The sequence below is a fragment of the Myotis nattereri genome, assembly GCF_964212035.1.
Source record: "Myotis nattereri genome assembly, chromosome: 6".
NCBI classification, from domain to species: Eukaryota; Metazoa; Chordata; class Mammalia; order Chiroptera; family Vespertilionidae; genus Myotis; species Myotis nattereri.
The window spans coordinates 92,557,289-92,701,467 of NC_138081.1; the positions used below are offsets into that span (position 1 = coordinate 92,557,289).

Sequence of the window (144,179 nt, forward strand, 5' to 3'; positions counted from 1 at the left end):
TACGTAACAGAAATTTCAGAACCCAGAGAAAAAGATCCCAATCTAACAAAAATAATTTGCATTAGTGTATTATACGAATACTCAGAGCAACAATACTTACTTGATTAAGTCCATATCGCTGAGCTGTGTTAAAATATTTGCTAAGAGATGTCTGAGTCCCCTTCGAAAGAGTTCACTGAGAATATCTACATATTCTAGGCCCATTTTTCTGCCAATTATATTCTGTAGTCGAAAACCTACATCATACTCCTTTAGCTTCTCCCAATCTATTTTATGATTCCGTCTGGCACTCTTTTTTAATGTTGAACAAACAACTTTTGCAAAATGAAGAGCTGGCACCAAGTTTTTGTTGGGATATTGGCCTGGGCTTTGAGTCTGAGGTAGACAAGACTGTGGACTGTCATTGCAATTTTCTTCTAGGGAAAGGCTAGCCTCTTCCTGTTCATCCAGGACACTCTTTTGGGAAAATGAAAAATAGCCACTGTCTTCATAAGGTCCACTGGTTTCTAGTTCTTCTATTCCATTTGATCTATTAAGTGTTGGTTGCACATGTTGATTTTCCTTGTTATGCAAGGGTTTGTTCTCAGTTTCAAGTTCTACAATCCTGGGGCTCACAATGGGTGACCCGATATCTGATAGCCTTTCATAGTCTTTAATGCAGTCTTTATTAGAACTTTCCAAACATGCAGAAGTGTAGGAACCTAGCCTTCCACTGTCATCCGGTTTTACCAGCTTAATTCCAGAATGAACATGGTTATAGTTAAAATCATACTTCATTTTGATAGAAAGAACAGAAGTTTCTTTGCAACCTATAAAAAGAACATCACATATTTACTTCTTAATAACAAAATTTCAACATATCCTTACTATTTAAAATGGGATATAATATTTAATTATTTTGCATCTTTTAGCTCTGTGTATTGCCTAAGTGGCTGTGAAGTTATCAAACTTTAATTATGGAAATGTGACAATATGAGGAAATATTATTTTATATATACATATCTTATTCTTAAAAGGGTACTTCAAAACAGACTGCTCTTAGACCTGTATAGCTAACTACATTTGACTTTTAGAATCTATATTGACTGAGTAAAAAATAGTGAAAGAGGGACTATTTAACAGATATCTGTGCTTATGGAAAAAATAAGGAGATGCGAGACATCAAGAGTGGGGTCTCAGGTCAGAGATACCCTAAGTAATCAAACACTTCTAGAATCAGTGTTTATACCATGGATTTGAAATGACACTAGTCAGCTTTACTTAAGCATAACTCAAAAAAGCCAACACTTGTACCATCAGCCAAAGGCCTTAGAAATCAGTTAAAAGTATCTTTAAATCAGGCCTTCTCAGACTTGTACACTACTGACATTTGGACAAGATAATCCATCATTGTTGAGAGCTGTCCCATGCATTGTAGGATACTTAGCAGCTTTTACCCATCTGATGCCATTCACAGCCCCTACCTCTTAGGTAGGATAATGAAAACTGTCTCGTCACCAGTTATTGCCAAATGTTGGGAATGGTGGGAAGGCGGTGGCAGCAAAGTCTCCTCCATTATCCGGTTGAGAACCACTGCTTTCAATGATTAGGATTTTGTCAGGCAATAGAGGCTGGAAAGGGCACTCAGACAGTGTGAGCAAGGGCGCTATGTTGGGAAGGAATGTAGTAATGGGTTCAGAAAAACTGCTTAGCATTATTGAGGGCACAGTGAACAAAGAGCATATGCTTCACGTTTACTTCCCATCTACTCTCCCCAATCATAAGTAGCTAACAACTTATCCTATAAGTAAATGAATATACCAGTCAGTATGTTTAATCTACACCAAATATTGGTAAGATCGTTATAACAATTTTACCATTTTTATTTAGAGCAAAACCTTTAAGTTAAAGCACCAAAGGACATGCTGATAGAGAGTAACATTGTAGGTAGGGACTCTTTAAATTCCAAATGATTAACACACTGGAAGACATAGTATGTGCTCTAGGACCCCATAAACCTTGTACTAAATATATGTATTTATATAATTGATTTGCGTATTCAGAAAGGAGAAAAATATCACAAGGTTTCATGACCTCTTGAAATCAGATGGATGAGGTTCAAAGTCTAGTTCTGACACTTCGTTCATTCATCCAATCCTACTTAGTGACTTGGTGTGGAGAGGAATCTTTTGGAGGTGACATTCTGAGATCTGAAAGCCTTGTGAAGATCTGAGTTACAGACAGAGGTAAGTACTAGAAGCAAGGACAGGTGTTGAGTATTCAAGTAATAGAAAGTTCTGTTTAAGACTGCAATAGAACTTTCACCTAGTGAGCTAGGTGGTTGAAAAGTAAGGTTGGAGAGGCAGAATGATCTATAGGATTTTTAGGGTAGGATGAATTATATTCATTATGTAATAAAGAGCCTTTGAAAGGTTCTAAGTAGAAACATTTTGGTTTACATTTTTTAAAAATAATGGCAGCTGCCTTGGCTGGGTGGCTTAGTTGATTGGAGTGTCACCCCATACACCTAAAGGCTGTGGGTTCAATTCCCAATCAGGGTACATACCTAGGTTATGGGTTCAATCCCTGGTCAGGTGGGAACAGGAGGCACCGATGGATGTTTCTCTCTCTCTCTAAAATCAAATTCTCAGATGAGGATAAAAAAAAAAAAAAAAAAAAAAAAAAGATAAAGAATCATGGCAGCTGTGGAAAATGGATTGTAGGAAGGTACAAGTGGCAGCAGGGAGGCTAGTTAGAAATGTGTAATCAGAAAATTTCAGAGTTGGGTACTTGAGGCTGGATGGCCATAGTGGAAATGAAGATAAATGAACAGATATGAGACCTATTGAGGAGGGTAAGTCAAGTCAAGTCAACAGAGCTTGCTGATGTGTTAGATGTGGACAATGAAGGAAACTGGAGTAAAAAATACACTAGGGTTTAAAGTTTTAAGATCTAAGCTATAAAGTGTCATTTGTCAAGTTGGAGAAAACTAAGGAAGTTAACTCTTTCCTCATCTATAAAACAGGGGCGAGAAAATAAAACTGAACTGAACTTATGACACAGTCCCTGTCACATGCGGTCTAATCAACAGAATCTACAGAAGTCTAATTACCACATTATTCTAAGTCAAATCCCTTCATATCCTTCCTACTGTATATCATGAACATTTTATAAGTAGCAAAATTTACCCCAGTCAGATAGATGTATGCATTTCAGATTATATATTTGTCCTAGGAATGAGCTCCAGTTTCAAATCCTTGCTCAGCTTTTTGTCTAGCTTTTGCAACCTACAACATTCAATTAGTCTTTCATTTTCTCTAAAACGGAGCTATTAATATCTACCTCCTGGAGTTGGTAGATTCAACATACTTCATTTTTTACACCTTTCATTTAGAGTACAATCATGAAAAAGACATTATTAGTTAACTTTCAAAAGGTAACCTATTTAACTTTTCACTATAGATCTGACACTCCTTATTAGTTAAAAATCTTTGCAGCTATTCCAATGTTAAATAACTAAGTTCTACAATCTCCAGTACCCGTAAGACAGCCACCATGTGCCCAACACTAGGCCTGGCTGTTCCAAAATTTAAGAGAGGCCCAAACCTTGCTACCATTACCTGCCTATCAGCCATAATCCCTAAGAGAAAATTTAAAAAATGTTGGAACTCAATAAATTTTAAAATTTCATTTCCCCGAATTTATAAACAGGAAAAGAATCCAAGAGGATTGCAAACATTCTCTTTAGGAGTAAGATGGTAAAGAGACAATTGCAATTTAACAACCAAAAAACTTAAAGCCATCAAGCTTCAGCATTTCACAAGGGAGCCATCTGATCTGTAAAAATTAAGTATTTTTCCCTCTCTCTCTCTCTCTCTCCTATTCCAGATTCCTTTTCTAGAGAAATGGGCATCTTCCAGAGATCACCAAATATCACACTATCAAATTGCTACTTAAAAAACGTTGGTAATTTCTAAGTTAAAATAAGTGCATTTCCATCTCTTTTAGAGACAGCAACAAAGAGAATAAAAGCAAGCGTTTATCTGGGCGCCTTCCATTCTATCCAAGTTTGGAATAAAAACCTAGTGTTTCAGGAGTACAGATTTAAAAAAACACCCACAACTCTTCAGTTCTCACAAAATCAGCTCAAAAATGGCCAAATCCATGGTTTTGTGCTAAAAACTAGTGTAATTTTTTTTCCCTCCTTCTCCCCCTTTGATTCTGGGCCTTGAGACTGAGTTACTGGGTAAAGAAAAAAAAGAGAGAAATTGAACGTTTTTGCTTGGACACCCCTGGAGAACTTCGTTCCGTGAGGGGGGTCCCTGTATTTGGCGGGAGTGGGTGGGGGAGACCCCGGAGATGCTGGGGGGCGGCGAGGGGCCCCCGAGGGCGCGGGCCAGTGGTGGTGGAGGCGGGAGATAACCGCGGGCAGGATCTCCCGCGCCCGCCAGCAAGGCTGAGGTGGCCCAACCCGGGGAGCCTGACCCGGGATCCGGGGGTGCGGGCCCTACGTGGAAAGGGGGCTCGAGGAGTGGGGGTCAGGCACCCGGGCAGACACCTGGCCAGGCCCCGGGGGCCGCCCCGCGGAGCCCGAGCCCCAGGGGCGGTGGGGGAGGGGAGGGGCATTTGGCGCCCATTCCGGCCGGGTGGGGAGGCACCGCATCCAGGGGCAGAAGGGCGCCCCTGGAGGCCGCCACCCGCCCCGCCGTCGGAGCTGGCGTCCAGGCTCGGCGCGGCGGGCAGGGCCCGGGCCCACCATCCCACCTCGGCACATCTGGCTTCCCTTCCCGGAACGCCGCATTCTTCCTCCTGGTCCCAGGGACCCCCGCCGGCGCCCGCCCGGGGTCCAAGCGTGGGGCCGCACAATCGGATTCCGGGGTGGGATCCCCTCACCCCTAGGCATGCACCTCTCCTGGAGCCCGCACCCCTTCTGGAACCCGCACCCCTTCTGGAACCCGCACCCCCCGCTCCCTTCACTCACTATTCAAGGAGCCAGGGCGCCTGGGAGCTGTCACGACGCTGCAGCTGCAGGAGCTGGAGCGGGAGCGGGAGCTGGAGCTGGAGGGGGAACAGCTGCAGGCGTGCCGGCTCATGGCAGTGGCTGCCGGGTCCTCCTCAGGTGCGCGACCTGCCACCACGCGAAGAGCGGGATGCAGCCGCACCGAGGTCTTATCTCCTAAAAGGCGCCAGCTGGTACTTTTAAAATCTTTGAATTTGGTGCCCAAATTCGCACAGCCCAATGGGACGCGCCGCTTGCATGCGCGTCCCAATGGGAAGGCGGTGGGCGGGGCCGCCCTCACCCAAGTCCAATGGAAGGCCGCCGAGGCGGGGCCAGCCGCGAGGCGGACCCGCCCTCCTCCCGGCCGGCTCCCCGCGCCCGGAAGGATGCTGAGACCGGGGGCGGGGCCGGGGAGGGGCCTCGGAGCGCGGGGAGGCCGCGGCCCAGCCACACGTGGAGGGAGCCTACCACGCATGCGCCCACGCGCTCAGCCACCCTCAGCGGTGGGAGCCGGCCTCCGGCGAGTCCTGGTCTCATCCCGATGGCAACGCCGGCTCCTCTCTGAAGATCTCCGATGGGGACACAGGGTAGCCGGCTCTCTCTGGCCATTCTCCTGTGCGGGAGGTCGGTGAGCGGCGCCTCTGGTCGTCCGGGAACGCAGACTTTCCGGAAGACGAGCCCTCCCCCCAGCCCTCCTCAGCCCGCCTCTCTAGGATTTGGGCGCGCTCCACTCTCCCTCCTGCCTTCGCCCCGCCTCCGGCCCAGCGCTGGTGCGCAGGCGCTTTGGCGGGCGGTGGCTGCGGAGTTGGCGGGTTGACGCATGCGCGCTGGGGGCTCTCGCGCTTCTCAGAGGGAAGGGGAGGGACGTGCGCCAGGGGGCGGGTCCTCGGGGCGCGCGCACCTGGTCCCGCCGGCGCGGCGGCGCGAGGCTGGAGCCGGGACCTCCTTCCTGGGTCCTTCCGGCCGCTGTGAGGTGGAGGCAGGAAGGCACTTCGTTTTTGTAAGAGTGTGTGTGTGTTTGTTTTCTCCTGCCACCATTGTTTTGTGCGGGCCCTGAGCTTTTTAAACTTGTATCTAGTTTTTTTTTGTCTCTTTCTTTCCTGCAAGGGCCAAGCGCGAGAGACAGTAATCCTGCTCCCAAGTCAGAGCCCCCGGGAGTTGTGATGGCCACGGGCGGGGCGGCGGCTCTGGCCGGCGTGGTTTCCGGGGATGGCGGGGTGGAGCCGGGGCCGAGGCTGGGTGACAGGTGCGCTGCTGCTGATTGTCGCTGTTGAGTGTGTCCTGACGCAGGGACAGTGCCCTCCCCGGCCTCCGCCCCGCGGCCGCGCGAGGAAGCCACATCATATAACCTCAACGTCCGAATCCTGTGTTTTGCAGTTTTAGTGGGTTTTTTGGTTGTTTTTTTTTTTCTTTTCTGCAGCCTCAGGGAGAGTTAGTACTTGGCTTCTAGTAAGCGCTCCGTTAAGTCCGTGGCAAGTCCCGAGGGAGGCAGGGTGGGGAGGCATCGGGCGGAGAGTCAGGCCATTGCAGGGTGGAGCCGTGTTTATGGAAGATGTTGATAATTAGTTCATCCTGGTTCAGCGGTTCTCAACCTGTGGGTCGCGACCCCTTTGGGGGTCGAACGTCCCTTTCACAGGGGTCGCCTAAATACATCCTGCATATCAGCTATTTACATTACGATTCATAACAGTAGCAACATTACAGTTATGAAGTAGCAACGAAAATAATGTAATGGTTGGGGGTCACCACAACATGAGCAACTGTATTTAAGGGTCGCGGCATTAGGAAGGTTGAGAACCACTGTCCTAGTTCTTTGCATGCATTTTTTTTTTTTTTTTTTTAGAATGTCGTGTTGAGTTAGTATTTTTCTTGGTTACTGAAAATTTGGCATCTCCTTGGTTTGTTTTTTAATTTAAAGTGGGAGAGTTTATTAGTGAAGCGTTTATTAAGGGGACAGAGTGAAGGCGGAGCAATTGGGCATCCCCTTAAATTCTGCACCTTTAGTCATGGGGCTCCCATTACACGCCTGGCCCTGGTGCGAGGGCGGGAGGTGCAGGTGGAAAAGAAGTTCAAGTTCTGGCCTTCTCAGTAGATAGCCTTTGAGTAAGAGCATCCTGGGATACGAGGGGGCGGAGATAACATATATAAGATACAGCTATAAGAAACGTCCGGGAGTCAACACATCTAGTTGTGGAACTCCTTATAGAACGGTGGGTGGGGTTACTTGTAGACAGGGTTTCTCAGCCTCAGCACAGCTGGCAGTTTGGGCCACATGCTTCTGTCGCGGGCCGCCCTGCGCATTGTAGGTATTAGGGTGTTCCGCAGCATTCCTGAGCCTGTACTCCCCTGTGTAGCCAGCTGTCTCCAAACATCGCCAGATGTTCCTTACGGGGTGAGATCGCCTGTTGGCAAGAACCACTAGTGTAGGAGGTGTCTTGAGAGAATGGAAAGGAAGGGAGCCTTCCATGGCGTAAGAAACAAAATCAGGGCAAGCTTAAGTCAGGTGCGTTTATTGTAAACAAAAATACGCCATTTGCTATGACGTAAGGGGGTGGTGTGTAAAATGGGCTACTTTGAAATGATGCTGGATACAGATATGGACGTCCGCACGCTTAAGAATCAGTTCTGTTTGGGAGGCAGCGGGAACCTGCCAGCTCTGACCCAGAGAAAGTTTGTCATCAAATGAGCTGGAGCCACACCCTCTCCCACTGGCCTGCCTTGACCCCTTGGGGAAGGGAAGCCCTTCCAAGGGTGTTCTATCCTTGGACAACCTCAGTCCTAGTGTATGAGCTCTCCCCAATAGCTGATCCCATTATCAGCTAAAACATTTTATCAAAATCACCCCCATTAAAAGTAATGGTGTGGCCTGGCCAGTGTGGTTCAGTTGGTTGAGCATCATCCCACCACCAGGAGGTTGCAGATTCGATTCCCAGTCAGGGCACATGGCCTGGTTGCCTGCTCAACCCCCAGTAAGGGGTGTGCAGAGGCAGCCAATGGATATTTCTCTCTCATTGATGTTTCTATCTCTCCCTCTCCTTTCCTCTCTAAAATCAGTAAAAACACTCAAAAAAAATTTAATGGTAAGGTCTGTCTTCTGACTAGACCTTAACTAATACAGTATTTACTGTCATATTTCTACTATATGTTTGAAGTGTTTTATAATAAACCAATTTTGGATCAGTCATTAAATATCTTACATAAAACAATGACTTTCCTTTGTCTATTTCTTTTAAGGGGTCCAAAATACATAACCAGAGCCATGATTATATTGTATGTATATTTTTACTAATACATTTTGAGAGATTTATTTACATAAACTCTTAAAAATATGCATATTGCTCCTGTTAACTCATGTTTCAAGACAATATTGATGATTACACACAATCTGATTTGCTGTAGTAAAATTTTTCATTAGTTGTAAAAGTCTTTAATAACAAATCAATTTAAAGTTTTTTGGAAATAATTTCTACTAACGATTCATAATCCGCATAGTCTTTCAATGACTGTACAAGTTCATCCAGTAGGTACTCTCCTTGCATAAACGTTTCAAGATCATGAAGTGACGTGTTTATTCTGTGATCTGTCACACGATTCTGTGGAAAATTGTATGTCCTTATTTTCTCTGACCTTCCTTTACTTCCAATCTATACATATATAAAAAAAAAGATATGAGATACAGTTAAATTCAGGGCAACTAAAACTACAAATTTCACGTAACTGGAAATTAAGCTCTTGCTTTATAATCTGAAACATAATGTAAGAACCAAGTTTTAACCTGACTCCTCAAATAACATGGCAACATAGAGAAAAAATGACAGGGGCTTTACAGGCAGACAAATTAGTATTTGAATCCTGTGCCACTTCAGTGTTCTAGGACTTCAGGCAATTTATTTCAACTTTAGTTTCCCCATCTGTAAAATACAAATAATACCTACTACACAGTGATGTGTACATAAAGGGTGGCACAGTGATATTCAAATGGTAACTATATATAATCTCTGTGAATTAACTTAGTTGTCTTCAATGATGACAAAGTGATGTATTTCCCATTAATACAGTATGAGTAAAATGTCTCTGTAGTTAAGTAATAGGAAGAAAGTTCAGTTCGCTTTCCATCTTCATAATTTTCAGAATGGAGACGCCATATATCTATCTGTTTTTAAGTGATTCAAAGTCTGAGAAAAACGCCCTTGAATATAGAAAGCAGAGCATAGGTATAAGATTACTATAAAAACAGAATTAAATGTTTATCCTTTAAAAGTATTTTCATTTCAGTTTTACCTGAATCTTTCTAGCATTGTATCTTTTCTTTGTTTCTTCTTCAAGCTTCATGCTGTATAGTTTTGCACGTAACTTTTTCATAGCCGTCTCTTTATTTTTCAGTTGAGATCTCTCTTGTTGGCATTCAGAAACAACACCTGAATAGTGTTATGAGAATCGAAGAGGTTTAATTAAAAAAAATTATCTTCACTTTATTATTAAGGAATACTTTTCCTTCTCATCCTTTTTCATCTTCCTTTATGAGGAGAAAAATAGAATTCTAATATAAAAGGAAGACTTAAACAACTTATAGTTATCAGAAAACTCAAAATTTAAGTGTGAACTAGAGTACAAAGTATTTCCATTTTGAAGGCATACATACTACACAATAAAAATTAAGACCCTGAGACATGCATCTCACCACTCCAACTGCTCTGAAGCTGGCAATGGAGGGACCTATGAAGATCAGACCTTTACATTTTGCCTAGCAGGAGCTGGGATACCTACTGCTGATACATAGAACTATTCTATTCTTTGGGGAAGAAAGTCACAGATGGGGACCTTTATACGTTGGGACCCATTGTCTGGGAAAAGGATGCAGGGATGATTTTTCTAAAGGTTGCTGCAGTAACGTCCTGTGGTGAATGTCTGATTTTTACCAGGTGTTCTAGTTATTGTCTTTAAGTATCTAATAATTACAATATGAATTGTTCTGATAATTTCGCCCTCCCTGAAAGTAATGGACATACTACCAGCTGCTGGCTGGTTAGTTTCTGATTTGTGAAGTAACTATTTATTCATATATTCCTGCAAACAGTGTGTGTGTGTGTGTGTGTGGGGGGGGGGGGGGGGGGGCTTGTTTCTTGGGATGAACGACCATCTTTATGCTCCAGAAACATCACATGATCCAAACCAAGAGAGACCGCACAGCCATGGCACGGGATTGCAACAAAGATCTCCACCGGTGTAGAGCCATGCTGGACATACTGCTTTAACCACTTCTGTTCCGCTGCTAGTGGGGCTCCCTTAATGTAGAAGTGAGCTGGCTGGCTTGTAGCACGGTAAAAGCCCTGAATGCCACTACTAGACCTACATATGGGATAAATCAAGAGCTGAGCCGGATCAGGGAGGCAGTTCCAGAGAATCAGGCAGCAATGGATTATTTGCTCTTGTGGCATAAATGTTAGGGGCAAAAATAGAACATTGGGGACTAGCTATGTTTATGGGAAATATTAATCATGTTCTGTTAACCATGATTGCCTTACTCTGATTAAAGAAAGGATATTCTAGCCTGGCTGGGAGTTAGAAACCCAGGGAGTCACCCTTGGGTTGGGATGAGATCCATTCTCATTGAAGAACTGCCTATTATCATGGAAAGATCAACAACCTAGTTGCCAAAACAATGGCGTCCCACCCCAGCCTGCAGAGCCTACTTCCCCATATAATCTTGGTCCCACCCTATCTAAGCAGCTGGTTTGGAGAGGTTGCAGAGCAGATTTTTGTGGATGACCTGCTGCTCCCCCATGCTGCCAGCAGTACTGGAATAAATGCTCAAATTGATTAAAAAATTTATAATTTAATATGGATTGCTTTTTCATACCCTCAACGAGGTATCAATTTTTAAAAATCTCATAATAGAAACAAATATATTAAAAAGTTAATCCCATTTCCAGAGATCATCACTATTCATGTTTTTAGTATTTCCATCCATTTTTCTCTATTCTAGTTTATATACTATGTATTACGTAAGACATCGTCTTAAGGTTTAACATGATAAGTTCTGCATGTTTAAGAAAAGAAAAATACATCAAACTATCCTTCCCATCAACCACTACTAGTCACTGGTATTTATACCTGTTTGAGATAGGTCACTGTTAGAGTGTCTTGTATTCTTTTTCTAGATAACTCAGGTTTGCTCTTCATCTGCTCTTTATCACAAGTGAATCACTACAGTTCTACCTAACAGGATACTGCAGGCCCAAGAAGTACTTATATAGCTCCATTGCTTAACTATCTAGACCAGGGGTCCTCAAAATTTTTAAACAGGGGCCAGTTCACTGTCCCTCAGACCGGTGGAGGGCCGGACTATAGTTTAAAAAAAACTACGAACAAATTCCTATGCACACTGCACATATCTTATCTTGAAGTAAAAAAACAAAACGGGAACAAATACAATATTTGTATTTGCATGTGGCCCGCGGGCCTTAGTTTGAGGACCCCTGATCTAGACTCAGAACCCCCGGTGGTCTGTGGATGAACTTAATTGAAAGAAGACCCTGAAATTATATGGAAAATTTTGTATACATGTATGTTTCCAGGTAGGGGATCCAAGCTTTCATTTCCTCAAAAGAATCCATGGCCTTCTCTCTTCAAAAACTAAAAACTAGTGATTTAGAGCATCCTATATAATAAAAGTGTAATATGCAAATCGACCAAATGGTGGAACAACTAGTTGCTATGACATGCACTGACCACCTGGGGCAGATGATCAATGCAGGAGCTGCCCCCTGGTGGTCAGTGCGCTCCCACAGGGAAAGCGTCGGGCTCAGAGCCCAGCGGAGGTGGTGGGAGCGTCTTTGCCTCTGAGGCAGTGCTAAGGAGCAGCAAGCCGGGCTCATGGCTGGCGAGCGCAGCGGTGGTGTCGGGAGCTTCTGCCACCTGTGCTGCAGGCAGGCGGTAAGGAACCAGGGGTCCCGGACTGCGAGAGCCCCAGACTGCGAGAAGGCACAGGCTAGGCTAAAGGACACCCCACCCGCCCAGTGCACTAGTCCCGTGCACTGAGCCTCTAGTCTACACTAATAAAAGAGAAAAATGGTAATTGGCGTACGGCACTACCCTTTTCATTGGCTAATCAGGGCTATATGCAAATTAACTGCCAACAAGATGGCAGTTAATTTGCATATGTAGGCACAATGCAGGGAGGTGAAAGGGAAAGCAGGAAGAAGCCCCCTGCCACTGACAGTGATCGGAAACCCAGGGGGGAGCTAAGAGCTGGGGGGCAGGGCAAAGGCGGCCTGGGGCCACCTTTGCCCTGCCCCCCAGCCATGATCGGAGAATCAGGTGCCTTTTCCGCCCTGGCCAGTGATAGCAGGAAGTAGGGGTGGAGCCAGCGATGGGAGCTGGGCAAGGTCGAAGCTGGCAGTCCCAGGAGCTAGTCCCTTGCCTGTGCCTAAAGCGAAGCCCACGATCGCGGGGCCGCTGCAGCTGTGGGTCCCCGCTGCCCGGGCCGGACGCCTCAGCCAGAGGCGTTAGGCCTGGGCAGGGGTGGAGCCTGCAACCGCGGGGAGCTGGGGGTCCCCTGCCCAGCCCTGACACCTCTACCGGAGGCCTCAGGCCTGGTCAAGGGCCAATCTGGTGATTGGTGATCAGAGGGTGATGAGGGTCAACTCCTCTGGCCGAGGCATCAGGCCTGGGCAGGGGGCTGGGGGTCCCCTGCCCAGGCCTGATGCCTTGGCCAGAGGCATCAGGCCTGGGTGGGGGGCGGAGCCGGGGATTGGGGGGATATGATGGTCCCCTTGCCCAGGCCTGCAGCCTGGGTCAGAGGTGTCAGGCTTGGGTGGGGGGTGGAGCAAGCGATCAGAGGGAGATGGGGGTCCCCTGCCCAGGCATGATTCCTGGGCCAGAGGCCTCAGGCCTGGGCAGGGGCCAGAGCCAGTGATCGGGGGGAGATGGGGGTCCCCTGTCCAAGCCTGACACCTCTGGCAGAGGCGTCAGGCCTGGGCAAGGGGCCGATCAGGCGATCGGAGGGTAATGGGGGTCTACGCCTCTGGCCGAGGCATCAGGCCTGGGCAAGGGGCAGAGCCAGCAATCGGAGGGGTCTGGGGGTCCCCTGCCTATGCCTGCTGCCTGGGCCAGAGGCATCAGGCCTGGGCTGGGGGCAGAACCAGTGATGGGGGGAATGAGGGGCCGATCCTGCGATTGGAGGGTGATGGGGGTCAACGCCTGAGGGCTCCCAGTATGTGAGAGGGGGCAGGCTGGGCTGAGGGACACTCCCCCTGCCCCTCACACCCAGTGCAGGAACTTCGTGCACCAGGCCCCTAGTTTTCTTATAAAGAAGAATCCATGATAATGACTCTATTGTGGGGATTTTTAAAATAGTGATATCTATTCAATATAAATTTGAGAAGGCTACCTGGAAGGGCTATCCACACCTTCTCGTCATTGTCACTAATATGGAAACTCCTTGGGTTTAGAGATCCATCCCTTCATCTTCCTGGCTTTGCAACTCCCCTGCAGAGTTTCAGCCAAGGAGTCTAAATAAATCAAGTATTTAATAACAATCCTTAGTACAGATTCCTCTGGTAATTGAGGGTCTATTTCAGTGAAAAATTAAGTCATTCAGAATTTGATTTCTTTCTTCAATGTTTTGTGTTGAAGAAGTAAGTACATACCCGTTGGAAGATGAACTATCCGGACAGCACTGTCGGTGGTATTTACATGCTGCCCCCCAGCTCCACTGGCTCGCTTAGTATCAATTCTCAAGTCTTTAGGATTAATCACTAGATTAATCTGTACATAAGAGAGAAATTTGGGATTAAAAGTATTACGTATATGAACTCTTCAAAAGAATAAAATAGCCATAAATATAAATATGTATAGAACTTATGAAATTTAGAAGGTTTAATTTTAATAGAAGGTAGTTAGAAGGATACCTTTTTTTCAACTTTTCATTTTGGAAGAGTAGCAGATCAAAATACTATAAAAACAAACCCTAATCCTCAGAAACTGGACTTCTCTATAAATTATCCTCTTTTTATCACATGAACAGCAGAACTTATGTTATTATTAGAAATGTAAGTATTTGAGCTGAAATGAGATTTTGCATTTCTGAGTTCAAGAAGACTTTGGCAGAGGGAAAAAACAATGCTAGCTTAGGAACTATGGGAAAGGCTTATTTTGTTTAATTAAAGGAGGACTTAAGTATTTTTGGAGGCAGAGGAGAGGCAAAGGGAAATTGCCAAGCCAAGACTGAATTCATAAAGACACTGGGATCTGATGTCAGGCTAATGCTCTGTTCTGGGAATCACCACCAGAAGCACTAGATTAAAGAAACTGTTTCATGAATAACCGTGGACCACTCTGTGACATGTCTACAACCCTACCAGTAAGAATCCTACCATACATAGGCCTTCCCTTTCTCCCTACAAGTTGCTAGAATTAGATGATACATGGACCTCAGTTTCCACCTTTTCCGGAAAACTCTCTTCTTCCATCCCCAAGATGCTCGAACCAAAGTGATTAGTATCTACATATGGCTCCTGTTACACAGTCAAATAGCACTCCTGCACCCACCCCCCAAATTAATTAAACTTCCTTCTCAAATCATACCTACTTCATTTTGAAGGACAAGTCAAATATTTATTTTCAGCAAAAGGAATGTAAGTGAAACAACATCCTCACTAAGTTATTTTATAAATACTATGTAAACAAATTTCTTTGTGAGAAGAAAATATACTCATTGTGAACACTAAGAATATGTTCCATTTTAATATGACTGGGTTATGAAGTAGTAATTGTCAAATTGTCACCTTATTAAAACAGGATTCTTGCTATTGATACTCTGAGAACCAATCAACACAAAGCAAAGATCATTAGTCTTAAACCCTAATTAAATTAGGTTAATACTATTTCTCCTGCAGAGATGGTCTCAATATAACTACTTTAAACTTCACAATAGAGAAAAATTAATAGACAGTGCACAAATTGATTGATACATCTTTAATTCTTCCCATCTATAATAATAAAAGCGTAATATGCTAATTGGACCGGAAGACCTTCCGGACGAAGCCAGGGCTGCGAGGGAAGCCCAGGCGCTTGCCAGCGGCTGGAGGGAAGCCGGTGCTGGCAGCTGGGGAAAGGAAGGCCTACTCTTGCATGAATTTCATGCATTGGGCCTCTAGTCCTATTCTATATAATAAAAGGCTAATATGCACATTGACAGAAAGGCACACTGACCACCAGGAGGCAGATGTTCAATGCAGGAGCTGCCCCCTGATCGTCAGTGCACTCCCACAGGGGGAGCACTGCTCAGCCAGAAGCCCTGAGCCGGGTTCACAGCTGGCGAGCGCAGCGGTGGTGACGGGAGCGCTACAGATGTCCGACTGACGGCTTAGGCCCACTCCCCATGCGTGCACTGGGCCTCTAGTTTGTTATAAAATCATACTTATTGGACTGAGATACCACATTCTCAAAAATAACTCAAAATATGTGATAAAGGCCAAATACAACAAGGAGATGCACAATTCAGTCAAGTGAGTGTTCCTCTGGGACAAAGCACTGTGCTAGGCCCACGATTCCAAGAAGGGGCACTGTGATGCCTTACCTCAGTGGGCAGGGGTAATATTGCCACAGTCATGGTGCTGGTGTGAATGCGGCCTTGCTTCTCCGTCTTTGGCACTCTCTGTACTCTGTGCACACCTCCTTCAAACTTCATGTGCTTATAGGCCTCTGAACCCCCAATGCTGGCAGATGCATGTCGAAGCCCACCTTCAAAATATTGGGAAAACAGAATTCTTTTTTAATTCTTATCATTTATTAACATTTGACCATCACTTCTACCATCTTGAGACATATTTTAAAAAGCTACAAAACAACCTATAGATGGTAAAATATACCGAAAAACTTGAACAAGTCTATGATGGTGTTTTTAATATGTAATATATTTATTGTTAATTATTAAACCTAAAGCATTTATGGTGTTAACTGACTCAACACATCTAAAATACCACTTTTAAAAGACAGTCATTCAGTGGTTAGTATTGACTAACATTTTTTAGGCCCTTGGTATATTTGCATTCAAACTTATTTAGGTAAATGATGAGCATAAAACTACTTAAGCATCCTTACAAATAAATTCAAAAGCCTAGTCTTTCCAACCCTTTTCTTAGGACACACGTAGATAAATCTACACTTTTCCCCAAACAAATTAAACAGTTCACTGACCTATTTCACTTGGAAAATATTCCAGGGTTTCAAAATGCCATCTTTTAAAAGCAGCATATTGCTGATACATATCAAACATCTCTGAAGTAAACAACATTGCCTCCTGACCCCCAACTCCTGCAGTTACCTCCAGGATCAAATCATTTTCATCTGTTTCTTCTGAGGGAACCAAAAGTAAGATAATCTGTAAATAAAAAAATATCACCCCTTCTATAATAAATCATTACTTAAAACTCTAAGAGGCAAATGGTTAGAAGCAGGATTTTTTAAATATTTAATTTACTTAAAGTTTCTCTAAGCAAACTTAATACTGCTGATTACTTCTAACCATCTTGCCAATTAGAACCGTAAAAGCATAATTTCTAAAAAATATTAATATTACCACCTATGTTATAAATGTTATAAGGTTCAGCTAGCACTTACAGGTTTGTATTTTTGGTGTTCATGTATACTTTAAACCACTTCTCTATTCAGTGAATGATTAAGTACCTGCTGTGAGTAGGACATTATTGTGTGAAGAAAGCAAAGGAATTTATCCTTTTGAAATGTGCAACCTAGCATGATAGGAAAAAAAATTGCATTTTTAAAAATCTTTAAGTGGAAAAGAAACTTGCAATTTCGGAAGTGAAAAGGCCCTTCGAAGACCTGGTCCAATTCCCTCATTTTACATGTAAAGGAAAATGAGGCTAACAAAGGTGAAATGATTTGTTAGATCTTCTACTCATAGTCTACCCCACCCTCATCTTTTAAATAAACAAAAGAGAGGATACAGAATAACAATATTACCTTGCCTTTCTGGCAAATCCTATTCATGTAACATTCATCCTTGTGCCAGAGCTTTATAAATCCTTTTAGTATGCTAAAAATAGGACCACAGGGAGTACCTTTTTCCGGCTTTAAAAAACAGTTTATATTTCTAAATACTAACAAACTAATTAAGTCCTAAGTTGTTTTTATTAACATCTAATAAAAGTCTTTAGAAATAATAGTACTAATGCTACTTTATTCTTTGTATAAATACTATACCTGATGCTTCAATTGAGCTATTTCTTTTTGACAGGAAGCTATTTCATTTTCTGCAAGTTTCCTTAGGTCTTCATTTTCATCTAAGAGATAAAGGCAATAAATAGTAGGTTAAGTTTTCCTTAATTAGTGCTAAATTGCCAACGGAATTTAAGGAAATAATTTTGTTACTGTAGCTGAAGGGAAAAATAAAATGTCTTTCTTGTCCTTTTAATAACTGCCATTAATTAAAAATAGCATTTTATGCATTAGGTTTCACAAACATGTAGCTTTAAAAAATATTTTGCTAATGATAAAAGAAAGCATAAATAAAAGGTAATCTATATAAATATAAAGAAGCTTTTGAACTTCGTTATAATTCTACCTCCATGAAATATTCATATTAACAAAAGTTCTTTTAGTTTCTCTTAAATCACTTAATTTGGACTCTGCTTAACTCTGACCCTGACTGTTGCATGAGCCTTCACACTGCTGTCCATGTCACCTTCACCCTCATTCCAGGCTGGCTTCTAAGCCACCACAAATCCAGCTTCCTAAACCACAAATCTATTTTGAACTTTCACTCCCCAATCTAAAAACTTCTGCTGGCTCGCCGAAACCGGTTTGGCTCAGTGGATAGAGCGTCGGCCTGCGGACTGAAAGGTCCCAGGTTCGATTCCGGTCAAGGGCATGTACCTGGGTTGCGGGCACATCCCCAGTAGGAGATGTGCAGGAGGCAGCTGATCGATGTTTCTCTCTCATCGATGTTTCTAACTCTCTATCCCTCTCCCTTCCTCTCTGTAAAAAATCAATAAAATATATTAAAAAAAAAAAAAAAAAAACTTCTGCTGGCTCTCCTTTAAGGAAGAGTTCGGGGATTAAAAGCATGAGATCTGGAGTCATTCCAATCCCAACTCCACTCCTGAAAAGCTGCTCATTTTACCTCTATGCTTCAGGTTCCCCTTCTCTCACAGGAGGCTAACAGGACCTACTGTATAGTTTGTTATATGAACTGGATGAGTTAATACCTCAAGAAAGCTAAGCAAAGCCTGGAGTATGTATGGTAAAGGATCCATAAAGGTTGAACTACATTATATCCTCTAAGGGTGGGCCTTTATTCTTTTTATTTTAAATTGATCTTCATTGTGAAAGTATTACAGATGTCCCCGTTTCCCCCCATGAACCCCCTCCACCTCACACTCCCACGCCTCCCCGCTAGGCCCCCCAGGCCTTTACCATTGTCTGTGTCCATGGATTATGCATACAGGCCTTCCCAAGAAGTTCTCCTTGCTCTACTAGGTCTATGCAGATATCTGCTGTGTTCACTTTTTAGCTGTATTATAATTAATTCTCTTTCCCCAAATAACACCGTGACACACACCCCGCCCCCCAGAGCCCTGCTACCCAATGGATTGCCCATGAACCAGTCAGTAGCCTGGCATCCCTGAGAGCTTCTGGAAAGGCAGAAACTTCAGCTCCACCCAGGTCTGAATGCATGCTAGTTAGTCACTGGAGAAACTCGTTAAAAGCACACATTTCTCAGATTCGGAGTCCTACGTCTCGTTTTACCAGGCACCGCCCCTGACACCACTGCAGGTGGTCCTTCTACCGCACTTTGAGAAACGCTGCGGGGGTGGGGGGCTGCGCCAATGGCACACAAGGGCTCAGAGAGGAGGGGTTTGGCTCCGAAGACACTTCACGACGCCTTGGCCTCTGATCCAAACCAAAAAGGGCTGCGACTAAGTGAAGAGCTTCAACCTCGGGGACAGGGCAGGCCCCCGGCCAGCGGCTCAGTGGGAAACGCCGGCGGAGCGTCAGGAGCATGTGCTGCACCCCGATTCCTCGGGCGCGGCCCTTACCGTGCAGCAAGGGCTCGGTCTCCCGCAGCTCCCGCTCCTTCTCGCTCAGCAGTTTGGCCAGGGCCAGCAGCTCAGGCCCCCTGGGGGCCTGCACCTGGGACTGAGACTCCGCCTGGCGCTCCAGGAAGGTGCGCAAGGGCCCGCCGCGGGCGAACAGCTCCTCCACCGGCAGGCTCCCGCAGCTCCGGTGCCGGCGGGCCGGGGCCACGGCCGGCCGCGCCCGGAGACACCGCACAGCACCCCACAGGAGGCGCGCCCGCATCGCTGAGCCCACACTGCCCCGGCGGACCAAGGCCGGAAGTTCCCTCCCTCCCGAGTCTCGCGACAGCACACGGGGTTTGGCAGTAGGGGCGCGAGCTGACCGAGCCGGCCCAGGACACCCGCCGGGTTTAAAGGGCCTCCCGGAACTTCCGGCCAAATCTTTAAATGCCGCAATATTCGCAGAGGCCGGAAGTTGAGGGCGCGGAGCGGAAGTTGGTGGGGGTGGGTCCCGGAGACCTTGGGCCCCTCCTCTGTACGCTGGGTTGTAAACGCCTCCTTGAACTTGGCAGGCGGGGCGGGTGAGCCGGTCAGCGAGGGGAAAGTCGCAGGTCGCCACTCGGTCTTCTGACGTCGAGGGTTTGCTCCGCATGCCCCGCGCGAGGGTTTTCTGGCTGCGCATGGGGCGCAGTCTCATGTTCGCGCCGAGGCTGAGGTCACCGCGAAGGAAGCGCCCGGGCCAGCCTGGCCTTTCGTTTCAAAGATGGAATTGTTTGGAAAGAGGGCGAGAGCTGACCTCTTTTTGTTTTGTTTTTTGTCCGTCGGTGGCTGAGACTCATACTAATTAGGACATGGCAGCAGTGCCGGAAGGCAACCAAGGAGCGAGCGATTTCGCCAAGTCTCCTTTCCGGTCCCTTACCTGCCTTGGAACTTGCTCCCGGAGGCCTTCCTTCCTCGCCTGCCTCCCGCGGCCCGTTCGCACTTACTCCTCGGCTGCTTTGTAAGGAGGTTGTGACGCCTGGTGCCCGTCAACACAGGGAACAGCCTCCGGAGCCCGACCCGTGGCCTGTTCCCCAACCTCCCCCGCCCCCCACCCCCCCAAAAAAACCCAACAAAACTCTAATAGCGGTGGGAAGGCAGAAGGTGAATTGATGTAATGCTTTTCATTATTCAAAGACCATTGCACAGCGCACCGGAGGAGTGGCGAGGAGGGGGCAATACCTGGCTTTCGAGGACCTAACTCTCCGCCCGGGGACTCCGCGGTCTCAGACAAAAGGAGCTCGCATTGCCGCTGCGCATTCCTTAGCTCCGCATACAGACGCAAAGTGAGTGGACGAATGAGATGCATCTCCAAGTACAAGGCAGAGATAGGTTTTGCTACTTCAAAGCTCCAACTAATCACATTATTTATCTCAGTTTGAATGTGCATTCCAGCCACACTATAAAATCGTTTTCCTTTACAGCAGTGGTTAAAATCCGTATTAATTCTGGTCCGATGCACAACAGGACTGATCAAATTGTGTATATCTCTATGAGGAACAGTTATTTCCCAAGTCAAAACTTTGAGTTATTTTTTTTTTTTAACCACAGAAATGGTGGGAGTCATTTGAACTCAACATGATAAATCTCTCAGCTAAATTCTCAAAACAAGTCATTTCGAGAATATACTTTTATTTGTAAAAGGTGCAAAAATAACCTTATGGAACAATGTAAAGAATCTAGTCAGAAATTATTTTCCCACGGATGTGTAAGCAATTTAAGTAACATAAATGAGTGTATGTTTTACTCCTATGTTACACCAATGAGGAAACAGTAACTTGTTAAGGATATATTGGTGGATTCTTTATTGATTCAAAACATTTTTAAAGTCAGTGTAATGCATGTGCATTTTACAGTAATATCCATAGGTTCACACAATATGGTCAAATGAAAACAGCTGTAATTTGATTTACTTTGAAAACTCAAATATACATAGTTTGAGACTTCTAAGTTTTCTTACATTATTGTCATGCTCAAATTCTATTACATTTGAAAATGCTAGCGTTTTCAGTGTCTATTGTACATAGGTAAAATGATAAAATAGACTCAAGAAAGAGGAAACAAAACCCAAAACTTAAATGGGAGGAAATATAATCTGCATTATCTATTCAGTTTGTAGGTACCTACAGTTATTCTGGCTTTACAAAATAACCAAGCATGGTATCTCTTAAATTGTATTCATGCATTCACAATTTCTTTATGGCCAACTAATATTGGTGGGCTCCAAAATAAGGACATAGATTACTAAGTACAATGAACATGGTAGTAAAAAAAATGACATATGTTCAATATGATAAATTTTACAGAACCAATCACATTTAAATTATTTTTTATATTTAGCAAATATACTGAAATCATATACAAGAAACTGCGTTTATGACAAATAGGTTAAAGCAAGGGAAAAAATCAAGTCTTCTACATTATTTCAATTTTCAGTGTTTATTGTTCATTGGAGGGCAGTATAGAAAAACTCAAGCAAAATAATTATGAGTTTAAAGTACCTACTATGACAATTAGTAAGACTAACATCTTTACTACCAAAGAGATGTAGAGGATTAAGGTAATTATACTATTTTTAATGAAAAAAATTCACTTTCCCCTCCATTAAGTATTCAAGCTAACACTGTTTAGGAATTTTTCCATTTCACGTTTCAGTTCATTGCATTTTCTTCATAGTACTTGTTAGCAGTCATTTAATGGAACCTAACAGCACTGCTGAGGAATCTACTCATAACTTTTTTTTAGCTCAATATAAATGTCCAATAAACTTACATGCAATAATACCTCTTAAAAATCTATTACTTTACAGTAGAGAAACCTGACAAACACTACCTCAGCCAGATGACCAAAGTCAACATCACCAGTGATAAGTCATGATGGTGGTATGCACCTTTGACACCATGTGGTAGAAATGCCACTTTACTTCGGGGGTCTTCCTTCCCCAAATGGTAACACCTGTCTAATCATGGGGGAGACATCAGACAAATTCCAACTGGGGAACATTCTGCAAAATGCTAGACCAGTGCTCCTTAAACCTGTCAAAGTCATCAAAAGCAAGAAAAGTTTGAGAAACTGTCCCAGCTAAGAGGAACCTAAGGACACACGATGGCTAAATGTAATGTGGCATCTTGAATGGGATCCTGGAACAGAAGAAGGTAAAAACTAAGGGAATCTGAAGTGTAGACCTAATGCACGGATGTTGGTTCTTTACGTGACAGATATCTCATGGGTGTGCTGTACATGGAACCTCTCTGTACTATCTTTGCAATTTTTCTGTAAACTTGAAATTATTCAAAAATAAAATGTTAATGCTAAATTTTATGAGCATACAAATACATTTATTCTTTTATTTTCCTAGTAAAATTAATTTTAAAATCATACTGCTCTAATATTAAAAAATGCTTTCTATTCCATGTTGATATCAATGTTTTCTAATGGCCAATCTCATAACAATTTTACTTCTATCCCCCCACCCACATATATATTTGGCAAATTATTGGGTATTTGTATTCTCCCCATTCTTGTAAATGATTTCTTTTTTTTTTAATGATTTCTTTTTTAAACTATGATTTAAACCTATATTATACACACACATCTAACCATATATATCTCCATGTGTGTGATTTTTTTTCTTAATTGTAGATTCAGAATGATGTTAGTGAACTGAAGACAGTGATTTTGAATCACATTATTGAACAAAGCATGACATTCATATATTCCTCCATCTGAAAATAATCTTGGTTGTATTTTTTGGATGAATAACTAAATAATACTTTTAAAGTATGGTTTGAAAAAAATATGGGAGAAGTGCATTAAAATGGCATTTAGTGTATACATTATTGAAAAATGGGAATTTTTATTGAGCTGGAGAACTTTGTTAAAATAACACTTTATCCATGTTTATTTCATTTCTTTCTTATGATCATCTTATAGAGACTATTCTGCATTTGAAATGAGGACACATCCTCAGGATACATGGTTTGCCCAGTCACAGGACAGAAATGTAGCTTGAAATCAAATTTGTAATTAAAGCTTCATATTTGTAAATAAAACTCGACAACCTCTTGTGTGTTGCAAGGATAATATTAAGAATGTTTCAGGGAACATCTGAAACAAATTTTTGGTATCAGTTTTATTGATAAATATTTTCAGTTGTAGCAAGTGAGGAATAGCTAAAATTTTTACAGATTTAATATTATTTTCTCAGGAGAACTAACATTGTATATTGGACAGAAATTTATAAAGAACTGAAAAGAGCACATAAATAGAAGCCTTTGCAAAAGTACACTTTGAAAATTAACCATTATAACTATCAGCATAAATACACAGGCCGGAAGATTTTCTGGAAATAGCTTGACCACCTTTCACAATAATTTGCCAATGTATGCAGTGCAAAGTTTTCAAAATTCATGTTTCATAGGGTACTAGTTAAAGGCATTTTAGATCTAGGAAATTTAGGTGGCATTCACAAGGTTCTTATTTTCTGATTGTACATTTTTCCTCGATGCACTGATATACTGTATTTTTTGCAAATGTAATTTGTCACAATTACAATGACTTATTTTTTTCAGCATAAGTTAAAAGTGTATGGGGAAAATAGGTAAATTAAAAATTAAGAATCAGATATTATTTTAAATCAGATTAAAATGGTGAAAATGTATTTTTGCCCCTAATAAATAAACATTATCTACCTATTTCTATAGTCCTTTTGCAAAACTGAATTATCAGGTAAAAATTGGATATACATTTCATTCTGTAAATAAGAATCTAGGCAACGTTAAAGATACTTACTATTAAACACCCCATGCACCATGACCAAATATCAGAACTGGTCATCCTATGTACAGATTTTAAGATTAAAAAAAAAAAAAGACCACATTATAGTCTTGATTTTTGCACTGAATAACATTGACATCAAAATTGTGTTTTGCTATAGTTGTTCATATGCCAGTGCACCTACTGCGCGTACAGCTGCCTTGTAACACTGTTGGGGTATCTATACTACCTTTGGGTAACAATAATTATCTATAGTAAGGAAGAAGTGTCACCCATCCATTACTAGTGTGATCTATATGCAAGATCCACCTCTGGCTCTCCAGTTTATTTCTATATATTTATATATAATCTATATCCTCTACTTTTCTTTCCATCATAGGCACTATAGAAAAAGCATTAACCTCTTTCTGTGCGCATTAGCAGATTCTAACAGTATACAAAGAGATCTTGGCAATCTGAAACACATGTGTACCTTCTAAAGTGCAATTTTTCCTCAGGGAGGAATTCACTCACTGGGAAAGTCTAATTCTACCAAAACAAATATTGTGCTCTTGGAATGGTAGCATAGACACCATTTGAGGACATTTGTTTGTTTGTTTATTATAGCTCTGTAATTAAAGCAAATTTGTAGAGTTTCAAATATACAGACATACTCTTAGATAGAAACTTTAAACATTTTGAAATTAAATGAGTAACCCTCCCCTCCCTCCAAAGTAGGAATTTAGCACAGAAATGCTACATAGCATGGTTAGGGACATCTGATGTGTAAAATCTACTCTAGAATCATTCTCAAAACAACTTCCTAATCAGGTTTCAAAAGGATATACTAACTTCAAAATCTGTATTCTACAAATGCCCAAGTTACAGATCAGGACTCTTTATAAGGGCCCTTATCTTTTACATTTGGTAAAATATTAAAAGTATTGTCAAACAGACAATTCATCTAAGAACCCAAAGTATCTTATAAAGATAACTTATGACTAGCAGGTCACCATCATATATAGTAACAACAAGAATATAAAGTGTACATTTAAAAGATTGATGCATGCAGTCTATCATAATATAGTACATATTTTCTAGTCATGTGCACCAATTTATTGTGCTTCAAACACAGCAACAAGTATGATATTACAACATATATGTGTATACATCATAGTAGCATAATAAACTCAATTCTAACCAAAAAATTTAACTCAGGAACAACAGAACTTCACAATAGAAGTGATGATTCTTTTAGGTTTTTCTTCACTCTTTAGGAAAAAAAAATATGACTTTTTGTAAACATCTTTATCATTTTTCAACATATTACTGAAAACTATTATTCAAATAGTAAATATCTAATTGACATGGATAAAGTATGTCTAAACACACTAACACTTTCAGACAAAAACAGGCATTTGTTAAAAGAAATTATCATTATAAATATTTTCTATCTCGTATTTTAAGTACATTTTCATAAATAATGTGTTTAAAAGTGCTGAATATGATAGGATAGTCAGCAACGCCAGTGTAAACAGAACATTTTTGTTCTCTACTCTTCAAACATTTTTTAAAATCCCATTTTGTTAAACACTGCAACAGTTAAAATATTTGCATAGGGAATAGATAATAGCCCTTTTAAACGTATCTCCTGAATCCTATATAAATTAGAAAATTAAATTCACTTAAAAAAAAACAATTCTTAACATGTTTTAAGTTTATGGAAAAAGAAACTTACAATGCCAACCTTTCAAGTAAAATAAAATTTAAAAAGAAAACCCAAACTTATTTTTTTAATGTTTAATAAATTAAAAAATGAGAGGTAGTTAAAAATGACAATGAAAAAACCTATAATTTTAATATCATCCTTAATATAAGGCCAGTATTTTCATTGGATATAAATATTTTTAAAACTTTCATTTTAGGTTACTCAATATTATATTTAATAAGTGTAAGATTAAAAAAATAGCCTCCAGGGTATATTAATATTCAAATGTAACGTCTTGATATAAATATGACTCTGACTTTTTTGTGTTGGTGCACAATAGGATACTGTTTTCTTGAATGTCAAAAAGTGCATGCCAATGTCAGGCAAGTATTTGTCTTAAAGATTTAGTGAGACTTTAAAAAATAATATGGCAGCTAGGAGATTTGAGCACTGTACTGCCTTTCAGTTATGGATGAGAATTAATAGTTTGGTTTCAACATTTTTAAAATAAGTAATCCTTAAGATACGATGTGAAAACAGTTAAGGTCTGAAATAGAGAATTATCTTCTTTATAACCCTTATAAAACTTCTGTTAGTTAAAAACTTAGCTTTTCACTGGATTTCACTTTCAAGGAAAATATGCCACAGGGACAGATGTTTTTCATCAACATTTTTTTATGATGCTACATGTAGGCATTCCTTTATTAGATCCTTTCCTTATATTTCAAAACTAAGTTATCAAGCTTGTCATTTTTTCTTGCTAAAGTACATACATTATACAACTGTTTGAGAACTGGAGAGCCAGCCTTTAATAAATTAATTACAGTATTGGACATGTGATATATACATAGATTCATTTTCTTCTGTTACAATTAAAAACAATATCATTCTTTGATTTGTCATTGAGATAGAAGATCTTCAAATTATTTTGTGCTTTTTTTCTCTTTTCATCTTATTATTTTTTACACAACAAATGCTTCTGTAATAAAAATGCCACAGTTTTGGCAGTGAACAACCAGAGGAATCCCCCACTGGGATTTCCCAACAAACAGAGATAAATAGCTCTTTTTTCATGTACAGATATATTGGCTTCAAAATGAGTGTACTGAACACAGTATATAGCATGTTGAATACTATTGTTTACAATTTAAAAATTGGCTTTGTCTGTCTTAGATTATATTTAAAAACGCAAACTACAGCCAACTTTTTGGCAATTATTTCTGTAAGACCATATTGCACAAAAGTCCTTAAATACAGATATAAGTTATGTCACTGGATTAAATATTACAACAACTACATGGCAAAAGAAGCAGTTTGACTTTGCACATGCAGTCTCTGGAAATACACTAGGAGACTGGTCATAGGACTACAAATACAGTTTGCTTGCAAGTAGAATGAGTGTTGAGTAAAACAAACTTAATTTGGCAATTCATTGTTTTATGTGGTATTTTCTCCAAAGTTAACCATGGATAACCTTGATAAAAATGGAGACAAAGACCATATGGTTTTATTTTCACAGTAGCCTGAGGAATGCTAAACTGTAGTTCTCCGGGAACTCCGTGTCTGATGTTATATGACAACTTTTATTTCCCATCCCAGCCCTCCAAAATGATTTCTTTAAGTGAAAATTAAGATTCAGAAGTAGAACTGGCAGTACTTTCAACAAATGACTTATATATTTGAGAGTTCAAAAACCTTGGAAAAGAATCTCTGTGCATTAAGGTATATATCTGAAGTTGGGCATCTTCATACATGTGAGGATTGGGATCCAACAGATTTCTATTGATCACCTCTCTAACTCGAGAGTCAAGACTGACCTAAAAAGAAATAAGAGCAATACATTAAATCATATTTTTTTTCAAATTTTCTCAATGAAATAACTAGAGGTTCATGACACTTCAGAGAAATTCCAAAGGATGAATCCAGCTACCTAAATCTGAAGGTTACCTTTTTCAAGGCTATATATAACCTTGCATACTGTTCTCCATCAAAAATTGAACTAAAAAACAAAAAGCAAACAAACAAAAAAACAAAACATTGTTTTTGACAATTTCTATTTATTCTTGGGGTAGCAGAGAATTCCCTCCTACCAGTATGTGACAGCTGGGGCGACCCTCTTTATGGAACAAGGTAGATATCTTGCAGAGCATAGTCCTCTGGAAAATATTGACATGTGTACCCAATGCTGATAGTTTCATATCCCAACAAGTTCTACTTTGTCAAGAGAAGGAAGTTCCTAACAGAGCAGAACCACAGTAGAGATTCTTTGTGTCTTAGGTCTACTTGGCAAGGCCTAGGAAACTATAATACAGTCCTTCCATAGGAATGCAAGCAAAGATCTCTGTGCTAAAGATTAAGCAGAGGCAGCTGCCGGTTTCACAGCCACTCATGGTCTCCTTGACAAACCAAAAACCAGAAGTAACCTCAGGGTCTTTAAAATTTCAACTATAAAAATGGGCAGAATTTTCCTTGGTCATATTGGTGGTACCCATCTGTTTATTTTTGTGGGTTTGTTTTGTTTGTTTGTTTGTTTGTTTTGTCCAAACTGTGATATGATTCTGACCAACCACTCAGAACTCATCTCCACCCTGTCCCCAGAGGCCACTGGCAGAGCATTTCTTATTAACAAGTTAGTTAGGTAATTAGCCTATAGTACAGGAAAGTTCAAGACCAGGTCATGCTCCCTGGCCACACATGGTTGGAGATGTGAGCTGTAAAAGCTGCAGGCTGGATCTGTGAGTTTGCCACTGAAGAAAGCCAGCTTACAAGGAAGGCCTTGTGATCCTACAGCGTGCTCTAGTCTGAGACAGTGAGGGGCTTGAGGAGCGTGTACCATCTGATAACTCTTGAAGAAAAAGAGGTAACTTCCTCTCTGTCCTGGCCTCCTTCACTGATAACAAAAATTTCATGTCTACACTGTCACCTTAGCATCAGAGTCGGATTCAGAAACTACGGAATAAGAAGTTAAGAGAATCTAAGATGGAACATTTCTTCCTTTCTTTTAAAAATTTTCTATTTCCCACCCAACAACAGTGTGTAGAGAGAATATTATGCAGATGCTATTAATTTCCCGCCCCCCCCCCCTACTTTTCCATCTTGAGGCAGAATAGTCTATCTGCAGTTACATGGTGGGCTGCGTGAGGGGGAAAAAATCTGGGCTCTTAGAGTGGGAAAGTATGTTTTATGTAAATTTTGAAAGGAAAATGTATCAAGAGCATGGTTTTTAAACTTAGCTGGGCTTCATTCTAAAATGTTTTTTAACCCAATTATTTCACTTGATTTGCTAGCTTCAGAGAAGAGATCCGAATTTGAGACCAGTGTTAACGGTTCAGTGTCAGTATGGCTTGGGCTGGCCATTGTGCTATACTCTTCTTGGAGATGAATCATAGCACCAGAGCCCATTCTTCCTTGTCCTGGACCCAAAGATGTCACCATTCCTTGTTATTTGTCACCATGTACTTGGTGTTGATTGATAACTTTTCCTGAAACGGGGCAGAACTGCTTGGCTGTCCTTTCCATGTAACTTAAACATAGTAATATGAGTAAAGTCATAGTCGAATGTTAAAAAACAAATTAAGCAGAATAATTGCTTGAAGTGGAATCTTTGAAAGGAGAAACATAAGTAGTAATTCAGAACACTCATTAATCAATATAATGTTATTTGAAAAACATACAGAAATTCTGTAAGTGTTTCCGTCATCGGTTTTCCTCACTAAATGCTAATCCTGTTGGAACTGGTAGGGCGTGTTGGTAAGGTAAGTGGAGAAAGATTAATCTCAATAAGTACATGTTCGGGGAACAGAGCTAAGCTCTGCCCTGAAATGGCACATTAGCAAAACCCTGCAAGAGGCAGACCATCACTGAGTCCTGATAGGTTTCCTCAGTGCTCACTGTTTTACAAGTAGTAGGGCACCCTGATCCACAGTTATGTCTCATGATGTACTCAAGTCTATACAAACCTTTCATATTTATACCTAAGTGTTTCATCACAATTATTTTTCAAAATCTTTTTTTGTTCTGGCTTCTTGTCCCATCCACTGTTTCAATTACACCCAGAGTTGGAAACAGTCCAAATGATGCACCACTCACATTTTGGTGTCCCCAGATTTCTGAGCTCTATAGTCCATGTGGAACTGGGCTGATTGATATACCCTTGGGATGGATACACCCTTGGGAGGATTTGTTAGGAAACACTGATCCATACTAAGTTTCTGTGGTCTAGCTAGACCAACTTATAGAGAGAACAAAAATGAAACATCTCTTGGCTGATACATATATATATATTCTTTGTCAGGGATTGTAAAAAGAAAAGTATTCTGTAATTATATCATCTGGGTTTTATTCTCTGTGTTGTTGCCATATGAAGTGATCATCAAGTACAAAGTAATAAAAAGTACAGAAATGTTTCTCAGCTTTGTATTTAAAAAATACCATTTGTGTTTCTACTTAACAGGAAAATGTTGGCATGGGAGTTTAAACTGGTTGATCTTACTCTGTAATGTGGTATTATAATAAGGTGAAGTATTACCGAGTGTGTGCCACTGTTTTTATAAAAGGTGCTTTTACTTTCAAACTGGAGAACTTTTTGTTACAACGGAGAAACGTTAGATTAGTGATAAAGAAGGAAGGTCATTTATTTCTGAAACAATAACATAGTTGAATATAGTATAACAGTTTTTCAGTAGCTGGAATGATATTATCTTTTTTTAAATCTTAAGATAGAGAAATAAAATAACTTGCTAAATAGAGAAAGTAGTACCATTCAATGTTTAGTAATCTACAACAAAAGCACATTTGCTATTTCCATATGAAAAGCAAAATAGTTAGGAAGATCCAAGATGGCTGTGATGTGGGTGAAGCTACGCTTACCTTCTCTCAGCCAAACTGGAGTCACAACTAAAATACAGAGAATCAACCTGAATAACCAACTGAAGACTAGCTGAAGAGAAGTCTTGTGACCAAGGATTTACAGAAGAAACCACATCAAGACTGGTAGGAAGGGCCGAGACATGAAAAGGGCTGGCTCTGCTCCCATGATGGTGGCTGAGCTCCCAGAGGGATATCTCAGCTGCAAAGGTTCCCTCTGAGAAGCATGGGGTCCCCAAACCAAACGGGGCTCCCCCCGCCCACAGCACCTGAGCAAGGAAGAGGTATATATAATGTCTAGTTGTGAAAATGGTGGAGATTTTTTCTGCCAAGGGAGATGGGAGTCTGCTAGAGACACAGGTTCTTTTAAAGAACCAACACACAAAATCTCATCTGGGGTCACTCACACTGGGATTCTAGCGAGGGATGGCAGAATGGACTGGAGTCACAAGAGAATAGACTGGGTTTTGTGGCTCTGGGGAGACATCTGAAAGGACAGCCACCAGGATACCTGTGCTGAGTCCCTCTCCTACACCACAGATGCCATCTTTCTTGGGTGGGGAATTCCCCTTCATATGGCATCAGCCTGGGGGAATATAATAGCCCCACTCTCTCTGAAATTCATGTTGTCCCACACTATGGAGCATGTGCCCTGCTGAGAAGTCTATTACCAAAGATTTACAGAAGAAGCCACATCAAGACTGGTAGGAAGAGCAGAGACATGAAAAGGGCTTGGTCTGCTCCCATCCATGTGTCAGCTGCCTGGGCCAGGGTATACAGGTCTGGGCAGACTCAGGGGGTATCAGTGATTGAATGGTATAGCTTTGGGGTGGGGTGGGGTTATTCTTCTCACTTACCCATGAACTACACTGGTGCCTCCCCTCTTGTGAGATCCACTAGACCAGTGGTTCTCAACCTGTGGGTCGCGACCCCTTTGGCGGTTGAACGACCCTTTCACAGGGGTCGCCTAAGACCATCCTGCATATCAGATATTTACATTACGATTCATAACAGTAGCAACATGACAGTTATGAAGTAGCAACGAAAATAATTTTATGGTTGGGTCACAACATGAGGAACTGTATTTAAAGGGCCAGAAGGTTGAGAACCACTGCATTAGTCCCACTCCCTGGGCTCCCATTGGACCATCCTACCAACTCATGATGACTCCACCCTGGAGACGTCTGGGCAGAATCTGGGAAAGGCTGAGTTCTGTGGTTCTGGGAAGGGGCCACAATCCCCATCTCCCTCCAGGTCTGACCAGCACCTCTTCCTCATGAGAGAAACACTAACCCCATCCTCCTGATTCCCAGGGGTCCTGCCCTGCTGAGATAAGGCTCCTGGCAGACTCTGGGACAGACTGAGTTGTGTGTCTAGGACAGAGTCATTCTTCCCTTGGAAAGGAAGAAGTAAAAATGTCATTATTTGCAGATGACATGATACTGTATGTAGAGAACCCTAAAGATGCCACCCAAAAACTACTAGAACTGATAAATTAATTCAGTAAAATATTTGGATACAAGATAAATATCCAGAAATCAGTTGCATTTTTTATACATCAATAATAATATATGTCCTTGGGCCAGAGAGACAAAAGAAAAAATACACAAATGGGACTACATCAACCTAAAACGTTTTGGCACGGCAAAGGAAACTATCAAACAAAATGAAAAGACAACCTACTAAATGGGAGAACATATTTGCCAGTGATACATCTGATAAGGGGTTTATATACATACTTTGTAAAGATTTATATAACTCAACACCAAAATAACAAACAATCCTATTAAAAAATAGGCAAAGGACCTGAATAGACAGACACCTTTCCAAAGTGGACATACAGATAGCCAATAGACATATGAAAACACACTCAATGCCACTATTCATCAGAGAAATGCAAATTAGAACCACAATGAGATATCACCTCACAACTGTCAGAATGGCTATCATTAATAAATCAACAAACAACATGCATTGGCAAAGATGTGGGGAAAAGGGAACCCTTGTGTAGTGGTGGTGGGAGTGCATATTGGTGCAGCCTCAAAAAATAAAAAATGGAACCACCTGACTCAGCAATTCCAATTCTGGGAATATACCCAAAGGAACCTGAAATACTAATCTGAAAGAATATATGTACCCCTATGTTCATTGCAGCATTATGTACAGCAGCCAAGATCTGGAAGCATCCCAAGTGCCTATCTTTAAAGAAGTAGATTAAAAAACTGGAGTACATTTACACAATGGAATACTACTCAGTCATAAAAAATAAAGAAATCTTACTTTTTGAGACAGCATGTATGGACCTGAATACCATATGCTAAGTGAAATAAGCCAGTCAGAGAAAGACAAGCATTATATGACCTCACTTATATGTGGAATGTAATGTACAAAATGGACTAACAAACAAAATAGACACAGACTCATAGATATAAAACAGACTGTCAGTCGTCAGAAGGGAGGCGGGGTTTGTGGGGCTGGGTGAAAAAAGGTGAAGGGATTAAGCAAAAAAAAAAAAAAAGAAAAGAGAATAACACAAACTAGTTGACGCAGACAATAGTCCGGTGATTACCAAAGGGAAAGGGGAGTGAGGGGAGGTAGAAGATGTACAGGGGGATGGGTGGTAATGGAAGGAGACTTGGCTTTGGGGTGGTGAACACACAATACAATATACAGATGATGTATGATAGAATTGTACATCTACATCATTTTATTAACCAATGTCCAATTTAACTCCAATAAATTCAATTAAGAAAGCTAAAAATACAAACTCACTGAGATCTGCACAAAGTCTTACACTAAATCTGTACGCCCCATCTCCCAGCTGCAGTATGTGTAAAAGGTGTTCCATAAATACATACAGGATGATGAAAAAAATAAAATAAAATATTTACCTTCATATCTGGTTGTTTGTTTGAAAAGGTTGTTGGTCAGTCAAAAGGAGTGTAGAGAGGTCAAATAACAAGGATAAACCCCATGGGTCTAACAATCTATAGTTTCATCTTGTGGCATCTCTGTGCTTCAGACTGTGGGACATCTCTAACACAACTTAGTGGGAGTGGCTCCCAGCATGGGTGCTGAGCCATCGTCCCCCTAGGACTCAGGAACGACTGGATGGCCTACGAGGCCATCGTGTGTGGGGTCCAGTGCAGGAGGGACTGAGGAGTTTCCTGTAAAAAACTCATTCTACAGGAACAGAAAGTTAAGTAGCACAGACAGAGCTGCCCTTGGGCCATGGAAATTCTTTTCTTAGTCCTCAGGGACTGGCATCTAAGTGGCAGAAGGAGGGGTACAGTGCAGCAATGAAGCAATGCCAGAGTTTAAGTGGGATGGGGCACAAGACAGCACCGGTAGGTTTGGCAGGATTTAACTGGCAGTGTTATTAGCAGTGCTGGAGACGCGGGCAGTGTTGAGAGGTGGCAATGGAAGCTCTGAAAAGGCATCAGTGACTTTGTGACAGGCCTCTGTGAACTTGGAAGCTTTCATTCCCATGGGGAGTAGGAGAGAGGCAAGAAGAAAAGCAAGTGACTTGTACATACAAACATATCCATTGGCAACTCCACCAACTAGTTGGGAGGAAAATGTAATGAGAGCTACAGGTTCAACATGAATGTGGAGGTAAAGGGAGGGAGGATGAAGACTAATCTTGCCAGTGTGAGTTGGGAGAACCTGGCTCACACTATGTTCTATACCAGCTGTGGGCAAACTACAGCCCGCGGGTATTTATTGAAATGAATAAAACTAAAAAAAAAAAAAAAAAAAGACCGTACCCTTTTATGTAATGATGTTTACTTTGAATTTATATTAGTTCACACAAACACTCCATCCATGCTTTTGTTCCGGCCCTCCGGTCCAGTTTAAGAACCCATTGTGGCCCTCGAGTCATAAAGTTTGCCCACCCCTGTTCTATACCATACCTATTCCTACCAGCTTTCCTACCCTATGGAGGAGAACATTAAGAAAGATGAATACTGCCTGGCTGGTGTGGCTCATGGTTGAGCGCTGACCTATGAACGAGGAGGTCATGGTTTGATTCCTGGTCAGGGCACCTGCCCGGGTTGCAGGCTCAGTCCCCAGTGTAGGGTGTGCAGGAGGCAGCCGATAAACGATTCTTTCTTATCACTGATGTTTCTATCTCTCTCTCTCCCTCTTTCTTCCTCTCTGAATTCAATAAAAAAAAATATATTTTTTAAAAAGGTAAATGATTACTGCCAAAAGGGTGCTGCCTTTCTGTGCTAGCCATTAAGATGCAATAGACATTTTGACTGATTTTTGGCAGAATTACACTAAAATGAATTTTCACTGAAAGTGCTTTTTCCTCATAGACACCCCTCATTAAGCAAGTTACGTTAATCCTTAGACAATTTTTTGCATATCATGATTAAGATCCTCCCATTTTTTCTGCAGTTTAATTTTACTGAAGTTGTTTAATTTAGAATTCTTTTCTAGGTAAAATACTGAAAGATTTTTTCTTTTTTGGTTATAAATCCATATTAAATTTTACTGATTATAGCTTTTGTCCCTGGATATATTCGTTTATAAATTTTATACATCTAAAGCAGCGGTTCTCAACCTGTGGCTTGCGAGCCCTTTGGGGGTCGAACGACCCTTTCACAGGGGTCGCCCAAGATCATTGGAAAACACATATATAATTACATATTGTTTTTGTGATTAATCACTATGCTTTAATTATGTTCAATTTGTAACAATGAAATTGGGGGTCACCACAACATGAGGAACTGTATGAAAGGGTCGCAGTATTAGGAAGGTTGAGAACCACTGATTTAAATAGCTGATTCTCCCATCTGTTTTGAGAAATTTTTACCATGAGCACTTTTAGCCGTATTTTGTGTCCATTATTTCTACTGAAAACAATCACAGCCTGCAAACACTTGTTGGCATTTAGTTCTTGGAGCACAGATCATTGGTAGGATAAAGGGCAGTAGCCATATTCTTGCTAGGGTTTAGATGATGGGGCAGTTCACCTTGCTTGTCCAAGTTCAGGCATGCAGTGAAGGTTGCTATTTCTCATTTGCCTCAAGTTCTAAGGTGGGGTCCATAGGAATCTATAGTCACGAAGAAAGTACTAGACAATGGAATAACCAACCAGCATGTTGTAGTCGGGAGAACACCGCATTTGGAATCAGAAGACCTTGGGCTTATGTTCTCTCTCCACAAGAATACAATTCTAATGGCCTCGAAGAGTCCGTTTTACTTTCTTAGGAATAAGTTTTCTTTGCTATAAAATTATGCCATCTGTCCTACTGGCTAACATATTACTTTGAGACTCATATTGGAATAAAATAGTAAGACCATTGACCATTTCACCAACTACAAAGTTTAAGCCAATGTTAGGTGACAATAATTGGCCATAAGTATGATGACACTTTTTTGATCAAACCCAATGTATTTAGACTTTGTAACAAGTTTAATTTTATCTAATCAGAGTGACCTTACCCGACTACCCCTATTCTAAACTACATCATTCGACCTCTACCTCCACCATATGTTTATCACAACCTTTAGTCACTTGTTTTGGACATGATTCGTCCGTCTTCCAAAAATGTGTGCTCCATAGGGATAGGCCAATGGTTTTGTGTTGTTGTTCGCTATCATATTCCAGACAACCTGCCTGCGACCTGGCTCATAAGAAATACTTGTTAAAAAAAAAAAAAAGAAATACTTGATAATATGCATGCACTTGATAAAGTATTTTTGAATGATGATATGCATGCGCAAAGAAATGAATTTAAGAAAATATAGTCAAATGAATCCTGTTTATAAAAACTGATGCAAATTATTGAAAATGCTAAATTCACATAGTTGTTTTTTTTTGAAAAGGAATATACATGTCCACATAGAATCCACATGCCTATCACACATGCATTTTTTTTTTAGATAATTCTAGTGTTTAGGTTTATTGCTTTTCCCCTCCCGGATAGCAATTGGAAATTTAGGATGAAATCAGAAAAAGCAAACAATTCTTATTGCTATAAAAATTATCATGCAGATAGATTTTGTAGATTTTAGAGCTTTTTCCATGCCATCACTTTATGAAACAAGCTGAGGCTGCAGAGCACTGAAGTGAGCTGCTCAGTGTCATTGGATGGTAAGTGGCAGATGGCAGCCCTGGTTGAAGACAATGCCATCACTAAGAGAATCTGTAGATATCTCCACACACATAGTTTTCATCAATGCAGATAAAAGCCTTACATTTGTTGCAGGGATTTATAATGATTTCTTTGTTCTATAACTCCTGCTGTTTATGGCTGGTAATACCTTTAAGCAGACTTTTTATTAAAGTTCTGTACTTTGTTGGGTTTGTCTTTTCAATACGTAATAAATATAAGCTGCCAGCAGCATCTGCCATGTGCTGCAGGGATGCCATTAGCCCGAAATTCCTCTTTACTGCCCCCATTTGTTTTTTTCTTTGAGGACATTGCATAAAAAAGAAAATTGAATTTTGAAGGAAATGCTATTTTTTATTTGTTTTTTTAAAGTATATTTTTTAATTTAAAATTTGGCCCTTCTCCTCTTAAAATGTATGCTATTGCAAGAAATGGTAGTTACATTGACTCCTGACTGCAAGCATCTATTTTATAACATAATGTTTGAATTATTAAAAGTCCATAAACACGTGCTCTTAAAACAAACAATGCAATGCAATTTTCAGCATACTGTCTCCATGCAATAAATAAATCATATACATATGAATAATTGTAAAAATGTAGACTTTCTCTACATTTAACAAAGTGAAACATTATTAACTCAACCCAGTTAATATAAAATGAAAGTCTCGTGGAGAAAAATGAAGTTCTGGTTAAGAAGGAAATCCTGATAATTTTTAGTATTTACTCACGACCACTTTATAAAGGATTCAGATGTTCATATTCTTTAAAGTATTTGGACTAAAGGGAAGCAGTTACCAAATTTCAGAGGCAGAAAGGCCAGATTATCTAGCCCCTCAATGGGAAGAGATTCCGACCCCACTTGGTGTGTGGTGGCTGCTCGGAGAACAGTGTTGTGAGATGTTCTGAGGTTGAATCTGGGGACACAGTTAGGAGGCCCGGGATTTATTAACCGTGTCATTTGGGGGAAGAGTGGAGTAGCAGTCCAAGGGCCTTGCAGCTGCGGTTCCCGATTTGGTTTACTCCTCTCCGTGCCCCTTTTGAATTTAGAGAACTAATCTATCCACGTCCCTCAGGCAGGTGAAGCAGAGCCAGGACTAGAATCCTGTGCACCTGCATACCAGTCCAGTGCCCCACCGCTGGCCAGTCAGGGCTGTCTCAATGCTACGTGCTCTCTCCAGCGCAGGCTAACAAATTGTAAAGGGTGATAACTCAGTATTGTCAGATAATGGGTAATGTGTTGAGGCTGACTAGAAATGGATAGAAAGGTCAGAGAGATGTAAGAGTTTGGAAAGGGCTCTGGGATAGCTACAACGGGCATGCTATACTGTATCAGTGAGTTAAGCCATTTGACATGGTTCAAGCGTAAATATATACTATATCTACACTGTGGCTCAACACATAACTTTTTAACCATTGTCTTTTATAATGGCAAATACCTAATGGTTTTGGTTTATTTGTTTTTGCTGAAAAACAATAACCAAATACAAGAGTGGGCAGAAGTAGGTTTATAATAATTAATAAATTATTAATATAAGAATAAACCCTGTGTTTCCTGTATTCACAACTGTAAACCCCCATTTGACTATCCCTTTTTGATTACTATGTTGACAGGAAGGCAATCAACTGGCTAAACAAAGGCACTTCATACAGTCCAAAACTTAGATTCTATGTTATGTTCTTTACAAGTCAGCATATTTACAAGTAACAATGATAAAAATTTAAATTTTACCTCTCTCTCTCTCTCTCTCTCTCTCTCTCTCTCTCTCTTTCTCTCTCTCTCTTTGTAGTATTTTCAGAATATTAGAGAGTGAGTATGACCTAATTACAGGTTTAAAAAAGTAAAGGAGAACATAGATATGACTATTACACTAAATATTAGTCTATTTAATTTAGCAAAGATTGTGTTTGTGATCAGGAAATATTATTTTAATGACTTGTGGGAAACTCAAGTTCAAATCTAAATTATGCTAGAACAAAACTCCATTACTCTCACAAAGAGAATGAAAATCCTATAGTTTATCTTTCAATAATCAATAACTATGATTTTGCTAAACTATGGCTCAAAGAAGAAGTAATTTTGTGAAAAATTAAGTATTTTGCAAAGCTCAGTGACATATGGAAATCAGGATCTGTGAGGACAATGGGAAAGTGTTTCCCATAAAAAACTAAAAATTAGAAAATGTTGACTAAAGTAAAGAAACTATATATACTTTTAACAGAAACTAAGTTTTCTTTTTACTAACATTATTTTAAAATGGAATAGTCATCATTTTAAGATGATATCTAGATTGTACAAAGGAATGGACTGATAATCTAGGCAATTATCATTTTAGGATGACACATATTAAGTATTACATATTTTGGGAAGAGAAATGGATTGGGTAAGACTCTGTAATTATGTATAACTAGAGACCCAATGTACAAAATTCCTTCAGCCCAGCCTGTACCCTCTCACAATCCGGGACCCCTTGCTCCTAACAGCCTGCCTGCTCACTCCTTACTGCTTGTCTCCCGCTCCTCAGCACTGCCATAGAGAGGGGAGAGGCTCCTGCCACCACCACTGTGCTCACCAGCCCTGAGCCTGGCTTCTGGCTGAGCAGAGCTCCAGCTGTGGGAGCGCACTGATCACCAGGGGGCAGCTCCTGCAATGTTTGTCTGCCCCTGGTGGTCAGTACATGTCATAGCGACCAGTCGTTCTGGTTTTTCCAACATCACGGTTGGTGGGCTTTTATTATATAGACTAGAGGCCCGGTGCACAAAAATTTGTGCACTCGGGGGGGAGGGGAGGGTCCCTCAGCCTGGCCTATGCCCTCTCGCAGTCTGGGACCCCTCAGGGGTTGACCACCTGCTGGTTTAGGCCTGCTCCCTGGGGGATTGGGCCTACGATGGCAGTCAGACATCCCTCTGGCAGCCTGGCAGCCCTCAGGGGATGTCCACTTGCCAGCAGGGAGCAGGCCTAAACTGCAGTCAGACATCCTTAGCACTGCTGAGAAGGCAGGAGGGGCTCCCACCACCACCGCTGTACTGGCAGCCATCAGCCTGGCTTGTGGCTGAGCAGAGCTCCTCCCATGTGAGAGCGCCCTGACCACCAGAGGGCAGCTCCTGCATTGAGCATCTGCCCCCTGGTGGTCAGTGTATGTCATAGTGACCAGTCATTCCCAGTCCTTTTGCTATTAGGGTCAGTTTGCATATTACCCTTTTACTATAAAGGATAGAGGCCTGGTGCACAGGTGGGGACCGGCTGGTTTGCTCTGAAGGGTGTCCCAGATCAGGGTGGGGGTCCCGCTTGGGTGCCTGGCCAGCCTGGATGAGGAGATGATGGCTGTTTGCAGCTGGTCACCCCCTTCAGGGTGGGGGTCCCCACTGGGGTGCCTGGCCAGTCTGGGTGAGGGGCTGAGGGCTGTTTTCAGGCTGGTAGGTGACTGAAGCTCCCAACCTCTCCTTTTTTTATTTATTTATTTTTTTTTATTCTGGGATTTATTTACCTTCTATGGCTGTCACTGGAGCTGAGAGCCAGCTTTAGCTCTGAGTCTCGGCTCCAGCTCTGAGACCTCGGCTGCTGAAAGCAGGTATCTGGGTTTGTTTGGCTTCTATAATTGAAACACTGTTGCAGCTCCAGCTCTGAGGCCCGGCTGGCTGAAAGCAGGTTTCTGGGGTTTGTTTAGCTTCTATAATTGCAACATTGTTTCTTAGAGTGCAGCTCAGAGACTGGCAGCGGCAGGCAGGGAACCTTGGCTTCCTCCATCACTGGAGCAAGCAAGACTCCTGTTCACTTCAGCTGTCTGGCTGCCGTCCGCCATCTTGGTTGGCAGTTAATTTGCATATCACCCTGATTAGCCAATGGGAAGCGTGTCAGAGGTATGGTTAATTACCATGTTTGTCTATTATTAGATAGGATTATGGGCAAGAGAAGCATGTTTCTGGGCACACTTTAATTATTTGATATAATTGCCATGCAATAAAATATTAAATTAAAAATGAGAAAAAAAGTTAATGTGCTAATAAAATCCAAGCAGTATTAGTTAAATGCTAAGGTTTTTGATAGACCAGAAGCCTGAAGAATGTATTTTTAGGATGCAGAATTATAATGGTGTTAGAAATACAAAGGCACCTGGAATAAATGTATCGAGGCTACACAAAAAATTCTCCCTACCTTGTTGCTATGAATACCTTTCTAATGTTAATACAGAAAATAAAAAAACAAAACAGTCTTTTTGTATGCAGTTCAAGGTTTCTCATCTTTAAGAGATAATACGATTGGCGTACTCTGGAATATCAATGACACTTATAATCTAATAAAAAAGTGAATTACTTAGGTATACCTCATTAGAGGTGAAGTAGTTTATATAGACTTTCAACCGTAGAGATTGCTAAAGTAGACATTAATCCATTTTATAGATTTCAAGGTAAGAGTGTAAGGCAGCTGGGGCCCCATCAAGTGTTAGAGGCTAAACTCTGGGAGCAGAAAAGTACGAGGTCAGGACATTTAAATGCTCAGGCAAAAACCACAGTGGCTTACGAGGGTGGTGTGCAGAAGACAAGGCATTCTAGGAACCTCTGAGTTCAGATGCTGGAAAGTACCTCTGGAGCTCAGCACCAGAGACAGACCACTCAGCCCTCCCTCCCCAACAGCTCTGAACTCAAACAGCAGGGACATTTCTCAGGAGCAAACTAATTTTTATAAAGTTAATGGAAAGGTGTTAATTTGTTTGCTTGAAATGCTCCTAATTTATTAGGTACATTGTGGCAATGGGAAAAATAGCGTGTACTTTCAATAACAGCAAAACTAGAATAAGTAAACTAATCCCATCTCTGCTCAAGATTTTAATGGATCATAGGGCTCATTCTTCAGTTCCGTAAAAAATGTATCATAAGCATCAACAAACGTGGCTGTTTGTGTGTGTGTTTGAGGCCCTCTCCCAGAGGTTCCCAAACTCATCTTTAGGTGGAAAACTTGTTAAAAGTGCAGGCTCCTGGCTATTTCAAACGTGTCAGATTCAGAAGTCCTGGGTAGACCTTAAGAATTTGCTTTTCAAACAAATGCTCCCGGTGATTGTCACACAGGTGATGCGGGGATCACACTTTGAGAAACACTGCCCAAAGCGAACTCTTTTCCACTTTAGTTCAAGTCACAGCAAATCGTATTTTCAACAGGCTTCCTAGTGTTAGTTCTGAGAAGCAATGAGACTACCACAGAGTCAGCCAGAGACAAATGATCAAAGCGTAGTGGGGAAGTCTAGCCTTCAAGCACACACGCAGGGGGATCCTCACAATGGACTCCCTATTTTCTCCCCAGGGAAGCCTCCTCATCCACCCACACCCCATGCGTTACCTGTTACCCGACTTGGACAGAAGTGCCTGTAGGTTCACCCTTGGTCTTAGGAAACTCAGATCAATATTTTCCAGTTGTTTACCTCTTTTGGTGATAGTATCGAAATGTAATCGTCATATATCATTCTGGCCTTTTCTTCAATGACTTTTTTGTTTTGCTCTTTCTTTAAGTCTTCACAGGCAAGCCAGAAAAGTAGGTTCTCTTCACTGTATTCTGTTCGGAGGAACTCTCGGAAAAGATTTCTTCCTGCCGGGGCCTTCATCATCTTGTCAAAATTTTGAGACCAGGACAAGACTTCATCTGTAGTGGGGTTTTGGCTGCAGAGAGAGAGAGAATGGGCCCATAATCAAAGGTGACTTTGACCAAGGTTTGGGGGGGGGGGGGGGGGGGCGGCGCTGAGGAGGAGCAAATAGAAATGCTATTCAATTGCTGCCATCTAGTGGTCATTGTCACTCAGTTCAGTTCGGTATTCTCTGGCAAATCAGCCATCAGGCCTAATGGGTCTTGACAAAAATGAGTGTGAGGCAAGCCGCATGTCAGGGAACCTAGTGTTCAAATAGCAAGTGGCTATACATACTATGCACGTGGTCACAGCGGATTCCTAATGGAGACTGGAACTGTTCAAACCTTATTATAGGGTGTCACACTTTGAATGATCATAAAGTCTGTATTTATTAACACAGTTCATTTTCAAAATTTAAAAGAATCTACCGGAATGAATGACTTTTTTTGTCAATGCCTGTTTTCAAATGGATGACTGCTCTGGTGCAGGCACTGCTGATAACTCGAAGCAATGGAATTGCAAACATCAAGAATCATTTCTTTCAGTATTTGTCAACGGTTGCTGGTTTTGTACAGTAAACTATCTTTTATGTATCCCCATAAAAAGTCTAGTGGATACATTTTCTTTGTTTAAAGTTTGGCTTAATGCATTATTTCAAATCAGTTAAACCTGAAAAGGAGTGAAAATTAAGTGAGCTATCAGCTATTAAAATGTATACACACTTTGAATAATTATCAAGGTAGTGTCTGTACTTCAACTGTGTTTTCGAACTTCCAATAGCATTTTAGGATAAATTTATTTTGTTTAAAGCTTAGTCTGGCTGAAAAGAAAGAAGTATCAATTGAGTTAACAGCTGTTAAAGTGTGTATACACATTTTTGGGACATCCTGTATATTGCACGTTGGTAGAAACAGTCTCTACATTCATTGTTTGAAGGGTAAACTGAATTTTTCATTTGCATCTGATGTAGATTTTCATTTTGAAGCCACAAGACACAGTTTCTCTTTTCATTTCTAGCAGTTTTTTTTTCATTTATCACTTGATCTAAAATACATTGTGTGCACTTGTCACATATTTTCCGAAACTTTAATAATGATTCTATTAAATACAGGTTGGGTCAAAAGTAGGTTTACAGTTGTTCCTGTGGAAAGTAATGCAATCTATAATAATAAAAGCATAATATGCTAATTAGGCCAGACAGCCGAACGACCTTCCAGACGTCCTTCCAGATGAAGCTATGGTGGTGGGGACCGAGGCAGAGGTGGTTAGGGGTGATCAGGCAGGCAGGAAAGTGGTTAGGGGTGATCAGGCAGGCAAATAGAGTGGTTAAGGGCAATCAGGCAGGCAGGCGAATGGTTAGGAGCAATCAGGCAGGCATGGAAAGTGGTTAGGGGTGATCAGGAGGCAGGCAGGTGAGCAGTTAGGAGCCAGTGGTCCCGGATTGTGAGAGGAATGTCTGATTGTCGGTTTCAGCCCGACCCCCCCCCCCCCCGAGGGGTCCCAGATTGCGAGAGGGTACAGGCTGGGCTGAGGGACCTCCCTCCCCCATGCATGAATTTCATGCACCAGGCCTCTAGTAATTACATACTCACAACTGTAAACCTACTTTTGCCCACCTTGTATTATAAATGCATTGTTACCCATGAATGGAGATATCACAGTGACAGAGCCCAGGGCCCTTACAATGACAATGAGGACTTTTTAGAAATCTACATTCAGGTTTTCAGTGACTACTTCCCTGGAGAAACCACCAGTTATTTCTCCCTTTGCTTATAATACATCTAAGAAGTAAAAGAATGAACTAGAGATTCTTATGGTTAAAGTAGAGGCCTGGTGCATGAAATTCATGCACTCAGGGGGTCCCTTAGCCCAGCCTGTGTCCTCTCGCAGGCCGGGAGCCCTCGGGGGATGTCTGAAAGCCCATGGGGAGCGGGTCTAAGCCAGCAGTCTGACATCCTTAGCGCTGCTGTGGAGGCAGGAGAGGCTCCCGCCACCACCACTGTGCTCGCCAGCCGTAAGCCCGGCTTCTGGCTGAGCAGCACTCCCCCTATGGGAGCGCACTGATCACCAGGGGACAGCTCCTTCATTGAGCATCTGCCCCCTGGTGGTCAGTGCACGTCATAGTGACCAGTCATTCCTCCATTCAGTCGATTTGCATATTAGCCTTTTATTATATAGGATTGATCTTGCTTTCTCATTCATTGGTCTATTTAATAAGTTTCCAACTTAGTCAAAGAAGGTATACATACCTTTTTGAGCAAGTATTTTAAACAGATTTTTGATATTCAAAACTGTCTGAACTTCCTCATTCATTTAAGAAGTTCAAAAGAAGAAAAATTACTATGAAGCAGCAACATTAAAACCTTCTCATAAGTAGAAAAAGAAAGCACTATAATTCCACAAATATTCTACTCGTGTTTTGATTTAATTCTATAGATTCAGTTCTGCATTCAACTTCTCATTTTGGATAAAATACTTGGATAGAGTCTGTTCTGAAGGACATGGGGCTGGATGCCAGCTGGGTGCCCTTCCTGACAGACTTAGATAATTCCATGCCTTTTGTGTGTGTGTGTTTTACATTGTTCCCACATAAAGAGAACAACTTCAGGAAATATTATCAGAAAAGAGAAGTCAGGAAATAGGGCAATTTGGGGAGCTAACTCATGGAACAATCATTATTTTCGAAAGAGAAAAGTCGGGCAATATTTTAGCTGATAGCTTAACATAGCTAATAGAAAAGTAAATGAAAAGCAATTGCAATCACCAAGATCTCCCAGCTTGTAAATTTATTTCACCAAACCATTTTGAGGAGTAACAGGAAGCAAGAGCTGATACTTAAGTACTGAGTCAAGGTAATCAGTATCTGAATACAAGAAACAATTATAATGTGAGTCACTCACCCTTCCTCTAGGACCTGGATACTCTCCATTTTGGTGGTAAGCGTGGGTCTTTCTGCAGTTTCTGCTCTCTCTTCATTCCTAACAGTGAGGCTGTAATGTAGCATAACACTTTATTTTGTCTAGGGAAAACCAATTATTGAAAGAAAAGAAAAAATTTGCAAGAAAACATTCCACAGAAGAATTTTACTTTCAACGATGTGAGAATATTTAGTGTACAAAAAGAGCAATGCCATTTTTAAATGATGGGTAAGCCCCTTTCAACTAAGGGAAAGAGAATAATTATTTAATCAAATTATAAAATAAACCAGAACTCAAAAACGGATACCATTATACATTCTGACTTCATCCTTACATAATTTAAATTACTTAAAATCCCTGAGATACCTACATGATTATATGCTTTGATAGATTTTCCCCCATGGATACCATCCTTCCTCCATCCACTCAAGTTGGAACTACTGGATTTATATTTGACTCTGTTTTTGCCCTTTCACCCTAGTTAATCAATTTCTGATGCCTCCAGAGGTTCTGAATAGGAGAGCATTGGATGAGAGGAATCTCTGTGTCTCTGGACATAAATTTAGGAATTCTATAGGATTACAGGAGCCAGGGCAATCCCATGCACAGTAGTTCACAACAAGACTGAGAATGGTCTGATTCAGGCTCACTGTAACTGAGTAGCCCCTTAAGGTGGAAGATCCAAGGTTCTAGATGCAGACTAGACATAATGAGGGAGATTTTGGGCAGATGCTAAGAAGCAGGTGGGGAGGATGACTTGGAAAAGTTAAGCTACTGGCTTAGCAAACGGATCCCTTTATGTAGAAGCTGAGGAGCTTCACAGGAGCCTGTCAGGTGGGAAAAGAAGTTCCGACAGCATCTTTCTTTTATCCATTCGTTCATTATTCCAACAAGAAGATACGGGAACTGTGATTTTCCGGTGCCTGTTATATGCCAGGCACTGTCCTTTTATCTCTTATCATCCCCATTTTATAGATGAGCAGTGAATCACAGAGCTGTGTGTTACATGGGCCCAAAGTCAGACACTAACTATGGGTATGGTTGGAATTTGAACCTGATTCTGGCAAATGACCTTGCTGATTTTATTGAGTAACTATTATGAACCATGCTCCCTGACAGGCACTGACACAACACACTACTCACTATGTGAATGAAGAAAAGGGTCACTCCATATGGTTGTGGTGGAAAGAAGGAGTGTAGTGGGAGAAAGCTTCCAGCAAGTAGTTACTCTTAATCTGTAAAGTTTGGCATTTGGCAAGGGAAGCAGAGAAAATGTCTCATGAATTCCTCCTTTCATTATCAGGTGCAGGGGTGAGGGTGGAGAGAATGGAGCAACGGGCAGAATTTAAGCAAGAGAGAAATTAATGATGCCAAATGTATAAAATATGAAAATTTTTGATACATTCTAGAACAGTGGTTCTCAACCTTCCTAATGCCGCGACCCTTTAATACAGTTCCTCATGTTGTGGTGACCCCCAACCATAAAATTATTTTCGTTGCTACTTCATAACTGTAATTTTGCTACTGTTATGAATTGTAATATAAATGTCTGATATACAGGATGTATTTTCATTGTTACAAATTGAACATGATTAAAGCATAGTGATTAATCACAAAAACGATTTGTAGTTTTATGTGTTTTCTGATGGTCTTAGGCGACCCCTGTGAAAGGGTCTTTTGACCCCCAGAGGGGTCACAACCCACAGGTTGAGAACCGCTATTCTAGAACGATCATATTTAAATAGGAAATGAATGCTCATTCTGCCAAGCTTTACTGAGCTTATATATGTGTGTGTATACACACACATCGTGAGGTCCTATAAAAAGTATAGGAAAAAAAAGTTTGCTTCTGTTGATTAAATAATACATTTAAAATTATTTTTGTTACATTTTCACACAAGTGCAGTGTGACACACAAATGCAAGAATTCTCCATTTTATACAACATCTTAAAATAATTTTTTTCTCTATGGTGTCTGCTGTGGAATATTAAATCTGGAATCCACACGCATGATTGACAAGTTTCTGAACATGAATTCTGGCTCTCCTATCTGTTTCTGTGATATTTACAAACATCCCAAATGCCACCATATTAGAGTGATCATTATGAAATATTGGGTTGTGTTTATATCTTTCATTTCTTACAGATGGTAAAATATGGACTCACATATGTATTAAAGTGACTTAATATAGACATTTAATAAGTGCTTAACTGTCCACTGTTTGCTCCATTTCTTGACATAATATTGGACACAAAATAGTCCTGTAGAGAGAAACTGACAAGTGTCCTGTTAATCAACCAATTCTTAAAAAATCAGTTTCAAAGTTTTATTTGTCAAGAACCACTGATAATGCCATTTTAAGATAAAAAGAAATGGAGAAAATGATAGGAAAGTTGCTACTAGACTGCCATTTATGTCTTGGGAATGACTAATGTCTGTCCCCAATTTCATTTAGTCTTGCTCTAAGTAATACAGTGGGTTTTGTTAAGATAAAGTTGCTTTAGATCAACATATACATGTTGTATGTGCTTGAGAAAAGCTCTAAAAGAAAAACATCAAGTTTAACAATAATGAGGAGTCATGTGGAAACTTTTTACTTTTACAGTGTTTGTAACATTTTAAACGAACGAACCTTTCTACGTTTTAAACAACTAAAGCTATAAATAGAACAGAATGCATATACAATGCTCACAGTGGGAGTCTTGATCAAGCTTAAATATTTAAGGAAGAGGATGCCAATAACCTAGGCTAAATTTGCACCAATAAGCACTTATAATCCCATTAGACATTTTGGAGGATGGTGACTCTGAGATGGGAGAAATACAGTTGGTATGTTACTGAAAATCAGGATTTAATGCCTTCTTTGTGCACGGATGGACTTTTTGGTTTGTTTTCAGGGAGCTCGGAGAGTGGGGTGAGGAAAACATCGCTGGCTGCCCATTATAGCATTTACCTACTGATTTGTCATCATGGATACGTGCGGGGCCTATTTTGGAAGACAGTTCACTTTTGTAAGAGAAAACACCTGGTTCTTAGAGAGAACCGTTGAAATGGGCAAATAAGTGAAGACAGTGCAGTAGCCATGGTAACTCTGGGATAGTGGCTGAGCGCAAAGCTACATGTTTGTACAAAAACTCAACTGAGAGATCAATAAGATGGCTAAATTTAATGCACTATGACATGAAGGTTCAAGAAGGAACCCCTGTCATTGTTAAGGCATATATTCTAGTATGCTCACATCATTATTTCAGTGTTTCCTTTTTTATTTAACAGCTTCTGCCTCAAATTTCCCAGTGCAAAAGCGGGGTCAACACCCTTCAGCTTCTGAAAGAGAATCGGTAGGTTATCCTTGAAATGTTGCATTTTCCTCAATCAAAATATCACGGTGAAATAATACCACAGCTTTGTTTAGTGGTTGACAACAATTTATAAACACGCCTGAGACACCTGGTTTATGCAACATTGCCTGGGTTGGAAATTCAAGATCCCTGAGGCCATGGCCGAGTAGATCAGTTAATTAGAGCATCATCCTGATACACCAAGGTTGAGGGTTCCATCTCTAGTTCGGGCACATAAAAGAAGCAAGCAATGAATACACAAATAAGTGGGACAACATACGGATGCTTCTTTCCCTCTCTCAACTCAATAAAGAAAGATCAGTAAGACAGGCTGTGAAATCGAGGAGCTCTAGCAGGTGAGTAAGCATCACGGGGCATTGCACGGAGAGCTAAGAGGGAGGTTTGCACAGGGTGTTTTGCAGACACAGGCGCAGTATCTACAATTCTGCATGAGAGAACTGAGAAAGGCTTTCTAGAGGAGGTAATGATTAAACTGGATTGAACAACGAATGGGCATTTGCTGGATGGAGACTTGGACAAAGGGAGTTCCACATAGAGGGGGGAAAATGTGTGAAGGCTGGAAGTTACAAAAAAAAGAGAGAAATGTTATAAATGTAGGACAAAACGGAGAGATCAGATGTTTCATGGTGGAAGCAATACATTAGAATAGGCAGTGAGGTGTAGTTATGTCATGGGCCAAGGCCACAAGGAGGAAACTCCAAATATAGACCAAACCTCCTTTAAGATGATTTTGGCTTTTCATGCTTTATTTTCCTCATTTCTAACGCGGACAATGGTAGTGCCCTACTGCACGAGGCTACAAAGTAAAGATTAAAAACTGTGACAAAAAGGCAAATTATTACACATGCTCAATTGAATGGGAGGGCCAACTGGTTGCATATTAAAATGATAATTCCAATTTTACCAAAGAACTTTTTTTCCTCCAAAGACCTTTTTACCTCAACCTGAGGAAATAAAGACTGACACCTTGCCATTATTATACAACACTTCCTCATACATTGCCTTGCTACTTCTTTCTCATAACAGTCCTGTAAGGTAGGCAGGGATTTGTTATTAATCATTCCCATTTTATTTAATAGGAAACAGTCCCCAAGGTTGACGTTCATACCAGCAATGCCCACACCAACACATGTCAGTGTTACCATTGGCATGCGTGCCTTCTGACTTCTTTGTCTCATGCTTATTTTCGCTATGCAATGCTGCTTCTCTTTATAGAAAACATTAACTATGGAATGTCACCTTTTTGGTTATATACAAAAATTGATTGCTCTGAAATGTTTGGGAAGGTTAAACCTGTCACAAACCAGTGTATTAAGGGCAAATGCCCCCTCTATCAGCGTCTCCCCACAGCCATCAGTCTATAGGAGTTATTGCCAGAGGACCTACTGTACAACAGATATTGGAGAGAAGTTTTGTTTGTGTGTTTTTTAAAAATATGTTTTTATTGATTTCAGAGAGGAAGGGAGAGAGAGAGAGAGCTAGACACATCAATGATGAGAGAGAATTATTAATTGGCTGCCTCCTGCACATCCAACACTGGGGATCAAGCCCACAACCAGGGCATATGCCCTTGATGGGAATCAAACCCAGAACCCTTTAGTCCACAAGCCAATGCTCTATCCACTGAGCCAAACCAGCTAGGGCTGTTAGAGAAGGTTTAGACGGCAAAGCCTGGAAGACAAAGAGAAGAGGTGATGCTTCTTATGACTGAAGACTAGGCATTGCTACTGCAAAGAGTCTCCCAGGAAGTACAACTTGCTCCCATCAGCAGAGATCCTTTGGGGAGAAGGGAGAAGGCAAGAGAACAGCATTGATGCATGGCTTAGAAGATGCCACACAAGGCAGAAAAAAGGCACCAGCAGGGCAAGAAACATACACCACCCATAATTTCAGACATCTCAAAACACAGGTAGAGTCAGGCCTCTGACTTGAACCTCTTCTCTTTCATTCATACATTTTGGTAAGACTTGTTTTTTGAATGGAGTACTGTATGTGGGGATGAGAATGGTGGTTAGAAACTTGTATGGAAATATAATACAACACATGTCTAAAAAAAATATCGCCCCTGTAAATACTCCACCTACTTTTTATAACATGTATCATGTGTCATAAAACAAGTATTTCAATTGGCTTAAGCTTTTGTGTCATAAACTTGAACCTCTCTCAAAATTAAATAATCTGCTATTGAAAAATCTGTCCACTAGATGGCTGTGTTGCCCTTATAAATATGTTTTACTTAAATCAGAATAAAATTGAAAAAATTTCTGGGAGTAATTACCCTTATTTGGGGGGGGGGGAAATCTATTCTTTTGTGTGTGGAGTTTTGATAATTATATGTTTTAAAGCATTTGAAAAAAGTCATTCAATTTTTCTGAGAGTGAAATTATCAAACTCGAAGGAGACAAATTTAATCTTCAGAGGTGTGCATAATAACATCCATTTTCCTTTTTGGTGTTTAGAGAATGTTCTGGATACTCCCTGGCCCCAAATCATTTGATTTAGAAGTAATACTTCAGGTTTTTTTTAAAGGCAGGCATAATCCTATTAACATTGTACTTATTTGTTCCAATAATAAATTATCTTGAATTCTAATGTCTCTTGCTGGGTAACATGTATCTTAGGTCATACATTCTTGGAGCAAATTAATTCGAAAAGGTTAACTACCCACAGGCAGAAAGTATTTGTTTTATTTAAAATGTTTTTGAAAAGCAATTTCAGTTCCAGTTTGGGTTGTATGTAAATGTTTTTGTTTGTTTGTTTGCTTTACTTTTTTATTGAATGCATTGGGGTGACATTGGTTAATAAAATTATATAGGTTTCACGTGCATATATCATCTGTATATTGTATTGTGTGTTCATAACCCCAAGTCAAGTCTCCTTCCATCACCATTGATCCCCCTTTACCCGCTTCTACCTCCCCCACCCCCCGTTCCCTCTGGTAATCGCCATACTGTTGTCCCTTCACCCTTTTCACCCACCACCACCCAGTCCCCTCTCTCAGCTGTCAGTCTGTTCTCTGTATCTATAAATCTGTTTCTGTTTTGCTTGTCTTGTTCATTAGATTCCACATATGAGTGAACTCATATGGTATTTCTTTCTCTGGCTGGCTCTCCAGGCTGTATATAAATGTTGTTTTTTAAAAAATATATATTTTTTTATTGATTTCAGAGAGGAAGGGAGAAGAGAGAAACATCAATGATGAGAGAGAATCTTTGATTGGTTGTCTCCTGCCCCCACCCCCGCCCTCCGTCACTTCCCCTACCCCGCACTGAGGATCAAGCCTGAAACCAAGCATGTGCCCTAAGCAGGAATCAAACCTGACTTTTTGGTTCATAAGTTGATAGTCAACCACTAAACCACAGGGGCAGGGATGTATGTAAATGTTAATCTTTGGTTTTTTATGCATAGAAACGAAGAAGAATTCTCTTCATTTTCTCATACTCTCTCTTTGCTACGAATTTCCTTTTATACATGCTTCTGTTTGAAAAGATGGGTTTCAAAAATTCCCTTTTTCTATTGATAACAATTTTTTTTTACTTTAAACCCCAAGCTGTGTATTTCAGGTTCATCGACACATTGATTTGATGCCAACTGCAGTTAAGGTGTTTTTTCCCCTTAAAATTAAGAGAATTACAGGACTGATATTTAGATACACTTTATATAACATACACCAATCATCAGAATCTATTTCAGTTCTCAGGTTGATTGAAATTCTATTTTGAGCTCTTCCTTTAACGCACTGTAATTTTCCCTGTAAGTCATAATTAAGTTAGAGGATGCTTTTGTGGGAAAGCAAATATCTTGGATGTGAAAAGGCCAGAGGGACTTCTATTTAGTTAGTAGACACTTTTACTAAAATGGCATGTGCTCATCCAAGTCTTTAAAGGCATCCGTGAAGTTGGAGCTCAAGCTTCTGGTTTTAGTTAACATGTGTCCCTAGCATAAGAACCAGAATGAAAACGTTAGGACTGTAGTGGCTGATACTCAGGAAAAAAATCTGACAGGTGCAAGGGTCACTTCTCCATCCAGCCATTCGTTCCTCTCCTGGTATTTTCTAGTTACTGTGAGTGTGAATATGTGTGGGCTTGAGGGCAATGGTCCTGGGAAAGGCCCCAGTATCTAATGACCTTACAATGCTCTGGGGATCCTGGGGCTATGTGGTGCCTGCTTGGAGGATGCTGAGTGATACCTGTGCTTGTTGACCTGAGAGTTGGGGACAAAGGACCAGGAGTACAGAATGCAGAAACAGGTTCTGTTACATTCACTGGCATCATCCTATATAATAAAAGGCTAATATGCAAATCAACCAAATGGTGGAACGACCAGTTGCTATGATGTGCACTGACCACCAGGGGTCAGACACTCAACGCAGGAGCTGCCCCCTGGTGGTCAGTCAGAAGCCGGGCTCATGGCTGGCAAGTGCAGCGGAGGTGGCAGGAGCCTCTCCTGCCTCCACTGCAGCGCTAAGGATGTCCAACTGACGGCTTAGGCCCTACATCCCCCAAGGCTCCTGGACTGTGAGAGGGTGCAGACTGGGTTGAAAGACCCTCCACCCTGAGTGCACGAATTTCATTCACCGGGCCTCTAGCATAAATAGAATATGCTAAGCATACAGTGGTCAAATCCTACAAAGTCTGCTAATTTCCTTTCAGCCTAAGACTTTTGAGGAGGTTAGAAACAATACATTATGGCTTTTTTGGAGCCCTGACAATGTACTGAACCCCAAACTAACTGATGTATATATGTTATTAATCCCATTTTACAGGTAAAGAAACTGAGGCTGAGAGAGGTTGAGGTTTCACAGTGTATTTCATGAAACAAGGATGCATCTGTGTAATGCCAGTGTCATCCTTCTTCCCTACCCCATGCTGCCTCTGGAAATAGGCTTTATATGAGGAAGATGTGTTATTAAAATTTGTGTGTCATCTTCATAAAATGGCAAGACTACATCTATTTAGGATGGATCACATGGAATTATTATTCCACTATTAGAAAATGGGTTGATTAAAATGGTTCTGTACTTTTATATAATCTACTAGAGGCCTGGTGCACAAAATTCGTGCATGGGTAGGGTCCTTAGGCATGGCCAGTGATCAGGGCTGATCTGTAGGGCGACCAGCAGCGTGATTGGGGGGCCCCCCTGGCACCCACCTTGGCTGGCCTGGGACCTGTGAGCTGGGGGCAGCTCCTGCATTGAGTGCTCCCCGGTGGTCAGTGAGTGTCATAGTGACTGGTCGTTCCACTGGTTGTTCTGCCGTTCGGTTGATTTGCATATTAGGCTTTTCTTAAAAAGGCTATTGCTTCATACAAAAATCAGCAATGGCAGAAACTTGCTCTCTACTTAGGAACCCATGTTCCTGGAAATGAGATATACTTTAATATATAGTAATATATGGATCGCTTAAACATAAATATGGATTTTACAGCACCAGATCTTATAATATTTATCAAACCCAATGAAGCGTAATTATTAAAAAATCAACTCCATATTCAAGAGAAGTAGATTTTATTGTCGTTTTGACAAGAAAATAAATAACTCTTAAGGGACGTCCTAAAATAGCAGGCATTTTAATGGGTCTACCAGGCTTATACCGTGAAAGAGTATAAGCTAGGCCTAAAACAAATAATGAAGAGTTTTAGGAGAGGGACACAAGTAAAATGCTAGTACTCATTTCAATCAGATAGTACAACCATGACATCTTATAGATAGGGTAGGGGTAGTAGCACCATGTCATAACCTCCTCTTTTGTATCATTATTGATTCAGAGAGGCTGTGGGGACACTCTTAAATGCCGTCCAGATAGCTAGTAAATTTGGCCTGGATTTGGAAGGGCTGAACTTCTTACTGTTTTAAAAATGGAATAATTTGCTTTGATTAAGTCAAGAAGGGAACCCCAGCTTCCCCCCAAGTTGAACTTTTACCCTGAAAGGTCAGCATGTCCCCAGACCTTTGAGGGGGGGACACTCATTTTCTCTGTCGGCAGCTTTTCTCTCTAGACTCTTCCTCCCTATACATATTAAGGAGCAGCTTCATTCTCCCCGAGTTCACTGCTAACTTCCCGTTTGGCCAGATGTTGTCAGTCCTCATCCCGTTGGGCCTTCCCGTCTTTGTGAGACTGGACTCCGATGCTGTGCTTGTACCTCTCTGACTGCCTCTCCTCTGAGTTCTGTGTTGGCAGCTCTTCCACCGTTCTCTCTTTAAATGCTGCCCATTCCTGAGGGTTCAGTCCAGCTCTCCATGCTGGGCCATCACTCTCCTCCCTTGTATACTGCATAGCGATGGCTCCAGATGGTTACATCTAATCGAAACTTGCCTGGTGAGCTTCAAATTCATTTCCACAACTAACTCTTGGGTACCTCCAACAGAGCAAGTCCAACTCATCCCCTTAGGCTAAACAACCTCCTATTCCATCCAGCATTTTCCCATTTGATAGAATCACTGTCAACTGGCCACTTGAGCAAGCAATGTGGAGTTATGCTTTCCTCCTCTTTCTCACCTATTGCAAATTCTTGATGGCACACCCTAAGATTTTCTTGAATCTGTTATCTCTCCACTCCCATTTATATGAAAATATTATGCCATATGTATACTGTGATATTTATAAAACCTATAACACCCAAGTATAATATTTTAATCTATTATTTTGTTTTCTTCACATCTATTTTTTCTATTGATCTAAACACTGCAATATGACACTCAGGAAAAAACAAGCATTTCCAGCAAACACAGTCAAGAGTACCAGTTGCCTTAATGGCAACGGTCAAGGAGTTCTTCTAGTTCTGGCAGTTTCCTAATAGGTAGCACTCAGGTCATATGTAACACAGACTTGGCAGAGGCAGCTTGAATACTATGCTTTTCTAGAGAATGACCTGGGGAGTACTCCCCAACATTCATGTCAACATTCCATTACTTATTGAGAACCTGTTACCTATCTCTGTAGAGCAGGGAGAATCTGATGAAATCTAAGGAAATACAACAGTACCAGGCAATAATAAATTGTAATGAGTGAATTGACAAATTCATGACATATAGAAGGTCTATAGTCCTAATGTCCACTTTTTGGTTCTGTGTACATGGCCTGGGAAACCTGGGTTCATTCTGGTAGATGTCATTGTGTGAGTTATAGAAACTATTAAGGAAACTTATCTATGCAATGGCGAAATGGCGTTTAGAAATAACGTTGATTGTGTAAGTTACAGAAGCTATTGAGGAGATCTGGCTGGGTTAGCGCATTTGGTTAGAGTGTCATCCTGATATGCCAAGGTTGCAGATTCAATCCCCAGTAGGGCACACACAAGAATCAACCAATGAATACATAAATGGAGAGAGGGAAAACCAAAAGCATGTTTATGAAGAGTTTAACATTTACTGACTCGGGCCTATCCATGGTCTGGGAACTCTGGGAACCAATGTGGAACAACAAATCTGTGTGTGTGTGTGTGTGTGCACGCGCGTGTGTGTCTCCCTTGCTCTCTCTCTAATAATCAATAAATAAAAATTTAAAAAGAAGCTATTAAAAAAATTTATCTAGCATGGCTGGCCTGGGTCAGTGGTTGAGTGTCGACCTCTGAACCAGTAAGTCACTGTTCAAGTCCTGATCAAGGCATATGCCCAGGTTGTGGCCTTGATCCCCAGTGTGGGGTGTGCAGGAGGCAGCCAATCAATGTGTCTCTCACATCACTGACATTTCTATCTCTCCCTCCCTCTCCCTTCCTCTCTAAAATCAATAAAAAAATATACTTAATATACTTAAGAAAATTTATCTATGCCATGCAAGATAGAGTTTCAAAACTGTAGAATTTTTTGTAAATGGCATTTACGATGATCTGATTACAAGTGCTGTGAAGTCCTATGCAGCTAACTTATGTTCTTACTAGAGGCCCAATGCACAAAATTCGTGCAAGAGTAGGCCTTCCTTCCCCTGGCTGCCGGCACTGGCTTCCCTCCGGCACCTGGGACCCGGGCTTCCCTCGCAGCCCTGGCTTTGTCCAGAAGGTCATCCAGAAGGACATCCGGTCTAATTAGCATATTATGCTTTTATTATTACAGATCTGCAATGGATCGGGTCTCTGAGGAGTACAGGTATGGGAAGATACTCTGTTCACTAGTGCTTTGGATGAAATGACTCATCTTGCCTGTGTGAGCAGATTTATTTCCAGAGGGCGGTTTCTTTACCATGGAGCAGACGTGGATTTGTTTTTCCTTTCAAAAAATATCCTTTGGCTTTTAAAGCATGCATCGTAGTGTTTCCATTGGCAGAGAGCTGAAATGTGACAGCGTCAGAGGATAAAATAGGACGTTATTTTTGCAGATTTGAATTATAGAGGCTGCGGTGATTGTTATAAATGGAGAGAGGGACAACCAAAAGCATGTTTATGAAGAGTTTAACATTTACTGAGTCAGGCCTACCCATGGTCTGGGAACTCTGGGAACCAATGTGTTCAAAGGGGGATGACTTGAGCTTTCACAGGGATAATTTACTAAACTCAGCCTGTGACCAATTTCTCCTGAGAAGAATGAAGGAGCTCTGATTTGGGCCAAATAGCATAGGAAAGGCACATTAGTACATGCGATGGTGAATTTGATTGGAAAAGTTGTGTTTGATGCCAGCCTTGAAGAGTTTGTAAAGGAAGAAGCTTTGGGCATGGGTCAGATCAAATCTGGAAATGAAAAGTTTGGAAGTGTCATCTTCAAGTGGACAAAACAAGGGATGGATATTCAGGAGCTTGCATTTCAGTCCCACTTCTCTCACAGCTGGGAGTCGGGACAGGAGGCAAGCTTTCCGTTTCCTTCTCTGTGAAGGCAGACACAGCATTTTCCAGCTTTTTTAACGAGGGTATTTTTTCTTCCAAACAAAAGCTCATAGCAAAGTCTAATATGTAAAATAGCTACAGACAGAACAATTCCCTCGGAAACTGCGAGGGGGGAGCCCGGGACTGTGGCCAGCCAAGTGGTGGGTCTCCCCACCCCCACTCCCCCAGAACTTTCTCCTCACCAGGAAGCAGCATGAGAGTCAGTGGGGACATTTGGGGGAGAGAATAGCTGAAATCTCTTGAATTTGAATTTTTTATGACTAAACATGGACACTGTCTTGCTTGATAGGACATCACCAGGAGCCACAAGGAATTAAAACAGGGATGGATTAGCATCTAAAGAGTTTATTTGAAAAAAAAAAAAAAAAGAATAGTCTGGATTATTTTAATGTAACCTCTGATGTTAGGAGAGGACCGGGGACAATTTGGAAAAGAGCTTTAAGCTCAAAATGCATTTTGAAAGCTCCACCTTTCATCTCCTTGAGGCACCTTTTTTTGTGAGCGCACAGCAGTTTCTGATTTGCGAGGTGCGTTCACACGTGTCCATGTGCAACTGTCTGAATGACCTCACAGCTCACACTGTCCCAGAGACGGCAGTTTCATGAGGACCCCCACATCCTGCAAAGGTTCCTTTCTCATGAAGAAGGGGAAAAACATTAACCACCTGAAGAGGCGGGGGTCACTTTGTTTGAATCCTGATGTAAGAGGAACATTGAGTTTTGACAATGGTGACCTTGACCCTGTAGACAAGTCCTGACTAAACTATCTCTTCTCCTGGTCAGGAAAACCTTGGTCTCTCGTATAGAATTTGCAAATGTAGAGACTTCATTTTATGGCCAAGACTCAGGCTCCCATGACCCATGTATGTAACACGGGTGAAATGGTCTACACCTCACTCCCTTGTTTTTCTCATCCCGAACAAGGGCTGTGAGGAGAAGAGGGAGACAGAGAGGCCGACCTGGCGAAGGAAGTGGCCCTGGACAGGGCCAGAGAGCAGATCAGCTTCATCAGTCACTGTGACCAAAACCCCAATTTTTTATAGTTTTGAAGGAAACTGGAAATATTCAGCAGTTATGCACTTGCTCTGTGTATATCCCCCGCCCAAATAAAGTGTGGTGATAATTTTATAAAGAAAGGGATAACCTTAAACATAGGAGAAGAGTTGACAATGAACTATGAATGAGAAATGCAATTTGAGGGAAATGCTGTATTGCTTCAAACGTAACATCTGAGCCTAGGTTGAGGTATTTATATTTATTACTAGATATAGACATTTATTTTTCTAGCACTCTCTTTCCTTAAAAGGAGGAAAAGTCAGCTACATGACAACTGCTTCTATTTACAAATGACAGTTACTCATATTTTGATTTCTAACTTTTTTTTGGTCCCTAAATTACATTTTTTAGTGTTTCTGTGTGTTCTGCTCCTTTGACCTAGCCTGGAAAATTTGAAGAGCATTTCTTTCTTTCTTGTTCCTTCTCACTCTAATAAGCCTTTACAAGTTTTTTTCCCCCCTAAACTCAAAGTATAAAAAATAATAATTTTTGAAAATGCATGTGTAAAGGACATTTTCATTTGCAATGAGATAACAGCCATAGGTCAAGACAGTTTAACTTTCATTTTCTTCATCAAGTTGTTTACTGTAGAAATTACCTTTGCTTATCACATACTAGAGGCCCGGTGCATGAATTTGTGCACAGGTGGGGTCCCTTGGCCTGGCCAGCAATTGGGCTGATCGGGCCTCTTGCCGATTCCCGATTGGGGCCAGCCAGCAGGGGTGGGAGGGAAGGAGCTGTGGGAGATTCTGATCAGGATGATTGAGGCTGGCCAGCGGGGCGGGGGGAGGGGCCAAGGGAGGTTGGCTGTGGGAGCACACTGCCCACCGGGGGGAGCTCCTGCATTGAGCATCTGCCCCCTGGAGGTCAGTGCGCATCATAGCGACAGGTTGAACAGTCGTTCTGGTCATTTGGTCATTCCGGTTGCTTAGGCTTTTATATATATAGATAGAAGACTTATAAATGTATAGATTGTGCATCCTATAGCCTACACCAGTGATGGCGAACCTATGATACATGAGTCAGAGGTGACACGTGAACTCATTTTTTTGGTTGATTTTTCTTTATTAAATGGCATTTAAATATATAAAATAAATATCAAAAATATAAGTCTTTGTTTTACTATGGTTGCAAATATCAAAAAATTTCTATATGTGACACGTCACCAGAGTTAAGTTAGGGTTTTTCAAAATGCTGACACGCTGAGCTCAGAAGGTTTGCCATCACTGGCCTACACTCAGGTGCCTATGGCTCATGGCTAACAAACACAGTTCTTGACAATGATACTCTAGAACTAATAGAACTCACCCAATGCAGCATGTATCCACATATGTGTCACCATAGAGGTATACAGAGTTAATGCAGTTTCCAAAAGCTGCTCTACATCCACAGTCTATGTTCTGTGGCAATGTTATGCTCACAAATTCATGTTGAATATTTTGTTATTTAATGTTCACATTAAGAATTAGTAAAAGCAAGTCTTGCTAAATATCTGTTTGACAGCAAATGAATATAGTGCAATGAATCTTCAGTACTTGATCTGTTTTGGTGTTTTTGTTTGTTGTGTGTGTGTGCGTGTGCGTTTTTATTAATTTCAGAGAGGAAGGGAGAGAGAGAGATAGAAACATCAATGATAAGAGAGAATTATTGATCACGGCCCCTATTGGGGATCCAGCCCGCAACCCGGGCATGTGCTCCTGACTGGAATAGAACCCAGGACCTTGCAGTTCGAAGGCTGACACTCTATCCACTGAGCCAAACCAGCTAGGGCTGTTTTGGTGTTTTAATCCTGAAGCAATTCAGAATTAAATTTTGCAGGTAAATAAAAAATCATATACTAATTATTGGAACATGGTCTGGTGCAAATGAGAATAGAAGTAGTATAATTCTCAGCACTGTGTAACAGTGTATTTGAGATATTTACATGGAATTTAAATAAAATATCTGCTTTCTTTTCCAATGTATTTTTTGTATTATAACCACAAGCTGATGTTTTTAACATACATTATTTCAAACCAACTCCTCTTTAAAGCGATTTTATGTTTCCAATATGAAGTGTTCAATAGCCCAGTGAGCTAGCTCTTATTAAATGCATACTTAAATGTGTCAGGCACTGTTCTCAGCTCGTATGTGCTTTATTTCATTTAATGTTTACAGAAACCTTATGAGGTAGGGATTCTTACTACTGTCATTTGACAGATGAGGAATCTGAGGACATTAAGGAATGTGCTGAAGGTCAAGCAGATAGTGATGGATGAGGATGAGTTTTGAACCCAGGCAGTTCAAGTTCAGAGCCACCATATTAAGCCTCATTTGCACCATGCCATAATCCACTGCATTTCATGGGTTAAGACCAGAGGTTGGTGATCTCTTTAGGAGTGATACAGAAAAAAAAATAAGTTTTTATTGAAATATTTCTCTCTTCTGGAACTCTATTTCATCCATTTGAAACAGTCAAGGCTTAAGAATGAAATAAAAGGAATAATTTTTTACTTTCCCTAACAAAGAATCATCATCTGGGCGACAATTTTGATATTTATAAAACCTACTTTAAATCCTCCGAATCACAATATCTGATGGTTTTCTGCAAATGAAGTGTTCTCGATGGTCAGAGCTTGTTCTACACCACGTTTACCACTGCACCGGGCACATCTCACCTTCTACTTTGGCCACAATGCTAGAACATCATGCCACCACATCGTAACAATAACCCGAATGGATGCTGGGAACTAGTGGAGATCATACAGGCATTTGGTCCTTTCTCTAGGGCTTGAAATAGTTCTGGGGGTGGCGGGGTAGAGGGGGGTGTTCTAGAAAGCCACTGCTAACCCAGCAGATCTCCTTGTGAGTTGGATCTTAGAGGACCTTGAAACCTATGGCTCTTGGGAAAGTTCCACTAGTCTAACATCTCCTTGAGAAAACGCATCTGCACATATCTTGGGTCTCTGGGTCTTACTGCTTTTCTTATCTGAAGGTCCTTTGAGAATTTGGAACTGGAGCAGGTTTTCTGAGGTGCCTGAGTCATGGACATTTAGCACTAGATGGGACCTTGGGATTCAACTTGTGTCACTCTTCATCGTTTTGCCAACAAGGAAGCCAAAAGACAGAGATTACAACTTTCATGTCACAGAGCCAGTGAGTGATAAAATCGCAATGGAAAGCAGATTCTCTGGCTCTGAGTGCAGAGTTTCTAATTAACCGACTTGGCCTTCATACCCATCATAGCCCCTGGCCTTCAGAGCTGTCAGCACGAGTCTGCGACGCCTCTTGTACTGCCTTTGTCAGGGCTCTGAGGCTGAGATTGCCACACTGACTCAATTTTCTGACTCTAGGACTGAATGAGCAACGCCCTATGAAATAGCGTAAAACTAAAGCACATACGTCCAGTACTACTAGATGGTATCTCAATGTTCTCGCACCTTCTGTAACATTGGAGAACATGGCTTATTGTTAAATAAATATACAACCATAATCTTATTTTCACCCATATCTTTAAAGAAACATGGGTGAGGCAAAACATGATATAAGATAATTTTTCATTCTTTACTATCAATTTAAGTGTAGATTCTGAGGAAATGCATTTTTGCATATGGAAAGGCTAGCATTAAAGCAATGACGTTCTCCAGCAATTTTTACTTTTAAAGGAAGAAGGCAGATTGAGATGTTCGTATGACCCTAAGAACTGACATGATGTTCACTCTCGTTATGACCGCACTCCGCTAGGGTATCTTACAGATAACAGGACATACCAGGAGCAGCTGCAACAACAGCACCAACAAAAGCAACACGTGTTGTTGGGCCTCTGGTTTCCAGGTGCTTGAGACACGGCAGGTGTTCCTTCATTTTGTGACTGCTGCCTCTTTCGCATTTCAGCTACGGTGGTCCCGGATTGGCTGAAAAGGGAGAGGAAACATAAGGTAGGGGGAAAAATCACAATAAAGATAAGGAAGTAAGGAAGCATCATTTGATTAAAAGATGGGGGAGGGAAGAGCGTTTAGAGAAGGTGATAACGAATAGGCCTGGGCTGTCAAATTAAAATTTCTCCTGAAAAGTTTTTAGGAGAATATCCTAAAAGCTTTGGGGGACAAACTTCTAGCATTACCTGCTGCATAAAATCATAGCAGCAATATCGCCACAGAATCAGAATCAGTTGGGAAGGTAAATATAAGGTTTGGAAATGTATTTTTAACTTCCTTCTTTATTCAATGATTACATCTGCTTTCCTGTATGAACTCCTTTCAATGATTATAGGGGGTGTGTAGTTCCCATTTCTCCACTGATGTTTACAGTAAGGTTAACTGAGCTCCATAAATCACCATTGCGAGGTTTTTAACGACCGAACGTTGTGTGGAAGATCAAGTTTGTTTTTGGTGTTCTCTCACATTTCTTTTTTAAACATTCAATCTCCTCTTTGGCACTTCCGGTGCACCCTCCTGGGCTGGTCTCGATAATACTGGCAAGGCGCCTCATGCTCTGTTACATAACCTTGTTGCAAAGGCATCACCTCCTTTCCCCCCACCACCCAGATCTATTTTCATTTCATAGAGAATTGTGAAAAGATAAAAAGGGATGCAATCAAGGAGAATGACTCTGGCGGAACTTATATTACATATCATGGTAAACAAGAAAACTATTGGGGTATAGAGTACCATACCTGTGACCTTACACATTAGACCAAGTGAATTGATTTCTATATATAAGCCCAATCCTGATCTGGGACTTAGTTGCGGATAAAAAACGAAATTTTGTTTTAGTACAATAATATCAAATTTACTATGACCTCTTTGAAAACAGAATGAATTCTGCTGAATGATGTTTTTCAGATCTATGCAATGTATGTAAATCACATACATATGTGGTCATATGTGTAACTGAGAGCAACACAGATGAAAAATGTAAAGCATTTCCGGTTATTTTGGCATTGTGACCAAATACACATCACATCTTTAGTTCTAAATACAACGACAGATACTTTTTAAAAATACTGTATTCTTGAAAACAAAATAAAATCTCTTTAGACCAGAAAACTACAAAATGGTCAGTTAATGGGGGCTAAAGCCAGAGACATTTTGCAATTCAGGTGTGGGAACAGAAAGATGCAGAGGCCCCATACTCCAGGAGGTATAAAGTGCTCCACTCTGAGCTCTCCACAGGGAGACCAGATTCTAGGGCACCTGCACAGAGTCAGGGGCTGTGGGTCTGCTACTCATAAAAAGATGCTGAAAACACTATCCCACTCAATTATGTCAGGCTGCAGGAGGGAGAGGATGCAGAGAAAGGCATCCAGACCTGCCCTGGGCCAAGCAGCCCACAGGCTCAGTGACATGGGTCAGAGACCTGTCCAGAACCACTAATGGATGTGGGGCAGGGATCCTGAGACGCTGATGAAAGAAGGTACCGAGGGACCAGTGGAGACGAGAGAAAAGCATCACATTATGAAGAGTGAGTGAGAGTGAGAAATATACCTCTCACTTGATGTGTTTCTTGAAAACAAAAAATCTAAACACTGAAAAATAGAGAGCCAACTCAACAACCAGGAGATGGCTACATTCCTGATCAAATACAAAAACGGAATCATCTAAAACTAGTTTAATATGTGTATGTTTAACGTAAACAATGTGATAAAGGAAAGACTATGAGAACATTTGTCCTATTCATGCAAGAGAACAATGAATTATAAAAACAAATATAGGCAAGCAGGAAAACAAGAAGAGAGAATGAAAAACAAATGTAAAAACAAAAACACATAGTCATCAAAAATACTTGAAGAGAATAATATCTGCCCAGAATTTAGCAAAAGGTAAAAAGATGAAACACAAAGGAGATAAGTACAGTGTAGCATGGAAAGACTCCAACATATGCCCAATAAGATTTTTATCATAAGGAGAAAGCTCATGGATTATCAGAGAAGTATTATTTTCAGGGAATTTGGCTGAGAACTTTCCAGAATTGAAGGAAAACACAACGAAACAAAGCCTCACATTAGAAGAGTACATGACATGCTGCCCAGAACTAATAAAAGTAGAGACACACTTACATGCATTCTAATAGAACCACAGAAATGTGAGATAAAGAAGTAAGCTAAATTATTGCCCACAGGGCGTAGCCTGTACTGACAATAGCCTCCGTGGGCAATACTAGATGCCAGAAGACAAAGAGCAAGGGAGTAGTGTTTTCCATGTGCTGAGGGAGGAAAACCATCACCTACAATTTTATAGTGAGCTAAATGCAAATTCAAGAGTGAAGATGATTTATGATATATAAATTGAGTTTATTTCTCAAATCCTTGCTGAAATCTACTTTGGCAACTATCAGTTTTTTCTTGGATCACTTCAAAAATTATATGTGTCTATATATCACTTTGCTGTACGCCTGAAACTAATATAAAATAATATTGAGCCCTGACCAGTTTGGCTCAGTGGATAGAGCGTCGGCCTGCGGACTGAAGGGTCCCGGGTTCGATTCCTGTCAAGGGCATGTACCTTGGTTGCGGGCACATCCCCAGTAAGGAGTGTGCAGGAGGCAGCTGATCCATGTTTCTCCCTCATTGATGTTTCTAACTCTCTCTATCTCTCTCCCTTCCTCTCTGTAAAAAATCAATAAAATATATTTTAAAAAATAATATTGAATGCACATTGTGATTGACAAAATAAAAAAGGAAGATATGAGAACATTCTTTTCCTTTCAAAGTTAGGAAATATAAAACGATTACTCTTATATTTATGCATTACAATGGGATGGAATATTATACAGCTATGACAAAGAAGGAAACCTGTCATTTATGACAACCTGGATGCACTTGATGGCATTATGCTAAGTGAAATAAAGCACATAAGCAGATTGTGTGATCTCACTTATATGTGGATTCTAAAAAGTTGAATTAGCTCTAGCTGGTATGGCTAAGTAGATAGAATGTCAGCCTGTGGACTGAAGGGTCCTGGGTTTGATTCCAGTCAAGGGCACATGCCCAGGTTGTGGGCTCCATCCCCAGTAGGGAGCATGCAGGAGGCAGCTGATCAATGAGTCTTTCTCATCATTGATTGGAATATAGTGGTGGTTACTAAGGGCTGCGGTTGGGGGGAAGGGGGATGATCCTGGTCAAAAGATACCAACTTGCAGTTAGAAGATGAATAAGTTCTGGAGATCTAATGCCCAGCATTGTGGTTATAGTCAATAATACTGTATTATATACTTTGAAGTTGCTAAGGGACTAGATCTGAAATATTTTCATCACAAAAAAATAAATCATAAATATGTGATGTGATGGAGGTGTTGGTAAACTACAGTGGTAGTCATATTGCAATATGCAGTATAAGGGTATTAAACCAACACATTGTACACCTTAAACTTATAGAGTGTTATATGTTAATTATATCTCAGTTAAAAGAATCTTTACAGTTTGAGCAATGAGCAAAATAAAACAAGCTGAAATGTAAGAGATTAATTATAAGGATATGAACTTGGATAAAAAACAACAACTGCATAAGACTAGGATGAGAGAAACATGGTTTACGGGAGCATATAAAAAATTCTAGGTCATTTTCTGGACAACAAATTCAGTAGTAATCAACTGTACCATGTAAACACAAAAGTTAATGGGAATTTAGAATATATTACTAGAAGCATTTCTTTATTCTATAAAGTGCTGGTGACAGCTTGTCTCTGGACTTGTCAATGATTATGTTCAAGTCTGGTCACAACTATTTAAGAAAGAAATTGAAATGTTTTCAGAAGACCAGAAGGAGGTGTGTTAAAAAAACAAAAACATCTCATAAGAATACTGTTTTTACAGCAAAGGCGTTAGCTCTAAAGAAGACTAAGATAATCAGAATAATAATTTTCTAATATTTGAAGTGATTCCATTTAGAAGATAATATAGATCTGTTTTGTCAGGGATAGGGCCTAAGCCGGCAGGTGGACAGCCCCCAGAGGGGTCCCAGACTATGAGAGGAGAGGAAGACAGCTCTCTCAAGGTAATACTGGAGAGAGTCATTCGTAATGTGCCAACAAGTTGGTGTCGTACAATGTTTTCAGGCTGGGATGTTGAAGATTCCCACCAGTGTCTCTTTGCTGAGACATCATTTTACTTCTTATTGAGCAGGTTTTTATTTCCATTGGGTGGAATCCTTCTACCTCAGGGATCTACACAAAGGCTTGATGAGCGAAGAAAGAAGACTGATGGCTTGCTTTTTCATTTCACCATGAACGTTGCAATTTTTATCACATGTAAAATGAACTGGGTCTCAAGTGACTCATAGTAACCACAATCAACTCCTTATCCAACAAACTTCATTATAATTGCAGCCATCTTGTCATGTTTTGTGAAAGCATTCCCTTTTCCCATATAATTGTTGATTCGGAGTTTAGCCCGCCAAAAGGTATTTGCTAAATAAGCCAAACCTATGAGGCTCTCCTTAGCACTGGGATGGACAGGGAAGCCACTCACCATGTACAGATATTTATGCCTTGTTGTGATGTATTTTCCCTTTGAATGGAAACATCTCATTGCTCAGTCTTAAATGTCTGATAATTACCCTGCTTTAGCCAAGCCCGCATATGTCTATATAATGGAGCAAGCTTTCAATGTGTCTTCTTGTCTCAAGCATATTTAGCCAATAAAAGTTGTGTCCAAATCAGTTTTTTACTTCTTTTTTTTTTCGGGGGGGGGGGGGAGAATTGGGGCATATATTTTAGTGTGCTATTTTCAAAATTGTGATACAGTAGTTCCCCCTTATCTGAAGTTTCACTTTCTATAGTTTCAGTTACCTGTGGTCAACCGTGGTCTGAAAATATTAAATGGAAAATTCCAGAAATATACAATTCATTAGTTTTAAATTGTGTATTGTTCTGAGTACCTCACTTCCTCTCATTCCGTAGGCATTGTATCATCTCACATCATCACAATAAGGGTGAGTCCAGTACACTAAGATATTTTGAGAGAGAGACCACATTCACATCAATTTTATTTCAGTATATTGCTATTGTTCTATTTTATTATTAGTTATTGTTGTCAGTCTCTTACTGTTCCTCACTTATAAATTAAACTTCATCACAGGCATATACAGAAAAAAATAGTATACACAGGGCTTGGTACTACCCACAGTTTCAGGCACCCCCGGGGAATCTTGGAACGTATCCCCCGAATAAGAGGGGACCATTGAACTACCCTTTCAATGCTCATCTTACTTATCATCCCGTCTCTTTCTTATTTCTTCCCATTTGGGAAGACACTGATGCATTCCTCTCAGTGCTACAGAGCACTGTGCACCCACCAGTGTACTGGTAATTTGCATACAAGCCTGCTTAAAGTACTGAACCCTGACTCTCTAGTCTCCCCCCTTTTGGAGTCCCCAGCACCTGGTGGAGGCACTTCCTCCAGGCAGTCTTGGCAGGCCCTCCCAGCCTGTGGGAAGCTACTGGGCCCTGCCCCACCGTCTCTGACCCATAATTCCATATGGTTCTGTAGCTGTGCCATGCGTGCTTTTCCTACAAGACTGGGAGCTCCGTGAGTGCAGAGGCTGAGCCGTTCATCTTCGTGTTCTTGATGCACATGGAGGCGTAATTCTGTGTCTCAATTAAGCTGCCACCAAGAAGGGGTATTTTATGAGCTGGAGCCAGTCTTTTATGCCACAGAGAACCATGCCTCTATTTTGCTCAGAGGAAAGAAGTTAATTTAATGGGGAGAAATGTCTCTCATAAAGTTTATCACTTTTTTCTTCTGAAAATGTTGGCATCTATCTACTAATGTTTCTGCATTTTGGAATCTCGTATAAACCAGCATTTATGTAATTGTACACATACACACAAAATTAGTCACTTTGATGTCCATGTCATCAAAACGATATGTGGTAAAAAAGGACATTACTTCCAGGAACTTCATCGCACGAATGAGCTTGAGAACCAGTGAGCTCAGTCAATATGTGTTAAACGAGTGAAACAAGAGAAATGGAAAGCTTCTTTCTAGCACAGGTTTTCTTACAGACTCCAGATTTGCCCTGAGATAAAGGGGAAGGTCATTCAATTACTTGGCAATTTTAGAAAGTCAAGAAGACTGATACTCACACAGTAGAGCTTTTAGAAATCCAATTTTTACCTGACTTATGCGGGCTTTGCTTTAGTTTAGAAAGGCAGCATTAGCTTAGGGTAAATGTTTTAGAAATTGGACCAAAAATACCTTACAGTAAGAGCACTCTTTGGCATAAACACTGCATGGGGACAATGAGAGCCCTTAGCATAACCCCAGGACTTTCCTTGTCCGTTCAAAAAAAAAAAAATGCCATGATGAACATGGAGCCATACGTGTGTCCTTAGGGAAGTACTGACTGCACTTTCATCTGCATGATGTATTCATTTTCAGGTTCATCAAACTGCTTTTTCAGAGAGCATCATGGGGATGCTCATGATTTCAACTCACATAAAGATAAGCAAGTTACTACAAGGAAAGAAAAAAGACTTAAAATGGGAAAAGAAAAAAAAATTAGAAGAGAAAACAAAACCACAATATTTGAAAAAGGGTGTGCCGGAGACCATTCCTCCTAATAATAATTATTCATACATGGATTTAAGGACGCTACAAAATCAGGGATAATCGCTGTGGAAGTTTCATACAGAAAAAAGTTCATATAAATACCTTAAGTGGGGATAAAGAGATTAATACTATGTGGAAGCATCCCCAGAAGGAGCTAAAACACAAAACATATCCCATTTATGTTTGTGTTTATTGCGATATCCTTGTATGCTGTTCAATCTTTTTCGACAACTAAGCCATGTAGGCCGCCTCCGATTCGCGCTTGCTCTTCATGATTCCATATGAGGAAGAGCTTCGCATGCCACCTCCTCAGGTGTATTCCGCATCTGAATGAGTTAATTACCTACTGTTTCCAAAGCTACATTCTGTATAGTTTGTCTCACACCAACAGACATCGAAAAGAGAACATTTAAAAATACAATCAGGTAACCAGGAACCTTCTTCCAAAGCCCATGTTCTATTCAAGGTAAAAAAATTGTCGAAGAGGATTTATGGGGATGTTTCCCTAGAGCACATTATTATGGCTGTTTCATCAAATTTATTACTTCCCTTCAATCTGCCTTTCAGATAAGTGTTTTCAGCCAACTGGCCCATGTTATAAAGTTAATAGCAGCTCAATCTTTTTCCTTTTTTCATAAATACACCAGACAGTACACAAGCGACGCAGTCCATTCAATCAGCTCTCTTCACTCACACAGCAAAACATGTTTCCTCATTCCAGGAAGAGTGGGCAGCCACTATTAGAAAGGCTGTGTGTGAAGATGAAGGGATAAAGGCTCTACCCAGAAGCCCCTGATGTGCTATTCACATTTCACTAAGTACTATCTGAAACGTAGAAAAGGCTAAGAAGTAAAATGACAGGTTGTTGTTGTTTTTCTTTTTTGGGGGGGAGTAGGTTAGGGAAGCATAATGATTCTCCTCCCTTACGTATGCATGGAATAGCATCTATGTATATAAAAGGCTAATATGCAAAGTGTCCCCTTAGGAGTTTGACCGGGAGTTCTATCACTCGCTATGATGGGTGCTGACCACCAGGGGGGTGGCACAGAACAAAGGAAGGCCTTGGCCAACAGCCAGAAGGCCCTGATCGGCCCTGATTGCTGGCCAGGCCTAGGGACCCTTCCCGTGCACAAATTTTGTGCACCGAGCCTCTAGTTGGTAATATATGGAATCCTGTTGTTTTGGTTTGTTTTCTTTCAAAGAGTAACTCTTGGGAGAGAAGTGGATATTGGCAGTAATATCCAGAACATAATCAAATATACCAGGCATGATAAATATGTACTCAGAATTCTAGAGTTGTTGTGAGATATTAAATAACTCTCTCCACACACAGATATATATGTACTAGTGGCCCGGTGCATGGATTCATGCACATTGAAGGGAAATTAAGTAGAAGAAATATGTTAAATATTGCTATTCGCCCTTTCTCTATAATAGAAGTGTCAGAGATGAAAGAAAATTAGTAAATGTATATGTATATGAAAATAATATATAAATTAATAAAAAATAGCAACATGATATAACAACAAAGACATGATATAAAACAACAAAAACATGATATAAAAACAACATTGATAGAATCACTGATGAATTGATTAAACTTATTTTAATATCTCCTTGTATACCACATTAAGAGTAAAAATACTTCCAGAGTGCTTGACTAATTTCCCTTGTGATGAAGTATTTACAACTTTAACTTTAACATCACATGCTTTTTAAACTCAAGAGAAAGCAACATATAACTGACCATGTCCAAAAAAGGGTTCAGGTAAGAATATTCCTACTCCGTCTAGAGTTTGTCCTTGTGATTTATTAATAGTCATCACAAATGCTGGCATCACGGGAAACTGTCTTTGAATTAATTTAAGTGGGAGGCCAGTGTCAGATGGGGACAAATATCACACATGCTCGAGTCAACGTTTATTTTTAAATTGCCAGTGCACGTCATATGTACCAGCCAGTCGGTTGGATGGTTGGATGGACATATGGTTGGTCACTTAGCCATATATATATATATATATATACATATATATATATATATATATATATATATATATATACACATACATACACACACACATATACATATATATATATTTATGGTACTGAATATATGGTTTATATGCATATACATATATGTTGTATATACATATACACGTATATATGTATATATGTGTGTATGGTACTGAATATATGGTTTATATACATATGCATATACATATATGTTGTGTGTATGTATACATATGTATGTGTGTATATATGTATACACACATATATAGGGAGACACACACATTCAAAGAGAGAGAAAGAGAGAGAAACTAAGCACAATGATGAGCATATAGCAAGTACTCAATGATCGTCAGCTATTCTCCTTGTCATCGTAACTCCTACTTCATCTATGACACTTTCTGGCCTCACTAATGCTCTGGATGCACTGTTGGTGGTAAAGGACCAGGGTTTGTTTTGTCTTTGTTTTTTTAATTTCCAAATAGCCATGGAGCTATATTTTGGTTAAATACAATAAAAATAAATAACAAAATGAAAAGATCCCATGGAATATACAAGACCCAATTAGTTTTTGCTATTATATTTAATAGACATAAATTTACCATCAAATTGCTTTAACATTTCTAACTGTTTAGCCTCAATGTCATTACTTACTTTGTCATGAACCAATAACAAAGGCTTTGCCCATCAGCACATGGATCACGTGTGATCACACACTGAGTAGCAATGTTCTAATACTCATTGTCTGTACCAAAGGTCAGAAAATGCGTTTTATAGTCTAATATAGTAGTTGAGAATTCAAATTATAACTCTACCTCTTATGTGTTGGGCCAGTTACCAAACCATCTTGAGCCCTAGGTCATGGGATTATAAAATGAAGATAATAGCATTACCCAATTCACCAGGATGTGTGAAGATTAAAGGAAAAGATCCTTGTAATAAGCATAGTGCTGGGAACATGGCAACCTCTCAATTTACGTTAATGATACTTATTTATTTATTTATTTTTAAAATATATTTTATTGATTTTTCACAGAGAGGAAGGGAGAGAGATAGAGAGAGTTAGAAACCTCGATGAGAGAGAAACATCGATCAGCTGCCTCCTGCACACTCCCCACTGGGGATGTGCCCGCAACCCAGGTACATGCCCTTGACCGGAATCAAACCCGGGACCCCTCAGTCCGCAGGCTGACGCTCTATCCACTGAGCCAAACCGGTTTTGGCATGATACTTATTTTTATGTGTTTGCCTTTTCTGTACAAGTGTTTTGAAGATAAGGGGACTTATAGAATTATTTGCATCTGTAGCATCTACTTAAGATAGAACCTACCTGTCACTGGCCACCCAGTGAATGTGGATTATATTGATTTGTCATGTACAGACAGAAATATTAGTATGCACAGGAGGGTGAAAAAGTGTGAGCAATTCACATGCTGTTGGAAAATGCCTTGCATTGCTCTGTTCCATGAATTACTGGATTTTGTCTATCTCTCCTGGTGGTCTAGGCTTCTATACATTTCCAAAGTAACTTGGAATCATTACAGCTACATTTCTCTACCAGTAGGGAGATTATAAGAGTCAGTACTTATTTAAATACCTGTTGATGGCTCATTATACCAATAAATTTACAGTACTTTGTTTCCATTAGATATGAACTATGAGATATTTGATCCAAAGTTAAAAACATATAGGTTGTGGCTTATAATTGAAGATTTATGAATACCAGAAAATCATAAAACATACATATATTAAGTTCCTACTATGTGCAGTTCATAACAGGCCAAAGATGGTGTCTTAGACCTAAAAATAAGATGAAAATGAAACGCAAGAGGTGTGTTAGAATTCAGATGTCTTTTAGGAATATTAAGATGTGTTTCATGTCACTCTTGAAATATAATAAGGAGTGTTTTTTCCAGCATATAAAAATTACTGTGGAGAAAATGAGCCCCACTGTCCCCCAGAAAAGAGCTGTCCCCACTGGTGACATACATGTACACAGTTTTTTACATTTCCAAAGCTGATAGCTGATAGTGTTTCCAGTGGCTTGTTGTACAACAATTTACTTCTGGCTGTTCACTTACATATAATCAGCACAGCTAAAGTCGGTGTTTCCGAGTTTTAACAGGCAGACAAAATCGATTCAACATGACTACTATTTCTCCTAATAACACACCCCCTTCGCTGTGTTTGGCTCTGCATCCCTTGTTTAAACTTGTCACATAAAACATGTTCTTAAGAGCGCTATTCATTTTCAACAGCTTCCTCACAACAAAACTCCCCATTAAAAGCAGAATAGATGTCAGAAAGCCTTGAAACTCTCCAGTTACCATATTGAACACGACTGTGGAGTGGAGGGAAAAGGAATGTTTCCTTAATGCTGTAATTGGCCAGAAAAGGCTGCCTTCCCAGTTACCAGGCATAAAGCTGTTATAAACAGGATACGACTTATTAAAAATTCCTCCTTAGCCTTAGCAAATTAGATGTTGTCAGCAACCCTTAATTTCATCATTAATTGGGTTGGTAACATTTTAGAAAGGATTTTTGTACTGCCCGGCTGGTGTGGCTCAGTGGTTGAGCATCAAGTCATCAACCAGGAGGTCAAGGATCCATTCCAGGTCAGAGCACATGTCCGGGTTTCCATTCCCAGTACGGGGCGTGCAGGAGGCAGCCGATCAATGATTCTCTGATCATTGGTGTTTCTATCTCTCTCTCCCTCTCCCTTCCTCTAAAAGAAGTGGAAAAAAAGAAAGAATTTCTGCACATACAGCAATCCAATATCCAAGATAGCTTGTTGATTGATTGATTGATTGATTGATTGTTGTCCTTTGATATAGCAACCTCAGTTTGGGGAAAAGAACCCAAACCCATTCTCTGAGCTCTCCTTTTGAGACACTGCTAAGTGAGAAGAAGCTTGGGGAGGCAGGACGTGGAATTAAGCCTGAAGCCATGAGCTGCCCAGCCTGGTTGCTGATCAGAATAGAGAGCAGAATTGGGCTGATTATTTCAACTACGTGAATTTACAAAGTGATGAGTGAGTGACAATACAAATAAATGAGCTCATGCATTTTATTCTGTGCTCTATTGAAAGATTATTTACATGGATCAAATTAAGTAATCTAGCTTTAAATAAATGGAAAATAATTTGATTTATTTTGTAAAATGTCATTCGTATTTATCTTTCACAGGTAAACCTAGTTCAATATTGATACTATATACAGAGAAAAACACATGGAAATTTAGTATAGAATGACAATGAAAGTCAGTTTCTGACTTTTGAGTAGTGTTAGAAGAAATAATAGCTATTTAGAGAGAGATTAAAATTAATTAAGTCCTCCAAATGTATACCAAAATATACTCTAAATATATTCCAGACATAGATGCAAAAATTAAAAATATACAAGTAGTAAAGAAAACATGTGTGAAGTCTTATAAACCAGGAGAAGGGAAAGTCTTGCAAATGATTATTAAATTCTAGAAAAACATAAAAGATTATTTCAATGGCAGAAAAACACAGAAAAACAAACAAAAACACCACCATGAGCACAATCTATAGACTGATGATGACAAGGGAAAGAAAATATTTTTAATTTATAGCTTAAAGGGTTAATTTCCACATAAATAAAGAGCTCTTTTAAAGAAGAAGCAAAAACCGAGTAAAATGGACAAAAGATATACATATATGGTTCACTAAAAGGAAATATATAATTGTACTTTAACATAAGAAAACAAACTTTAACCTTACACTTAACAAAAGAAATACAAATTGTATTACATTGCTATGCTGCTTTCCAAATATCAGATTTATGAATCAAAAGCTAGGCAACATCTCTTAGAAAAGCAATGGAGAAAGAGCTACTATCTATCTACTACTAGAGGGAAAACAATCAATCAGCCCTTATGGAGGGTAATCTGGCCAAATCCAACCAAAGTACATATATATTTTGATGTAGCCCAGTGGTTCTCAACCTTCCTAATGCCGCGACCCTTTAATACAGTTCCTCATGTTGTGGTGACCCCCAACCATAAAATTATTTTCGTTGCTACTTCATAACTGTAATTTTGCTACTGTTATGAATCATAATGTAAATATCTGATATGCAGGATGTATTTTCATAGTTACAAATTGAACATAATTAAAGCATAGTGATTAATCACAAAAACAATATGTAATTATATATATGTTTTCCAATGGTCTTAGGTGACCCCTGTGAAAGGGTCGTTCGACCTCCAAAGGGGTCGCGACCCACAGGTTGAGAACCGCTGATGTAGCCAATCCCACCTCCAAGAATCTATGTTGAAGATTCATCTCTATAAATATGAAACAACACGTGCGTGTTATTCATTACAATGTAATTTAGAGTAAAAAAAAAAAAAGATGGGAAGCAACCAAAATGTCCATGAAGATGGGCTCTGGCGGGATAAACTACGAAACATTCTGTGGATAAAGTGTTTGTCAAATCTTTTCCCTTCTGTGTGAGGATTGGCGAACTGTACAACTACTGTGCTCCTGGCAACTTGATAAAATAGGATTTCAACCATATCCCAGCAATATCGTCTGAGATGAAAATGACCAGTGGCTGGTAAATTGCATCTAGATTGGTGGCGGGGGAGGGGGGATTGTAAATAAATTATAAATATCTTCACTGAGGATGGTGACTTTTGTAACTAGGCTTCTGCCTTATGGGGACCCTGAAAACTATGCCTATGGAGTTGTTATAAGAGATACTGGCTCCCTGACAGCCATGGTGCCTTCCCACCCCCCTACCCTCTTCCTACTCCCACTCCACCTGCTGTGGATCTCATCTCCTTGCTCTGAGGTGTGTCATGTGGGAGAAGGGCTGCTGGACTGCCTTGGAGCCTTCACCGGCTTGGACTGCGCTATGGATTTCTGCTGAGAGGAACACTGGCGCTGCCTTGGGGCTTCTGTCTTTGTCCTTCTAAGTAAACCAATAGTCTCCGGGGTCTGAATGGTTAGGAAAACTTGCTTTTACAAAATGGAGAACTATGCACCTGTAAAAATAATAACTATCTCTGTGACTGACATAAAATAATTTCTAGCACATCTGTGTTAAATGAGGAGATAAATGGACAGAATCATGTTTTGTGTGGGTATATAAAAGGAAATAGAATACGAGTGAGTGTGATACACACACATACATACATATACATATTTGCATAAATATTTATATACTTTTACCAAAAAGTGACAAGATCAGGACAAGCCAGATGTGATCGTGGTTCCGTTAGAGGGTGGGCAGGGATAAAGTAGAGGGAATAGGGACAATTAGAAGTCAGATTTTCAGATTATAACTTTTTACATGGTTATGACTTTTGAACAATATATATTTTTAAATATATTTTTTATTGATTTCTGAGAGGAAGGGAGAGGGAGAGAGAGCTATAAATATCAATGATGAGAGAGAATCATTGATTGGCTGCCTCCTGCACACCCCCTACTGGAGATAGAGCCTGCAACCTGGGCATGTGTCTTTGACTGGAACTGAACCCAGGACCCTTCAGTCCCCAGGCCGACATTCTATCCACTGAGCCAAATCAGCGAGGGCGATGTCTGCAGTTCTTTACCTGAAAAATAGCCTCCTCTCTAGAAACCTCCCTACAAATACTAGTCTCCATTTTCCCCAAGCAAAGCTTGTATCACTACTTGTTTATTTGAATTTTGAGGGTAAGAAAACATGTGTCTCATTTACAATGAATATGTTATGAAGCTAAGAAAGTTAGTTTTCTCCATCAGTTTTTAGGGGATAGGTGAATACAGTTTCCTTCACAGATTTTACAAAAGTTCTCTTTTGTTAAAAAAACACACACACAAAAAAAACAGCTTAAGGTCTATGCCATAATCAGATTTATGGGAGATAAACACTGCCTTATTTCTTTTAAAATTTTAACAAATGGACCATTTTCTTCAGGCAAGCTTGCAGAAAGAAAAGCTGGCAGAATGGCAAGTCTGTTTTTATGGAAATAAGGCCATTAGTTCATCTTTAATGAACATGATTCATTAATTCTTGAACCATACTGGTGGGGAGGGGAGAAGGAGAAACAAACAAGAAACAGAACCAGTAAATATTATTCCAGCCTTAGATCCTGAAACATAAGAACTGCTACAACACGACCTAAATTTAAACTCAAAGAACCATATTGTAACAAAGAAAATCTGAGATTGTAAGCTAAAATTACTTATCTTTGTTGTTGCTGCAAACTATAAAATGGCATGCTTATCTTGAGGAGACAATGTTAGTTTCACCATGTTAAAATCTGCAATATAGTTTTCCAGATAAAGGGTTTATTTTTATTTTATTTTTACTTTTTAAATCCATTTTTACTAATTTCAGAGAGAAAGGGAGAGAGAGAGAGAGAAACATCAATGGTGAGAATCATTGATCAGCTGCTTCCTGCACAATCTGGGGATCGAACCCACAACCTGGGCATACACACACACACACACACACACACACACACACACACACACACACCAGCCTGGATAAAGATCCAGAAGAGAAAAAAACAGCAGTGTTTTGCTATTGCATCTCTGTCGGGCCTTGCTCTGGATGTTTAGATATAGATCCTGTGTCCGTGATCCCCTTAGAAATCTGTGAGCTACCAACAGGCCCTTAACAAATGAATTTTCTGTTTTATACTAGAGTAGATTCTATATCTGATTGACACAGAAATCAAGACACTTACATGGGGGTCAGTGGCAACCAGAGGGTGGGCTGTATTAACACAGTCACAGATGTTGGGCTGATTGGAGGAGGGTGAGGTACCAAGGAGGGGTACAGGACAGAAGCCAGCTGGCGTAAACAACTCTCAGAAAAGTCTGGCTGTGACGGGGAGAGGAATGATGGAGAAAAGCTGGAAAGGGATGTAGAGTCTTAGAGGGAAGTTTTATTTTGAAAGATGAAAGTGATTTAAGGTTCCTGAGAAGACTGGGATGTAAGACAAAGGACAGAAGGAGATGACTTCAGCTAGAAGCTGTGCCTCCTTGAATGTAATAGAAGGTTATGTGGGTACAGTCCCATGTACAGCTTCTGGAACTCCGGAGAGGCTGGGAATGTTTGTTCTGGAAAAGCTCTAACTGGTGCAAGAAGAGGAGCTGAAAAATGCCCAGGGAATTCCAAATGGTGAGTATATAAAAGTTATATGCAATGAGCTATATAGAAAAAGACTCAAAATCATGGGTGTATTACTCAATTGAATGCATTTATGTGCTATTTTCATTTAGATAAGTGAACAATGTAACCATGTTATGAATATTCAGATAACACAGCAAGAAAAAATTCAATGCACAGGCATGATAATTTCTCAAGGCTTTTAAAATTATGGTTTTAAAAAATGTCATGCTCAGTCATTTCTGTAAGGCATTTTTACTAGTGGCAATAGGATATATATGCAAATAGTATAGGACCTACTGTTTGTTACACTTAGGATCATTGTGTTTCAATCTTATACAGTATTCACAGTCACCACTGTAATGTATAATCCTTAATTCCATAACTTACTTAGCCTTTTCTCTCTTGCTAGCCATGGCTACACCTAATCTCAATCATGGCACAGATTTGAATTTTAGCTCTGAAAAGGACCTCAGGGGTTATCAGGTGTCACATTCTCTTCATACAGAGAAGACCAAGCTACAAAGAAGGCCAATAATCCCATCAGGATCATACAGCAAATGAGCAGTAGAGGCAAGGCCAGACCCCTGCACCTAACACGGACAAAGGGCAGGTTAGCAGAACCGATCGAACCTGCGCTATTCTAGCTCAGTACTCCTCAAAGTTCTAGTCTGTACGAGGCTTCGTACTGGTCCACACTGAGGTGAGGGGTTTGCCAATGAATAAGGGGAGCAGTGCACTGACTTCTATTCTGTGACTGATCAGTAACTGTTAGCCCCATAGACCAGCTGTAACCCATGGATTATCCTTCGAGTAGGACAGGTCTAATTGAAGGGAAAATCACTCCCAAAATGTCTGGCTCTCCCCGTACCAATGAGTAAAAATTATGTTGGGGTTTCATAGCCACGTTTACTTCATTACCCTTACATTTTCTTCGTTAACAAAATAATGTAAGTGCCCAAGATACTGACCTTCCAAAACCAGAGCAAACATACCGGGTCTACAAGTATAACATGACACGCTTACTGTGCAGGTGTACGTGACCTTATTTAGAGGGAGTCCCATAGGAAAGTGGAGTGTTGAGGAAGTGGCTGTACCTTTAACCTGGTCAACTTTTTTGCTTGATAATTTAGCAGAATTCTTAGGATCCATGTTTGTCTGTGTTTGTCTGAGAGAAATAAACCTTTGAAGAATAATTACATCTCTACTTATTCCCAGCCATCAGCTATCCCTAACTAATACTAAACTCATTGGTTGTAGAATTTTTTTATGGATTTAGTCACCAAATGCACCGTGGTAATTGTATCCTGTTTTTGTGTTTTGGTCCACAACCTGGAGAAAATGACAATACTAAAGAAAAAGAAGAAAAAAAAGGATGCAGAACGCATGACACCATGATTCACCATACCCACTGTGAACTGATTTTTAGAACAAATGACAAATTTGGATAGGGTGCTTTAAAAAATGTATTCTATAATTAATAGGCTATCTGAAATTTAATTCTAAGCCTGAGAAAAATTACCATCGAATCACCAGGGTAAAACTGAACACCAGCGATCATTGACTTCATTTCCCACTTTATAAACCAGCCTGCACATCAATTATGCTCAAAAGAAATGATGAATCCCGTTTAGAGATCTCTAGAGGAAGAAGTGATGCCACAATCACTGTAATAGGTAACATATTTACAGCTACCCTGAAGGAAACACTAACTCCTACATGTCCCTTCCTGATTGGCTATATTCTTTCAGTTCAGAATGCTTCAGCATGACTGGCAATATTCAAAACACATGGAATATAGCATTAAATGTTTTAATTGTCACAAACACACTAACAAGTAGGGACTGGTATTTAACTCCATCATATAAAGGATTGGGAACTAAATTAAAGGTTAATGGTATAACTTGCTCTAGACTAAACATAAAGATGCCAGATGTGAGCCCAGGAATCTGTGCTCTTCACCACTAGCTTATGTTTCTCTCCTGGAAACGACAGTATTTTGGTATCAGTGTTCGTAAGTAACACCCCATTAATTTGGTAGTTTCGTCAGAGTGCTTCTTGTCTTTACCAACCTCCAACCCCATTTTTCTCCATTCTTCCTTTTAATAAAGAATGTACAATTATACATGGCTTGGGGCAGAACGAGCTTGGGATATCATAAAATTAAAGTGACACAGTCCACTTAAAAAAAAAATCCCTCCAAGCTACAATGTCAAGTGAGACTTGGAAATGCTAGAGGCCAGAACATTGCTCACAAATTATCCCGGTACAATTCAGTGTATGAGTTTTTTGGAATTACACAAAAAGCATCTGATGACTCATATAACTTGTCCATAGATGTGTTTTGTTGTTGTACGATCCTTTTAGTCCAAGTACCCTGAGGAACAAAGTGTTAGAGAAGCTGTTATGGTTTCAATTTCCCTCTATGACTTGCTTTCATTTGAAAACCAGAAAAGGAGGGAAAATGGACTGACCAGTTCCTGACATTATCGGAGCTTCAGAATACTAAATTTCCACTTTCTTTGTGTCAAGGAGAGAGAATGCTACCTTGATGCAAAACAAACAAACAAAAACAAAAAGCAAGACCAATTGCAGAGGTGGAAAAACAAACAAACAAACAAAGAAACAATTATAGGGAATTCAGAACACTGAATACATTAAGGAAGGCTGGTTCCATGTTATAAGGAAATAGTTACAAGGAAACAGGAGAGTTTTGCTTCACAATTCTTAATTCCTGTAGTTCTTAAAGGTGTTTTCAATACAGCGGTTACTTGAAAATTACATAAGCAATCCATGGGAGGAGGGCAGAGGTCTCAAAAATTTTTCCCAGCTCTTCCTCCCTCCCTCCCCCTTTTCTTTCTCCTTCTTTCTTTTTCTTTCTTTCTTTCTTTCTTTCTTTCTTTCTTTCTTTCTTTCTTTCTTTCTTTCTTTCTTTCTTTCTTTCTTTCTTCCTCCCTCCCTCCCTCCCTCCCTTCCTTCCTTCCTTTCTTTCTTTCCTTTTTTCTTTTTTTTTCTTTCTTTCTTCCTTCCTTCCTTCCTTCCTTCCTTCCTTCCTTCCTTCCTTCCTTCCCTCCTCTCTCTCTCTCTCTCTCTCTCTCTCTCTCTCTTTCTCTCTCTCTTTCTTTCTTTCTTTCTTTCTTTCTTTCTTTCTTTCTTTCTTCCTTTCTTTCTCCCTCCGTATTTACACACAGACATATACAGGGGTGAGCAAAAGTAGGTTTATGGTTATGAGTACATGAAACCAGTTTTTTCTTTTATTATTATCTATTAATTATTATATTCTTTGTATTATTTCCATACAAACAGCTGTAAACCTACTCTTGCCAACCCCCATATTTTCTTTTTTTTTTTTTTTAAATATATTTTATTGATTTTTTACAGAGAGGAAGGGAGAGAGATAGAGAGTTAGAAACATCGATGAGAGAGAATCATCGATCAGCCGCCTCCTGCACATCTCCCACTGGGGATATGCCCGCAACCCAGGCACATGCCCTTGACCGGAACCGAACCTGGGACCTCTCAGTCCGCAGGCCGACGCTCTATCCACTGAGCCAAACCGGTTTCGGCCCAACCCCCATATTTTCATTGGAGGGTTTTTATGCCTTCTCCCAAACAGACTACCCAATTTTGTTATAAATTACATCCCTATCTATATAATAAAAGGCTAACATGGAAATTGTCTCCTCAGGAGTTTGACCAACTGAGAGTTCGACCACTTGCTATGACATGTGCTGACCACCAGGGGGCAATGCGGAATGAAGGTCCCAGCTGGTAGCCGGCAGTGAGGGGCAGGGGGCAGTGAGGGGGTGGGGAAGGAAGGCCTCAATTGGCCCTGATCGCTGGCCAGGCCTAAGGACCCTACCCGTGCATGAATTTTGTGCACCGAGCCTCTAGTAAAACATATTTGAATTAGGATGTTCAGTTAAAAATTTTTAAATCTTTTTTTAATTACCACATTCACTAATGAGTATTACTTTCTGGTTTATGTATATATAACATAATATAATGTTATGTTATTTATAACATAATCTTCATAAATAAAAGAAGATGAGCATTTATCTGTAAAAAATAACAATTTTATTAGCAATGCAACGCCTCAGATATGTCCATTAAAAGCTTTATATTTGTTTGGTATGTGTTTGTGGAAATTTCAGAAAGAGTCATTATAATGTTTTAGAATATTCATATCATTGTTATTCATACATCATGGATATGCTATTAATTTTTGTGTATGGATTCCTATGTTCTCATTAATGTGTCTGTCATGGAGTATGTAATCAATGAGGTAAATATTGTGTTTTATAGTAATTGTCATCTAAGACCTAAGCAGAAAGCTGCAAGTATAATGAGCATTCGGTAAGCATATTGAGTTGATGGTGACAGGGCTGATATTGGAGCACCATGCTCTTGAATTGTTTTCAATGGAGATCTGCCAACATTTTGGTGAAATATCATTGGACAACTCTTATTTTATGTTGGCATTTTTCCAGGGTGAACAGACTTTGAGGTGACTATTACAATTATTTTTTCCCATTTTTTTTATTGTGGTAAAAAACACTAATATAAAATTTATCATAGTAATTTTTAAGTGTACAGTTCATTGTTATTAAATACATTCATAATGTATTACTTGCATCATAATCCTTTTCCAGAACTTTTTTCATCTTATAAAGCCACAACTTTATGTCCATTAAACTCCACATTCTCTCTCCCCTCTGCCCCTAACAAGCACAATTCTACTTTCTGCTTCTATAATTTTGATTACTAATAATCATCACATTTTTTTAGAAAAATAATTTAAATAATTTGGGAAAAAAATAGAAATCTAAGGGACATTCTCTGGGGGTGGACAACAGTAATGAAATCCAGTTTTGTTCAATCATTCGCAAAATACTTAGAGCTCTTGAGTAGCAGAGAGAGAAAACATGTTGTTTCATGCCGGGGTCCAACCCCAGCGGGTCCAGGGGTCCCCAAAGGTGTGGACGGAGTTGGCGAAGAAGGAATGACACAGAGGCAGCGTCCAGGTGATCATCATAGCCGGGTTCTCTTGTCAGGGTCTCCAGCCAGGTCCTGTGTCCATGTTGTCTTGCTAGGTTCTCCAGCCAGGTTCTCCAGGTTCTCCAGCCAGGTTCTGTAGCCAAGTTCCCTCGCTAGGTTCTCCAGCCAGGTTCTGTGTCCATGGTCTCTTGCTAGGTTCTCCAGGTTCTCCAGCCAGGTTCTGTAGCCATGTTCCCTCACTAGGTTCTCCAGCCAGGTTCTGTGTCCAGGTTCTCCAGCCAGGTTCAGTCATCAGGTTCTAGTCAGGTTCTCTTGCCAATTTCTGTAGTCAGGTTCAGTCCAGGATCTTTTGCCATGTTCTCTCGCTAGGTTCTGTCTCTAGGTTCTGAGGCCAGTTTCATCCAGGATCTTTTGCCATGTTCTCTCCAGCGAAGTTCTTCTGACTCTAGAGAACGTTCTGTGTAGGTTCTGTGCCAATTTCTGTCTCCCTCTCTGTCTCCTAAGTTCTGTCTGCTGTTGTCTTGTTTCAACTGTATTTATACCAGTTGATTCCAATCCTATCAATCTCTATTACAAAGGTTAGGGCGTTTCTTATCTCCATTCCAGGGAGTAAAGATTATGTAGCTTAAGCATGATTGTTCATAGTTAAAGTGATTAATTACCCGCCTGGCACTTAGTTAAGGGATTTTATTCCCTCCTTAACTTCAGGGGAAAATCCCTACTTGGGGAAACAACCTTTCTCAGAGAGGCGACCTTGGTTAAAACACATAGTGCCAAGAAGGTGAGCAAACATATTAAGAACAGTATGCCATATATGCCAGGTCCCTTGAAACAGCAAGCATGGACCGGCTCCCGGCAGTTTCATAATGAAGCATTTTTATATGAAAAAGTCTCTTAAAAGAAATGTAAGGGGGTGTATCTTGCCCACCATGTGACAGATATTTAAATAAAAAATAGAAGTATCAAAGAGAATGCAGCATGAATGAAACAGGAGAAACATTTCTGAAGTAGGCTGTTATGTTCACTATTTTAAATATTTCTACTGTGTGTTCTGGAAAATGCTGCAATTTAAATAATTTTGAAATTGAATACCAGATGTATTTACTCTAGGAATATCTGTCCACTTACTAACTGAATCTGTAGTACAGCAGACTTTTAAATTATATACATTATTGTACATAGGTATAGAACTGAATTTCTAAAACCACTGCAAATGAGTCTCTGAAATAAATACTTTAGGAGGAAGAATCTCAAACTGGTTACCAGAATGCCATTCCTCCAACTTTCTTAACAGATTATGAACAACAACAAAAAAGATTTAATTACATTTTGCTCCTATTTGCTGATTTGTAAAAAGGATGCAGAACTCCCCATATAGAAAGGCACTTATTTAGATTCTATAAGAAATACGGATAGCTTGGTTTGCAAATAACTACAAACAATACTTAGGATCCAAACTGCTTTCAAAACTTGAATATATCAGCTTCATTTCTACAAAACATACAGTTTGTCTTATTGTCATCCAGCTACCAAGGTTTAGACATCATCTATCAATAAATGTTAAGTCCAAGAAATCAAAGGGAAAAATGAGAGTCTTCATGGAGCTAATAGTCTTGAGAGAAGAAGGAGACCTAAATAGATAATTCATCCTGTCACAAGAGTAAGGCTTTGATGGAGGAATGAACAAAGTCTTTTTGAAATCCAGCAGAGAGGGCTGGAGTGGCTTCCCAAAGTAGTGACATTGCAATAGGGTATTAATGGTGAGGGGAAGACAAGCAGGTGGCCAGGTAGAAGACACATCCCCTGTAGGGTTAGGGAAGGGCCTAAAGCTCTGGGGAAAGTGACTTCAAAGAGGCTGAAGTCAGGCTCTGTCTCTCACTTGCTGTGTAATATAGAAATGCTATTAGCCTCTCTTGGCTGTGTCCTTATTTGGGAAAAGATGGGGAGGATAATAGGACTACTGTATTGGGAGGATTTTGTGATGCATGCACAATGCTGGCGACGTTTGCTCCCCACTTGAACACTCAGTATGCACGAGCTGCAAACTGGTCATCCTGGGTGTCAGCGTGGGTTCATGACCTTATCACACTGAAACCGACATTTAATCTCATTGGGTTTCCTCGACCTTGTCTATATCAGGAGGAGGATCAAACCAGATGATCTTCTCAAGTCTCTTGCAGCTCATAGACGCTTCTTGCTAAAAGGCCATTGCCACATACATCCCTACTTCATATTTATCCCTAAAACTTGGGAATATTTTTTTCTATAAGGAAAATGTCCCCTTACAAAATTTCAACATGTTAAATTTGATGAATGAAAGAGTCACAGAACTGGCCTTCGTGTGTTCAGGTGGATTCACTTAACACTGAAAACTCCTGACTTTATCTCAGATAAATTAACTTTTTTTTTTTTTTAAGGACTTCAGAATCATGATAGAAAGTATCTGAAAAAAACATGGCCAAAGGTAGAGACTGCCCCTTCTTCATAACAGTGCTTCACCTCTAAATATAGCATTGGCAAGAGGGGAACTGGCTAGAACCTATCTGTTTTGTGGCTGCTTCAACTCAGTCTCTTGTTGGATTGTAACTTATGAATAAAATGTAATCGCTTGACAGACACTATGACTTACCACTTCCTTGACAAATTATGGAAAAAGCAGTGAACTACTCAGCTGGCATTTGTGGTTTTTGATAAAAATATGTATTATAATGGCATGAGAGAATGGTCAGATATTTAAGAGCAAAGGCAGGGAAAAAAGCCCTGTGGGTTTAAACGTTCTTTACATACTTTTCTTCTTTAATTCAACAGATGTTTATTGACCAACTATTATGTGCCTAGTAGGGTTTAGACAACAGCAGTGCACAGATGGATTTTAAGAGATTTAGCACCCAGGAGGAGTGAGAAGACACCAAGGACACGAAGGGCAATGAATGATCAGAGTTTAGGTCCCTGTGTGGTCCAAGGATTGCAGCAGTGTGGGAAAAGGTTGAGTTAATAATATGGGTAAGGTCAGATAATGGGATGCCCAATAGGGAGGATATGGAAGAGTTGTAGAATTTCATCACGTGTCAGTTTAAGGAGGCATGAGGTGGGAATGAGTGTCTAGCATAAGATAAAGAACAAGATTAGAGGGAAGGAGGGGGTGAAGGGATGCTAGGATGCATCTCCAATATCATTAAGAATAGGAGTAAGGTTGTGAGAGTGGCAGTGTGCCCAGAGCACAACCTGGCGGGAAATGAGGGAGAGTGACGCAGGAGCTAGGTAGATGACAGGAACAATGAGTGGTGGAAGGTTTACGTTTGGAGACTTTCAGGGAGGAGGAAGGGGCAATAGTGAGCAAGAAGGATTGCTAACAATAATGTTCCGAGGAATAATTATAAGGAGATGAACTGAGGGAGTAAGAGAGGAAGAAGGGCCCAAAATACCAGAGGGAAGATTCTTGAGGTCACTGTTAAGAAGTCCATCTGATTTGCATGAATTGTTCATATTCACAACTCTTAGCTTAAGGTGAATGTTGCCAATGCCCTCTTTCACTTCCTAAAGTGAAATTGACTTGGATGATAAAATATATGATTATTTTAGACATAATGGATTGCAGAATGAAAATTAACAGAATAGTTATAAACACGTACACACACACACACACACACACACGGCAGTTAGTGGAAATAAAAGTGTAATCCCTACACTCCCTTGAACACTTTTTAAAAAAAATAATTGATTTCAGAGAGGAAGTGAGAGGGAGAGAGAGATAGAAACATCAATGATGAGAGAGAATCATAGATCAGCTGCCTCCTGCACGCCCCCTACTGGGGATTGAGTCCACAACCTGGGCATGTGCCCTTGACTAGAATCAAACTCTGGACCCTTCAGTTCGCAGGTTGATGCTCCATCTATTGAGCAAACCGGCTGGGGCCCTTGCTCACTTTTTAAATGAATCCAAGACTTTCATACTTTTCTTTCTTTTTCTCTTCTAGCAGAGTTTGTAAAAAGTGACTTTGTCTCCTTTTAAAAGAATATTTAATATTTATTGATTTAAATTTAGTTACTTTCAGAACTTTTAATCTTTAAAAAAAAGATTGAGTGGAGAAAATTTGGACTAAATTTTAAATACCTCTGGGGGAATAATGAAGTTCAAATAAGTATAATCCTGACTCAATTTGAATTATTTTTCCACCCTGCTATTATTAGAGAAGCATAACTCTGAGAAAAACTCTTTTCTAAAATTTATTCATAAATTAAAAAGGATGGCCTGTCCGTCCTAGTGGAAGTATGCCTTGTACTAAGTTCTTCTCTTCCTGGAATCCAAGTGACTTTGGATTTCACAAGTAGCTTTGTGAAGAACAAGAAGAAAGTGTTGGAGGGGGGAAAAAAAGAGGTTCGGCTTTTCAATCAGAAGTACTTCTTTAGAATTCTGTTGGAGCCACTCACTACCTCAGTAACTGTGAGTACATGACCCAAATTCACTACACATCAGTGTCCTTATCTATACAATTACTACTCCCCAAGAGGAATGATACTTCTTAGAGCGGTTGAGAGAATTAAACGAAAAAATATGTACGAAAGGACTCATGGTTGCCTCAAAAGTAACTTGGCAACTTCGCTTTCAGTTTCTTCTCTTTGAATCTATAGTCCTTCAAGTGAAAACTAGTTTTAATAATATTTTCAAGTTCCTCCAAGTTTCCAAATCAAAGACTACATTCAGGACAGTCTCTTGATGGGGCAGAAAAGTAAATCAATGCATTTTCAATTTGACAAGAATTTTCCCCCAAGAAATTAAGACTTGTTGAACCTTAATTAACCTGGTGGATCATTTACTTAGTAGCTCTATTCCCTGAGTGTTCTGATTAATCAAAATTTTATGTGAGGGTAATATGACACAACTTATGTATTTAAAGATGAAATGCTTTTATTTATGTGCCATTCATGGCCACATTCTTCTTGTAGGCATTATATATTGTTTGTGTAAGAGGCAATACTAAGCTCCTATTTGTCACAGTTTATTTGTTCTTTCCTCCAAAAACTTATTTCTACTAGATAATTTTTTATATTTGGATGTAATTCTCCATATTGATCTTTCACTAGAATCCTGGAATTATAATTCAGATAGAAAATGGGATAGAAATAATAGTTCAAGTATTAATATATACTTGACATTATTGCTAGAGGTTTTACTTAATTTATTCCTTATAATTCTATCAGATAAAGTTTTTTTTTTCACTTTAAAATGAAAACCTGAGCTCCGAAAGATTTAAGCAGTTTTCCCATATTCTAAGCACTGGAATTAAGATTTCAGTCTGGTCTTACAGACTTTAATGTTTATGCCCATTTTATTACATGCTATTATCCTATCCTATCCTATCCTATCCTATCCTATCCTATCCTATCCTATCCTATCCTATCCCATCCTATCTGACCCTATCCGTGATTATATTGTATGCTATTGATTTAAAAGTACTGACAGATGTCAGTTCCATAAACAACAAAATTTCTTCATAAAATGGAAATGGAAACTGGTAGGATTAATGTTAGCAGTCAATAGTATGCCACCCTTGGTGAATATTGGTGGTGGGTGGTTATGCAGTGGTAACTACCAGCAAGATATCAAACTCATTCTCTGGCATTTAATTCATCAATACAGTGACTGGCCTTTGTGCTTTGAAGGCATTCTGCTCCTTTACAGCCTTCGACTAAGAAAAGTGATAAGCCTTATCACCCAACTCCTGTAATAAGTCCTAACAGTGGACACCAGGTGATGTTGTCTGATGGGACACCAGTCGGGAGGATAGGAAATGTAACATGCCAGAGACACACTGCCCAATCTCACACATCTTCCAAGTGAAGTAAAACTGAAAAGATAATGTGTGTGTGTATATACACAAACACATGTGAACACACAGAAAGACTAGTTCCATAGTTGTTACATCCTAGAGATGTGATTTGGATGATAAAGGAGTAGAATGATGAACTATACTGGAACTTTTTGTTTGATATAAATTTGTAGTCTTTCCTAGTCAAAGATAATAATGTTTTTTAGTTCCAAACTGAAGTCAGAGACACATCACTCTATAACCTATTTCCATTTTTTTATTTTGGCTGGAAGCACACTCAAATGGAAGCCAGTGATCTCATTTTCTAATGTTCAGATCAAAGGGGAAAAAAAAGAATCAAAGAATCAGTTGGCATAGGCTCATGAGATAAAAGGGTTTCCTAAGTGTCAATCTGCTAATCAATTCTTCAGAGAAGGGGAAAAAGAGGGTAGCTGAATTATACAGGCCTTGCAATTAGATGAACTGAGTCATATGTTCCTTACTCTGAGAAATGTAGACATAGGACATAATAGATGTATACATGAGTCGTAGACTTTGTCCAGAACCCATTAAGTACATAATGAAAAGAGTGGGGAACAGATGACTCTCTGAGTGTGCTTAAGACTACCCAGGGAGAGTTCATGGGTCTTCTTTTGCCTGTCTCACTCCTGTGGCTGTACACCAGACAGTGATGGACTTTCAGTGTTCCTCCAGGCCCTCTGTGCATGTGACAGAATCTAGTCACAGGTGCCAACAGAGGACTGGCCTACGTGAATGAATTAAAAAGTATTTATTTTCTGAATATTACTTTCTTTCAAATGCTAATAAGAGCTGAGCCCAAAACATTTTGGTGTCCCCTTCAAATAAAGGAAAAGTACAATGCAAATATTAGGCATTCTATTGTCACGGTGTACGTTGTCTTGCTTTATGCATTCTATCCTAAAACATTTAATTTTAGTCATGGCCCTGATACGCAGTGGCTAGCACTTGGTAGAATCTCAACTACTAGTATAATTGCTGAATGAGTAAAATGAATTGTGCAATGAGCTTTCTCTATTGAAAGTCATTATGGAAGCTAAGTACATCCATCTCAGAATTTTTATTGTTCAGTGAACAAAGGATATGGCTAATGAGTGTCGAATTTCTTACAATAACCCATATAGCATTCTTCAGTTATTTTTTCCAATTCTTTGAACCAAAACCAGAAAACTATAACAAACCACAAGATGTATAGGAGGCTGTCACAGTAGAGTAATGACCTATTGCTAGTTCATAACACTGCATTAATAGCCTCAGTTTAATAGAAGAGTGTTTAAGGAATAATGGGCTGAAATGTTACATTTCTTTATGATGACATCTTTAGTAGTAACTTTTTTATTCCCTTTGTGTTCATATTTTATTTTAAAAGGGCCATAATATATTAACCACCCATTGGCAGTGGGCAAGATAGGATACTGATATTCCATTCCCTTCCGCACAAAGCGGGGTGGAGCATGCTGCTCGGGGCTGTGGGTTTCTGCCACAGCCCACTGGCTCCTCTGGATGGCAGAGCCACGTGACCTCTTGAGTGCAGCTACTACCCTTTGCTCCTAGCAACTGTGTTCTGCTAAAGTGTGGTTGCTGCGGTTGCCAGGATATTATTCTATTCTTGTCCTCCATGACCACACCAAAGAAAAGAGAAAGTATCAACCAAACTAGAGTGAAGACACAGGGAGGGGGACCCAGAAAAACAAAGTGCCCTCCTCTGTAACAAAGAAATAAATTGAAGAGTGACTTCATGGTTAATGCTTTAACGAAATGTGTAACTTTTCTTTGAGATGAAATTGAAAAAAACACGTTTTAATGACAAGCTGCCAAAAAATATGGCTATTAAACTATTAAGGCACAATTCACCACCTTATTATTATTCATTGAAAGCCACTTTTTTCCCAATGGAAGAGAGGAAAATGTCTTAAAATTGTCAGAATGACCTGAGAGATTCTAAACTATAATTACCGTCCTGTGTCACATACAAAAGTTGGAAGTAGATACCACATTTCACTTAACAGAAGACATCATTGATTGCAAAGTGCATACTGATTTCTGAAACGTAAAAAGGTGAAAAGTGTGTGTGTCGTGGATTTGTTAAAATAATACACTATATACCTAATTCAGAATTTTGATCAATTCTGAGATAAAATTTGTCCCTTATTTGTAGAAAAGGAGGTAAATTAAGTTTCTCAGGGTCATATAGCTAATAAGTAAAGACAGAATGAACTCAAGTATGTATTTGCTTGACTATTATGTTCAAACTCTTCATGATGCAATGTTGTTTCTTCAGTTCCTTGTGCAGATAAGAAATAAAAATAGGTACCATCTAACATGTTTATAGAACTTTATAGCTGTAGTGTTTGTCATATTCCTGGTAATCTGCTAGGTGTCATTAGCCCTGTTTTTCAAATGAGAAAAACTGGACTCAGGAAGATAGAATGACTCACTCAAGGTCACATAATTAGAAAGTGTCAGAGCCAGGAGTGAAACCCAAGATAAATGACTCTTAATGCAAACCATGTTTGACTAAGGTAAGACATTAACCAGCTACCAGACTTGAAATTAGATCACAGACATAAAGACTACTCCAAGAGAAATATATTGGATATATAAGAAGAGATGTTGCACATGTCAGATGAATTCATTAATTTATTCAATGAATTATTGAATGGCTACTTTGATGTAGGTTGTTTCAGTACCTGGGATAGAGTAGTGTATAAATGACAAAAATCACATGGAACTTCTAATTTCTATAGAGAGAAACAAGGAAGGAGGGGATAAGAAGGGGGAGTTTGCAATTTTATATAGTGGCCAAGTAAGGTGTCCCTGAAAAGGTGTGACATTTGAGCCAAGATAAAGGCAATAAAGAAGTGAGCCACATGGATAGCTGTGACAAGAACATTCCAGGCAGAAGAACAAAGGACTCGGATTGGTAATGTTCTGGCTAATTGCAGGAGCAGCTAAGAGGTCAGAGAACTACTGGGGGCAAGGGGTGAAGTGGGTGTGTGGACATACCACATAGCAGTGGTCAGCAAACAGGCTCGCAAGCCACATGTGGCTCTTTGGCCCCTTGAGTGTGGCTCTTCCACAAAATACCGACTTCTGCGCATGTCGAAGTTTCAATCGCACTGTACGTGCATGCCCACACGTGGTATTTTGTGGAAGAGCCACACTCAAGGGGCCAAAGAGCCGCACATGGCTCGCGAGCCGCAGTTTGCCGACCACTGACATAGGGCCTTGTAGGCCAATGTAAAGACTGGGACAGAGCAAAATGTTAACTTTGGGCAGAGTAGCCTCATGGAATTTGGAATCTGGTCAACATAATGAACCTGTCCTAGGCATTCCATGTATGTCTAGATCAGGGGTGGGCAAACTTTTTGACTTGAGGGCCACAATGGGTTCTTAAACTGGATCGGAGGGCCGGAACAAAAGCATGGATGGAGTGTTTGTGTGAACTAATATAAATTCAAAGTAAACATCATTACATAAAAGGGTACGGTATTTTTTTTTTTTTAGTTTTATTCATTTCAAACGGGCCGGATCTGGCCTGCGGGCCATAGTTTGCCCACGGCTGGTCTAGATCACCGGTCCAATTTAGTCTTGGGCTACCTGGCAAACAGTTGTTACTCTGTGTCTACCTTGTTACTGTTTTATAAAACATGACCTATCTAGAGAGTGTTGATAGTGTTCCAGATTAATAGACAGCTAATAAATAAACATGTAGCACAGACCTATAATCAATGCTGGATATTTTAAGAATAGCATCCGGACTCACATGCTTGGTCATTCTGCCACCACCATTGTGGAGGACGGGTGGAGTGAAAGAATGAAGTCAAGGAGGCTGTTACAATAGTCCAGGCAAAATGATGATGGTGAACTGGGACAGGAGAAATGGAAAAATGGGGTAGAGATAAGAAGTACACAAGAGGTGGACCAAGCCTAGGTTAGGGAAAGATTAGATGAGCAGGATGTGAGTGAGAGGTGGGTCAAGGTTGACTGCTGGTGGCCCAGCATGGGTGACTGTGTAGATGCCACCCTTCCCTAAGAATATGGTAAGGAAAAAGGTTTGCTCATGAAGAAGGCAAGGAAACAAGTATCATTGTTCTGATGCAGGCAGTTTCAGTGGAAGGAGGGGTCACTAGGAAGTGGCCAGATGAAGATTCTTGAAGGTCTTAGGGCTTTAACTTAGACCTAAAAGATGGTCAGGATTTAGAATAGAGAAGGGAAGGAAACACAGACAGCATTCCAGGCAGAAAAAAATATGAACAAAGGCACAGAAGTGGCAGAGTAACTAGGAGAGCAGTGGAAGAAAGGATGAAGAGGATGGTCCTTGGATGCTAAGGAGTCTGCATCTGAAATCCTCCTTTCAGAGAGAGAATTCACTGTTTCAGAAGGCATCCAGGCCCACGGTTGATCAGCAACCTTAGGTGACTAGCAGTAGTAGCCATAAATGTCCTGATGGTCTTGCTAGTGATCTCCTACGACTACACTTGGTTGCTGCTGGGCAGCTTTACAGCTCTAGCTAGAACTCAGCTCTCCAGAATCCCATCTCAAGATTAAACAGACATTTTAGTAGTTTAGTATTCAGGACCACTGCGCTATGCTATCACCAAACACATATTATAGTTATATATTAAGTGTCAAAAAACAAGTTTAACATTTTATCTAAATTGATTTCCTTTCACCATGAAGCATTTATTGTTCTTTTAATTTGAACTAAATAAATTCTATAATGAATTTTTCATAATGTTGGTATAAAACAAAATAAACTTTTAGTCTACCCTGCATTTTCTAGCCTATCAGACACAATAATAAGCAGATTTTTAACTCCATCCAAATAATATATAACTTAAAAATTAATATTTAAAAGTCTCAGCTGTAAAAATACCAATTTCTTGGCTTAGTCTGAAATTATTGCCTGTGGTGGTGGAATACTTGTAATGTCTGTTCAAGTCCATCATGGAAAAAAAATACAAACCAGAGCATTAGCTACAGTTATGTATTTTCCTGAAATACATTCACATCTCTCCCCTTCATTTCCCCTTGGCAACAATTGAATCCCTAACAGCTCTGATAATTCATAATTTCTTGCTTCAGTGCCACCCTTGAAAACAAAGCCATCCTGTGCTCTGTACATGTCATTATGAACCAAGACAGATCACAGGTAAAACGAGAGCTCAGATCACTCCAGATGAGTTCTTTCAGGAAATATTGCTTCTCCTATAATATAATCGGAAACTCTGAGCTCACGTCAGTTACAGGGCAAACTGCTAAACGCCTGTCAAAAACAACAAAAAGAGGACCACGTCCTTCCTTCCTTCCTTCCTTGTAGTTTTAAGCCACCTCTGCCTCTTCCCTTTTACAGCTTCCTTCATTTTCATTCATTTCACTCCTGTCTGGCTCTGCACGGTATACAGCTTCCATACCCCCCCCCCCCCAGGGGCTTAGATGCAATAAAACCACTTTCCTATCTTACTGCCTAAATATGCATTTCAGGAACACACTCCCTTTGGTTTTCTACCTCTGTTAAATTCGATCTCAATTTTCTGTTAATTGTGCTCTAAATTCTCAGAAATGTACCTCAGGGCCTAGATCACGAAGAAGAGGAAGCAAGTTTGGCAGGCAAATGCATAAAACAGCTAAGGGATGAAGATAAAACAGGCGCTCATTCCTGGGAAATTACTGGAGGGAAGTCAGATTTCTAGCCTAAGAGAAATGAGCCCACTTCTCCCCTTTGTGCCCAGAAATTTGGATGCTACATAGACACATCTTCAAGAGCCTGCTTTACAAAGGACCCTAAATGCTATACAAAGGGAATCCCTCTAGGAGCCATTTTTTTTAAAAAAAATTACTGATCAGACATAGATGCTTCATGGAAGGAGGCATTTTTGTTTTGTCCATTAATAAGTCGGAATCTCTCAGAACAGTGCCCGGCACATAGTGGGTCCTCAATAAGTATTTGTTAAAAGAGCAATTTCACTGGATACACCATACACAGAAATTCTCTCTCTCAGTCAGCATGAAGCCCTTTAACTTACAACTGTTCTCCAAATCACTCATTCTTCATTCCCAGATCATTGCTATAAAAGCCAAGTACAGTGGAACATTAGACACAAACAATAAAACATCACATTATGAATTGAGCTTTTGCTTTGTGATTTGAAAGATTTGCCATTAAACACTGATTTCTTTCTTTCATTTTTGTTATCTGCACTTCAATTTCCAGTTTACCCCTTTATTTTGAATGACAGTGCACTATTCATCCTTCAAATAAGAGAATGAGCATATAAAAATCTACCTTATTTCACCTTGAATTCAAAGATTGCTTTTCCAACGAGGAGTGAGGTGGCTGCTTTCCTTTTTAATGCTCACTTCCATTTTTTAAACTTGTGTTCTTACCAGGTTGAAACTTTGGCAATTTACTTTTCGCCCATTACCCAAAGGAACGCATTAGATAGGACGTCCTCTTGTGGCACAATTTAACACAATGGAATCAGGGGAGTCATTTTTTTTTTCTGGTTTGTTTTAAAAGCCAAACATAGGCCATTTGACAAGTAATTCAGTTACTATTATGACCAGATCTCCTCATTCAGCATAGAAGGAGAACCAAATTATTTTCCATTTTGTCTCCTTCTAATCGGAAAACACGTTTTGTCATTTTGGATGCTTCCAGTAGTCTTTAGAAAAAAAGCCAATTTGTATATTTTTCCCAAGACATCTCTCTTCTGGCGATGAGTTAAAATGTTAATAATGAGGAGGTGAGGGGAAAAAGGACCCATTATTTTGTGGACTCAGATGGTTTCAAGGTTCCTTTAGAGCTTACGATGCTGAATGGTTCTAAAACGCCTTACCTGTCCATAGCCTTGGGGAAACTCCACTATCTCTGAACTGCTAACTTGTATCCTGAAGTCTGCAGGCAAAGCCCACAATAGGGCCTAATTAATCAAAATTTCTCCCAAGCACCAGGTCCAACCTAAAATAAGTGAATGAATGAATTAATTAATAAAAATAAATAGTATATGCTTTTTCCTAATATTTCTTTTTAATTTTGATAAAGACACATGTACAATTTCTCAAGAATGGGTACAATTGGTGCTAATTCCATGGCATTTTTCCTGAACCTCTCCATTGATAAGTTTGCCTCCCATTGCCAACAAACTTAGTTTTCCCCAAACCTGAAATAAATGTCTAACAAAAGCTTTTCTTGGCTTTGCTCCCCACCTGAGGCTGCAGTTACCTCTCTTCTGTTGAGTCCTCACCTTCCCATAGTTTGTTCAACAACCAGTCTACACCCAGTGGCCTCTGGCTCACCTACTCCTGGCTCCAGTCTCATACCATTGGTTCCTTTCCTTTCCATCTCAAAGGGTATTCTCTCATCTAGTACCTCTGCTTTTCTATGGATGTGTTAGTGATTTGATTTAGATTGCAGGCCATTTGGATCCATTTCTTACCACCAACATACAGGCACACTCGCTTGTGCACACACACATTTCAACACAATAGGGGTTTTATTGTTAGCTGCCAGGAGGGATCATAAAAGGACTTGCCCCTAAGAGCAAATTCTTCTTAGAATGAGTCCTGCGACATTATTTATGTTAAAATAGCTATGTTCCACCATTTAATGGGTAATATGGAACAAAATTTCCGAAGGGAGCGGAAAGGGACTTTGCCACAATGTAGGGTCCTTTCTACTCTTCCCACTTAGGATCCACCCCTTAGAAACCTGCTCAATGAACATTCATAAACGTACCATTCATATTAGTACCCCTGCTTCTTGTGAGTGAACAGGAAAATGTACGGAGAATCTCTGCTCCTCTTCCGAACCCCAGTGGTTTTAAATTCCCAGTATGAATTTTTTCATGATCAGAATCTTCAACTCTGCTCAGCTAACATTTTAGGGAGAACTTAACTCCATCCCCAGCACAACCATGTGTTCAGTGATCACACGGACACTGAGTTGAGCTCTTCCCCATACATAAACTATTCATTCCTTAAACACACTGAGCACCTACTCTGCTCCTGGCATTGTTTGGTGTACTAGCTTACATCCTACCATGTGGGAGGAGGGACACTGATAATAAATAAAACAATTTAACAGAGCAGTAAATGCTATGAATTCAATAAAGCATTGTTGTTCGAGAGTGACACATTGAGCTGGGTGGATGAAGAAGGGAGAGCATTAGGCAGAGTCCAGAAAAGATCTCTTTGGAGAGGTATCACCTGAACTGAAACGTGAAAGATGAGAACGATCCGGGGGAAAGTTTTTTAGGCAGAGGAAGTAGCAGGTGCAAAGGACCTGAGGTTGCAGGGTCCTTAGTGCCCTCTCTGCCCTGAGTTCCTGGCGCAACCCTGGAATCTTCTGTCTAGGACGTCCTCCTCGCTCAGGCTGTCTTATAGGCTGAGTTTTCAGTCTCAGCAGTGTTCAGATGCTCAACTTGTCTGAAATAATCACAGACTTCATTTCAATACTTCGCACTTGACCTTCAAGGGCTTCAAAAGAAAAAGCAATTCAAAGCAAGTCTGCGAATCCACAGGATCACTGTTGACCCCATTGTCTACTATGTCACCTTCCTTATCTAAGAATCCATGGGCTACACTCCATAGAATTTGGTGCCAAGAAACAAAAACTCTTCTGCAAACCTGTCTCCTTTCATGAGCCAATGAGTGGTAAGGAACCGGTCCTGTAACCCTTTTATTCTGGCTGCTGGAAACCCAGAGCTAAAATGTAGTGCTCCTGCTACAATAACAATCCCATCCATGGTTTGTGCCATGTTCACCACCCCCCTCCCTTCCTCATTTATTTCTGTCTGTGGCTTCTTATCTTTATTTTGTTTCATTTTCATTGCCCTGTGTGAAGAGTGCTTTTATTAAGCTGCCCCAACCCTCTGGGAATAGATGATGTGTAAATCATTAATCATGAGTGCTTTCTAGACAATCACAAGTCACTTCCTCGTTGCAAAATCCAGTGTGTTGCCTTGGTCCTGCACTCACTCTCTCTGCCACAAGGCAAAGCTTAGCTGCTCTCCTGTCTTAAATCCGTCTCCCCTCCCCAATATTTTCTGGAAATTTACATTACAATTAATAAAATTGGTGAAAAACAACACTTGCTTGGTCTCGTGGCATACAACAGTATCTTCATTCATATAATGTAGTTTAGTTTCCTTCTTTTCCCACAGGCCCAGGATTCTATTCTAGGCCCGCGGTGCTCTCTACACTTTTTCCTTTGGCAACCACCTTCCACTGTCACCTCTCGGGAAAAGATTTTCAAGTTTTATTTCCAGCCCCAGCCTGTCTCTTGAGTTTGCATTCCAAATTCCCTGGAACCATTTGAAGCTCAGAGTTAGAGGATGAGGCCTTCAAGTTCTTTACCCTCCCAGTCCTTAAATTCCCGCACAACATCTCTGTCACGTGCTTGTCCACCAAGCATTTGACTGCAAATTTACCACCTATCAAGGCAGCCCATCTAGCTAGCCAGCACTGAGTATTAAAAACTTATTTCCAATAGAATGGCAAAATCTATCTCTATGACATGTGCCCACTGGTCTTAATGCTCTTAAGAGGAAGGATAAGAGCTGAGACACACTAAATGCCAAATATGTACCAGAGGCATTGCCCATATTATCTCCTGACAAGCCTGCCATGTAGTTTTATTATTCCCATTATATCACTGGGGCAACTTAATATTAGTTTAATTATTTCACACGGCCCTTCTCCAAGTGGTGAAGCACTCATATTCTTCAGAGGAACTGACTCTATTCCAGGTTAAGAAAGTACAAATTCCTCCAATCACTTCTGCTATGAATTATTGGGTTTTTTTTGTAACTTTACCATTTGTATTGAAAACCTTTAACCATGGTGTCTAAAAAACACACCAAAACAAAGTTCAAATGAACATTCCAGTTGTGGTTTGACTATGCAGAATAGAACAAAATGGTCACCGACTTATTCTAGATACGGTGTGCTTCCGTTAACAGAATCTACAATCACACCTGTTGCTTTCTACGAAATCACCTAGGCTTTTGATCGACAGCCTGCTGAGCATTTGCTAGAACTCTGATGGAAGGGCACACTGTTGCCCAAACTGAACGCAGCCGATTTATCTTCCCTAACCTCTTCACCAGTTTGGTTTCTCCCGATCTTCATAGCATCTGTATCAACCAGACATGCAGGCTCAAAACCTCCATGTCAACTTTAAAGGTCCTTTTATATCTTCTAAGTCTCACTGGAGACCAAATCCTGAGGGCTCTGAGTCAAACAAGTTCTCACAAGGTCATCTTCCCTCTGCCTTAGCTTGGACCTTCCCAGTTCAGGCCTGGACAGCTGAAACTCTGTTCCTGCCCCTAGCCTGGCCGCCCCCCGCCCCCCCCCCGCCCTCCCCCCCCCCCCAACCCACTGCACAGAACTGAGGGAGGACTGGTCTCAGGCTATAATCCCTACCTACATAGCATGCATGGCACTCCATGACTATCAAGGGCAATTCTAGCTATTCACCTCTATTCAAAATATATATATAACTGTTAATACTTTCTCTCTTTTTATTAGTCTGGGTTATTTTTTATTATTATTTAAAATTTATCTTTATTGTTGCAAGTATTACAGATGTTCCCTTCTTTTCCCCATTGACCTCCTCCATCCCACCCCCCTCCTTCCCCACACTATTGTCTGTATCCATGCATTATGCATATATGCATATACATTCTTTGGTTAATCTCTCCCCACCCACCTCTACACCCCCTACCCCAGTGTTTCTCAACCTTCTGGCCCTTTAAATACAGTTCCTCATGCTGTGACCCAACCATAAAATTATTTTCGTTGCTACTTCATAACTGTAATGTTGCTAGTTTATGAATTGTAATGTACATATCTGATATGCAGGATGGTCTTAGGCGACCCCTGTGAAAGGGTTGTTCAACCACCAAAGGGGTCTCGAGCCACAGGTTGAGAACTGCTGCCCTACCCCCATCTTCATCTGAGAGTCATCATTCTGTTTCATGCTTCTATGCCTCTGGATCTAATTTGTTCACCTTGCTATTAATGCCCACCAGTACCTGTCTCCTTTCTGGCCTTATCATCCTAGGATTTCCTGGATGTGTTATATATTCCTGGAAAACTACGTCACAAAGTATTTTTTTGAATTTTCTTAGTTCTATGCCTGTCTTTATTTACACTGTCCTTGAGCCTGGAAGACTTTTTTGCCTGTCAAATTTCTGTCTTTCAATAATTTGAGAAAATGTCACAAGCTCTGTGAAACTTGTGCCAGATCTGACCATCTAAAATTCATCTGAAGTTCCTGAATTCTCACAGCGTTTTATTTTTTTCTCCTAGAATAGAATAGTAATAGCAATTTATATACATATTTTCTTTCTTCAATTAGCTTTTAGGTTCCCGAAGCCTTGGCTATGTCTTATTTAATTTTACTCTTCCCAGTTACAGAGTAGGGCTCCAATGAGTTGTATTAATGATGAAGGAGAAAGTAGGAAACAAAAGAGGTGATAGAGAAAACAAACTTGGAAATCTAATGTAAACACTTGAGAAATCAGACCAACAGGCCATATTTACAGATGCACCAAAAAGACCCCTCTCTCCTTCCATTACTTCTGCTTGCCCCTAACTTAATTTTTTGGATTGTACTCTCTGAGCTCTGCTCTCAGGCACAGGACCTGCTTTTTCCCTGAGGTCTAACCAGACTAGAACTCTCCTGGGGCCAGTGGTGAGAGGCCAACATACCAAGAGCCAACCTTGGTTTTGGTTGGAATCAGCAACTTCACTGAATAACTACTTTCAGTGACCTTGCTCAGCAATAAATCTATCTTCCCTTAAAAAGAATCTCAGTCAGTGACAATTAGCAGACAAGCTTCTCCACACATACATGTCACTCTTTTTTGTTGTTGTTGTTGTTAATCCTCACCCAAGGATATTTAAAAAACAAACACATTTTTATTGATTTCAGAGAGGAAGGGAGAGGGAGAGATAGAAACATTCATGATTAGAGAGAATCATTGATTGGCTGCCTCCATCATGCCCCCTACTGGGGATTGAGCGTGCAACCAGGGCATGTGTCCTGACAGGGGATCAAATCATGACCTCCTGGTTCATAGGTTGATGTTCAACCACTGAGAAACACTGGCTGGGCCCAGGATATTTTTTCCATTGATTTTTAGAGAGAGTGAAAGAGAGGGAAGGAGGGGAAAAGAGGAGAGAGGAATGTCGTACCCGACCAGGGCCGGGGATGGGACCTGCAACCCTTTGGTCCAAGAGCCGATGCCCTAACCACTAAGAAACCAGCCAGGGCAAAGTCTTAATAAAGTAAATAATTTAGACATTTAGTCATTGAACTGCCCCACTGCTCAATAAAACACAGCTTAGCATCTGCATTTATTCAGGGCTGGTAGTTTAAAGCAAAATACAGAGGTCTGTTTACAACACAAAAATCAAATAGATTTTATCTAAGATGAAGTTAGGAGTCATTACCTTTAAAAAATATTTGGAACAGGTTTTTTTTTTTTAATCAATGTGATTGAATCTTGTTACCACCTACAAGAATTTTTAATTATTTACCATAACCTGTGTCAGGTCAAGGAAAGTGCTTCACATTTTTTGCTTCCTGGAGTTAACATTTATTTAATGAAATTCTACTTCACAAAACACCACTTGCATTACTCAGATGTTCAGTCAATGAAATTACTGAATTAATGGGAAAAAATTACCTTCTTAAGATTAGGTCACATGAGTTCCTAAAACTGGAAGTGGTTACATAATACAGCAGAGTTATATAATAATGTATTGAATGATGCTATACTTTTAGATATAATGAGTTTTAAGCTAATCGTCTGGTGTTCTGAGCCCAGCCTTCCTGCATTTTGCTTGACTTTTCCTCGTATCTCATTGGAACCTCCCCTAAAGGGTGCACCTTTTCCTAGACGCTTGGCTATAATTACTCAGGCATCAGTCAGCTGTTTCCTGCTATCAACCCACGAACAAAATGGGGACACACACACACACTCAGACGTGACACATAAAATCATCTTTTCAAAATCATAAACTTCGGAGGCAATTCTAGTGTACAAGGATTTTTCTCTCTCTTTGTTCTCAACATTAAAATGATATGAAAACATATTCTTCAACTAAACTCTTCATTTATTTAAATATTGGTGGGTCGTTAGATATTGGGTTTACTAAAGGCAATTTAGTCCAAGATGTTTCTTCAGCAAAAATGCAGACTACTAGACGTGAGTTGATAAAGAAAACATGGGCTCCAATAGCTTGAATCAAAATTGCCAATATTATTTACTCATACTTTGGAAGAAATATGACAATCAAGTCAGTTTATTTCTGACTACCAGAAGAGAATAAAACAGCAACTTTTCCCTGACAGATTTAACACCTGAGTTCCTGGTAAGTCTTAAATTTGAGACCAAAAATTATATAACTGTCCTAAAATTATAAAAAATAACACAAACACCTATTTTATGTAAAATGGTAGATGTACAAAAAGAATTGATGCTCTTTTCAATTTATCTATGAGATATAAGACACATTAATACTACTACTACTAGTAAAGAGACAGAAAGGGGAAAATCAAGCATGAAGCTTTCCCCACACAACAGGTAGGAAAAGAGTAATACTCCAGTTCACAGTGCAGTATCTAATACTCTAAAGTTAGAGTATTTAATACTCCAATTCAAAATATAGCATTCATTTAGTCATAACAATTTGTAAATTATGTAGGTCACTAGTTTGCTTTATAGCATGTCTGTGCTTTAGTGCCCTCATAAAAGGTGTTTGTTTTCCTTTGCTGTTACCTAGTGAGTCTTGATCATATCCACCTCACAGGTGAAGTATTATATGGTAGTGCGGAGTAGAAATAAACTGAGAGGGCAATTGACAGTTTGGCTCAAATAAACTCACAAAAACTCAAAAAAAAAAAAAAACCCCACCAAAAAAAAAAAAAAAAACAAAGAGGAAGAAATAAACGGAGAAATAGGTTCATACCTCAAATTAGCAAGTACAGTTATTTCTGAACAGTCCAGCTAGCGGTTTAATGACAAGCAAGTTAACTTAGTGGCTGAAATGTAGGGTAGGCTTACCTTCAAGTGAACTCATGATTGCATTTGGCCAAATTAACTGTATATTACAACCTTTTGCTAGGAAGGAGTGAAGTCTTTATCCTGCCTTTATAAGTGATATCTAATCTTCCTATATCACAATCAATCTGGTAGTGCTAGAATCAGAGTTCACCCTAGTGATTACAAGTAGATGTGGAAATGGTTTTCTTTCTCTAAAAAAAAAAAAAAAAAATTATCTGGGGAGAGCACTTTGGATTTCTGCTTAGTTTACTATATTACAAAAAGATTATTATCCAAGAAGCAACTGCAATAGTATTGGGAGAAAACTGTAATATTTTCATTGCATGGGAATTGTGGCTCCTAAGGAAGGGTGGGGGTATCTCTTTCTCTTTCCCTTGGTTCACGCACACCCCAACGTTTTAATACACCTTAAATTATAATGGCCCCGCGGAGGGGGAAAGGCACAGTGCACATGTGTGTGTATGTTTTCTTCATGGTAATGAGGGAGCAAGGGGAGTTGGGCTGGGTTTACAATGAGGATTGTCACAGGTGTTTTGTTGTTTGCCTGTGGTGGTGGTTGCTAGGTCATCCACCAGCAGAGCCACTTCCTGCTTTCCCTTCCTCTTATCTGAGTCTCTGCGCAGCAGCCTTTGTGAGGGGCCAAGACCTCTACGTTTGGAATCAATTGGCTTGAAAATGCTAAATTCTAAAGAGATCTTTGCATATTACCCCTAAGGCGTATTTAGTTATGACTTGTAAAGTTAGAATGGCCAGAGCTCACTAGATAAAAGCAAAATAATAGTAAGTTGAAGAAGCCTGTATGTGAACGCCTTTGGAAAGAGGCTATATTTAATTAAATTTTGCACGAAAAATTACATCACAGAGCCTGGCACACAGTAGGTGCTCAGAATTTCTATGAATGAGTCACGTAACTGGTCGGTTTAACAAGCTGGTCAGAAAAGGGTAACATGGCAAACCTACAGAGAGCAGCTTCAACATTAATAAGGGCCATTAGTTAAGACAAATACTAGCAAGAAATTAAAATCCCTTCGAGCACATCACCTACATAGTGTTTCTTGGGTTTAAGTATTTAATTCCAGTATAATATCTAACAATCTCACAGTGACTGCATATATCTGAAGTATTTTTATAGACTAAATGTAATTGAATCCTTCAACATTGTTGAGGTATGTACAATGAATCTTCGATTTAACAGATGATGATACCAAGGCTCAATAAAGTTAAGGCTAAATCCTGGTTATTTGAATCCAAAAATTGGTTTGTTTGTTTGGTTGGTTGTTTTTGTTTTGTTTTGTTTTGTTTTTGTTTTGACCAAATTACATTTTCTGCTTTCAAAGTCCCTTCCTTTCAAGGGCAATTTTCCATAGTCTTTTTCACATTCTCTAAATTAAATCATGTAGAATGCTACTTTTCACACAGCAGACTTTCGAATATTTGTTGATCTTGATTAACTGAAGCTCACAAAAGTAGGGGAGTTGAAGGGAACAGGGTGGGGACATGAGGTAGTTTTCCCCAAACCAAAATTGGCTCATAAAATCTCTAGATTAGATAGCCTTTCACAATACACCAAAAACAAGCTCCCACCTCTCGCTGAGTCTAGAAATAAATAGGGACAGTGTTGTCAACTTTCACAAAAGATTTTGCATGAAATTTAACCCAATATGCCATTAGGAAGACCTGAGATGACTGAAGAAATGAAATGAACATTCACCTGCTCATTTCATTTATGTCATAATTTCCCTTGGGTTGTGAATGCTTAATGTAATGCCATGACTCCTGAATTATAACCTTTGTATTTCAATAGCCAATCAGCAATACTGAGAAAAGCCTGTGACCTAATACAAGGAAGTAAATATTTGCTTTGTGAAACACATTCATTGTCTATAATAAAATTGTTTATTGACACAGAGGTATTTCAAAAATCTCAGACACAAAGTTTACGAATTTTAAAGAGATTTTAGATGTTTATTACTCATGCTAGAATTTCAAGTATGAAGCACATACATAATTTAATTTAAAAAGCCTGCACATCTAGTGAACAGCAGAGCAAGGACTCAAATCCAGGTCTATTTCAAATGAGATTTTGTGTTCCACCATGACTCATGGCTTCTCTTGGAGCCTCCCATTCACTATAAACACCAGGCTTTTGATTCTGAATTACTGAGGGTTTTACTATATTGGATAAACTGGAACTAGCAATAATTATAAAACGTTACACTTTCTAGGTAGTTTAATATCTAAGGGATTTTAATAATGTTTTCAAGCTAAATATTTAAGCTTTTGAGACCAAATTTGTCCAAAGTCATAGAAATAACACTGTCAAAACCAGGAGCTTACAAGAGCACTGAATAATGTGAGGTACTATAGACACTGACCTCATTAAGACACTAGATTAGATTCTTATCTTTTAAGTATTCAAATTTCACGTCAGCTTAAAATTTGAGATGTGATTCTTATCTGACATGGTTTTATAATTAAATGTAATTGATTTCATTCTGATGAGACATTGCAATTAATACTCTATAGGACCTCCATGTACTCCCATGTTGCCTTTTAATTTCATTTATTTCAAGAAAACTCAAAAGGTCTATAACATTGGCAACTGGCAGAAACAATCCATGAAAATCTGGGAACTCCTCATATACAAGCTGTCAGAGTAAGGTGTGAATGTGTGTGCACAGGTGCCCAAGCAGAAAATGACATACCCCAACTATGAAGCAATCCTGGGCTTCTGAAAGGAGCTGTGCACTTGGGAAAGCCCAGGCATCGGGGCAGGTGGATGTATGCTATAGACACCATCGCAGCCCTAACCCCATGGCTGGCCCATCTCCAGCCTCTGATGATGTTTGTTCTGTTCCATCTGAGCTGGAGTCTGGCTCAGCCACAATGAACTCTATAGTCTTTGCTACACATATGTTTTTGTCATTAAGCATGTCCTTTCTTTTCTTTTGATTTTTTTAAATAACATTAGCACTCAAATAAATAAGAAAATTGTAGCAGAATACCAATTAAAAATGGGCAAAAGACTTGAACAAGCCATCCTTATAATTTTTTCTTATAAGCATGTCAAAATTGTAATCAGCATTCTTAGTAACCAAAGAAATTAAATTTTGAAAAATATAATTTTCACCTACCAAGTTAGCACAGGGTTTTTAAAAGATGATATCATGTTGGTAAGTACTAGATGTTCTAAGCATCAGGTCTACATTCAGGGGTGGGAGGTGCTGGGGGAGGGGGGAAACGCCACACAGCTATACAAACCAAACCTAGGCATAAGGATGTACATCAGTTAAAACAGCAACATAATGGAAAGAAAATAAAAATTCAAAAATAAAAGCATGGTTAAATAATTAAGTCATCCATAAGATGAATTATTTTGCAGTCACTAAATTATATTAAAAATACCAGCTTCAATTTATTGGGAAACACCAATAAAATGTTATTAATTTTTTTTAAAAGCAAGTATGAAGTTCTACAATATGATTCTAACTCTTCAAAAAAAAAAAAAAACAGTCCATTTATCCATAGAATACGAACTGGTGGGAAACTACCAGTCTTTTCCATAGCAGTTCTTAAGGCGTGGGTTGGGATAATTATAAGTACTCCGTCCATGCTAGACACGTGCTAGGAGGTGGGTCTTTAGTCTTTATCTCTATTGTATATCTGAGGAAACGGAGGCTCACCGGGTCTTGGTGACAAAGGTATTAAATGGAGGAGCCTGGGCACAAGCTAAGGTCAGCTTGACCCAAAGCGTTCATCACATCATGCCTCCCCACAGGTAATTTAAACTCTCAGGTTTATACAATATTTCACTGGTTCTAGGGGATTTAAAATCAGCACATATCGCTTTTATAATTTGGAAACAAATCAACAAAATAAAGGTTATACTAAAAATACTATACATAGTCACAAAGTGACAATTCTAAAAACCGTTTGCTCAAAAGATGTAGGACCGTGAACACAATCTTTAAGATCACAAACTAGTGTATTTGAGCATTCTTTAAAAAAAAAATACATTATATAATCCTAAATCTTGGAAAACTTTTGTGAGCCTTGTAAATTGTGCAAAATGTATTCATTTAAGAAATACTGATTGCCCTAACCGGTTTGGCTCAGTGGATAGAGCGTCGGCCTGCAGATGCAAGGGTCCCAGGTTCAATTCTGGTCAAGGGCATGTACCTTGGTTGCAGGCACCTACCCAGTAGGGCATGTGCAGGAGACAGCTGATCGATGTTTCTCCCTCATCGATGTTTCTAACTCTCTATCCCTCTCCCTTCCTCTCTGTAAAAAATCAATAAAATATATTTTTTTAAAAAGAAATACTTATTGAACACCTGCCTTTTGCTAGGTATTGTGCTAGGTGTTGGCACAATGGAAGGAACAACGGTCTAAATGACTTTCTCTGGATGTTAGGAAAGTCTTTGAGGGATGTGTAGAGATGGAGAGAGATAGGGAAGAAGGTACCCATCAATGTCGCCCTAGAAGTTCTGGCTACCCACATCAAAGGATTGTTTTAGTTTTTAAGCCTTCCACAAGAACTCATAATATTTCTGAGGATCCCAGACATCCCTCTGGAAACATAGAATTTTAAACCTGTAAGTAAATGCACTCATACCTACACTGACCAGGTAAAATAAATGCTTTTTAATCTCACACAGTGTTATTCTCCTCCACGGGGTATACAGTGGTCCTGCGCACCTACATTTCTGGGTGGTGCAGTATCTTCACTGGACTATCAGGAAAAGGATTCTCAGCAGAAAGGCAGTTGGGAGGAGTCCCATCCCTCGTGGCTCCATGAGTCTTTGTCCGAGCCCACCTTCTCCTTCTCTAGAAAAGCCCAGGTCTCTCAGCAGATTGACTTCTAATGCTATGGCCACTGTCTCTGCAACTGTAGGCCACGAGGTAAGTCAACTAGAATTTTTATGGATTCGGATTTAGCTTCGGCTGATACAATAAGGTCAAGTTAACTCTCCTTGTTAATTCTGTTCCATGGGGACTAAATACCAAGGAATAGCCCAGGAACTGGAGCCAGAGAGGGTAGAAACTGGCACAACAATTTATGTTCTTTGTTCTGTGAATCAAGGGGTCTGGTACTGTTTCAGACTACACATTCAAGAAGAAGGATGAGTGTCCATGGTTCTGAGATTGGGTGTCACTGCCATGGAGATTCGTCTTATTTAATAAATGACACCATCCAGTGACTCTGAATAGTAAACACTGGTTTTTGTTTCCTCATCTCCGAAAATCACAAATAAATGACCCTCCCATAGTTTCTCTCACTATAGTTTTTAAGACTATAAAAACAGGGAACAAATGGACTCTACCACAAGTATGCTAATTACTGTTTTAGTTCATGCTAACAGAAGAAATAGCTTAATAACAGTAACTTAACTGGAGAAGGTCACATCTTTCATTCCTGTGAATTAATGAATACCATCACCTTTTCATTAGATTTTAGTGCTATAATGTATATTTCGTGGACAACTACTACCATTACCTCAAAGAACTTTAGAAACACATATTTACTTAAAGTGTCTCAGAGTTTTCAAAATTCATACAGAGTGTCTAGCAGCTATGAAACTAGGAGGAAAACATTCTTTTCCATTACAAGAGGAAAAAGCGTTTCTCATTTCTCCAATTACGTGATTTTCTTCTGAAGGGCTCATCACCCAGCAAAGCCCACATGAATGAATGCCGGAAATGCGGAGGACATCCAGTCTGAGAAATGCTTGTTCTAGACAGGAACCCCACTAGGAGATTTCTCTCCGTTATTTGCGATCGTTATCCCAGGATGGAAATGACTTCGCCAGAAAACGATTAAAAGGTGGACACAGCTATGGGAAGCTTGCAAAGTTCTCTAGACAAGCCTTCCAGTGGCTCTTAAAAAAAGGGAAGCATTTACCAAAGGGTCATGGAGGGTAGGAAAACTATGCCAGGAGCCCGGGGCAGCCCTGCCAGAGGGACTCAGATGGTCCCAGGTGAGCGGGCTGGAGGCGGAGGGCGCAGGGCGGGTCCGGGCGCCGCGGGCATCTTTTTGGGCAGGGCGACCCCTGCTCTGCCTGCGGGCGCCCTGAGACTCGGAGGAGGGCGCGGGCTGCCCGGGACGCGCTTGCGGCAGCCTCGGGTCGCGACCAGCATCGCAGTGACCGCGGCTTTCCGAGGCCAGCGCGGTCCCTCCGCCACCCTCGAGCCCTCCCTCCGACATCTTTCACGGAGCCGGGGAGGTAGCAAGAAGGGGTGGAAACCGCTACTGTCTGCGCCCCGCCTCGGCCGCAGCACAGGGAGAGCAGAGGGCGAGGGAGCTGGCGAGGAGGCAGCTAGGAAGCGGTGATCCATCGACTGGAGAAAGGATCGCCATCACCCACAGCCCGGGGGTCTCGGGTCCACCCACCCGGGCCGGGCAGCGGCTGGCGTTGGGTGGGCGTTCCTCCGCCTGGTCCCCGGGCGGCTGGGAACCCACCCCTAGCAGAGCCCACAGGCGCTCCTTCTCCATCCGCTCCGAGCAGGGGAAGGAACAAAAGGGACCCTCCACCCCGGCACACACGGATGTCAGATGCTCGGGGTATATGCGTCCTGACAGCCTCCCTTTTACACCTTCCTCACCTGAACAGTGCGTTTCCCCAAAGGTGAAGAGAGGAAAGAAAGAAAAAAAAATACCGCCCGAGCTGATCGGTCGCTTGGACACTGTTAATTTCACATTCGGTTCTCTAACCACCACCAGGAACATCCCGCAGGACCTTGCGCCCCCCGCCCCCGGCCCGGCCCTCTCGGCCGGGGCCCCAAGGAGCCCAGCTCCCCTCTAGGGACCCTGCCGAGGGTTCCCAGGGCGGGCAGGACGCGCTCCCGGCCTCCCGCAGCACCCGGGGGCGGGGGGAGGGGGGCGGCAGCGAACGCGGGATCCAACTTCCCAACCTGCGGCGCGGCCCCTGCTCCCCGCCCGGGCGCGGCGGCCTCCCCGCTGGGGCAGCGGCACCGGCCCTCTCCGCCCCCTCGTGCCTTCATCGCCCTCCCCCACCACCTTTACCAAATGCATCCATTGGTGCAAAGCAGACATTTTGCTGTCATTTACTTCGCGCCGCTTGGCCGCGGAGGGAACATCTTACCCGGGCGCCTGGCGGTGCGGGCAGCGCGCGGGGAGCTCCGGGGAGCGCGAGGCGGGGCGGCTCGGTCCTCTAGCGGAGCCTGCTCGCTGCCATCCGTCCAACTTCAGCACCCGGCGGGCAGGAGAGAGCGAGCAGGCGAGGATGCAGGGGAGGCGGGAGGCGGGGGCGGAGGGAGCGGTGGGCGGGGAGGGAGCGGGAGCCCTTGGCAGCGCGCATGCGTCCCGCGAGCGGGCTCGGCCCCGCGCCGGGCTGGGTCCGTGGGGCCTCTTCTCCCCCCGCCCCGCCCCGCCCCGCCCCTCCCGCGTGGGACCGCGTGAGTCACAGCCCCGCCCCCCCGGACGGCCCGGCCCCCGCGCGCTCCCCCGGTCCCGCGCCCACGGTGCGGAGGGTCTCGGGGGGGCTTCGGCCCCCGGAGACTCCGGTCGGAGCTTCCCGGGAGCCTGGGAAGCCGGGGAGTCCTCCTTGATGAGAGGCGCTGGCGCCCAGGCTCCTCCAACTTCAAGTTCGGCCGCAGCCCGAGTAACCCTGTCCTGCGCTTTGGGGGATGCCCGGAACCCGAGCGCGTCTGGAAGGGGCAGACCGGCAGCGGGTCCCGGGGGCGCGGGGCGGGAGGGGCGCCGAGAACATGGGAAGCGCAGCAAGTCTTGCCGATCGGAGGCCGGGCTTTAGGGAGAGTTCTTCACTTCGTGGGCGTCCTTGCCCAGAAGCCGGACATTTCCCCGAAGGTTTATTTTCAGGCCCCCTCTGCTCTGGGGCACATGTGGGGTTTCCGGCGTGTGGACCGCTGCAGCCAGAGCCCTGACAGAGGGGGGCCGTGCCCAGGCGAGCGTCTTGCATGACTGACAGGTGCTGACGCTCGGGGCCTGGAGCATCCTTCAGGGACGGGGACAGCCCGGGCGCTCACGTCGGATAATTGTTCCATTCACAAGCCGAGCCTCGCTGGGTGGCGAAGGCGCTTTGGCTACTTAATGCATCCTGAGCGCTAGATTGCATCTCCCGTGATTAGATTCAAGTGTTTGTGAGGGAGAATTACGGAAGCAAGCGGGTGTCACTCTTCGGATGTGTCATCTGTGGGAAGAGGAGTGAGTTCCTGGCAGGAATGATTAGGCTTTTTTTTTTTTTTTCCTTATATCTATTTAGAACTGATCACTCGTAAATAGATAGGATTTTCCCTTGCTTGTGCGCTCATGCATTCGAACAGCGTTAGGGTTACTTCAGACTCCTTTAGGGAACATCCTTCTGCACGCACCTCACCCCCCCCCCCCTTCCCCCTTGAGTTCAATATGTCTCAGGGTTTGCTCGGGGGGCCTCCTTTCTCTAGTTACATGATGAGTCCTAGTGCTCTTCAAAGTGTATTTCCTGAACTGGTGTCGGTCTGCAAATTGTTCCTTATTGGTCTGTAATGAGAGATGAATGCAAGAAACGGAGAGGAGCGTTGGAAACGGCCCTAGCGAGTTGACATTGCCTGGGCATCGACGCACATTAGTCCCTTGTACTTTGTACATTTTATTTTGTTTGTAAAATAATTCGTTTTTGTTGGGTTTTACAAAAGTGTTAGCCCATGATGCATTCAAAATAAAAGCCCGTCACCAAAAACTGTTTAGCGGCACTGAGTTCTACAAAGCTCCCAGATGTGTATCTTCTGTCCTGATCTCTCACAGAACTCTCTTACGTCCTCAATACCTTTGCAACTCTGCATGGAGGGTAACGATAATAGTTCATATTGAGTGAACAAGTGCTGTGTGCTAGGTATTGACCTGTTTTGCATACGCTGTTTTATTTTTGCTTCAAGGTGGATACTATTATTATGTGTAGCAGGCAGCTCAGAAGCAGAACTCCAGTTATCCACCTCCTCCAAACTGTTCCTCTTCAAATTGTTCCACCTGGTTACTCAAGTCAGAAATTTAGGTCACCCTTCTCTTTCTCTCTCTCTCTCTCTCTCTCTCTCTCTCTCTCTCTCTCTCTCTCTCTCTCATTAATTTCTTTTCCAATGATAGTTGACATACAATGTAATATTAACTTCAGGTTTACAACATAGAAATTCTTACTTTTCTTTCTTTCTTTACCCCCACATCCAATTAATGTTTTCTCTTTCTCCAAAATATATCCCGATTCATCCACTTCTCCCCTCTCCATTGCTATAACCATGGTCCAAGAGCTCTGTGCTCTCACCTGAACGACCACACAAGCCTTCAGATGGTCTCTCCTCCACAGTCCTGAGCAACACATTCTCTAAACAACAGCTGAGTGATCTCTTAAAAACATAAACAGATCATGTCATGCTTCTGCTTAAAACTCTCCAATGAGTTTTCATTGCATTTTACATATAATCCCTAATTCTATCCACAGCCCAGAGGCTCTACAAAATCTTGTCCTCGCCTTGTCCATGCTCCCGTACACCACAGGTATGTGTGCTGTAGTCACATCTGTCTATTTCTTTTACTTTCTTGAATATGTTTAGCTTATACTTGCTGTTCTTTCTGTCTTGGAATCCTCTGTGCTCAGATCTCTCCATTGTAGGCTCCTTAATATCCTATAGGTCCCTGCTCAGATATCACCCATTCAAGCTTTATTTGTTGTTGTTTTTTAAATATATTTTTTACTGATTTCAGAGAGGAAGGGAGAGGGAGAGAGGGAGAGCCTTCATTAATGTCTACTATATGCCTGGTATTATGTCTTCAAGCTTTTTGCAAAAAATATAAATGTTGTATAAAATTACTATATATGACTCAGGAGTGGATTTCCGTTCTCTTTGTGCAGAATTTCAGAGCTCACTGGGCTTCTGGTCCTTGAACAGCTGTGTGGTAACTATGAAAAGCAGCATTTCATCACCATCATTTCCATGCCATTATGAACGTGTTTTTCAAGTAAAGAGAATCTACAGCAGATTTTGGTGTAATGAATTCATAGTAAGAAGGCACATAGGAGAGTTATAGGCAAGCTATTTGCAGACAGAGATATTGGAAAAGGACAGAACATCAAAATATTTACAGTGCATTTACTCATAATTCGGGATATTTGTCATCATGAAGAGACCTGAATCTACCTCAGTGAGTTTGATACCCTTGAAAAGTTATTTCAGGAAGATATTATGTAGCATCTTTTACATTTCATTTCCTTCTTTTCTCACATGCTCATTTTAATAAAACAACAACTGAGCGACCTTTGGAAAGCAAAGGGAGAACAAAGAAATTTGTTTCAAACTAGGAACCCCTAACTGCTTCATCCAAGCAAATTTCTCCAGAGTGGAGCATGAAGGGATAATTAAAACATGACTGTTTCAACACACTTTTTCTTTACTTTTAGAAACAGGGCTTATCATGTTTCTTCAACTGGCTTTAATCAAACCTTTAGAGACAGGCTTTTCTCAGGGAACTTATTTAGATGGAAAATGCTTGTGTTTCCTCATCAATATTTGAAGAAGGTAAGAGAAAGGAAAGAGAAGGTAACCTGCCTCCAAAATATATAAAATAAGATAAGGAGTTTCATATTTTATATGTGCTTTATTTTTCTAAATATATTGTTATTGATTTCAGAGAGGAAAGGAGAGGGGAGAGATAGAAACATCAATGATGAGATAGAATCATTGATCGGCTGCCTCCTCTATGGCCCCACACTGGGGATTGAGCCCTCAGCCAGGGCATGTGCCCTGGCCAGGAATCAAACCTGGACCTCCTGGTTCATAGGTCAATGGATCTTGCATATTCACATTTTTTTAACACATCTTTCACATAATAAATAATGTGATTGGACAATAATTCTCTGCTCTGTCTTGAAATATAACAAAATGTTTATCTTACCCTGGAGAAGGTGATGTTCCGTTATTACAGTCAGATGCTTTGTGGATGGAGGAAGTTACAGAATTTAAGGGTCCAGGTTATATTATGTTGAGATTGCTGAAGGTTGTGGATGATAATAGCTGGACTGTGGAACAGGCACCTGCCTTATCAGACCTGCTTCCAGGGTCCGATGGAAGGAAGGGTGGAGAGAGGCTGAGGTTTGATTTCACAATAGTTTCTTGCACCTTTACTATGTTTGGGTTCATGGCAAAGCTAGTTCAGAGATGTGTAAAGTTAACACAGATCTTTGTGTGTGTGTGTGTGTGTGTGTGTGTGTGTGTGTGTGTGGAGATAGTTTGCTAAAGATGTCTAGCATCTAGAAGGACCCAGCTGACTAATTTTTGAGTTCCGTATCGAAAGATCCTTAAGCTGCAAATCTGAAGATTCATATTCACATTGCGAAAGTGGTGTTAAAGGTTCTTTGGTTTCTTGATTTTCTGTGAACCAGTTTCACATTGTGAATATGTTATAGGCTCACATAGGAGTAAGTCTTCATATTCAAATTTTAGTAGAAATTTGAATTTACCTAAGGCTGAATTCCAGCTTATTTAAATTGCATCCATTCAGACATTCAGCAGCGCACTTAAACAGCTCTTAGAGAGCGTCTGTCCTAGCAGTGTGGGGAATAACAATACACTGGAAAATCTGGCTACCATCTTTAAGAATTTATAATCCAAGTGAGATGGGCTTTACATACATGAAAGTAACCAGAAGAGATCAAGGAGAGCACTTGAGATAATGTGGTATTTTCTTTTTTACCCCAGGTGGGTAGGCCAGAGAATGATAAAAAATAAAATAAAACCATTGGTTATATAATCAAAACTCTAAACTGCACAGCATAAAAATTACAAATGATCAAAGTGGCCTTTTGAAATACACACTGAGACCTTTCTTTGTATTACACGGAACTAGCTTTGAATGGCTTTGCAGATTTGTAAAGGGATTCAAGGAAGGAGAGATTTAGAATATAATACTCAAAGAGGAAGTTATTGTTACAGTTTTACTTGACAGCTACATAGAAAATATTAAGCACCTTCAATATGCAAAGTGTGTGCTGGGCTCTGAGAACACTGCGTAGATGAATCAGAATGCAAGGAATAGTGATGAGTAGCATAGAATCTAGAGAAATCATGCTCAGCTCAGTGGTGATGGATGAGCATGGCCCTCTGACTGGTCTGCAAAGAATGGGGCCCATTTGCATATGGTGAGATGTTTGGAGCAGAAATCTCACCCTATTATCATGATTCTGAGTTGGTTCCATGGGAATTAAAGGATACGCATAGAAAAACTTGATCAGTATGGCTTAGTTATATAAAGTTAAGTTTTAAATGTAGATTGAGGCTACATTGTGGTTGGGGGTACAGTTAAAAATCACTGGTATGGCAAATTTGTTTCATCTTCGTACCAGCTCTAATCGACTACTAATAGTGTGTTTAATATGATTCTGAGGCCAAATCTGAGAAGAAGCAAGGAAGATTACTGTGATTATCATCAATGTCTGATATGCTATTGGTACATTTGTCTAGTATTTCAAATCTCTATTCTTACAAATTGGAAGTCAAATGATTTAAAAAAAGAGAATTCTTCCATATTCAGGACAATTGTTCTTGAAAAACTCCCAGACTGTTATTTTCCTTTTAAAACTGGCATTCTGAGAACAATGGATTCACTTGGTAAATAAACTGGGGTAATGGAACATGATATCTAAAATTATTTCTAGGGATTTAATAAATGCATTGGCATATTAAAGTCTTTGACTTTGATTTTAAAAAGCCAAAATGCTACTAAATATCTCAGGAGATTCTCTCTTAGACACACACACACACACACACACACACACACACACACACTTTACATACCTATGGTATCAAGATCTCAATTTTATTGATTCTATGATTTAAGTTAAAATAAAATTATTAATTTTAGTTAATCATAAAGTCATAATCAGGATCTCCTTCATAAGTGTTACAAACTTTCTCTTTTTAAATTTATTTGGTGGATGTATGTTGAGCATTTATCATGTGGTCATGATTCTAGTGATGGGTAGAAACAAAAATCCAAGTAAGTAGGTGAAATATATAGCAAGTTAGATAATTATAAGTGCTACAGTGAAAAAGTAAATTAGGGCAAGGGGATAGTATGTATATATGTGAGTGGAAAGGGCTTCTGAAATCATATACAGAGAACCAGAGATGGTCTCCATGAAAAGCTGTTGTTTGAGTCAAACTGTGAAGGAGGCAAGAGACCGAGTAAGAGCATTCTAGCAGAGAGAACAGCCGGCGCAAGGTCCCCGAGGTGAGAGGGTGTCCATCATAGTCACACAGAACAGCAATGAACAAATGAGGGAGTTGTGAGAGATGAGGTTCGAAGGAGAAAGAGAAGGTGATTATGTGCTACCTTGTCGCTCAGGGTGCTGGAGGGTTTTGAATGGAGCGCCAGGGAAGACAAGCCATCGCCTTGGAGATGATTTGCAATGTGTATATAACACAATCCTACAAAGAACTGTTAAATATCAATAAGAAAAAGACCACCGAAGAGAAAACGGAGCAACATGAGAATAGGATCACTCTGTCTCTGGTGCTGAGGACGGCTGGAGGTGGAGGTGTGGGGTGAGGGGAAGAGCAGAAGCCAGGGGTGTGGCTGGAAGCTTTTGTAATCAAGCTGGTGAGGGGTGATGGTGGCATGGCCCAGAGTCATAGCAGTGGAATTATTAGGAGCTGTCAGATGCTTGATCCAGTCTCAAAGAAGAGTTTACAGGATTTGCTGACTGTTTGGATCTGTGGCATAAAAGAATTTGAGGAATCAAGGATGACTCCACTGGTTTTGGCCTGATCACAGAAACTTTCCTTTCATAACGATGTGCTTGACTTCCTGCTTCCAGACTGCCTATCTCCACAGCTGAGACCAATAAATTACTGTAAACAGGCTTAACCAACAGTCTTTGCAGGGCCTCTTGGTCCAAAGAGCAAGAGGGATTCTTGAAAGAGGCTGTAGAGAGACCTGTCTGCATAACCTGCTGGCTCTGCATCTATCAGCTTCTCATGCTGGTGCAGCTTTGACCTCGAATCCAGGCTTCAGATCTTGTCCTTCCGCTTGTTTCCTTTGCCCTGGCATGCCTACCTTTGTTCTCTGGGATAGGGTGCCACTCGATGACTCCAGTGCTTAAATGGGACCAGGTCCTGTTTTAGTGCTGCACTACCTGCACCTACTTCCGAAATCCTTGATGCCAACCTCCTGCCTGCCTGGTTGTCCATCTTTTTCCTACTGCCAAGTCCACGGACAGATCTACTGAGCTGCCAGGACATCTCCCTGTTGCCTGTGGTTGGACCGCTCGGAGGCTGACAACTTGCCATGCTGGTCTGGAGCTGTGCCCATGACCTGCTGTCACCTGTCACCATCCTCTAAAGCTCTGTGCCTTTTCCCATGTATTCAGTTCTTTCTCGTTCTTAAGATAATTCATTCATTTAAGGATTTGTTCATTCATATCTGCATTAATGCATTCCCGAGGTAATATTTACTGAGTGGAAACTTTGAGTCATCTTTCTGTTAGAGACTAGATAAAAGGGGAATCACACAGGTGTGGGCAAAAGTAGGTTTACAGTTGAAAGTACATGAAACAGACTATTCTTGTATCATTATTAATTAATGTATTATTTATTTGTACTGCAACTGTAAACCTACTTTTGCCCATCCCTGTACCGTCCTAGAGGATCTCTTAGCGTCTAGAACAGCGGTTCTCAACTTGTGGGTCTCAACCCCTTTGGGGGTCGAACGACCCTTTCACAGGGGTTGCCTAAGACCATCGGAAAACACATATATAATTACATATTGTTTTTGTGATTAATCACTATGCTTTAATTATGTTCAATTTGTAACAATGAAAATACATCCTGCATATCAGATATTTACATTATGATTCATAACAGTAGCAAAATTACAGTTATGAAGTAGCAACGAAAATAATTTTATGGTTGGGGGTCACCACAACATGAGGAACTGTATTAAAGGGTCAAGTTATTTGGAAGGTTGAGAACCACTGGTCTAGAAGGACATGGGATCATGAGGGTATGTCAACAATATTTACCGTGAATTGTGACAATTGCTCTCAATCTAGAATCATCTTTTTTTAAATGGAGACATTTTGCTGCTCTCATAGGGCATGGTACAGGGTTTTACATCCTCACATTGGAGTTAATCTCTTCAAGGCCAGAGTTTTGACTCTCCCACTCACTAGCTGAGTGATATTAGCAAGTTAATTTATTTCTAGTACCTTAGTTTCTTTATCTTTGAAATGGGAATGATAAGTGGATGTCTCTTGGGGTTGGGAGGATTATGTTGGATACTCATGTAAAGTGCTTTATCATTGCTTCTGACACATACTAAATCACAGTAAGTTTGAGCACGACTTCATTTTCTCTTCTTCCTCCTTCCTCTCAGCAGTCTAAGTGGGTGTGACAGGAACACAGGAGAATTCAGGGCATGAGGAAACCTTTGATCCCCAAGGCCAGGGGTAGGAGTCTCGGGTGCTCAGAGCGCCCCCTCTGTACTAATCTGAGTCATAACATTGCTTAGTAATTGCCTATTGACTTGACCATCTCCCTCAGAAGCCTTTTCCCTTTTGTGGACAGTGACTTCACTTGCTCCCATTTGCACCCTTAGCATCTTGCACGGTGCCATGTATAAGGAAGTGCCAATAAATATTTGCAAAATAGTAAAAAAAGAAAAGAACCGCAAGGCTTCCCATTGGTGGCCACAATTAAATTAAATTCGAAAGAAGAAATTTATCACGTAAGTGAGGAGTAAGCCTGTTCCAAGCGTGAAGGCTAGTGTGAGCAGAGTACCATGACACGAGACCTTGAATGCATTCAGGGAAACTCAGGTCGTGCTGGAGTCATCTGTCTCCAGCACAATCCTGTCTACGCATGTGTGAGCTTTTGAATTTCTAAATGAAGGCAGTAGCCAAGTAGACAAGGACATTGTATGTATAATAACTAGAGTTTGGGCCCTTCCTGGGATGCAGAGCATAGAAGGATAGAAAATAGGATAATCAAGGCTTTTTGTGATTAGTATTTATCTCCATCTTTCAGACATTTTTTGAACAATTTATGCCTCAGCAATGCTAAAGTGTGTACATCATCCCCAGTGGTGTACATGCTGTTTGTACACCATTGTGATGTTAGAGGGGCGGGTGCCCTCTAACGTCATGATGTTTCTGTTTCTTACTTTGTTTCTTTGCTTATGTTGTTCTCACTGCCTGGAATGTCCCCATCTGCTCTTATCACCAATACCCCTGCTGGGCCAGGTTCTAGGCTATTATTGATCCAGTGGCTCAAGTGTCACCATCTCCAGAAAATCTTGAGTTCCTTCATGCCCAGCCAGTCATTAAAGTTCACAGTCAATGAGTGCTGGCTATGTGTCAAGCATCCGGGCATTTACTTGGTGCCTATAATTTGATCTAATCCTTATAATCCTATAAAATAGCTACTATTATTGCCCTTTTTAAAATTATTATTATCCTTTTTAATGTGAGCAGAGGGGTACAGTTTTTAAGATTTATTCTATATTTTGTAGACTAGCAAACTACCGCTTACATAAATTATCGAGGGTTAAAGAATAGCTGAGCTATAGCACTTGATGAGGGAGCTTCAATCCCCATCATCTTTGAACTTGAACATTAAATTTAGCTGCTTAGACAGAGTCATGAGACCCTTTTCTATCTACATACTTTTTTTTTTTTAGCAGTATCAGTTTGGTAGAATATTAAGTTAACACAGTTTTCTTCTTTTCCGTTCTAGTGTTAAAACGTTCTATATCAAATCCCCTTTTCCCACTCCGTGATGCTATATCTTGGGCAGATTCCGTGATTATCTGGTCATGTTCCATTACTAAATCCACTCCAGCCCAGTTCAAATTTTTATTTTTTTTTCCAAAACTCCTTTTCTTCCCATTGCAGGACAGGCTGTTGGCACAAGGGACTTGGAATGGAGATGGGGCACAGTCTGCTCTGTCACTTCCTCCCCCACCGCCTGGAGCTGGGAGCCAGCTCCACTGGGTCAGAGGGAGTCAGGGAGGAGCGATGTAGAGAAAAGGGCAAACATCTCTTTACTTAGCTGGTCTTGGCCACTGCTCCCTCCTTGTTGGCTGCATGTGCTTTGGAGACAGACACTAATGGGCTGTCATTTTCATCCATGTGGCACCTGTCCAGAGGCTGCTGGCTGTGAGCACATGCGCGGTTTCTTAAGCCGGCCTGGGCAGAGCCTCCCACTGTACAGTTCCCTCCTGTTTGAGATCCAGCTGCTGGGCTAGCACTTGCAAACCCCTCTCACACTCGCTTCTTGCCACTGGGGGTGCCTTTTCAGACTCGTGTGGTTGGAGTCTCCTCACCACCGAATGGGCAGCCCTCTTGGCCGGGATGCCAGCAAGTTGACTCAGACATGGGTAAGTCTCCTGATGTCCGCACAGTCGTGAGGCATTCACACAATTTTGCTGTCTTAAAGGGTAGAGAGAGCAGAAAGGCATTTCATCACCTGGACTCTCTGTGCTGTCATGGAGTTGATGAACAAATCCCCAACGTGAGCAAATGTCCATTCAGGCTACAGGAGTCATGCTCCCATGCAGCATGCAGTCCTTGTCTAGTGCTTTTGTCTTTAGAAATCCCCTTTTTAACATAAAATAAATAATTTACAATACAGCATATATGCACAGTTTAATGAACACTAATACAAAAACCTCATATACCTGCCATTTTGAGACATTTTAAAACATTTCCCAGTAGTACATCAGAAGTCTCCCAGTATACTCTGCCATTCTGGATTTTGTGTTAATTCATTCTTATACATTAAAAAGCAATTTTAGTACATGTATATTGTATTTGTTTTTCTATTGCTGAGATAATAAATTACCACAAACTTGTGACTTAAAAGAAAACACAGGTATTATATTTCTCAAGATTTGGAGTTCGACATGAGTCTCACAAGTCTATACGTAAAATCAGGGCTCGATAGGGCCGCGTTCTTCTCTGGAGGCTCCAGGCGAGAATCTACTTCCTCACTTTTTCCAGCTTCCAGCGCTACCCACATTCCTTGGGCCATGGTCGTCTTCCATCTTTAAAGCCAAAGATTTTGCATCTTTTAGTTCTTTTATGAAATATTTTTTATTTATTCTTAATTCTGATACCTATTAATTTCTGAGTTCTTCTACATTTTTAATTCTGCTGTTTGTATCAAAGCCTTAATTGTTTCCTAATGTTGAAAAATTACATTGAAGTTTTCGTCTGCTCTGTGACCTCATTTTTTCTGGTGAATTCTCATTGTTTATCTTAATGTTATTAAGGCTCATTTATATTTAAGTAGTAATTTGCATGGTGATAGAACTTTCTTGGTGTGTGTGACCCATGTTTGAAAAAGGAACCAAATAAGATGAAATTTCCTGGGATAGTAGGAGAAATGCAGGACAAGGTAGCTTATTTTATATCTGACTTTAAAATTTTATTTCTCTGTTTTTACCAGTAAAGATTCAAAATATGCCCTCTTTGTTAGCCACTGTCTGTTTCTTGAAGTTATGTCTGATTTAGAAAGATTTTCTGCCTCTTGTCCCTGAGATACACAGGCCTTGCCTTCTAATGTACCTCATACTTCCTGGGGGTTCTTTTCTCTGAGCTCCTCAAAAATTCTCTTTCATTCACACAGTTCCTTTCTTGCTCAATTTGGCTGTTCCCAGTAGGAGGAGGCACTTTCCTTCTAGAAGAGGGAAGTAGTTTCTGGATATTTGTGAGATTTTATTAAAGACTAGACCCATCATATCCATGTAGTTTCCTTCACATCTGGGTCATTTTTGGCACGTTTCTGGAACTCTGAGCCTGTGAAGATTTTGGTCTAATTTCATTAATTTATCTGGGTGTTTTTTCTTCCTAGATTTCCTTTCAGGGTAAGTCCTTTTCTTTAAAATGCATATTTACTGGGGACTTTGAAACTGTTTAATTATCTTTCACTTCTTGCTCCCTTGTTGCACAGCTATTGATCTTGGACACGTCACCAGCATATACCCATATTCTGGGTGTGTTATCTACATTGTCTTTAGCCATACTGGCTTTTCTATTTGGTTTTCAGGAGACGTTGGGACATTTAAAACCACTACATTGCTGACACAATCATGTTACAGAAATTCTGATGTACATTTCAAGGGAATCACTGTGGTTGCTGTATCGAGATTAGACTATAGGAAAACGAGTAACGAAGCAGGGAGAGTAATTTTATGGCTATTGCAGTTACTCAAGTGATAAATGATCGTTTGGAAGATGACTTCCAAAGTTCGATTCTGAATGTTGTCTGAAGGCAGAGCAATAGATTCACTGATTGATTAGATGTTGGATGTGAAAGAAAAAGAGGAGGCAGAACATTTTGAGGGATGGAGTTGTATTAACTGGGATATAGAAACTGTAGCTAAACCATGTTGAGTGTCATATTAGTCAGGTTGGAGTTAGGCTATGCTGCAGTCATAAACCCTGAACTCGAAAGTTCTTGAATAATAAATAAGATGGTAGCAAGTAACCTTCCTTCATCTTGTAGTCTTGCCATAATGGATATTTTACCTCTACTTTTTGCTATAGCAGGAGGATCATAGAAAACGGCTGTGACGGCTTCTGTTCTCCTCCGCCTCCTGCTCCCCTTCCTCCTTTTTTCTTATCAATCTCTCTTCTTCTCCTATCCCCTCTTCTTCCTCCTTCTCCTCCATTTCACTCTCTTCTTTACCTATCTTCCAATATTTACAGTTCCAAATAACTACATAGTAACTTTGAAGTACTACTGTCTAACATAATGAACTTATTCCTGTATAAACCCAAACAAACCTTCCCTCTGCGAGTGATAGCACAGCCTCACTCCTTCCTGCATTAATTTCTGCCTTATGTTCATTCTTTCCATTCATAATTCAGTAGCATCCTGATATTCTGTAGTCTTTGTGCTATTATTACCTATACATCCTGTATAATATCATTGGTCAAAGTGAGAATGGAAAAGAAAAGGAATCTTATAGAAATATCTTATCTATATCTTATAGAAATAAAAGCAGAGCAGATCAATGAAAATATGGGTCATCACTAGAGTCCTCATTTATAAAGCTGTTCACAGAGTCATATTTGATATATGATCATTTCTTTCCTAATTATTCATTTCACATTTTCTTTGCTTTTAGCCAATACTTTCACTGGACAGCTTTTTTAGCTAACAAGTAACTTGAAATTTACTCCTGAGAGATTTGAACACTTGACGATCCTGCCTGTACTAGCTTGTTGAATTAATTCCTTCTCTTGTGCAAATGTACGTGGGAGCAGTAGGAGGGATGCAGCAGCAACAACATACTCCTCCTTGTCTCCCGCCATAATCAGCACTCCTACCAACTCTAGATGGCAAGAATCACTTACCCGAGATGACACAACAATGACTATGCAGCTTGACCTTCTTCCCTCCTGGAGGAGTTCCCATCCCCATTGTCTTTCAGGAGCACCTTAAATGAAAAATGTACAGCATTAATAATGCAATGTTGTGTGATATCAAGATATCATGAAGAGCCACCTGTCAACCAGGTGTTTTTCCTTCTCAAGCAATTAGTATGAAGGAATTCTGCGTGCAACCCAGGTGTTTGCTGAGGGGTAAGTGAGGGGCAGCAGGAATGATCATCCTGGGTATGTACCTCCCCCCATGTATTGTGTACTTGGGACCTCCCTAAGCCTGATACTGTCTATACCACCCCCAGTTGGAGAGGAAAGTTGGGTGGCATGCCTTCCTTTAGCTGGTAGGTCAGATGACACCCACTTGATAATGTGCTTCTCCGGTCACTTGATTACTTGGTGTTTCATGGTCATGTGTTAAGTCTGTGTTTGACCTTAAGAGCGAGCCCAAAACTGTTGCTCAAAAGGAGAACAGTTACTTGTTGAAGAGGGCATGGTTTTGACCACATCTTCTGCTGTGATTTTATTTTGAGGTTTTACCATAGGATTGTAACAGCGCTCTGTTTAATCGCACATAATGTGAGCAGTGTTGGATCCAGGAAAACTGACCCCAGAGACAAACACAAGCTATTTCTTTTGAGTCACAGTAAAGTTGTGGATTCCTAGTGAAAAATATCAATTTCTCTGACCTGATGTGAAAAAAAGAGTCTGTGTACACATTTTAACTTTATATATGAAAGGGTAGGTTCTTCTTTCCTGGAAGGTAGAGGAGATAGGCAAAAATAGATCTTTGAATATTAGGTCTAGGGATGTTTATATGAAATATAAAATAATAAAAATTAAATTGGATATTGTAAAATATGTAGTTTAGCACATTTATTACCATATATGTTTTTGTATCTAAACCCCATCCTCTCAAATTTAGATATATTTTGATCAAGATGTCACTGCTATTTTATCAAGAGCAGATAGAAGTATTTGTGTATGATTGAAGCTTAGAAGCACCATTATTTTGATTTTCTTTTACTTATGGCAAAGGAGACCTCCAGGTGATGCACTATGATTGATAAAAAAAAAAAAAAAAAATCCAAGTACTTCTCTTTGCCAGAGAGATGTTTAGATGTCTCACAGTGAGCCGACTCGTATGGCAGCCACTTTCTCTCAGATATGCTTTTGAAGGATGTGTATGTACTTGTACCCACGTGTTTCTTAAGAGTTCTCAGATAGCCACTGCACTTAGCTGAGAGCAGAGCCCCTTCATCACTTAGTTGTCCTCTTCTTTGCAACTAAGAGGCAGTAAATTAGTGAAGAGTTCTTTCTGGAGGGTTTTCTGCATTTGCTCCATAGGGCTGGTGGTTATGCTTAACGATCCAATTGAGTTGGAACTTCCTAAGTGATAATGCCCTTTCCTGAGAATAGGGGTCAGTTAAGTTCTGCAGTTCTCTTGGCCCACGTAGGTGAACTCTCCTCTCCACTTGATGCACTCAGACCTTAAGAGAGCCCCGAGGGGTGATGGCAGGGTGGCATGGTGTCCCATCATCCATTTATCAGTTCTGTCCCTCAGATTCACGCACAACTGAATCATTTATTTGAAGATCAAAGGCAAACACTGCTCTCAGGTGACATTTTTGTTGGTGTTTATTTTTATTGTTGTTAGTGAGACTGCACATGCTATCCAGGAACGCAAACGTTTACGTGCTATCAAAGTGTGTTTCTCCTCATTGGTAGAAGTCTATGTGAGACAAAATTACAATACCTGTCAGTTTTTAACTTTTCGGCCAGCTATATCTGCCTGCTTTCTGTCTTGGGGAATATTCTATCAATTCCTTTCCCCTATTACTTGAAGAATTGTTAGTAAAGGGCATTGTTGGTGTCTTCTGGACCAGCCGTGGGCAAACTACGGCCCACGGGCCGGATCCGGCCCGTTTGAAATGAATAAAACTAAAAAAAAAAAGACCGTACCCTTTTATGTAATGATGTTTACTTTGAATTTATATTAGTTCACACAAACACTCCATCCATGCTTTTGTTCCAGCCCTCCGGTCCAGTTTAAGAACCCATTGTGGCCCTCGAGTCAAAAAGTTTGCCCACCCCTGTTCTGGACAATACATGTTCAAAACCTACCAATAATCATTTGTGTTTTAAACTGTTATCTTAGCAATCAAAAATCATTTTCCTCTTTGTCAAAGTTAAAGCTGTTCAAGAATCCCTCCCCTCTTATTTAAATGACTTGTATGTGAGAGTATGTTTAGGGAACAGATTTTCTGTTTGTGTTTTCAGGATTAGTATCAGTTTAATCCTCCAGAAGGAGGTGGAAGTGTAGCACCCACTCCTGTTTTCATACCACAGACCAGAGCCTTTCCCGTTGCAGCATGTCTATTTCAATGCTGTGAGTGGGAGAGGTTTATTGGTGAGCATGGCTCTTGGAAACAGATAAGAGAAAAAGCTTAAAGATAAATTAGCAATCTCTTTCTGACTTGACTTCCATTTTAAAACGAGAAAACAGAAAAGTTTGCATTACTTATTTTAGAACTTTTAATGAAATGCTAATAAGAAATGAGGAATATTTGTTTCATAGTCACTGGACTGTTGAATATACTTCAGTCATGGTGTAGACGGATTAGGAAATTAATAAACAAAATACCAAATTAATATATACTTTTATGGAGAATAAATTACAAAAATAAAAATTCTTTAGAAAGAGATTTATCTTAACATTAGGTACAGATGATATGCATGTCTACACAGAGTACAGAATTTAATACTTTAAAATCACTGGATGCCTAAATTATAGGTTAATTACCAAGTTATAGACATTAGACTTTTAGAATCACTCCTTTTATGTTTAATTAATTAATTCTTGTGTATACTAGTAATGTCTAACAGCTCTTAAAACCTAATGCCAATGTTTACATTTTGAGTAAAGTAAAATAAGATATGAAAGCAGGCATGAATTAGAAAGAGGACTATATATAATGACAGGCAAGTATTTTTATCTGTGCCTTATGAAATCATGTTGATCAGATGACATTTTTAAGGTATTTAAAGACAAAGCCCCATTTTTCGGGCAAAGAACCTGAATAGACCCTTCTCCAAAGAGGACACAAGGATCACTAATCATCAGAAAGAGGCAAATTAAAATTACAATGAAATATCACCTCACACATGCCAGAATGGCTACCATCAATAAATCAATAAACAATGAGTGCTGGCGAGGATGTAGAGAAAAGGGAATCCCAGTGCACTGCTAATGGGAATGCAGACTGGTGCAGCCACTGTGGAAAACAGTATAGGTTTCCCTCAAAAAATTACCTATCCAAGATATGCCTACCATTTTAAGTAGAGCCACTTTCTTTCAAAAATTCCATTTTCTGGTTCTCAGGCATGACACTGAAAAATCAGGTAGACATGCAGGTTACTACTGCATCAACTATCTACTACTAGTATCAACTACTACTAGTATCAACTATGCTTAATTTCTATCTTATATGAGCTCTATTTACTGGACAAACAATATAAATAGAACAGGACAAGAAAGAGGAAGCTCTTGAATTTTAGGAGTACATCATGTTATAATTCCCAACTATGTGCATCAACCCGAAATCACAGTACCAAACTCGATTTTAATAAAAATGAGTTGCACATCCCTGTATGCCTTGTAGAGGAGGGTCTTTAATAGAGCCACTGAAATTGTCCTACTCTTCTTGCAACACAATGATTTCTGAGATGATCCACTTGGTTTTTTATGTTTGATATCTTTTTATTTTCTCCTTCCAGTGTTTCAGCAGGCCATTTAATTGTGAGATCTGTAAAGAAAGATTGGGATAGGGTTTTCCCATTGAATTTCATTTTATTTTTTTAACCCTTATCCAAGGATATTTTTTCATTGATTTTTAGAGATAGTGGAAGAGAGAGGGAGAGACAGAGAAATATGAATGTGAGAGAAACACATCAATTGGCTGCCTCCTGCAGGAGCCCTGACCAGGGCCCCAGAGGGGGAGGAGCCTGCAACCCAGGTACATGCCCTTGACTGGAATTAAAGTCTGGTCCGTAGGCTGAGGCTCTATCCACTAGGGCCCCATTGCACTTTATGAAAGAAACCAGCCCTTTTTGGTTGCAACATTTTTTCAAAAAATATATTACATAGCCCTGGCCAGTTTGGCTCAGTGGATAGAGCATTGGCCCCAGGGACTGAAGGATCCTGGGTTCAGTTCTGGTAAAGGGCAAGTACTTGGGTTGTGGGCTCAATCCCCATCCCTGGTCAGGTGAGGTGTGTGCAAGATCAAGCAGTTGATGTGCCTCTCTCTGGCTTTCCCCATCCCTTCCACTCTCTCTAAAATCAATGAAAATATCCCCGGGTGAGGATTAAATATATATATATATATATATATATATATATATATATATATATATATATATAATAGCCTTGCCTAATATTTCAGAATCTCATAACTATATGGCACTGACTGTGTTCTCTGTTCTTAGACCTCAGTTCCCCCAAAAGGACTCTGTTGCCTCAGTTTATAATCTTTTCACACCACCCTAAGGAGATGAATTAGGTCTCTGTTCTCAACAAGTATTTTATAAGAGTACTCATGACTTATGGAGATATGGATTGTAATTTTTGGTTTATTTTTCAAATGAATCAACTGCCTTTGGCTTCACTGATGAAAACATATTGTTAAGTAGGGACAAAGTGCTCATTCTCATGACCCAATCCTTGAACAGGTTGCCTTCACAGGAAACCACGCAACCTAATGTGAAATGAAGGCTGTAGTGTGCGTCACTGCTCTCTCCAAGCAGGCAGTCAAGTTGAAAAATCTTTTTTGCTTCCTGTCTTAGGGAATGAGAGGGGAGAAAAAAATCTGTACATCCCTAAATGCATTGGGAACAGCCGTAAAATGACCTCGGCCACTGAGAATATGAAATTGTCCTTGAAAACTGCTGGGGGCTGAGGCTCCCCGTGGAACAGCTGGAAGGCAGAGAGGAGAAGTCTTTAGTCACTAGGGCTGAAAAGTGTTCATGGCTCCATTGTTTTGTGAAGCAAATCTGTACATATTTATAAGAGCTGGTTTAGAAATTATAGTAATTTGATACATTGTTGATTTTTGTAAACATTTTCAATTAATATAAATATCTTGTGCTATGTGTTTGCTTTGCTAAAAGGCACTTGTTGAAAATTAAGCACTTAGTCACAGAAACATCTGGGCCAGAGAGCGGATGACTCAGGACAAACTCATCACCATTATTGAAATTGAAAGCGCATGGCTTCCCGACAATGAGTCATGAACATCCTATTCTCATCCAGGGGGCTCAACCACTCCTCCACCTGCCCTCACCCCACCTCTACACCCCCATCCCCCCACCCCCATATTATTTGGATCGATTTGTAGGCTTCACTTGTAGAAAGAAAACATGCCATTTTTATCATGATGTGTTTTTTGTTTTGTTTGCTTTTTGCTCACATTAATTAATGCTTAATGATTTTATACATAGTAGTAACCACAGAAACATAATTTCCTCTTTATAAATGATAGTGATAAAGTCATGAATAATAACAAGGGATAGTCATGTTAGATTATGGCTCACCCCAGAAATTCCAGGAAAAATAAAAGAAGCAATCAGCCATTTTCATTTAAACTAAATCCTGATTTTTAACCTTGCTGGTCTCAACACAAATTAATGGAAAGCTATTACTGCCATATTGGAGCCATAGTTTCCATGATAATGGTTAATATTTAAATAGGATTACATATGTTCGTTTGGGTTGAGTAAAATAGAGGATTGTATAAATATGTCTTTTAGAAACTTGCCTTAAATATGTTTTTAATTATATGCTACTCCTGGGCCTGCAGCACTCACACCACATGTCTAAATCAAAGAGTTTCTAGTGAAAGATTAGAGCACTTATATTCCAAAGAATGCTGGCTTTTTCTTCTTCTCGTTTTAAAGCTTGTCACTGTTTGACACAGACTGAAGCTTTGATGTACATATAAGGCGTGGTTTTTACTTTTGCGTCTTAGTTTATGATCTATTTTGTAGATTGAGGATGACATTCTGGGGTTGAAAAATGGTCAAGTTCTTTCTAGAAAGAAAAGAATTCCCCAACCTGGAGCAGCCATTTGAAAATCATTTAATCACCCTTAGAATAAACTTAAAAATACTAGGTTATTTTCTAAATGGTATTCCCAGAGGTGAGCAGCCAAATTTACACTTGGAATAAGTTTTTCTAGGATTGACCTTGCTTCATTATGAGAAATACAAAGTACTGCCGAGCTAGGACAGTTTCTAGTAACCAATGACTTTGGAGAAATCTGGGTAGTGTCCACATATTACCTGGTGCCAAGAAGGTTGGTTGCTGCATGTCTATAAGATTCAACTGTGTCCAGTTTGAAATATAAAATTAATGAAGCTGATTTAATGCTGTCTCTGAATTCTAATGAAACAGTGTGGCATCAATTTTTTTTTAATGTAAGAAAAATGAAAATAACAATGTAAAAATAGTTTAACCTTTTGACAAGTCTGCTATTGAAAGTATAAAAAATTCGCTTTGTCAGAATTTTTAAAATAGCGATGTAACTAAAAAATTAGACATGAAAGAAACTGCAACTGAATTTTGCACAGGAACATACTTCATTAGCAAACATAACTGTTATGCATATATAATGATTATAGTAATTAACATTTACTGGAGACTTACTGTATACTCACTGTTTTAGGTTTGTTTTTTGTTGTGTGTTTTTTTTGTTGTGTGTTTTTTTGCTGGTATAATTTCCTTTCCATTTACTATTAGAACGTAGAGGGTCTGCCTATGTTTGTCTTCTGTTCTTCACATTAGAGGATTTATCTAGGGCAGGGGTGGGCAAACTTTTTGACTCGAGGGCCACAATGGGTTCTTAAACTGGGCGGGAGGGCCGGAACAAAAGCATGGATGGAGTGTTTGTGTGAACTAATACAAATTCAAAGTAAACATCATTACATAAAAGGGTACGGTCTTTTTTTTCAATAGTTTTATTCATTTCAAACGGGCCGGATTCCCGTGGGCCGTAGTTTGCCCACGGCTGATCTAGGGGCTTCCTGATTCTGACCTGAGGCTGCTCTGGAGTAGCATCTCTGTGACGGAAGCACATGAATCAAAGGCTTACAACTTGAGGTCTTCTTTGCATCTTGAGTTTCAGTGTCAACTGTTTAAGCTGTTATGGTTTGACTAACTGACCGAAATATTGAAGAACACTGGCATATTCAATAACACCAACCCAGCTTAAGAGAGAAGCTGCTGATGAACTCTGGGAATTTTAAATTTAGTAGCTATTATTTTTTTTATGATAATATACATATATTTCATAATGCATTGATGTATCAAACATTGACTTATTTTTTACTATGTGCCCAATAGTGTGTTAGATAGATGGGATACAAAAATGAGCATCAAAAGACATTGTGTCTGCCATCACCAAGCATAATGTTGCGGGTAGGGAGGATGGAGATTACAGAGAGAGACATAATTTAAATAACTACACAAACTAATATAAAAGTGCCCCTCTGGCAAATACCAGAAGGCGTCATCACAGTACTGTGAGAAATTTTTCATTTATTTATCTTTATTGTTGAAAGTATTACAGATGTCCCATTTTCCCCCATTGACCCATACACCCCATCCCTATGCCCCACACCACTGTCTGTGTCCAGAGGCTATGCATATATGCATATAAATTATTTGGTTAATCTCTTTCTGCCCACCCACCCACCCTGACCTTTCTCCTGAGATTTAACAGTCTGTCCCATGCTTCTGTGTCTCTGGATTTATTTTGTTCATCAGTTTATTTTGTTTTTTAGATTCCACATGAATGAGATCATGTGATACCAAGAGAATTTTAATCATGGGTTATAACCTAGTTAGCAGGATGCTTTGAGAGAATGGTGTTTGTGCTGGGATCTGAAGGAAGATTATGCCTTTTTCTTTCTTTCTTTCTTTCTTTCTTTCTTTCTTTCTTTCTTTCTTTCTTTCTTTCTTTCTTCCTTCCTTCCTTCCTTCCTTCCTTCCTTCCTTCCTTCCTTCCTTCCTTCCTTCCTTTCTTTCTTTCTTTCTTTCTTTCTTTCTTTCTTTCTTCTTTCTTTCTTCTTCTTTTTTTTTGCTGATGATGGTGCCATCCTCTCTTGACCGTCATTGTTTCTCTGGTAAGCTGAAGACATTCCCTTTGGTACAAGTTTCTAAATGCCATTTTCTCTGATGGAGCCCGTGCGTGAGTTCTTTCCATAGGATTCCGAGGGCCTCCTCATGGTCTAGTAGCTTCACTGCTCTCGATGCCACCTCTCATGTCCCACCCACACCTTGCTGCTGACTTTTCCTTTCCCAGCAGCCAGTCCTCCTGCATGAGGTGCTGGCTTAACAACTCACACTCCAGCAATGTCCAAGAGAGAAGAGCCACCCTTCAATCTCTTACCTGACTTCCTGCGGATAATAACGGTATTGGCAGGGTGATTGGTGGTTCACAAAACGACAGAACTCTTCTCTAATCGTAACTTCTATCCTCCTAAAATCCTCTTCCTCCTCATAGCATCTGCTTTTTGTTTTCTTCAGAGAAGAAGGGAGAGGGAGAGAGAGATAGAAACATCAATGATAAGAGAAAATAATTGTTCAGTTGCCTCCTGCATGCTCCACACCAGGGATTGAGCCCACAACTTGGGCATATGCCCTGACTGGGAATCAAACCGTGACCTCCTGGTTCATAGGTTGAAGTTCAACCACTGAGCCACACCTGCCGGGTATAGCATCTGCTTTTATAAACCGGAAGAAGATGGTAGGATCCTGGTTGGAGGCTGGTTTGGATACTTCTTAATAAACCCCGAGGAAGTATCTGGCCCCTGTGTGTTTTCTGGTGTCTTTAGATTATGAGTAATTTTTACTCCATGTTCCTAACTTTAGCTCCTGCTTTGATCTACTGAAATAAAAATCCTCTTATTTGGATTCCTATATGGCTTGGACTATAATGGTGTTAAAGGAGATGGAGATGATTCACTAGGTGAGAAAAATGCATGATAAAATACACAGTATTTGGTGATAGACAGGATATTGAGGGTGAAGGAGAGAGAAGGGAAAAGGATGACTCAGAGTTCTGTTTTATACTCCTCAGTGGATGGTGGTACAAGAGAAGACACTTGACGAGTCTCCCCTGTATTTCACCTTGCCCCATGGGAAGAGGAAGCAGGATAATAAAGTGATATGTGTTCAGCTTGAGAAGATATTAAGTAGACAGGGCTAGAGCTCAGAGGAGATATCTGGGCCAGAGATTTACACCTGTGAGTCACCTGTCATAGGTGATAATGGAAACCATGAGTAGAAATGGTTTTGCCAGAGAGAGAATTTTTGGTGAGAAAGGTACAGTATAGATAGATAGATAGATAGATAGATAGATAGATAGATAGATATTCACATATATACAGAGGAGGTTTGCAAACATAGACATCTACAAACATTATAATGAGTTTTAATGAAGTTTGAAATCACTGCCATTATGTCATAGTCACACATTTTTACCACTATGTGTCTCTATCTCTATCTCTATCTTTATATCAAATGTGATATGGTTTGTCCTACAAATTCAAGTAGCCTGGTGATAGGCCTATTTGGTTCCCACATAACCAAAATCTGCAAGCAACTTCAACTAGATTATTTGCTTTAGAATACAGTGTTCAGACAGTAGAGAGGGAATGGGGTAGAGAACTAATAATCTTAGAAAACATAGTTGGGTGTGAATGGAAATATTAAGGCCCAATAATCACTCCAGGAGGGAGAAGTCCCATGGCAGAGAGGCTGGGGTCGGGGGAGCAGGGCAGGCCGAGGCTATGGTTGCAGCAAGTGAGGTTTTGAACAAGATTGGAGACCCTGATGGTGAACTTGGGGAAGAAGACTCATGGATTTGATAGATAGCTGATAATTTTTTTTTTTTTTTGCCATTGCTAGGACACCGTTTCCCCCTGAAATAACATATATTTTTAAATCAGGGTGCAATCTCTGAAAACACCTCTAAGAGGTATAAAGGAAAGGTGAAACAATGAGTAATAATGATAGCAATGCACACAATTAATACTACACATTCACATCTTCTCTTAGACTCAGTACAAGGTTCCCACTCTTGGCACTTATGGGTGGAGGATGAATTCCACCCCCACTCCAGATGCCTCACAGATGGTTGTGTTTCTCCTGTCCTGCTCCACGGGTTGAATCACCTTTGACAGCAGCCAGAGACTCTGGGCAACTTCTGCAGAGCAGCCTCACCTGTGAGCTATTGGGAGGGCTGGTGTTGCTCCTGTGCTAAATTTTAAATCCAAAATGCCAAGCATAGCCACGTTCTGGGGACTTTATCTTGAAACCTGGCTGCCCAGAGAATGTTTCTTGATGCATTATTATTAATGCTCTCTTACTTTGGGAAACATCTTACTTTTTCATCAGCATTGTACTCAAGTCATTAGAGGCTCTAACAGAGCAGTATGTTTTATGAGGAGCACATTTGCACTTTAATTTGAATGTTTGAGTGATTTCAGGAATCCTAGAATATAACTGACTTCCTATTATAGATGTATCTTCCCTGTTCCTTAGTGTTAAAAAACACTCAAGACTAGAAAATAGTTATGTGCTTCAGTGGTTTTCACACTGTGGTGTTTTTTTGTTGTTTTTTTGTTTGTTTGTTTTTTGTCTTTTTTGTTTTTATGGAAAGAAGTTTCTGAAAGAGATAAATTAAATGTCTTGCCCAAAATATCCAAACTAATGAGATTCATTTTTTTATGAAACAATTTTATTTTGGCACACAACAGTCTCATTAAGAGCAGTTTGTCCTCATAATTTATGGCTTAATTTTGCTGGCCTCCACTTTACTCAGTCATGGGGAAGACTGTGCTATTATAAAGTTTCCTTAAATGCCCAGTAGGGAGTTGTGGGCAGGATGGTGCCAGAGTCCCCATGGGGTTAGGTTCTCAGGTTTTCCAAGTAGCTTTGCCTGCCCAGGTGACCAAAAATGGTGTGAATTGTCAAAAATCCTCCTTCACTGCCTTTGCTATGAAGCAGGGCTGCCTGGAACATTTAAAACAACAATAAATGTAGGTTTGGAGAGAGAGAGAGAGAGAGAGAGAGAGAGAGAGAGAGAGAGAGAGAGAATGACTTATAATTTAAAATGAGGATAAAAGCCAGACTGTGGCAGCGCAGATCATGTAGGCAATTGAAAATGCCTTGGGATTTACTTTGACTGAGAAGTAAAACCACAGAGAGCAGATAGTTCTGAGCAGAGGGGCGCCATGAGGATTCCGGGTGACAGAGGATTATAGGAAGGTGAGGGGAAAGGAGGGATGCCAGGTAGGAGCAGTTGCAATGGTCCCAGTGAGGATGGTTGGCTTGCAGCAGGCGAGAAGTAGTGGCGGCAGTAAGAATCGGTTGGATATTTTATACATTTCAAAGGTAGACCAGACAGAATTTTCTAATAGACTGGATATCGGGTGTGAATAGGAGGAGTCAAGAGCAAATGAAAGGTTTTGGTCATTCAAGGGGTGATGTCAAGGAGCAGGTTGGATACACAAGTTGAGTTTCCAGGGGGCCCGTTGAAATTATTGTCATGTCCTGTTGTTCATAGGTTATGTCTACTTTGGGGGAGAACTTCAACATTACTGAAAGGTTTTTCTACTCTCATTAGCAGAGTAGTGTCAAAACACCCCTTTATTCTGCATTGGTAATATTAATTTAAAAGAAAAAGAGAAAATAGTTAATTCTGGGAATGTCGGGTGACAAAGTTAGAAAAGGAAATTAATAATGAACCATTGAGGAAGGAAGAAAATACATAAGCTTTTGCTGCTGAATACTAAGCTTGGTGCTGGCGTGCAGGTGGTCATGCTTACGGTGTTGTCACTAAGCAAGCCATTATGCTATGGAGTGAAGAGGGCCATGCTAGGGAGTGACAAAGAGACTGACCAAGAAGAGTACCCACGACAGTTCTATGGAGTCAGAGCAGTGACTTTTTGCTGAAAGGTCACTGCTAACTAGGCAAAGCATTGGCAAAAAGAGGGAAGGCCATTTGAGGTTGTGAGAATACCATATGCAAAGGCCAGAGATGAAATATGGCACATTTGGGGAAGCAAAGATAGGTTTGTAGAAGTGGGGTGTAGCAGTAGGGAGAGGAAGAGAGAAGGCACTCAATGTAAATCAGCACTTCCCACACTGCGTTTTGTGAACTTCTGTGACCACCACATCTATAGAGATGTTTCACAAGAGGCAGAGGTGGCCCTAGCCTGTTTGGCTCAGTGGATAGAGCATCGGCCTATGGACTGAAGGGTCCCAGGTTCGATTCCGGTCAAGGGCATGTACATTGGCTGCGGGCACATCCCCAGTGGGGGGTGTGCAGGAAGCAGCTGATCGATGTTTCTCGCTCATTGATGTTTCTAACTCTCTATCCCTCTCCCTTCCTCTCTGTAAAAAAATCAATAAAATATATTTTTTAAAAAAGAAGAAGAAACAGTTCTTCCCCTTTAACTTCTGTGTTAATAGGTTAGTCCTATTACATAACATAATTTACAAATACTACTTGCAAAAATTTGAAAGTCTCTGCAAATGAGTTAAGTAGAACATTTGAGTTTGGTTAGTAATCTTTGGGTAATTTAAAAAAAGAAAACAGAATGTATTATTAGAATATTCTCAAATATTAATTATTGATATCTGAGAACATTCTCTGTGGCAGACGGGGCACTGCTTGTTGCTCATACAGAAGCACTGTGAGTGGATTGCAGGAACCTGTATCTTTTGTTCTTATGAGAAGCCAGGTGGGATGTGGGGCAGCTCCAGCTACAAACCTCCTGCTCTGCTTCACCCTTGTGCTGTGCAAATACTATCATTTCCTCTGAATATCGTGATATGAAATGGACAGACAGCACCATGCAAAGTGATATTCTTTTTTTAAAATATATTTTTATTGATTTCAAAGAGGAAGGGAGAGGGAGAGAGCGATAGAAACATCAATGATGAGAGAAAACCATTGATTGGCTGCCTCTTGCATGCCCCACACTGGGGACGGAGGCCGCAAACCCAGGGCATGTACCCTGATGGGTAATTGAACCATGACCTCCTGGTTCCTAGGTCGAGGCTCAACCACTGAACCATGCCCGCCAGGATTCTATTTTTTACTTTATTTTCAGTGTGTTTCCCGATTGTCTGTGCAGTTTTGATAGACACTGATGTTTCTCTCTACCAGAGAGAGACTGTGCCCACTCAATGTAGGAAGCCAGCCTGTACGTGTAAAGCATAAGCACTTCAACAAACCACTATGGAATATTTCATTATTAGTGATCCCTGTTTCATGAAGACTTGAGGGAAATTATCACATAATCACCTAATTATCACACAATTATGGAGCATCCGGCACCCAGATAATCTGTGAGGTTGGCATATTCATCACCACAGAGGGCACACAAATTAGTGTAAAGAATAGGTTTGAATTCTGGCATTACCACGCACCGACTGTGTGGCCTTTGGGGAGTCACTTAACATCTCTGTGCCTTGGTTTCCTAATTTGTGAAATGAACAATAATTATCATACGTATCTCATTAGTTGATCAAGGTGAACAATTTCAGTAGTTAACTGATAAAAAAAAAAAAACAACCACGTGTGATTATTGTGAGGATTAAATGAATTATTTTTATATATACATTGGGTTCAGAATAATACCTACCATGAGGTGAGTGCTATAAAATATTAGGTATTATTTTTATCTTCAGGCAGGTGGAGGGGCATGGTTGATCAGATGTTTTTGCCTGGGTAGGGACTCAATGATGCAGGGGATTCGTGGGAAATGATTTCCTGAATCTGAGTTCTGTGGAGTAGGTCTCAGTGATGTCTCACTTCCCCTAATTTTTTTTTTTTATCATTTTATGAGTCTATAACAGGACCCATTTCAGGCTTTGAGCAATTAAATACTCTTCGAATACATTCCTTTCCTGTTTAAGTTAGTCTGAGTTGCTCTCTGTTATTTGTAAACAAAAGCCCTGAAGACTACATCTGCATTTGGATGTTTAGGGAAGCGGTTCAGAGGGATGATGAATCTCACTCAAGTTTTTGAAGCTAGTGAATAAGAGAGAAGGAATTCAACTCATATTATCCTTACTCTAAGACTTCAGTTTTCTACTAAATGGTCAATACATTTATTTAATAAATGGTTACATGGTTATTTTTGGTATTGAAAAGGAAGGATTTTTAATTTTTTGAACACCATAAGGCAATTACCGGTTGAATACTAAGATACTTAATGACACTTTATTTTTTTTTTGGCACTTTTCATTGGTAAAAGCTCTCTCTGCCTAACATTAGCATGATCTTGATGTCGATCTTTATTCATCTGGAGCACCTGCTGAGTGCAAAGCTGAGTGTAAAACAAATGTTTGAAACTACACTATAAAGTGTGCAGTTAGGAAAAGTGGTGACGTGTACATTATATATCTATTGATACTTAGTTCACCATTAAAAATAAACTATGATTTAAATATTTCATAGTAAGTCCTAGAGAAAATTATTTGTTTAGCATGAACAGAGGCAAACTCTTGAGACACCCTCCAGAGCATGATGAATGCTCTGCATCTGATTGCCCAGCTTCCTGGCGATGCGTTACTTCTTTAATCTGCTACCCAAGTTATTGTCAGTTCAGGGACCTCAGGGCATGCCATTATAATTTCTTCAGAATTGTGTGGCGTCTTGCAGAAATGATTTGGTCTATGCCAGCTTCATGCTGTGGTGTTGAAGCTTTGATGATGATGACAGGGCCATCAAAGCTCATTGGGAACCAAAAATGCCAAATTAAACCATAAATCCAGGGAATAAGTAGGAGTTAGAATTGGACTATGAAGCCAGAAATGGATCTAGAGACAAGCCATGGTTGAATGTGAAGTTAGGAATAAAGGGAGCCATATTCTTATGGAGAGAGAGAGAGAGAGAGAGAGAGAGAGAGAGAGAGAGAGAGAGAGAAGAGAAGAGAAGAGAAGAGAAGAGAAGAGAAGAGAAGAGAAGAGAAGAGAAGAGAAGAGAAGAGAAGAGAAGAGAAGAGAAGAGAAGAGAAGAGAAGAGAGAGGATGAATTAGAGAATCATTTAGAGGAGGAGTTAGGGGAGACAGAATAGTGACAGAGCCAAAAATTGTGAGGTGTGTGTCGGCTTTCTTAATGCCTGGATGCCAAGGATGGTGATTCTCCCCCTGGGTCATACAGTCTCTACTCTGTGACAATACCTGTGGGATTTTGACAAGGAGTTTTTAAGTGGATGGATCTGACCTGTTCGTGTGCTTAAGGACAGCTTAATCAATCCCATGACACCTGCACTAATTGAGGAACTAACCCAATAACTTATGGCACATGACATCTAAACAATGGACATCTAACCAGAAGTCAGAGAAAATAATTCCCTTCGCACTAATGTCCAGCTTTAATTTTAAAAAATTAAAGAAATTTCTGTACAAGATAAGAAATGAAACAGAAGGCTTGTAAGGAACATCAGCAGTCTCCTGTATACCCTCCCCATCCTCAGGAAATATTAATAGCTTCTATATTTGCTTGTTCTAGTGATTACTCTCATATCACTTGATTTGTTGATATGTCTACTTACTTATACATTCAAAATAGTAAGATTTAGTTGACACTGCCCTCTCTTTTCCATCATCTTATCATAATTTTTGATATTCTTTTATTAGCTACATTCATGCCTTTAAGTAATGTAGTCTTCCTTATTCCATCAGGTTGAAGCAATATCTCTTGACAGCCTCTATCACCTTGAAAGATGCTGCTGCCAATGCCTCTGCTCTTGGCTTTGCCTCTACTTCTCCCTCCCCTCCCACCTCAGGTCTGCTCTACCTTCACGTTTATACTCTCAAGGTGATGACATTTACAGTACATTGTATTCTTCAACCACAGAGAGATGGGATATGTGCATACACCTTGAATCCAAAAAGTGAAAAATGTACTAGTGAGTCTGTTCTGTTTGCTCCTTTGGAGCTTTTATTTCATGTTGTTTCCCTTCAGATGGTGATCTTGAGTTATTTGTTCATGTTTAAGGAGGGAGGACTTGGTTGAATGTGAAGGAAACCAGTCTCCTGTGATTATGTGTATCTTTTCCCTGGTAGGTCTTTTCAATGAACAGAAAATATTACTCTGAGCTCTCTGCATGGAAAAGGGCTGTTCAGCTGTCCTTACCAACGTGAGGATGAGGACAAAAGCTAGTCTCAGAGTAGGGTACCCAACAATCCAGAATGGAAGTGACTTCTTCTGGAATTCCAGAGCCATCCCATCAACCCTATATTTCCACGGTAATAGGGTAAATTTATTTGGACCTCTCAGGTGTTTGCCAGTATAAACTTGGAAAATGAAGGGACCTTCATGCTTAAGATATTCGGTCTTCATAGAAACAGAGTAGAAAAGTGGTTGCCAGAAGAGTGGCAAGAGAAATAAGGCGAGGCTGGTAAAGGGTATAAATGTTTAGTGATAGGCTGAATCAGTTCTGAGGACCAAATGTATAACATGGTAGCCATAGTTGATAACGCTCTGCGGTATAATTAAAATCTGCTATCAGAATAGAACTTAAATATTCTCACCAAAAAAGAAAAGCTAAATACGAGAGGTGGCAGATGTGTTCATTGACTCCATGGGTGGTGGTGGGGGGGGCGGGTTCTTTCACAATGTGTATGTATATGAAACCATCAACTTTATTTTTTAAAATATATTTGTATTGATTTCAGAGAGGAAGGGAAAGGGAGAGAGAGAGAGAGAGAAGCATCAATGATGAGAGAGAATCATTGATCAGCTGCCTTCTGCAGGCCCCACACTAGGGATCAAGCCCACAACCCAGGCATGTGCCCTGACCAGAAATAGAACCATGACCTCCTGGTTCATAGGTTGACTCTCAACCACTGAGCTATGCTGGCCAGGCCATGTTGTACACTTTAAATATCTTAGTTTTATTTGTCAACTATACTGCAATAAAACTGGAAAAATACATTAGTTCTGAAGGTATTTCCACATCATACTTTCGTTCTCTGTCTTGTCTTCACCAATCTGACTCTGGATTCTCACTCTCCTTTGCTGTCATCCTCCTCTGCATATTTTTAATCTGTCAAAAGGCTTCCACTCTGTTTCTGTCTAACAGACATTTGTTAAAAATCTCTTATCTTTGTATGAGCCATTTTGTCTGCTGTAATGCAGTTACTTATGTAGCATCATTTCAGTGGGGATATTGGTGGAGATAAACACTGGCTCCAAGTCTGCATACTTGAATCAGAAAATCAACAATAACTTTTTGACACCTCTTTGGAAAGTTCTCACAAACTCACCTCAAATTTAAAAAAATAACTTGATATCTATATAATACTTTGAAAATATGCATAAAAGCTACTTATGTTTTTAATATTATTCATCAGGACATAGAGCAAGATCTGATGTAACAGAGTCATCAGTTTTCTCTGTCAAGCAAATCCCCGAACGTTTCCTGGAAGGTCAGAGTAAGAGACATTTCGATCCTATAGTAAAGTCTGATATTTCCCATGGGGCAAACCCGGGGTTATTTCTGTTGGCTTGATAGTGTTTGTTTATGGGGAGGCAGAGCTAACTGAGACAACCTCAAAGAACATTTTTCAAAATTTCAAAGAAAATATTTCACTGGAAATCATTAAGACTCAGCTTCTTCCGATTCCCTGCTGGCTGGTTTTGAGATGTCAACATGCCTCAGAGAGGAGTCATGTGACCTTGAACTGAGAATAGAGCCAAGGCCATCATTTCGGTTTACATGGTGAGGAGGAGGGAGACGGGCCAGGCTTTAGCAACAACAGGTTTAAAATAAGCATGAGATCAGAATTTCTAAGAAATGGACATGAAGGAAGGACTCTTAGGTGCAAAAAAGGATGGAAGGGTTAGGGATATAGGCATTTTTGAATCATCTATCGGCAGATTTCATGTTTCCAGTAATGTGGAGGTTTGCATCAAAAACTGAAAGTTATTCCTTGAGTGTTGACTTAACTCACTTAATCATTTATTTATTTATTCATTCCACAGATATTTATTGAGCAAGCATTAAGCTACTTACTATGAGAATCCAGGGGATCCTGTGGGGAAAATTCAGACTTTATACTCCTAGGGAGTTTAAGATCTAATGTGGATCCGAACTACTAACAAGGCAATAGGCTTTCCCAAGATCTAGCTAGAGCCAAAGTACATCACGGTAATTCAACAGATTTTGCCATGACGAATGTGTCCTTCTGTGTAAATTAAAGTTCAGTAATTTATGGAAGTTTTCAAATACAAACATTGGCATTCATAGAGTAAACACATTCATGGGAGTATGGGCAGTCTTAACCACCAGTTGAAAATTACCTTTGTAACATACTATTCTCAGCAATATTCTGCTACAAATGATGTAGGTTCTCCAAGTTTTGCAAAGAGAAGTTAATTTTCTGTAGCCTTCATGGTACCAAGAAGTTTTGATGGGGCACATAAACTTCATTTCATTTCCAGCTGGGAAAATAGAAACATGGCAAGTGGTTCACTAAGGTCAGATTCCAGAATCGATGTGTTGGATTCTGCTCAACACTCGCAGCCGCCTTCTCGCTCCTGATCATTACCTGAATGTCTGCCTGGAGCCATGGGATTGATAAGGTACGTGGGAGAGTTGGTGTAGCCATACCGTCTGCCTTTAGAAACCAACTTGAGAAAAGGAATGAACTGAGCATGCATTTAACAAGCTAAAACTACATCAAAGGGGCAGAAAGAAACCACTTGAAAATAAAAATGTTGTTTTGATTGAAGCTGGGCAAAGAGCCAAAGGTCCTGGAAGGAAACTCTTAAACATACTGAAGTGTTTCTGGATCAAACACTCCATAAATCTAGGGTAAAATGTGAAATTTTTGTAGTAAATTGTGGGGCTGCATCAAAATGGGTTTCTTGCTGAACCTCAGAGTTGAGCTGTTGTTCATGCAATTTCTTTCTTTCTAATGAAAGAATAGGTATAGATACATGTTTTCATGTAAAATGGATTAATCATAATTTGGACATACGTAAGAATTTCTCATCAGGAATTCTGAAGAAACATTACAGGCTTGTGTTTTCACAAATTTCTTTGATTACAGAGAAGTCATTTCATAGATTTCGCAGAAATCCTTTTTAAAACAACGAAGCATTCTTAGTAGATAACAATATATCCAAGTATAGAAATGATTCATAAAAAAATGCCAGCTATATGACATTCTTTTAAAAAATCATCCACTAACACCCCAGTTGACAGAGGTAATTAAAGTTAGAAGCTGAAGAGATGAAAAATAAAAATAAGTAAATTGTAATATTAAATGGAATGAGGAGGAATATGGCAATGGAATAAAGTAAAAATGTTCTCTATACAATATGAAAACAAAGGCATTTAAAATACTAAAGCATTTTAGAATATATGTAACAGTAAAAATCACATAATGGCCCTGATCGGTTTGGCTCAGTGGATAGAGCGTCGGCCTGGGGACTGAAGGGTCCCGGGTTCGATTCCGGTCAAGGGCATGTACTTTGGTTGTGGGCACATCCCCTTGTGCAGGAGGCAGCTAGTTAATGTTTCTCTCTAATCAATGTTTCTAACTCTCTGTCCCTCTCCCTTCCTCTCTGTAAAAAATCAATAAAATATATTTTTAAAAAATCACATAATGGTAATTGCTATATAATCCCTCAGATTATATTAATAAAGACCAGTATATAAATGAGAAAAACTTTAAAAAATGAAAGTTTAACACTAGTAGAATGTAGTATATGTCTTCTGAAACACTTTAGATTATATCAGTAAAATAAAATGTTTTAGAAATTCTGCATAGTAAAAGAAACGAACAAAAAACCAAAAAAATACACAAAGGAAGCAGCAAGAACATAAAACAAGGTAAAAGAAGCCAGACCAAACATAGGCGCTATCATTGAGCTGAGGATAAAGATTTGTGGGCTGTTTGAGAGAAACCAGCTATCATAAGCAACATCATTAAGTGACACCTTCTCTAGATATTCTGTGGCAATTTTTAAAGTCACAAAGGTGAAGAAAAAACCCTGACAGCACATACAACCAACTCAAAAGGGCTATTTAAAGACGAAGCTTTTAGGTGAGGTTCAGCAAAAAACAAATTTACTAAAAGTGTCACATAAAAAAGTGCAAAAGGGTTGCAAGTAGAAGAGCAGGCCGTTTTATTAGGCAAATGGAAGACTTCGGATAGGAGAATCAGAGATGTAGAATTCCAGGGAAAAGCGTTAAGTAGCTGGAAGGCATTAGATGGGGGCAAAGAAAATTAAATTCTTTAATGTGAAAATAAAAGTGTAAAGGACTAACAGATTTTAGTCAATTATTATCTAATCTTGCAGTGGGCAGTGCTCTTTAAGCTGATCACAAAGCCAAAACCTTAAGGGAAAAACAGATTGATCTTATTTCTTTTCTTTTGTTTTATTAATTAAAGTATTACATATGTCTCCTTCCCCCCGCCCATGACCTCTCCCCAGTGTTCCCACCCCCCAGCACATGCCCTCACCCTCATACTGTCTCTGTCCATTGGTTATGCTTATATGCATGCATACAAGTCCTTAGGTTGATCTCTTACTCCCCCTCCACTGCCTTCCCTCTGAGGTTTGATGCTTCTCTGTCTCTGGATCTATTTTTGCTCATCAGTTATATTTATCTTTCTCCAACTGGCTTATTTCACTTAGCATAATGCTCTCCATGTCCATCCATGCTGTTGCAAATGGTAAGAGTTCCTTCTTTTCTACAGCATTGTAGTATTCCATTGTGTAGATGTACCATAGTTTTTTAATCCACTCATCTGCTGATGGGCACTTAGGCTGTTTCCAAATCTTAGCTATTGTAAATTGTGCTCAAGGACTTAAACTTAAGATGGGAAACCATGA

General features: G+C 40.4%; 3 protein-coding genes across 10 annotated transcripts in view; all 3 read right to left on the reverse strand.

Annotated features, from left to right (window-relative positions):
* FBXO5 (F-box protein 5) overlaps window positions 1–801 on the reverse strand; it is a 5,170-nt gene extending 4,369 nt beyond the window's left edge. The window contains exon 1 of the mRNA XM_081094697.1: window positions 101–801. Coding sequence (XP_080950823.1) covers window positions 101–777 — 677 coding nt within the window. The 5' untranslated portion in view covers window positions 778–801. The remainder of the gene's footprint in view (window positions 1–100) is intronic.
* A 6,666-nt stretch (window positions 802–7,467) lies between these two features.
* Window positions 7,468–20,309, reverse strand: MTRF1L (mitochondrial translation release factor 1 like). Of its 5 annotated transcripts, none has more exons than XM_081093889.1 (7): window positions 20,242–20,309; window positions 17,207–17,286; window positions 16,181–16,364; window positions 15,561–15,724; window positions 13,630–13,747; window positions 9,260–9,396; window positions 7,468–8,622 (listed from the first exon to the last, which is right to left on the reverse strand). In XM_081093889.1, the coding sequence occupies exons 3-7, from the start codon at window positions 16,275–16,277 to the stop codon at window positions 8,422–8,424; spliced, it is 717 nt and encodes a 238-aa protein (XP_080950015.1). In that variant the 5' UTR covers window positions 16,278–16,364; window positions 17,207–17,286; window positions 20,242–20,309; the 3' UTR covers window positions 7,468–8,421. The 5 variants fall into 5 exon arrangements, with proteins under 5 accessions (XP_080950015.1, XP_080950014.1, XP_080950016.1 ...); XM_081093888.1 differs by lacking the exon at window positions 20,242–20,309 and adding an exon at window positions 19,940–20,118; XM_081093890.1 differs by lacking the exon at window positions 20,242–20,309 and adding an exon at window positions 19,940–20,047 and having other exon boundaries at window positions 16,181–16,339.
* Window positions 20,310–26,184: 5,875 nt separating this feature from the next.
* RGS17 (regulator of G protein signaling 17) lies at window positions 26,185–110,184 on the reverse strand. 4 transcript variants are annotated; one of them, XM_081093893.1, is made up of 6 exons: window positions 109,969–110,085; window positions 95,630–95,751; window positions 62,028–62,171; window positions 45,032–45,109; window positions 41,931–42,165; window positions 26,185–27,339 (listed from the first exon to the last, which is right to left on the reverse strand). In XM_081093893.1, the coding sequence occupies exons 2-6, from the start codon at window positions 95,635–95,637 to the stop codon at window positions 27,151–27,153; spliced, it is 654 nt and encodes a 217-aa protein (XP_080950019.1). In that variant the 5' UTR covers window positions 95,638–95,751; window positions 109,969–110,085; the 3' UTR covers window positions 26,185–27,150. The 4 variants fall into 4 exon arrangements, with proteins under 4 accessions (XP_080950019.1, XP_080950018.1, XP_080950020.1 ...); XM_081093892.1 differs by having other exon boundaries at window positions 45,032–45,121; window positions 109,969–110,076; XM_081093894.1 differs by lacking the exon at window positions 95,630–95,751 and having other exon boundaries at window positions 45,032–45,121; window positions 109,969–110,184.
* Between the last annotated feature and the right edge of the window lie 33,995 nt (window positions 110,185–144,179).

Coding starts and splice junctions, on each gene's coding strand:
- RGS17 (XM_081093892.1), bottom strand. Junction 45,122..62,027: donor TGTTGTTGCAGCTGCTCCTG/GTATGTCCTGTT, acceptor GCTACATTACAG/CCTCACTGTTAGGAATGAAG. Junction 42,166..45,031: donor ATCCAGGTCCTAGAGGAAGG/GTGAGTGACTCA, acceptor CTCTCTCTGCAG/CCAAAACCCCACTACAGATG.
- MTRF1L (XM_081093886.1), bottom strand. CDS start 19,717: ATGAGACTGCGCCCCATGCGCAGCCAGAAAACCCTCGCGCGGGGCATG. Junction 15,725..16,180: donor ATATTTTCCAAGTGAAATAG/GTCAGTGAACTG, acceptor AATATTTTGAAG/GTGGGCTTCGACATGCATCT. Junction 8,623..9,259: donor ACAATGCTAGAAAGATTCAG/GTAAAACTGAAA, acceptor ATATATGTATAG/ATTGGAAGTAAAGGAAGGTC.